The following is a 141,516-nucleotide window of genomic DNA, read 5'->3' on the forward strand; positions in this document are numbered from 1 at the left end:
AGCATTTGCTAGTAGGTGCTACAGCCTAGCTTAGCCCAGGCTACCCCCAATCCCAGCTCTCACCAGCGGGTGTAGCAGCCTAGCCCAGATTGGCCTATACTCAGCCATCATGTGAACTGGCAGGTGTTGCAGTCCAATCTGGTCTATCCTGCACCTTGTCCTGGCTCTCATGCCAGTATGTGCTATGGACTGTTCCTGACCAGCTTGCTCCCAGACCTGGCTCCCACTTAGGCCAACAGGTACTGCAGCCCAGCTTGGTCTAGCCCGCTCCCAGCCCTGGCTTTCATGTCACCAGAGGGAGCTGGGGCTAGCAGGAGAGCTCCCCAAGTTCCCCTACCAAGCCCATCCCAGCAATGTATTTCACATGCACTGGTTGGTGCTGCTATCCAGACTGATATGGCCAGGCCCCAGTCCTGCCACTCACCAGGGGATACTATGGCCTAACTCAACTGACCAGCACCTGGACCCAGCTCTCATGTGACCCAGCAGGTGCCGTGGCCTACCTTGGCCTGTTCCACACCCATTCTGGCTCTCATGAGCACCAGGAGGTACTGGAGTCTAGACCAGTCTGACCAGCCCCCAGACCCAGCCCACATACTGTCCCAACCCTTGCATGTACCAATGGGTGCTGCAGCCTGGTCCACCTGGCCTCCCTCCAAGCCCCAGCTCCTGTGAGAGTCAGGTGAGTTCCTGACAGGTGAGTTCAGTGGTCCATTCTGGCCTTGGCCCATCACCACTTCCAGCTCTCCATGCAAATGGGTGGGTGCTACAGTCCCACAAAGGTGATCTCACAAGTCTCCTGCAGAATCTGCCCCAGATTCAGTTCTTGCAATCTGGTGGATCTTGTTGCCCAATCTGAAATGGCCCACCCCCTACTGTGGCCTAGCCCAGCCAGGCATGCCTCCAGACCCAGGTTTTGCAAGCACCAGCAAAAGGCAGGAGATGCCACTTAACCTACATGAGTCTCCCAATGTGGATGGGTCTCTTGAGTGGGCAGGTACCTTGGCCCGACCAAGACATGCCTTTGGTTTCCCCCTCCCCTGCCAAACCACTTCATTTCAGCTCCCTCATCTACCTGGGAGTGCAGTGGCCCAATCTGTGGAAGAGCCTAGAAGTTGTTCCTTCCCTGTCTAACATGTCCTTGGCTGCTCCCACTCTAGTATGTCTCCAGATACCCTTACCAAGCAATCTGCCTGGGAAAAAGTGGGGTTGTGTGTCCTGGCCCAGCATAACCTGCCTTCCCCATTTAAAAAAGATAAATGAATGAATGAATGAATGAATAAGCAACTATGCTGACATACTGCTATAGTTAACACAAATTTGGCATTATCAGTTCCAGAGTGCCTGCCAGCTACTAGCTGCATTCTCCCAGCAGTGCAACACTTGCCTAGGTACAAGGCAACCTAGGCAGCTGCCTACAGCTGAGGAAAAATAAATACTTTTAAAATGTTATTTCAATCTTAAGGGGAAGAATGGCATTGATCAGGCTGCCTGGAAATGGCAGATGGTGGTTCCCAGGCATTGTTGCAAATGAGACTTTCCTGGTTCCTGCCACAGGAGTCTGGAGAGCCAAGAGGCCCTCCTGGAAGACTTTGTTATTTTTTTCCCCTTACATATTGTTTTAAGTCTGAAAATATCTTCTGTCCATGCAGTCCTCTATCTCAATTCCTAAAGTGTTTGCACATACAGTTAAATCCTCACTAATATAAAGAATTCTTGAATGATTTTATTTTAAAAAATAGTCATTTATTTTTGAAAGACAGTTATATAAAGGGAGAGGCAGGAGAGTAAGAATGAGAGAGATGGAGAGAGAGACAGAGGGAATGAATCTTCCATCTGCTGGCTCACTTCCCAAATGACTACAACCTCCAGGGTTGGGCCATGCCAAAGCCAGGTTCAGGAGCTTCTTCCAGGTCTCTTACATGGCTGCAGGGGATTAAAGATGTGAACCATCTTCTGTGGCTTTTCTAGGCACATTAACAGGGAGCTGGACCGGAAGTGGAGCAGCCAGGACACCCAGATGGGAGGCAGGTTCTAGGCATCAGTTTCTCCATGCTATACCTCATTGTGGCCCCAGCTAAATGTCACATTATATGCATCCTTGACTAGTTTTTGTTGAATTTGGGAAGTTAACATCATGGTTTAGGAAGTGCTTTTAGGATTTGGAGAGGGATTATTGTTAAACTGAATATTACATCTATAGGTAAGGATTTCTCTTCCCTGTGCTGTGGTCATTTGATGAACTCTGAGTTGGTACATCTTTCTCCTCTCATCTCATTTTTGGTAAAGTTTATTGAGAAGATGAAGGAAATCACATACAAGAGTGTGTAATATTCAGGGTTAGTTAGCAGGGAGGAGAAAGGTAGAATAAATATGGTCCAACTTTCATCTTGTATGAGTCTGGAGAGAGAAATGATTACATGATACAACTCCCCAAGTCCCACGTAAAGAGGAGGACATCCTGGGGAAGGGGGGTCATTTGATTGACAAAGAGTATTACATAGAGTGGGGGAAGTACGGTTTCCAATTCATGCCTTTAAGCTAGCACCTGCCTGTCTCATTTCATTACCCATATTACCTATTATTTTACCCATAATGCAAGAACTTTACCTATGCCGGAAGAGGCCTTAGTGGTCAAGTTCACAAGTAGAGTTCTGTGAAGAACCTGGAAAGGGAGAGAAGTTTTGTAGTTAAGTACGGTTTCTAGGGGATCAAATCTAGGTTGTGTCACTTTCTGTGTGACTTGGGATGCAGACTTAACCTGCAGAATGGGAATAATGCCTGTTCTGATGGGACTGTGTCTAGATTTAAGGGGCCCATGTGTTTGATACAGTCTGCCGTGCCTTAGGCAATTGGGTGTGTGAGGAGGCGGGAGTGAACTTCTTCCTGTCTCGTTGGTCATGGGTCTTCTCACCTTGCCAGGGACACTGTCCAGCAGGTAGAACTGGGGGAAAGCTGTTGTCTGTGGCCCATATTCTTTAGAGCCCTGTGTTCCAGCTGCCAACGCAGAACAGAGCTGGAGGTATTACTGAGTGGCGAGTGAAGCTTACAGAGCCTAAGGAGCCAGGAGTGAGGAGCTGGAATAGAGCGGGTCGTTCTTTTTAATCCCTGCGTAAACACACACCTGCCACACCAGCAGGAAGGACACACACGGTCTGGCTACCCAGAACAGGAAGCTGTTCTTTAGCCATCCCACACAGAGGAGCTTGTGCTGCACTCATATGGGTCAGGGCATAACTGGAGTGTCAAGTTCGGTTCTAGGCAGCTTATTTACAATCTGGAGCATGGCCAGAGGTGGTTGATGGGGTGGCATGCAGCCCAGTGACCCCATGGTGTGCATTCTCCCAGATGGCTGCTGAGTCCCCAGGGCAGAAACCAGCATTACATGCCTCGGGGGTGGGGGGAGGTTGTGTGCAACGTGATGCAAATATGCTTGGGAAAAAGCTTCTTCCCACTAGGCCCTAGAAAAGAAGACACATGAGTTTATGCAGTTCAGAAACTTGCATATTCAGGACTACTTAATTTATGTGACCTGTGTGGCCCAATAGGAAGAGACTTGTGCTGAGCATTGAGAAGGAGCTAGATTGTAGCCTTGCTTACACTGGGCCTCAGCTTTCCCACCTAGGAATGGTTGCTATAGGTATTGCAGCCATGGCATAGCACACTAAGCTTTTGTCTGTGGCACTGGCATCCCTTCTGGGCACCAACTTGAATCCGGCCACTCCACTTCTGATCCAGCACCCTGGAAAAGCAGCAGAAGGTGGCTTAGGCCATCAGGAACCATTCCTTAGGCCCCTGAACCCCATGTGAGATACAGAAGAAGCTCCTGGCTCCTGGCTTCGGATGCTACCAGCCCAAACCATTGCAGCCATTTAGAGAATGAACCAGAATGTGGAAGTGTATCTCCGTGTGTGTGTGTGTGTGCGTGTGTGTGTGCTTCTTCCTCTCTGTAACTCTACCTTTCAAGAAAATAAATAAATATATTAAATATTTTATTTATTTTTTGAAAGTCAGAAATACAGAGAGGAGGAGAGACAGAGAGGAAGATCTTCTGTCCGATGATTCACTCCCTAAGTGACCACAACAACTAGAGCTAAGTTTATCTGAAGCCAGGAGCTTGGAGCCTCTTCCGGGTTTCCCACGTGGGTGCAGGGTCCCAAGGCTTTGAGCTGTCCTTGACTGCTTTCCCAGGCCACAATCAGGGAGCTGTATGGGAAGCAGGGCTACTGGGATTAGAACCAGTGCCCATATAGAATCCCAGCACATGTAATGTGAGGACTTTAGCTGCTAGGCTACTTAGCCGGGCCCAAATAAATATATTTTAAAAAATTTCTTGGGAGGGCCTGGTGCTGTCTGACATGCTATCACCCCATATGGGCACAAGTTCATGTTATAACTACTCTGCTTCCAATCCAGCTTCCTAATGGCCTGAAAAAGCAGTAGAGGATGTACTTAGACCCCTGCACCCATGTGGAAGACCCAGAAGAAGCTCCAAGTTCCTGGCTTCAAATCAGCTCAGCTCTGTCTTGTAGACATTTGGAGAGTGAGCGAGAAGATGGGAGCTCCCTTTTCACTCTCTCTGTCCTTTCTCTGTAACTCTGCCTTAAAAATAAAAATAAATAAATCCTAAAAAAAAGAATCTCTGAAGAACTTAGAAACAGGATTCCAAAGCCCATCCCAGATTTAATTAGAATCCTGGAGACAGAGGTCTGGGAATCGGTGTTTTAAGTGTTCCCAGGCAATTTTTATATATACATATATATACACACACATATATAATTATATATAATAATATATTAATATAATTGTAATTATTATATTGTATTATAAACAATGCGTTACATATTATGTATTATATACAATATACAATGTATATTATATATTAATATATATTATTTTTATGTTCTTTACATAGTTGAGAAGTATGTATACCATGTGGGCCACTGATTAGAGTGGGGAGGAGCAAGCAATGTAAGAAAGTATTTGAGACAATTACTTCCAGTTTTTTTTCCCTTCCTGTATCTGAGGGGAAGAGAGGAGAGAAGGGGAGAGGACTATTCCCAGAAACCCAACAACATCAGGGAGGGAGATGGCTACCTGATGTCATCCCAGAGTCCCCAGTGTGGAGCATGTTCCAAGGGTAATGCCCAAGTGGTTTTGAAAGTTCTGAAATGCTGTTGATTTTATAGATCCAAGGATGAGCAAATCCTTCCAAGGTCCATTGGCTGACATAGTCCACCTTAGAGTCTCTACTCACCCAAATACTTGCTGTCAAAGCTTGAAAAGGACAGCTGTCCAATTTATTCCATGCTCCATTGTACTAGACGTCTTCTGCAGGCCTCAATGAAACACTGCTTTCAGGCCCCCCATGTGCACCTGGGCGTATTGTACTCTGCACTGTCTTCAACAGCCAAGTAGGCTCAGTTCTGACACATGCATTCCGTGGTCAGACCACAGATCCTGTGATTTTTCCTATGGTTAGAGTTCTGAGTCTAGCAGTCCAGTTAGGGGAGAGGAATCCCCATAGAAACCTTACCAGAATTTACCCCAGACCTGACTCCTGTGTGTGCCAGCCAGTGAGAGATCCAGTTCAGTCTGTCACCCACATCAGCCTACACACAGACTGGTGGTAGTAGTCGCCTGATCAGTTCTGTCACCAGCTCCATCTCATTTGCAAACCAATGGATGCTGCAGTGTAACACATCTCTGCCTACCACACACTTGGTCCTCAGGCACACCAGTGGAAACTACAACCTAGTCTGAGTGATCCCCAATAACCCACACTAGGCCTGGCCCAGTCCTGGCTCCTGAGCATGCTGGTGTGTAGCAGACTGGTCCAATCTGTCCTGTATCCCATTTAGTGCTTTTATACGCCAATGGGTATTGCAGCCTAGCTCAGCCTGACCAACCCCATTATCTAGCCCGCATTGATGCCAACAGATGTCACTGCCTTTTGCAGTCAGGCCTGCCCCCCAGCCCTGATTCAAATGCTCACTGGTGGGAGCTGCAGCCTATCAGAGGGTTACCCACAATATCCCTACTCAGCCCACTTCCAGCTCTGGGTTCTCATGCTCACAAATGGGAGTTGGAGCCCATCAGAGAGGTGCCCACAGTTTCTCTCCTGGGTCCACTCACAGCCCTGGATCTTGCACTTTCCAGGTGGTTCTGTGGTCTAGTCTGACAGGACTTGCCCCCAGTCTCAGCACTTGTCAGCTGATGCTGTGGCAAAGCCTAACCAGCCCACACTTACTCTGTCTCATGCAAGTACCATTGGATACAGTCATTTAGCCCAGCCTAGCTCTTCTCCTCACCCAGCTCACATGCAGGCCAATGGATTTTGTAGACCTGCCCAGCCTGGTCTGCCCCCAGTGTTAGCTCTCTCACTCACCAACAGAAGCAGGGCCAATCTGGGGTGTCCTCACAGCCCCCTATCTGGCTTGCCTTTCCACTCGCTGGGTCTTATGCGTGCTGGTGGGTGATGCAGCACAGTCTGGGATGTCTTGCCTCAACTTAGCATTCACTGGTGGAAGGTGCTGTAGCCTGGCTCAGCCCAGCCTGCCCCCAGTTCCAGTTCATTTTGGTGGGTCCTACAGCCTAACTCAGCCTGGACTGCTCCCAGTGCCAGTCCTAATATGATCTGACTGGTGTAGCTGCTTAATCCAACCTACCCTGCAACCCGTCTTGTTTCTCATATCTGCCAGTGGGTGTCATGAACTGGCCTCGCCTGGCCCACCCCCAGACCTAACCCCATGTATGCTGGCAGTACTGCAACCTGGCCTGGTCTGGGCTGCTTCCAGCCTCAGTTTTTGCATTCATCTGCAGGGACTGCATCCTAACAGAGGAGTTCCCCAAGCTCCTCTATCAGGTCACCTCCCAGATCTCACACACACCAGTGGGGTCTTAGCCCAGTCTAACTTGCCCCACCTCTTGTCCTGGCAGGTATAGTAGTCTTGCCCCACCAGCCTACATCCACCCATTCCAGCTCTTAGTGTTGGGTGCTACAGCCAAGCCATGCTTGGCCTACCCCCAGACCCAGATCTCACATGGTTCAGTGGGTGCCAAGATCTAACCCACCCAATATGTCCTACGTCTACTCTGGCTCTTGTGAGCACCAGCAGGTGCTGGAGCCTAGCCCAGTCTGGCATATCCCAGGCCCAGTGAACTTCCATCCCGAGGGATGATCCCATTTCAGCTGTCGCACTGACTAATGGAAATTGCAGTTCAGCAAGGGCATCCCCTTAGCTCCCGACCAGGCCCACTCCCATCCTCAGATCTTGTGCATGCTGGTCCAGGAGCTCCAAGATAGTCCAGCACTACCCATCCCCCATCTTGGCATTTGCCATAGATGCTGCAGCCTGACCTGGCCTGGCCTGCCCCCAGTCCTAACTTTTGCTGGTGGTTGTTGCAGCCTAGCCCTGCCCAGTGTGCCCCCATCCCTAATTTTCATGAAAACCAGTAGGTGTGATATCCTAGCCTATCCCAGCATGGCCTGACCCCAATCCTGGCTCCCGTGCATACCAATGTGCTATGGTTTGGCCTGGCCCTGCCTGGTCCAACTCCACAGAGCCAACTCACACATTTGCCAACAAGTGAAGCAGCCTTACGGGCTTGACCAAGCCCAGCCCCGACTCATGTGCTCCCTAGTGGAAGCTACAATACACCATGGGAATTCCTCAAGTTCTCCCACCAGGCCCACTCCCAGACCCAGATCTCACATGTGCCAGCACATTCTAGGCCCTTACCCAGCAGTCTCCCCGCTTCTGCTGCCCACCAGTGTTGGCCTTTGTGTGTGCTGGTGGATGTTGCCGCCTGGTCTGCCTTACACGCAATTCTTGGGTGCACCTGCATGTGCTGCAGCTTAGATCTGGGCAGTCTGTTCCCAACCCCAGCACCCATGAGTGTTGGTGAGTTTTATGGTAATGCCTAGCTCAGCCCATCACCACTCCCAGCCCTTGAACAAACCAGCTGATATGGCAGTCCTGCAGGGGTGAGCCCACAAATCACCCCCAGAATCTACTCCCAGACCTGGCTCTCACATACTGGCTAGTGTCATGGCCCAGCCTGACATAGTTTACCTCCTTGCCCTGACATTCACTGGCAGGTACTATGGTTGAGCTTGCCAGGCAGCCCGCCCCGGCCCCATCTCTAGCTTCCATATGTACTGGTAGATGGTGGTTGACACCAACAATCCCAGCTCAGGACTGCCACGAGGGTGAGTGTATTGGTCTGGTACTGAAAGGTAGTTCCATTTCCCTCCTCCAAGCACCCAATATCAAGCCCTCATTTACCTGCAAGTGCAGTAGCCTGATTGGTGGAAGTCCCCCAAAAGTCACTCCTTACCTGTCATTCTCCCTCAGCAGTCCTCCCTCCCACACAACCCGATACCCTCTTTCCTGAGCCATCCACAACCTCCCATGCCCACTAGCACACAGATCCTCAAGCGCAGTCCTCTGACAGTATGCTGTGCTACCCTAGGGCCTTGCCCACCTGCCCAGGTCCCATGCATGCTTGGTTGTGGGTTTCTAGACCCCTTTTGCTGGCATGCTGGTTTCTGCCTCCTCCCCACATATCTTTTTTTTTTTTTAAAGAATAGGCAACTATGTTGGCACACTGGTTTAGTTAACTTGAATTTGACATTAACCAGGCCCAGAATACCTGCCAGCTATTAGCTGCTTGCCTCCCAGCATTGTAACACTTGCCTAGGTCCAGTGCAACCTAGGCAGTTGCCTATAGCCACGGCTGAAATTATGTTTTGAAATGGACAAAGAGGCTTATGTGACAAGCATTTGACCTGGCAACTAAGATGCTGTTTGTGATGCATACAGTTCATATCAGAGTGCCTAGGTTCAAGTCCCATCTCGGTTGCCAGTGTCAGCTTCCTGTTAATGCACTCCACCCCACTGTGATGCAGCCATGATGGCCCAAGTAGTTGAGCCCCTGTTACCAACATGTGAGACATAGATTGACTTGCTGGCTGTGGCTGTTGCAGGCATTTGAGGAGTGAACCAATAGGTGAGAACCATCTCCACCATAACTCGCTTTGTCCAACTGCTCTACTTCTGATCCAGTTAGTTTCCTGCTAATGTGCCTGGGAAAACAGTAGAGGATGGCCCAAGTTCTTGAACCCCTGACGCCCATATAGGTGACCTGAATGGAGTTTCAGGTTCCTGGCTTTGGTCTGGCCCAGCTTGGATGTTGAGGCCACTTGGGGAGTGAACCTGCAGATGGAAGGCCTCTTTTTATCTCTCTTTCTTTTTCTCGTTATCATTCTTTCAGATATATAAAATAAATATATGTGTTTAAGATTCATATATTTTTACTTGAAAGGCAGTGCTGCAGAGAGAAAGAGACTGCAATTTCCCATCTTCCGGATTATGCCCCAAATAGCCACAATGGCCAGAAGTGGGCTGGTCCAAAGCCAGGAACCAGGAGCTTCTTCCAAGTCTCGTACATTGGTTCAGGAGCCCAAGGACTTGGGCCATCCTCTACTGTTTTCCCAGGCCATTAGCAGGGAGCAGGACTGGAAATGGAGCAGCTCAGATTTGAACTGGCACCCATATGGGATGTCAGTGCTGTAGGTGGAGGGTATGGTACAGTAGAAGAAAAAGATTGAAGCCAATCCCAAAATAATCTACTCTCTTCTGTTTCTTCCTGCATATTTACTTCCCTTGAAGAAAGAGAGTTTGAATGAGTTTAATTGCTTACTCTGTTAGGCTGACATTTTTAAGACTTTTTACTTTTATTTTATTTTACTTGAAAGTCAGAGTTACAGAGAAGAGGGAGGGACAGAGGACAGAAAGCTTCCATCCATTGGTGCATTTCCCAAATAATCACAACAGGCTGTTCCAAAGCTGGGAGCCAGAAGCTTCTTCTGGAACTCCCATGAGGAAGCAGAAGTGCAAGAACTTGAGCCATTTTTGTTGCTTTCCTAGGTCTTAAGTAGGGAAATGAATTTGAAATGGAGCATCCAGAACACGTACCAGTGGTCATATGGGGTGTCGGCACACAGGTGGAGGATTAGCTCACTATGCCACCATGTCAGTCCCTAGGCTAACCTCTTATCAAGTCCTTCTGGTGCCCTCCTGTGAGCCCCACCCTTACATGGCTGAGTTCAGTTTATAGACCAATCCTTATCCAGTTGTCTGTTGTTAGAGTAGTAGTGTTTATTATGTTTTGCTCAAGACACATAGAACCTTATGTTTTTGCTTTCTTCAGAAAAGTAAGAAGGGAGGGGCTGGCATTGTGGTGTAGCAGGTTATGGCACCACCTGCAACATTGGCATCCTATAAGGGCACCAGCTCATGCCCCTAATGCTCCATTTCCTATCCAACTCCATGTTGATGGCCTGGGAAAAGCAGCAGTAGATGGCCCGGGTGTTTGCATCCCTGAAACCATGTGGGTGAGCTGCATGAGGCTCCTGATTCCTGGCTTCAGCCTGCCTTAGCCCTGGCTGTTGTAAGCCTTTTAGGGAGTAAACCTGCACATGGAAGATTCTCTCTCTCTCTAGCTTTTTCAAGTGGATAAATAGACCTGAAAGAAAAAGAAAAATCTGAACTTCAGAGGAAAAAGGATACAACATGAAAGAAGGAAAAATCTAAAGCAAGCATTTTGAGATTTCTAGGTTTGTCTAGCATAAGTTTCTGTGAGAAACAATGAGTAAATGAGTGAAGTGTGGCCTGGAATATGTTGATGTAAACAGAGCCCTTTGGGGACCCAGCAGCTGCTTCTCCTAAGGATATGGGTAGACACACAGACATACACACACACACACACACACACACACACATGAATACACACATACACACACGAATACACACACACACACACACACACAGTTTAATGTGTATTTCTTAGGCACCTGCATGTCTAGGTCGAGAATCTCCATTCTTCTGGTTATCTACAGAGCAGAACTGTATCCTTGGGTACAAGTGTCAGAGATGCACATCTCCTTTCCATGTTCAGAAATATCCTCTAATATTGCAATGGAACTCATCTGCATCTGGAGATAGTGAAAACCCTGCCACAGGAAGCATTCAAGCGGGAGCTGGATGATCATTCTACACAGATGTCCATTCATGTAGCTGTTTATTCATTCCATCACACACACACACACACACACACACACTCACATATAGCAAGAACTCTTGTAAGTATGTAGGAGTAGAAGAATGAATAGTAAGACAGGTGCCTAAGAAACTGCCTCTGTTCTCAAGTGACATGGTTTGGGGAAGGAAACAGACACAGATGCTCTTAAGGTATAGTGACAGGTGAGAGCCTGTGTCTCTCAGGCTTAGGAGACCAGATATGTAAACAGAATACACTTGTGGAGGAGGTTAACCAGACGACCTCTAAGTCCTCTTTCTGATGCCAGCTTAGCCTTCCCATCCCAAGTGGATGTACAATATCAGTTTAAAACAAAGCCAAACACCTGCGTGCTTGCTATACAAACACACCTTCAGGAAAATCCTTCTAGCCTCTGCCTACCTTCTGCCTTCCAACCAAATAGTAGCCTCTTTGCCTGCCCTGTGTGGGAACTGTGCAACCACAGCTGACCCCAAGGCTTGGTATTTCGCAAAGTTATAAAGGCGCAGGCCTGAGCTCTTTCTGGAGATGATTATTTGAAGGGAGCATCTTCAGTGTACTGTTGGGGCTGGAGAGGCAAGGATTGCCAGGGAGGATGCAAAAGGGGAAAGGAAGAGACACAAGGCAGATTGGAATGACTGCTCCCCAAACCAGAGCCACTGCCCCATAATTGTGCCAACCATGCTGATTTGAAGGCATTTCCTTCCCTGCAGGTTCCCCTTGTTTCCTTTCCCTGCTGCCACAGACAGTACAACCCGCCCTTTCTCCCTCCCACCAAGGTCATCACTCAGCAGGCTTTGATAAATGTCATCTTTTTTTTTTTTTTTTTGGAAAGTCGCCTTGGAAAAAAGGCAATTTGACTGCAGTGAGGCAAAACAGGGAGCTGAACGCCAGCCGCCCTTGATCGACCAGAGCCCAACCCTGAGACGAGAAAGAAAAAAAAAAACGGAGAGCAGCTGCCAGGGGCTCCTGATGATCCCTGGCCTCCCCTCCCCATGTGGAAAGACGCCTGCAGAAGCTGGCCCTGACATCCAGGCCTCCCCCACCCTGGGTCTTTCCCCCTAACCCTTTGTCTGTTGTCACTTGTTTCCTGGCGGGCAACTAAAGGTCCCAGAGAACCCCCCACAGCTTTGGGGGTGGGAAGCCCTCTCCACCGTGCAGGCAGCGGGCTGCTGATTAGCGCAGGGAATAAATAACAGCAAGCTAATTATCTCCCTGATTGCGGCTTGCCTTCCTAACAAGGCTGGGCTGGAGTGGGGATGCGGCAGTTGATACTATTCCAAGCATGCTTCTGGGCTCAGGGAAATTTCCATGCCTTTCCAGTCTGGAGACACCTTCCCTTCCCAGAGGCTCTGGAGTTCTAAGTGGAAATGGCCTGCTCCTGCTCCTGCCTCACCTTGGACTTGAGAGCCTCACCCCAGACAGACTGTTTGTGTTGGTCCCCCAGTGGATGCTGGGAGCCAGCTTCTCATAGAAGCAGGGAAAGGCTTTCAATGGAGGCGGAGGGATGACCAAGGGCATGGAGAGATGGGTCCTCAGGGACCACATTCACCAGCACTTAGTCTCCTAATTACATCTGTTACTCCAGCTCCTGGAGCTCAGCGGCTCCCTTCAGACCTGCTAGCAAGAGAAGAAAGGGAGCAAAGAACAGGGCCTTAAGTCCTGCCGCCGCTACACCTGCACCCCTAGAGTGCTCAAGAATCACACTGTACCTCCACTCCCTAGACACAATGAGGGAGCCTAGCCCAGATCCAGAAACAGGATCTGGCGACTTGAACTCAGAAAGGTCATGGGGCTTCTCTTGGACTCCCAGACTAGGAATGCTTCCCGTGGCTCTTGCAGCCGTGGCTCCAAACATGGAGTACATTGTGCACCACCTTCCCTCATGTCTTACCTGACATCTCTCTCCTCACTCAGGTCTGAAGAACTGGTCTAATCCATTGGAAGAAGAGTAAGAACATCCTCGTTCAGGAAGCTTACCATTGCTAGCAGCCTGAGCCTGACAGACTCCATGAAACTGGAAGTGTCCCCTGCTAGGGGACAGGATGTGGGGGTGTTTTCTCTGGAGTAGGAACGTCTGCTGGCCTACTGGGCACCGAGGAAGCAATCTACTTGCCTCCTAGGTATTATGGCCCAGCCCCACCATGGGTTGCCCCACCACATCCATACCTGTCAGAATCACCTTGGAGGACATTGGAGAACTGTCTTATTTCCCTGAGGAGACACCTTCATAAGGTGAAGAAGTGAGCCTTTCTCTGGAGCGTAGGAGGTAGGGAAGCCAATGTTTTCATCTGATGACAATGAGCTCTGAAAATAAACCTGGGTTCCTAGTTGTCTTCAGAAGTGGAAAGGAGAAGAGATGTCACTCTTTGGCTAAGGAGAAATATGTTACTACTGGAATACTGGAAGATTATGAGAAATAGTTATATCTTCCCAAGGTACAGAGCTTTGCTGTTTGGTCTGCCTTTTTCAATGTGTTTATTTTTTAATTTATTTGAAAGACAGAAAAGAATCTTTCATCTACTTGTTCACTCCCCAAATGACCACAATGGCTGGGACTGGGCCAAGCTGTAGCCAGGAGCCAGGAGCTTCATCCCGGTCTCTCACAGTGGTACAGGGGCACAAGGACTTGGGCTGTCCTCTGTTGCTTTCCCAGGCATATTAGCAGAGATCTGAATAGGAAGTGGAGCAGCCAGGATTCCAACCTGTGCTCATATAGGATTCTGGCACTACAGCTGGCAGCTTGACCCACTGCACAGCAATGCTGGCTCCTTGGTCTACTTTTACAGGACTAAGACAGGGTTCACAAGGTCATGCCCAATCATATACTCTACCACTTATAAAGGAACAATTTGGGAAACCCCTTTGCCTTCTGCATTGGTTAGAGTGAACAAGCTGAAATGATCCATCAACCCTAAATGTCAGCAGCCAATCTCAATAGAAGATGCTATTCTCACATCAAATTTTACTGCAGGCATTCAGATGATGAGCTCCCATGGGGTGATCAGGCATCCCACCCAGCCCAGCTGAAGCTCTCCCTGCTGCAGGCCTACAACCTCCTATGGGATCCTCTGCATCCAGACAGCAGACAGGGGCCATGCAGGAATTCTGGAGGGTTCCTGGCCAGGTTAGGAAGAGACATTCATGATGTCTGCCACATTGCATTGGGCAGCATGCAGCCAGACAGCTGCATTGGATGCATGGGAAACTGGGGAGTGCAGTCAAGCTATGTACCAGGAGCTAAGAGGAAATGGTTTGGTAAACATCAATCAATTAGTTTCTGGCATACCTGCTTTGAGATTTTTTTTAAGACTTACTTGTATTTGAAAGGCAAATTTTACAGAGAGAGAAGAAGAGATAAAGAAGTTCTTCCATCTGCTGGTTTACTCCCCAGTGACCACAATGGCCACTGCCAAGCCAATCCGAAGCTGGGAGCGAGGAGTTTCTTCTCAATCCCCAATGTGGGTGCAGCAGTCCAAGTACTTAGGTTATCCCTCTGCTGCTTTTCCAGTCCACAAGCAGAGAGCTGGATTGGAAGTGGAGCAGTAGGGACATGAACCTACGTCCATAATGGAATGCCAGTGCCACCAAGAAGAGGAGTAGCTTGCTGTGCCACCACACCAGTCCTCACATTTTGTTTCTAAACTTTATAAGTATAAGCATAACTAATAGGAGAACAAAGTATGAAAAGGCTTTTAAAATGAAGAATGAATATATATATATGTGTGTGTATAGATATAATGAATTTCTCCAATTAGTCTAGAACTAACTTCATAAATAATGAATATATTATTCTGTTGGAAATACGAACATGCTGTGTTGTTAGGGGAAAAAATGCATTTGGGTTGTATGACAAGTATCTGAAATGAAAACAGGGTTGATTTCCATGTGTGATGAAGAGGAAATCATCAATAAACCCAGTCCTGCACAAAGGGTTCTAGAACGTGCGTTTCCTGGAGTTATTCCCTTGGTGCTAGATGGAGGCCTCAGCCTGCCCCACTAGGGAGGTTGGCATGGCCGAGGCCAAGGTTTGGCTGGCCAGATCAGTATGTTGGGTGAGTCCGCACACAGAAGGCAGCCTGTGTGGTGAGGAGATGACTTGCAGGTGGGGAGTTGCAGCAAGCTGATATACACGCAGGGCAAGAGGAGCCGCACTCCTCACAGGTCTGTGCAAAGGGAAGACGTCCTGGGGTGGACCATCACAACTGAGCTAGTCGGCTGGCACTCAGGCATTTAATATCCGTGAGTAGGAGTGTGTGTGTGTGTGTGTGAGAGAGAGAGAGAGAATAAAAATATTTGCAGGAAGATGAAATTCGAAGATAAGTTTATCTGATATGCAAAACTTTTGAAATCCCCTTGTATAAGGATCTTCAAAAAGTTTGTGGAAAATGTGGAAAATGAAAAAGTTATGGGTGGATTTCTAAAACGTTTTACACCAAAATGAACTTAATTTTAAATTTCCCTCTTTAAAAAAAAAAACAAGTACCCTTGTATATTTTTAACCTTAAACAAATAACTGAGAGAACACATTTACGTACCATCCTGAAAAGTAGAAGCAGTGCAACGCCCCACAACAGCATAAACATCTGTATCTTGGCTTCTAAATATCATTTCCCACTTAAAAAAAAAAACATAATCCCAGCACTGGTCAGCATAGAAATGACTGTAGATGAACCTAGAAGGTTTGAAGTCTCAAGAAGGATGGAAACATACCAAAAACAGAACCCCACGTGGGCATTTGGCTTAGTGCATGGAAGACCGATTACCTGCACCCATAGCCGAGGGTGTAGATTTCACTCCAGCTCTGGATCCTGACTCCAGCATCCTGCTAACACAAGCCCAGAGCAGCCACAGGCGGTGACCATCATAGCTGGGTTCCTGCCACTCATGGGAGTGACTTAGAACAAGTTCAAGGCTCCTGGCTCTGTTCCCTGCGACAATAACCATTGGCATTTGGAGAGTGAGCTAGGTAAATGGGAGTGTTCTCCCCATCTCAGTCTATCAAGTAAATAACAAATATAAACAGAACATAGAGAATTCAGCTTGATAGGATGTCAGTAGGCTAAATCTGGGACAATTTAGGTATCAGAATCGACTCATGTTAGTATTTGGTTGCCAATTTTTGCATAAAATGGAAGGGGATGAATTAATACAAATAAAACATAAGGGGAACAAGAGAAGGCTTTCTGTTACACTGGAATGCCAATTGGTAAATATAGTAAAAAGGATGAGTTAGACAATTATCTTTTGGCAGCCACTGTAGTAATAAACAGAATTTAGGCAAGATTCGTTAGTGGAGGCAGATGAACCAGCAGATGAACATTAAAGAGACCCAAGGATATTTACACGGTCTCAAAGTATCTCCCCACGAATACTCATTGTTTGGTAAATACAGAATAATTATTCATTGAGTTTACACTGGGAAAACTTGTCTGATACAATCTTAACCAACCGGTAAAAATTAAACTTCCCGTTAACAGAACAAACCACATTGCGTACCTCTTACTGAGATGAACTGAGTGCCCAGCATGACTTTCTAATATTCCTGCCTACAATGCAGGGCCTGAGCCTACCCACTGAAAGAAAGAGAGAGAGATTGAAAGCATGATGAGGCATATGTGACAAAATTCATACAAAACCCATGATAAGGAGCTAGGTGAAAGGTATGAAACTTCTGACAACTACTGTGTAAATTTGAAATTATTTCAATATGAAATCCCCCAAACACATGTGACCTACAGAGCACCTATGCTCCTGGACTCTGGCAGGAAAGATGCTTGACAAGAGCTGGAACCTGGGGGCTGGCACAATGGCTCTACTGGCTAATCCTCCACTTCCAAGCGCTGACATCCCATATGGATACTGGTTTGAGTCCTGACAGCTCTATTTCCCATCCAGCTCCCTGCTTATGGCTAGGAAAAACAGCAGAGGATGGCCCAGAGCTTTGGGACCCTGCACCCATGTATGACACTGTAGGTAAGCTTCTGGCTCCTGGCTTCATATCAACTCAGCTCTACCTGTTGTGGCTACTTGGAAAGTGAACCAGTGGGCGGAATATCTTTCATTGTCTCTCCTTCTCTCTGTAAATTTGCCTTTCCAATAAAAATAAATTAATTTTTAAAAAGAGCTGGAAATTAACAAGAAGTGAGAAAAAATAAATCTTCAAAACAACAACAACAAAAAGAGGTGAAAAAAAAAAAGCAGGGTCAACACTGCAGTGTGACAAGAAAAGCTTCTGCCTGCAACGCCAGCATCCCATATAGACACCGGTTCAAGTCCTGGCTGCTCTACTTCTCATCCAGCTCCCTGCTAGTGGCCTTGGGAAAAGCAGAAGGAAGATGGCCTAAGTGTTTGGACACCTCCCACCACATAGGGGACCCAGATAAAGTTCCGGGTCCCTGGCTTCTGCCTATCCAGCCCCAGCCATTGCTACCATTTGGGGAGTGAACCACTAGATGGGAGATCTAGTTCTCTGTCTCATCCTCTCTCTGTAACTCTGGCTTCTGGGGCCTAGGCTCATGCCAGGGCCAGTGGAGTGAGCCTGGAGACTTGTGCATGTGCTTGAATCCCAGGTGAGCAGCAGGGAAGGGCCCCAGGCTGGCATGCTGGCATGGTGTGCTGGTGGACCAAGCATGGAGACTAGTGCAAGTGCTCTGGTCTTTGGCAGATAAGCAGGTAGTATACCAGTCTGGCATGAGGGTATGGGGCCCAGGGATCCATGCACATACTTGGGTTTCATGTGGTTGAAAGGGTAGGGTCCCAGGCCCGCATGCCGGCATGGTATGTAGGAGGACCTGATCTGGGGACCTGTGCATGTGTTTGGGTCTAGGGTTGGTGGGCAGGTTTCCAGGCCAACACCTCACACTGCTGGAAAACCAGGCTGGGGAACCAATGTAGTCACAGGTGCAGGATTGCTGTGGGTTGCTCAGGGAAGAGGGTATTGGGATGTGTTGGACGAAGAACCACTGAGGGAGAATGTTATAGGTGAGGAATGATTTCTGGGAAAATTCCACTGACAAGGCCACCTTATTGCAGTAACCAATGGGATTGACCATGCAGTTTTGAGGAGAGGAACTAGAGGACCTTTCTGGACCAGACTAATGCACCTACCCACGTGGGAGACCTGAGTTAGGCTAATTAGCATAGACCACTGTCAACTGCCACCGACTGGTGTACAGGAAAGTTAGGGCTGGGGTATCTATATGACAGGACTAGACCACATTACCCCCCCAGTGAATGTTGGAACAAGGGATGAGTCATGTTAGGCTGGGCCTTGACACTAACCAGCACATGAGAGAATCAGATCTGGGGGCAGATTCTTTCAGGGATTTGTGGGCTTACTCCGGTGGGACTGTAACATCAGCTGGTTTGTTCAAGAGCTAGAGTGGTGATAAGCCAAACTAGTCATGACTACAGAAATCACCAACACTCATGGGAACTGGGGAGAACAGGCTGGACTGGCCTGGGCTGGCTCACCCAAGAATTTGGTGTAGGGTAGGCAATACCACCAGCACACACAAAGGCTGAGACTGAGGGGGCGGGGTGGGTGAACTGTGTCAAGTAAAAGCCTACCACCCAGTGACATATGTGAGATCTGGGTCTGGGAGAGGGCCTGATGGGAGAACATGGGGAACTCTCTTGGTGGGCTGTAGCTCCCGCTGGTGAGCATGTGAGTCAGAGCTGTTTGGTCAGGCCAGGCAAGGCTGCTCCAGTTGTTGGTAGGTGTGTGGGTAGGCTTGGGTGGTGCTGGGGATAAGCAGGGCCGGGCAAAACCATAGCACACTGGCATGCGCAGGAACCAGGATGGAAAGTGGACCATGCCAGGCTAGGCTATCACATTTACCAGTTTTTATGAAAGCCAGGGAAGGGAGCACACTGGGCAGGGCTAGGCTATAGCACACACTAACAGAGTGGGAACTGAGGGTGGGCAGGGCCAGGCTGCAGCAGCTGATGGCAAAGGTCAAGATGAGTGATGGGTTATGCCAGGCTTGCATAACCAGCCTGGGTTGGAGTAGTCGGTGGGTTGGAGCAACCACTGACATGCACAAGATCTGTGGCTGGGAGCAGGCCTAGTTGGGAAATTAAAGGGACACCCTAGCTGGGCTGTGGTTCCTACAGGTGAGTATAAGAGCCAGAATGGGGGCAATGAATTGGGCTGGATAGGACTGCAGTATCCCTCAGCATGGTTGTGGACTGGGTCTGGGGTGTGCCAGACTGGGCTAGGCTCCAGTACCCACTGGCATTAATGAGAGCCAGAGTGGTTGTAGGACAGATGTAGCACCAGCTAAACAATGTAAGAGCCAGGCTGGGCTATAGTACCCAACATGAAGAGCTGGAATGGGTATAGGCTGTTTGGGCAAGGCCACTATATCTGCCAGGACAGAGGTGGACCAAGTCAGGGTGGGCCAAGAACCCACTAGTATGCATGAGATCTGTGACTGGGAGGTGACCTGATAGAGAAGCTTGGGGAACTTCTCTGTCAAGACGGAATCCCTACTGTGAGCACAAGAACTGAATCTGGAAGCAGCCCAGACCTCATAGGTTACAGTATCTGTCAACATACGTTGGGGCAGGCCAGGCTAGGTTAGGTCATAGCAACCACTAGCAGATGTGAGAACCAGTACTAGGTACAAGACAGACCAAGTAGGGCCTCAATACCGGTTCATATTAGGGCCAGACTGGCGGCTGGACAGACTTGGGTAGGCTACAGCAGCCACCATCATGAGCTAGGACTGGGGGCAGGCCAGGTTGAGCCAGGCTACAGCACCTGCTGGCAAATGCCAAGGTGAGGTGGACCATGCCAAACTTGACTGCATCATCCACCAGCATACCAGGAGGGTGTGAGCCTGGTTCAGTGTGTGTGTGTGGATTTGGAGGCTCCCCTGCTGTGCCCTGTTCCCATTGGCTTGCATGTGAGCTGGGTGAGGGGGAGAGTCAGGCTGGTCTAAGTGATTATATCCACTGGCACATGCATAAGCCAGAGTAAGTGCAAGCTGATCGGGTTTTGCTGCAGCAGGTGGCAAGTACTGGGACTAGGGCAAAGTCCCATCAGGCTAGACTGCAGAACCACCTGGAAATTGCAAGATCTGGGATTGGGAATGGGAACCCCTCTGATGGGCTGTAACTCCTGCTGGTGAACATAAGAACCAGGGCTAGCAGTGGACCTGGCTGGATAGATGGTGGCATCTGCCAACTTAAGTGTGGGCTGGATAGAGGGGTCAGTCAGGCTGAGTTAGGCTGCAACACCCATTGGTGTGTGCAAGAACCGAAAGCGATACAGGAAGGGCCAGATCAATCTGCTGCACATACTGGCTGGGGGGCAGGCCTGGTTATTGGTAATCCCTCCAACTAGGCTGGAGTGTGTCTGAGGGCCAAGTGTATGATAGGCATGGTTAGGCTGGGCCTCAGTGTCTGTTGATTTGTGCATGAGATGGGAATGGTGACAGAACTGACCCAGCACTTGCAACTACCAGTGTGTGTAGGCTAAACTGGGTGATGGACTGAGCCATACCCCGCACTAACTGGCATACATAGGAGTCAGATTTGGGGCCACCTCTGTGAGGCTTCTCTGGTAATTCTCCCTCCCTTTGACCCCTCCCTCCCTCCAACAACTCGGCCACTGGACTCAAAACTAAAAAAAAAAAAAAAAAAAAAAAAAAAAAAAAAAAAAAGCAGGGCCCATAAGCAAACTGATGGATCATGGTGTGGATGGATGAAAATCACCGTCTGCCACTTTCCAGAGCCTTCTGCCCATTTTTCCTCATGTGAGCCTGACAGCTGCTGCAACCTGTGAGACCAGTCTACTCTGTGTTTGCCATAGAACTCACCCGATCACACTGGACACTGGTCACACGGTTACGAAACAGACTCCAGGGAAACATGCAGTTGGAGTTGGAAGAACGCCCTCCAGAGGCCGGTAAGGCTACTGCCTGTGATGCTGGCATCCTAGCTCCACTTCCACTCCAGCTCCTTGTTCATGTGCCTGGGGAAAAAGCAGCAGAGGATGGCCCAAGTACTTGAGCTCCTGCTACCCTTGTGAGAGACCTGTATGGAGTTCCTGGCTCCTGACTGTGGCCTGGCCCAGCCCTGGCCATTGTGGCCATTTTGAAGAGTGATGCTTTCTCCCTGTAACTCTCACCTTCAAGTAAATCAGTATATACATTTTAAAAAATAAAGAACGCGGGCCCGGCGGTGTGGCCTAGCAGCTAAAGTCCTCGCCTTGAAAGCCCCGGGATCCCATATGGGCGCCGGTTCTAATCCCGGCAGCTCCACTTCCCATCTAGCTCCCTGCTTGTGGCCTGGGAAAGCAGTGGAGGACAGCCCAATGCATTGGGACACTGCACCCACGTGGGAGACCTGGAAGAGGTTCCAGGTTCCCGGCTTCGGATCGGCGCGCACCGGCCCGTTGCGGCTCACTTGGGGAGTGAATCATCGGACGGAAGATCTTCCTCTCTGTCTCTCCTCCTCTGTGTATATCTGGCTGTAATAAAATGAATAAATCTTTAAAAAAAAATAAAATAAAGAACGCACTCCAAACCAGACATATTTCTCGCCCTTCCCTCCCTTCCCCGGGGTCTCTTTCTGCCTACAGAATGTTTCCTGAGCCCTTGACTTCTCAGAGCTCTCCTCTCCTGCCACTGACCCCACCCTCTGAGCTCTGACCCCAGATCCTGAGTGCTAGGGGTCACTCCTTGAGCTACCCACAACTCCCTCTTCCAGTACCCCCAGGCCAGCTAGGTCACCATAGCCCCTGCCACTGAGGGCTGCTACCTCCCACTCTGGAGCAAAGAGGGGAAAAAAAAAAAAAAAGACGAGAGTGAGGCTACCCTGCTAATAGCCTCAGGAAACTGGGCCCAGAAACTAACCCACTTTGGTGCCATCCCTGATTCCCAGCTGCCCTGTTGTCTGGGACTCCATGTTGGCATCCCCTCTCCTCTCAATGGCAGTAACAACAGCAATACTTGATTTCTTTTCCTTCACTCCACAAGCCAGGCTGGAGGAAGTCGTGGTGAGGCAGAGTTGTCAGCAATCTCCTGCTCCTGGCACCCCTTGGGCCCAGACAGACAGATGGCTCCACAGCAGACACAGCCTAGCCAGGCCCAGCCCAGCAGTCTCTGCTCCAGCCTGTGGGTAGCAGCTGCTCCCGCCTTGGCAGAGGGGCTAGTTCTGGTGGCAGTGGTGTCCCCAGTGCCTATTCCCACCAGCCGCAGGTGCTTTTCCTGTCCTGAGAGCCTTGAGGAAGGGGGTGCATTGTGGGTTTGCCAGGGGCCAGTTTGTGGGGATAGGGGGTGGGATGTGGGAGAGTGCTGAGCGGGCTGAGGATCCACTAGACCTGCTTGCTGGCTTCTGGGATTTGTGGTGATGGGAAGGAATTAACGCTAAGCACCTGGGAGTGGGAAACCCCTGGGCTCCAAACTGCTTCTAACCAACTGGGTGACCTTGAGTTAATCCTGCTCCTCTCTGGCACACAGCTTCCTCGTCTGTGCCCTTGGTGTGCCTGCAGCTGCAGCCTTCTGCTGGCTCTCCTGGGGCTGGAGCTGGGCCCTGAGGGAACTTAGACCTGGAGAGGAGACTCGGATCCCTGTACTTCCACTTCTGGAGACAGAGGGCGCTGTGCACACCCTGGCCTCGGTCCAGCCCGGTGGGAAGCTGCCCAGGAACCATCAAAACCCGCCAGCAATCGTTGCTGCTTCCTGTGGTGGTGCTGAGGCTGGAGGGGTGAAGGGGAGGTGGGAGGTGGGGAAGGTAGGGTGGAGTGGAGAAAGAGGCCAGGACAGAGAGGACCTGAGTAGTTCCCACCTGCTGCAGAGGGAAGCTGGCCACTAGGCCCTGAGGAGATGTGCCCAAGAGACGCCAAGGCTAGATGAAAACTCAATATGGAAACAAAAGGGAGAAGAGCATACTGAAGAAGCATCCAGGAGCTCAAAGCTAATAGCACTTGCTTTCTCTCTCCTTAGGGACCGAGAGAATGGCTCGGCATGCTGTGTAGGTCTCTTTCGGCCTCAACACTGAATAACCCATAGGTGAAAGGGCCAGTGTACCAGATAACTCCCCTCTGCACTGGGACTCCTGGGGCCAGGCAGTGCACGGACAGCCTTGTTCCTTGCCATTACACACTGTCCAGTTGGGCTTCTGCTTGTCCAAGCCCAGGAGGAGAGGGGGAAGGAGGGGCGAGAGTGAGAACCCTGCTCTCTAACCTTCTTCCTCCTAGCACCCCTCCCCTTGACTTCCCAGGGGCCAGAGGATCCGGGGCCACCTCCCACCTCCATGGGAAACCTAACCCAGGAGAACCCAGGGACACTGAGCATGGGCACCCGGCCAAGGGAAACAGCTGCCTTGGGTGTCATTTTGCTGCACAGTGGAGAGGAGCTGGACCTTTAAGGTCCCCTCAGAGACCAGAGCAGGAAACCCAAGCCTCTTTGCCGCCCTTCTCCAGCCCCTGAGAGAGCAGCCTCCAGGGGTACCCGTATGCCAAGTCTCTGTCCATGCTGCCAGGGTCCTGGCCTACAAGAGCTGAGCTCAGCTTGCAGGGCAGCCGCAGGGTAGCTTGGCCAAGGTGGCCGGGGAGGTGACCGGCTGTGAGACTGCCTCCCCCATACACATGGGCGGGGTATTGATCCTGCTGGTGCGCACACACACACACCCTCTCCACTTCATGGCGCAGCTAATGGCCTGGAAAAAACTGGCCAGCTGTTCCCCAGCTGTGACATAATGAGCTCAGGGACAATCAATGCCGTTCCAGTCTCTAATTAGGCCAGGGAGCTGGCCAGGGTGAGAGTGTGGGTCTGTTTCCTGGCTAGGAGGTGGGGAGGGAGGGGACAAGTCCACACCAGGCCCCAGCTGTCTACCCGCAGCCACCTGGGCCTTGGGCATCTGTGCTCTGGAGGGGGCAGTCAGGGCTCAACTGACCCTGGGAGTCAGAGCTCCTTCTCCAGAGGCAGGACTCAGAGCTCAAGAACGGCGGTGGCGGGTGGACACTGAGGAGGAGAACTTGACCTTCTGGGTCAAGCCCCCTTACACAGCCTCCCGCCACACCCCTGTCTCCAGCTGGACCTGCCAATCTGCACAAGGGCCTCCAATCCTGACCTTCCTGTTCCCTGCCCCTGGGGCCCTACCCGGGGCCCCTCCCCAGTGCAGGTGCTGGATGCCCAGAGCTGCTGAGGAAGAAGCAGGGAGCATGTCTGGCTGCTAGCCCAGCCTCCCGCTGCTATTTATACCTTCTGACCAGGAGGGGTGGATCCCATTCTCACTGCAGAGGAGGAAGTGAACAGAAAGGGTGTCCCCCAGGGCCAGGAACCCGGAGGTGGGGAACACAGGACTGGAGGGTTCTGAGAAGGGGAGCCAGAAAGCGGATCAGAGACTCTGGGAGGGAAACCAAGCCAGACAAGCGGAAAAGGCAATATGGTGGGGATGTCAAGGAAAGTACATTCAAAATCAAGGAACCAGGACATAGCTGGGTGGGTCAGGCCACAGGTGCTGGGGCCCACATATGTCCATCCCTCCCATAGTCCCCCCACACCCCAAGCATGGAAGCTGAGCAATCACAGGAGTGGGAGGAAATGAATGCAGGGGTCTGGGGAGCTGGAGGCGTGGGAGTATGGGGAGTAAGTGGCCACTATGGCTCTCTGAGAGGGAGGGGTCTAGACGTCAGGGTGACCCATGGCTTGACCAGTCACAGGCTACACACCAGCCAGCCACACGGGGCTCCTTGTGGGTGGCAGATCTTGCCACTCCTGGCTCGTCTTCTGTCCCTTCTAAGGGCCAGGACTTCAGTTCTCCCACCCTGGGAAAGCTCATGCCTCAGTTGTGGGATCCCCAGAGGCCGAGCCACTTCCTGTACCCTTCCCTGCCTGGAGCCATCAGAGAAAAGTCCCTGAAAGACCCAGAATCTCAAGGAAAAGGGGCCCAGAGAGTGTCTGACCCCATGACCCAGCCCTCACTTGGAGATGGAGATATCCGCAGAGAGTGTCTGAACCCCCATGCTGGCGTGGGGTGAAGTGTGCTTGGCTTAGCAGCCAGTTCGGGGCATTTTCTGGGACCCCAGTCCTCCCTTGGCTTCCTCACAAGCTCCCAGAAGCAGAGAGCTCTCCAGCCAAGACTGCATCCGTGTGAGAACGTGAGGCCCCATGGGCCTGGCAGGTTCCCCCAGGAGGGAGAAAGCAGGTGGGGGTGGCAGGAAGAAATCTGTCACTGGAGTTTGCAGAGGCTTCTTTGCAGCTCCGCAGCCGACACTGCCCCTCTGTGGCTGCTGGTGGGCAGCACAGCCTGGGGGCCCCAGAATGGGTCATTCCCACCCAGTGTTCCCAGGCAGGGTATAGGACATGCTGGTCCTAATTGGGTCCCTAGGCGGGTAGGTGAAGGCACCATAGCCCACTTTGAGGGATAACTAGGAGCCATGAGGAGGCCCTAAGTTTTCAGGCCTAAGAGTTCAGCTCTCCCTTGGACTGCTGGACACAAAGCGCATGACAGTTGAATGACATGTAGCCCTGTCTTGCTTTAAAATGCCTTTTTTTTTTTAAGAATTTATTTTAAGGGGCCCGGCGGTGTGGTCTAGCGGCTAAAGTCCTCACCTTGAATGCCCCAAGATCCCATATGGGCGCTGGTTCTAATCCCAGCAGCTCCACTTCCCATCCAGCTCCCTGCTTGTGGCCTGGAAAAGCAGTCGAGGACGGACCAGAGCACTAGGACCCTGCACCTGCGTGGGAGACCCAGAAGAGGTTCCAGGTTCCAGGTTCCTGGCTTCGGATCAGCGCAGCACCGGTCATTGCGCTCACTTGGGGAGTGAATCATCAGACGAAAGATCTTCCTCTCAGTCTCTCCTCCTCTCTGTATATAGGACTTTGTAATAAAATAAGTGAATCTTAAAAAAAAAATTATTTTAGGACCTGGCTTGATGAGTCAATGGCTAAATCCTTGCTTTGCAAGCGCCAGGATCCCATATGGGTGCCGGTTCGTGTCCCACCTGCTCCACTTTCCACCTAGCTCCCTGTTTGTGGCCTGGGAAAGCAGTAGAGAATGGCCCAAAGCCATGGCACCCTGCACCCGTGTGGCTGACCATAAGCTCCTGACTCCTGACTTTAGATTGGCTCAGCTCTAGTAGTTGTGGCCACTTAGGCAGTGAACCAGCGGATAGACGATCTTTCTGTCTCTCCTTCTCTCTACTGGAAATAGAAGATTCTGGTACACTTCTCCGAAGCCCACAATGGCTGAAACTGGGTCCTGCAGAAGCCAGGATACATGAGGTCAGTCCAGGCTCCCATGCTGGTGACAGGGACGAGAGGTAGGGAGACTGCTACCTCACATAGAGCACAGGAGTGGAAAGCAGGAACCAAGTTGGAAGTGGAGCCGGTACTAGAAGCCAGACACTGTGATGTGACACAGGTGTACCCCAGCCATCGTCAGAGTTACAAACCAAATGTCTGCCTCACCACAGGGAACAATTTTGCAGTGAAAGAGAATAACTGGGAAAGAGGAGGCAGGGCCAACAGCGCTATGCCTGCTTTAGCCAAGGTGGACAAACTCCTGGGATGCAGAGCAAGGGCGCTCTGCCCCAGAGTGAGACCAGGCACCCTTGGGAGTGCTCTGTGGTTTTCTAATAGGAAACACAGCCCAGCATCCATGAAGCTGGACTTGAGTTGGGAGTCCCAGGTGGGGTGGGCTACCCAGTGGCCCAGAGCACCATGTTGCTGCCAAGCTCCTGGGCAGCTGTGAATGACACCCCAAATCCAGGTCCTCGGATTACCGCTCCACTTCTGATCTCAGTCTCCCTACCTCTCAGACCTGCTCCTTTCTGAGTCCACTCGGTCATGCCTTCACACACCTTAGCACTCCCACCTCTTGTAGGTTATGGGGTTTTTTTGCTCCTTCCCCTGGGTCTGAGTGACAAGGAAAATCCTAAGTCGTTAGCTTGACCTCGCCCTCTGGAACGTGGAAGGTCAGTGGATAGTTAGTGAGGAATTCAGTTCAGTCCCTCTACAGTGCATGGGCACTTCTGTGACCTCAGGCTTTGCTGTTTCAAGCATTTCTCTGTGTGAACTTTCTGGTTTGAAAACCCAGCCTGACTCCCAGGGCCCTCCACACCCTTGCAAATCTCTTTTTCTTCACACTGCTCTACATGCAGGTTATTTTCCCACCATGCTGGACAGCTCACAGTGCCCTGTGTGATGCCCACTCTCCTCCTCAACCTTTTCATTCCTCCCAATAAAAATCCTGTCCCCTCCTGTAAGAACCATGCCACTTCCTCCAGGAAGCCTTCCGGGATCTCCCGGAGACAGGAGGCTCACTTTACCCTCTGCCTCTCCACAAGCAGTTTGACTTACCACCTGCCCTGTCCTCTTCTTGGAGCACCAAGAGGGCCTGGTTTGTGTTTGTTTCATTTTGTAGCCCTCTCTCTCAAGCGTTTCACAGGTAGCAGATCCTCCATGAACGTTTTCTGAACTGAACTGAACTGATGGCGCCTACTATTTGGGCTGCTGGGAGCTGTTGGCTGGGAATAGAGTCCCTTGAGGCATCAGGAAGCTGTAGGAGTGGGACTGCGGGACCAGAGGGCAGCCGTTGGGCTCAGCGGTTAACATGCCTGCATCCCACATTGAATTGCCCGTTTGCACCCAGCTCCTGAACTGCTGCTCCTGCTGATGCTGCCTCAGAAGCTTAAGCCGCCCGGTGGAGTGAATCTCTAGCTCCTCAATGAATCTCTGAGTCTAACCCTAAGCCTTGTGTGCATTTTAGGAGTGAACCACAGAGGATAGATCTCTCTCTCACTCAAAATGTTTTTAAAAATAAGTGTTGGGGCTGGTGCAATGGGTCAACTGGCTAATCCTCCAGCTTCAAGCACCAGGATTCCGTATGGGCACCGGTAGTGTTCCAGCTGCTCCACTTCCTATCCAGCCCCTTGCTTATAGTCTGGGAAAGCAGTGGAGGATATCCCAAAACCTTGGATCCTGCACCCATGTGGGAGACCAGAAGAGGTTTCTGGCTCCTGGCTTTGGATCAACTCAGTTCCATCATTATGGTTTATTTTGGGAGTGAACCAGTGGACAGAAGATCTTTCTCTCTGTCTCTGTAAACCTGCCTTTCCAATAAAAACAAACAATTTTTTTTAAGAAAAAGTGTTTATTTTGATAGAAATAGACATAGACAGGACTGGAGGCCAGAAGCTGCTGGGAGGGGAGTGCAGGGCCCTCGATCAGGAGTGCTTTGCTGAGGAAAACAGGCAGCTGGGTGGGCCTTGGAGATAGCTGGGGTGGGTCATGGGGATGAAGGGCACCCAGCAGTGTCAGGGACCCTAGGTTGCCCCAGGCCTGATGGAACCAGCTGTGTATCCTTAGCGCACAGAAGGAGAAACCTGCACCTCCTTCGCCCTCAGGCTGAGGGGCTGGGAGCCTTGGTTGAGTGGCTCTAGGTCTGTCACACACCCACACCCCATCTCCAGCTCTGCTCTGCTTTTATCGTTTTTATTTATTTTAAAGACTGATTTATTGACTTGAAAGTCAGACTTACAGAGAGAGGAAGAAAAAGAAAATCTTCTATGTACTGGTTCTCTCTCCAAGTGGCCACAATGGCCAAAGCTGAGCCGATCCAAAGCTGGGAGCTAGAAGACCAGGAAGAGTCCTGGTCTCCCACGTGGGCCTAGGGATCCAAGCACTTTGGCCACCCTCTGTTGATTTCTCAGGCCACAGGCAGGGAGCTGGATGGGAAGTGGAGCAGCCAGGACACACCAGCGCCCATATGGGATGCCTAACCCACTGTGCCACACCCCTATCCCTGCTGTGCTCTTCTGCCTTCTTGGTGTGGAAGGAGGCCAGTGCTGAGTAACACGGATGTGTATCCACCCCCTCCCTGCTAGCCCCAGCCTCAGTGCCAGGAGTGACCCCATCTCAGGGAACGGGACGGAGACCAAAGCCACGAGAAGGAGGCAAACTGCCCAGGGAGGGGCTGTGCCATGGCTTGTAGGGTATGGCGGCGGGTGGCAGGAGGAGAAACACAGAATGAGTGCAGTGCTAAGTTGTCAGGCTCTAGGGAAAGCTTCTTAGGAACCCCCCCATCCCCATCCCCTCTTTCTTGTTGAGTCTCCTGTCTTCCTCCCTGCCCCGTCCTCACTCTGAGCAGCTGTACATCCAATGAGGTTGAATAGCAGTCATTTAGCTGTGTGACCCTAAAGAAATCACCTAACCCTTCTGAGGCTTGGTTTCCACAGCTGCACAAGAGGACTGGATCACTCTGCAACTAACTCAAAGGGCCGACCTTTAAGGCAGGGGCAGGGCCTGGCGCAACAGTGCAGTGGTTAAAGTCCTCGCCTTTAAAGCCCAGGATCCCATATGGGCGCCAGTTTTAATCCCAGCAACCCTGCTTCCCATCTAGCTTCCCATCTAGCTCCCTGCTTGTGGCCTGGGAAAGCAGTCGAGGACGGCCCAAAGCCTTGGGACTCTGTACCTGCGTGGGAGACCTGGAGGAGGCTCCTGGCTCCTGGCTTCGGATTGGCTCGGCTCTGGCCATTGTGGCCGCTTAGGGAGTGAGCCATCAGATGGAGGATCTTCCTCTCAGTCTCTCCTCCTCTCTGTATATCTGTCTTTCCAATAAAAATAAATAAATCTTTAAGTCAGGGGCAAAGATGCTGCTTGGGGCACCTGCATCCAAGGTCAAGAAGGTGTGAGTTCGAGTCCTGATTTTAGCTGTCTGCCAGTGCTCACCCTGGGAGGCAACAGGGAATGGCTCAGGTCCTGGGGCCCTGCTACCCACCCAGCAAACCTGGATTCAGTTTTGTGGGCTCCTGGCTTTGACCTGGCCCAGCTGCGCCTGTTTCTGGGCATTTGTGGAGAGATGCCCTAAAGGGAGGTCTCTGTCACTCTGTTTTTCAAATGAATAATCAATCAAAGGAAATTGTGTGAGACCACCCACATGATGATATCTAGTTTACTGTGCCTGCTGCTCCATTTCTCTTCCTGAGTCAAGAAAAGAACAGTTGGTGCAGCCTTGTCCCCAGGGCTATGCTGCCCAGTGATGGGCAGGGTGTGGGGCGGGCCCATGGAGAAAAGGAGGAAGACAACAACAGACACAGGGGTGTTGCCCCAGGAGGCCCTGGCTGCTCATGGGGAAGTGCCATCCAGCCTGCAGATCTATTTGCTGTGTTATTGAGCATGTAAGAACTCTCTGGAATTTTCTCTGGGGGTCCAGCATCATGCCCCACCTCCTGATGGACAGGAGGTGGGCAGCCTGGGGAAGGCTTCTGGTCCCTTAGCAGGTCTGGCCTGCACATGCTCTGTGGGTGTTCCTGCCACTCTTTTGAGCCTGGTTCATCCAAGGCCCCCAGTTTCTAATCTGGTTGGGAAGGATTTATTTTTGGGTCCTTGTAACCTAGCAATGGGCTCACATGACCAGTGGCAGCTGCAGGCTGAATATACCGTTGGATCTCAGCTCCTGGCAGGGGGTGTGGGCCAGACTGTTGGGGAATAAAGGGAAAGGAAAGGCTCTCACCTCGCCTTTCCTCCACTTCCCTTGGCAGGCCCTCAGCCACGGCCTGTGGATGGTGGGCAGCAGAGGGAGGGAGGTGGGTGCCTGGGCAGCAGGCATGACCAGTGCTGGCAGGGGGGAGGTGCCTCTGGACAGCTTGAACTGAGCTACAGTAGGGAGCTCCCAGGAGTTGGGGGTTGGGTGTGCCTGCAGATGGAGGTGGCTGCAGAGGACCTAACGCTGGCATCCGGAGGGCGAGGCTAAAGCCAGGCTGGGCAGGAGGTGCTGATGGCATTGGGCTAGGGGAGCCCTGGCTTATGCTGGAACTCCAACCTTACCCTTCTTCCTTTTGTTTCCTGTTCAGCTGTCAATTATCATGGCAGAGAGTACACAGGAAGCTGCCAGGGGTGTGACTGGGTTTCTCAGCCTCTTGCCTGGGAGTAGGTTTAGGTGGTAGGCAGGGGACACAGAGAAGAAGGATGGCAGGTGCCACTCAGCAGGTGAGTGGCTCTAGGGAGACTTCCAGGGTCTGTGGGGCGGGGGGCTATGGACACGGAAGCATCATCCCATGCTTAGCGAATTGGCAGAAAAATAAACTAAAGAGAACCTTTAAGGTTTCCTCTTGAGGCAGGAAAAAGCACATATTGGGGCTGCGGTGCTGCATCAACAGGTGCTGGTGGGCCAGGTGAGATAGAGTTGCCCCACTAAGCAGGCGCAGGTTGAAGCAACCAGTTCTGAACATCTAGGAGTGAGCTGTGATACTGGGGATTGGGGGCTGGGTCCCCTTCCTAGGGCGTGTGAGGAGCATGCTGTGCAATGATGGGTCACCATGGTTTGGGGACCTCTCTGTGTTGGTCTCCTCACCACTTGTACAGGGCTCAGCTCTAAGAGAAGGGATTGGCAGGAATGATGGCAGACATGAGGTTGACAGCTCTCCCCTGCCCTGCTTGAGATTATTTCATGAGCTTCAGCATGGGAAGTACCTCCCCACAGAAGGGACTAGTAGCATTTTTCTAATTTGTATGATATTGCCTCTTCTCTGTCTTTCTCTCCTGAGCTAAGATCCTCCAGGATCCAGCGCTCTTTGGGGAGGCCTTTCCTCTTTGGGAGGACCCTTGTGACTTTGTCTGCAGACCACCACAGTGGTTGTTTGGACAGCTAGTGTAACTGGGCTGGCTCTCTGAACTCAGGGAGCAGGCTACATGTGTCCTGTTTGCATTACAGGCTCCCTGTCCCTATTAGAGCAGACGGTTGAAGGTCAGCGTTGTGGCACAGTGAGTTAAGCTGCCACTTGGTGATGCCAGATTCTCTTATCAGAGCACGAGTTTGAATCCCAGCTTCCAATCCAATTCCCTGCTAAGGCACCCAGGAGAAAGCAGAAGATGGTCCAAGTCCTTGGGCCTCTGCCACCCACATGGGAGACCCAGATGGAGTTTCTGGCACCTAACTTAGGCCTGGCCTGCTGTTATGGCCATTTGGGGAATGAACCAGCAATGGGAAGATCTCCTATCTTTCTCTCTGCCTTTTAATAAATAAATGTAAAATCTTTTACAGTGCTGATTGAGATAGTTGGAATCATAGCTCTGCCCCACATTCCAGTTTCCAGCTCATGCAGAGCCTGGGAGGCAATGGGTAATAGCTCAGGTGGTTGATTGGGTCCTCAGCACTCATGTGTGAGACCTGGATTGGGCGGCCTGCTCTGGCTTAGGCTTGGCTCAGTTCTGGCTGTTGCAGACAGACAGGGGAAGTGACCCAGCAGATGGGAGCTCTCCCAATCTAACTCTTTATGCATCTGTGCTCAGGAGTGAAAGGATTTTGCATTTGGTAGAAAGAGAAACTAAAGCATAAAGGACCAACTCACAGAGTATGATCTGACCATCACTCAAGATAGCAGAACCAGTCTGGACCCAGGTTTTCCGCTCCAATCTAGCACTTTCCATTGACCTGTTCCAGTGAACCTGAGTCTGCCCTGGTTCTCTCTGACCCCTTGGGGTTCTGCAGGAGGACGTGGGTGCTGAGTAAGGTCAGGCTTTATTTAGTTCTGGAGAAGCTAACTAATGTCATGATGATTGCTGACATAATGACAGTGCAGGGTTTGGTAAGAATCACTTTGCAGGGATTGGCATGGGAGGCTAATCCTCTACCCTGTGGCACGGGCATCCCATATGGGCGCTGGTTTGTGTTCTGGCTGCTCCACTTCTGATCCAGCTCCCTGGGAAAGCAGTAGACAATCGCCCAAATGCTTGGACCCCTTGGACCTCTGCACTCACCTGGCTCCTGGCTTTTGGACCAGCTCAGCTCTGCTGGTCATGGATGGCCATTTGGAGAGTGAACCAGGAGACAGAAGAGCTCTATCTGTCTCCGTAACTCTGTGTTTCAAATAAAATTAAATCATTTAAAAGGTTTTATTTTTTAAAAAAATTATTTATTTTTATTGCAAAGTAAGATATATACAAAGAGGAGAGACAGAGAGAAATATCTTCCATCTGATGTTTCACTTCCCAAGTGACTGCAATGGCTGGAGCTGCGCCAATCCGAAGCCAGGAGCCCAGATCCTCTTCCGAGTTTCCCACGTGGATGCAGGGTCCTAAAGCCCTGGGCTGTCCTTGACTGCTTTCCCAGGCCACAAGCACGGAACTGGATGGGAAGCGGGACTGCTGGGATTAGAACCGGTGACCATATGGATCCTGGCACACTTAAGATAAGGACTTTAGCCACTAGGCCACGGCACCGGGCCCTAAAAGGTTTTACTTTTAACTTTTAATAAAAGTTTATTTACATTATTTATTTGAAAGGCAGAGTTACAGAGAGGGAGAGATAGAGACTGACAAATCTTTCCTCGACTGATTCACTCCCTCAATAGCTGTAATGGCCTGGGATGGGCCAGGCTTGGAATTCCATCTGGGTCACTCACATGTGAGTACAGAGGCCCAAATATTTGGGAGGGGTGGTCTCTGGAGAGGACGTGGGCTTCTGGGGGAAGAGTAATTGCTGTTAACTTCCAGCAGACCTAGGTTCAAATGCTGCCACAGGCACAGTCTACCTGTGTGACCCAAGACGAGTCACTCCAGCTTTGGCACCCCTTTGCCTGCCTGTAGGATAGGGTGAGTCATGGCTACCTCACACAGTGGCTGTTACCCGCAAGGGTCACTGCATTGGCTCAGTGCATGTCAGTGGCCTCTGTGTTGTTGACTCTGGGACCAGGCACCACTAACCTGCTCCTCTGGGTTCCTCGGGTAATTCATTGCTCTCATGACTCTCGAAGTTAGGTCTGGTTGATGGTTCTTTACTTGCTTTTTTGGTCCCTTTTGAAGATAGAAGGTGTCCCTAGTAGGCAAGTCTCAGAGCAGAGGTTCCGGGGTGGGTCTTCTGCCTGAATTCCCTGCCCAGGTTGCTGATTCTGAGTGATCTCTTGCCTTCTCTAGGCCTCAGAGAAATGGCTGCCTTGACATGGAGAATGACCGACAGCTCTGTTCTGTGAGGATCCTATCCTTGGACACCTGGGGAACTGATGGGTTTCTTCATAACTATGGGGAGACCACTGCCCTTCATCTCACACCATATGGAACGCTCCATAGATGCTGCTCCCCAGCTCCCTCTGGTCCCTACAAATCCAGGCCCATCTGAACCACCTGGCTGCTACAGTGCCTTGGGGGTACACAGAGTGGTTCAGGGGAATGCAAGAACCCCCATCTCCACCAGTCCTCATGGACCCACATAAACCCAAGAAGACAAAAAAAGAAAAAAAATAAACCCAAGAAGACAACAGTAATGTGCTTTTGGTGGTGCAAGGGCAAGGTTAAGACATGGTTCCAATGTGACTGCTACTCCCAAATCTGAGTGCTGTATACACAGGGCAGCCTCCTATGGAGTCACGCCTTGTGCCATGTGACCTGGAGCCTGGGCCCCGTCCTGGCCCAACCTCGACACAGCCTTGTTCCCACACCAACCTGTAGCTAGAAAAGTAGCACAGTTCTGATGTCACATGCAATGGCATGGGTTATCAGGAGCCTTGGGAAATTCTCTTTCAAGACTAATTTTTATTTGAAAGGTAGAACTACAGAGAAAGAGAGAGATCTTCCATCTGTTGGTTCACTCCCCAAGTAGCCAGAGTGGCTGGAACTGAGCCAATCTAAAGCTAAAAACCAGGAACTTCTTCTAGATCTCCCATGTGGGGCCAGGTCCCAAAGCTTTCCCAGTGTAGAGCATGGAGCTGGATGAGAAATGGAGCAGCTAGGACATGAACTAACAGCATATGAACAGCACCACACGGAGAAGCTTAGCCTACTATACCATAGCGTTGACTCCAGATCTCTCATTTTTATATCTTCACTGAGCAGATGAGAAACCTAGGCCACGAATGGGAGGTGACTTGCCCAAGGTCACACAGCCAGGATGTACCATGGTTGGGTCTTGAACCCAGTCTGTGGCCTCTGAGTGTTCTTTTGCCTTTCCCAGGCCCTCAGGAAGCTCTCCCCCACCAAGCGCCCCGTGGAGCCTTGTGCTGTGGGGGTGCAGGCCAGCAGGCAGGAGGAGATCAGAGAGGCTGGGCCCACACCCAGGCACCTTGCCTGGAGTGGGCTGGGGTGCACTGCTGGCTCCAGCACAGCTCCTCTGAGGGGCTGGGTGGGAAGCAGGAGGCCATTAGGACCCAGAAGCTCTCTGAGCAGCAGCACCCTGCTCTGCCGGCTGTCTCTCAGCCTCACTGCAGTGGTTCAGGATTCAGCAGCCTCGGAGAAGCATCAGCTGAGAGGAGCTATCACATGGGAGCCGGGCGCTGCTCAGCAAAGGGAGGAGTTGCCGACTAGGCCAGGAGCCCCTGGGGCCAAACCCTAGGGCCTGGTGGTAAGTGTCCTGCGACTGGACCAAGGGCAGCTTTCCTGGGGCCAGCCCAGCCTACCTTATGATGGGTTAGGAGATGGGTTCCCAGGTATCCCAAAGGTGGAACAGGGATGTGAGCATCTCTGATGCCTCCAGCCGGGGTTGAAAATTGGGGTGGAGGTGGATGGTCTGTTGGCTGGAGTACTGAGAGCCTTCAGGCAGCCCGTGTCCTCCGCCCGTCTTGCTCCATGGCTCAGACACTGGGGGCCCCCACATCCTAGCAGCGTGTCCTTTGGCATCCAGGCTGACAGGGAACTGTATCCTGGGTGTGGGCAACTCTGCTGGGGAGTGGTAGGGTAGCTCTCTAGCAATTTCCCCTGCATAGGAAGGCATACTCTTACCTGAATGCAAGGCAGGCTTGGGTCCTAAACATGGGTACTGGGGGCAAGGAGGGGCTGGTAAAAAACCCAGTAACAGCCCTGTGGCCTTGAGTTGGGCACTTCCAACCCCTAAACACGGCTTTGTGCAAACTGGCTTCGGCCCTCCCTGCCTAGTGGCCCAGAACTTAGTCCTGAAGATGGCCAAGCCCCCAGGTACTCTGAGGTCCTGGAGGTGCTGCGGGGAGGTTGTTGGAAGGAAGAAGTGGGAGGAGGAAAGCCTTGGGTCGTGATAGCAATCCTGAGTGGCAGGCTGCTCCCTACTCTCTCCCCCAAACCCCAGTGTTTCCAGGAGGCAATGCCAAGGTATCCAGGAGTGTGGGTCTGTGTGGAAGTCAGCTGGAATCCTGGAATTCAGGGGACATTGTGGAGATGCTGGCAGAGCAGAAGGGACCACAAGAAAGACAGACGGCCCGTTGCCTTTTTGCCTAGGGCTTTGTCAGGGCTGCATGGCACCCTTCCTTCTCCCCATGGGAACCATGCATGCTTCCCTCAGGCGGGGACGCACAGGAGCCCTGACCAGCCCAGACTCTTGCCATCCATCCGGACTTGGTGGGCTGCTCCTTCTAAAGCAGCCAGGGACTCTGAGCCACGTCTTCTGGGCATCCAGGTAGCAGGTCTCAGTCAGTCATGGCATGGAGAGCAACAGGCGAGATTACTTTCCCCTGTGCTTCCTGTTAAAAGACTGTCTTGGGAGAAACCCACAGGTCCCCTTTAAGCCCTTTTCTCATCTCCTTGGAAAGCCCCAAGTCTGTGTGGCCATATTAACTGTAGGGCCAGCTGCCTGCCATCCTGGGAGAGATTCATGTCTTTAGGCAGTTGTGCAAAGTTGGGGCTGCCTCAAATCCAGAAACCTGGGTTCCGCTTTCCAGAGAAGAGTGGCTGGCAAGCATGATGCACTGTACCAAGAGTCCATCACAGAGTTTGTACTAAGGCACAGGGATTCAACACACGAATCCGAGTTTGACTCAATTCATCAAATTGTTCTGAGCACCTAGTGCAAGCATGGCATGTTAGAGGCTGTTCTAATGCAAGGTCTGTGGCAATACCAAAACTCTGTGGCGATGGCCAGGTTATGGTGCTAGAGGAGAGTGAAGCCTCCCTGGCCACATGGTCCTCATTACCACAGTCACAGAAATGGTAGGTGTTGATGTTGACCAACAGCCAGGCAGGTCCTCCCTGGAGTCCAGGGACTCACGGAGATGTTATCATGCGTGGGATCCGTGGAAGGCATCCCACCCAACTGTACCATTTCATAGGTGAGAAAACTGGTCCACAGTCCAGGTGGCTTGTCTACGAGGCCATCGGAGTATCTAGAGTTTTCCTCCTATTTGTGTAACTCAGCACCCTCTATTGAGGGAATCTGGGCTGCAAGAACAGTGTTACACTCAAGGGGGAAAAAAGTTTAATTACATTAGGCAACCTATTACAGTTAGATGCAAATTCTACAATATTTGAATGGACACACAGAACACATTTTGTCGGGCAAATGAGACACTGAAACTGCCCCTTCCTCCTCTCCCAATTTTTTGCAGTTCTCTTCTCTGCTTCCTGCTTACCCACTTCCACCTTCCCAGAGCTCCTCTGGCTCTCGCACTGACCCACAAGCCCCACTCCTTACTCAGTGACTGTGCCTAACTGTCCAGAATCCCAAAAGTTCTGGGCCAGGACCCTTCCAAGGGGGTTAGCTCCAGGGAACCAAGGCAATGGGAGACCAGAGCGGCTCCTCTTCCACCAACAGGGGCCCATGGTCTTGAAAAGCTCACGAGCCTGGTGAAAGGTGTCTTCCAAGTGACATGTGCCTTGGGGCCCTGGGAGTAGCAGGGGGTTGGATGAGCTGATCTCCCCGTTTCCTTCCTTCCTTCTTGGGAGGGGTGATGTCAGAAGAGACTAAAGCTTAGGGCATCTTTGCTGGTGATAGTGCTAGAACAGTAAGACTTTTCTGGAGACATTTACTGGCTACTCATTGTGCCCAGCATGGCACACTAGACCAGAGAATGGCCCTGAGTGGAAATCTGGACCTGGCTACTTACTGTGTGACTTTGGATAAGCTACTTAACCCCTCTGGGCCTCCATTTTACCCCTCACAAAATGGGGAATCAGAATAATAGCTATCTTGTAGGGTGGTGCAGGGTGCTTTGAGCGGGGCTAGACACTCAGAAAGCACCACAGAAATACTACTGCTTATTATTAGTGTTGTTATGAATAAAACACACCAGGGCTTCCAAACATGGCTGTGAGATGGTTTTCATTCCCTTCCTTTTACAGATGCACTTGTGAGGAAATTGACGCTCTGAAGAGTTGCACTGATTGGAGGACAGCTCAGGTCTGGCGGGCTGCAAACTGTATCTGGTGCTCCATCTACTTCCCGCGAGCACCTACCACTCTGAGAAGAGCGATTCGGAAATTTCTGTAGGCAGCCCTCCAAACTGGGGTACATACCAGAGAGCAGCAGGACCTTGGGAGAGGGACACGGAAGACCTAGAACTGCTGGATGACGCCCTTGGAAGAAGAGAAGAGTGTGGAGAAAGGAGGTGGAGGAGGAGGAGCCCGAGGTGGCTCAGGAGGTGGCGTGTGCAGTAGAGGGGGCTCCCATCTTGCTCTGGTCCCCTGTTGGTCACCAGCTGCTCAGGTAGACCCTAGAGACAACTCCTGTTGCACAGGGGAGACCATGAGCTCCTGAACCCCCAGCTACCTGACTCGGGGCTCTGTAGCCAGAGACCTGCCTGCCTCACACAGGTCCCCAGCAGGAGCCCCCATCCTCCCCACCCCAGACACTAAAGAAAGGAAGCCTGGGCCTGGGCCGAACACCCCAGGGTTGTGGACTAGGATGGGGGATGGGCCTGTAACAGGAGGTGCCCTGGGTGTCCTCCTTCGGCCCCATGGAGTCCTCATCCATTCCCCAGTCATCAGGGAACTCTTCCGCTTTGGGGAGGGTCCCTCAGACTCCAGGTCCCTCTACTGCCAGTGGGGTCCCGGATGTGGAGCTGCAAGATGTGGCTTCGGAGTCGGTGGCCCTTTTCTTCATGCTCCTGCTGGACTTGACCGCCGTGGCCGGGAACGCTGCTGTGATGGCTGTGATTGCCAAGACACCAGCCCTCCGAAAGTTCGTCTTTGTCTTCCACCTCTGTCTGGTGGACCTGCTGGCAGCCCTGACCCTCATGCCCCTGGCCATGCTCTCCAGTTCTGCCCTCTTTGACCACGCCCTCTTTGGGGAGGTGGCCTGCCGCCTCTACCTGTTCCTGAGTGTCTGCTTTGTCAGCCTGGCCATCCTCTCGGTGTCGGCCATCAACGTGGAGCGCTACTATTACGTGGTGCACCCCATGCGCTACGAGGTGCGCATGACACTGGGGCTGGTAGCCTCTGTGTTGGTGGGCGTGTGGGTAAAGGCCTTGGTCATGGCTTTGGTGCCAGTGTTGGGAAGGGTCTCCTGGGAGGAAGGTGCTCCCAGTGTGCCCCCAGGCTGTTCACTACAATGGAGCCGCAGTGCCTACTGCCAGCTTTTCGTGGTGGTCTTCGCTGTCCTCTACTTCTTGCTGCCCTTGCTGCTCATCCTTGTGGTCTACTGCAGCATGTTCCGCGTGGCTCGTGTGGCTGCCATGCAGCACGGGCCACTGCCCACGTGGATGGAGACACCCCGGCAGCGCTCTGAGTCCCTCAGCAGCCGCTCCACCATGGTCACCAGCTCGGGCGCCCCCCAGACCACTCCGCACCGGACGTTTGGAGGAGGGAAGGCGGCAGTGGTCCTTCTGGCTGTTGGGGGTCAGTTCCTGCTCTGCTGGTTGCCCTACTTCTCCTTCCACCTCTATGTGGCCCTGAGTGCTCAGCCTATCTCCACGGGGCAGGTGGAGAATGTAGTGACGTGGATTGGCTACTTCTGCTTCACTTCCAACCCATTCTTCTATGGCTGTCTCAACCGGCAGATCAGGGGAGAGCTCAGCAAGCAGTTTGTCTGCTTCTTCAAGCCGGCTCCAGAGGAGGAGCTGCGGCTGCCCAGTCGGGAGGGTTCCATCGAGGAGAACTTCCTGCAATTCCTTCAGGGCACTGGCTGTCCCTCCGAGTCCTGGGCTACCCGACCCCTCCCCAGCCCCAAGCAGGAGCCACCTGCTGTGGACTTTCGAATCCCAGGCCAGATAGCTGAGGAGACCTCCGAGTTCCTGGAGCAGCAACTCACCAGTGACATCATCATGTCGGACAGCTACCTCCGTCCTGCACCCTCACCCCGGCCAGAGTCCTGATAGGCCCTGGACACTCGGAGGGACAGGGAGTCGGGGGCCACTCGTGAGTGCAAGGACTACCTTATGGGACCACTTTTGTTTCCTGGCAGGCTAGAACTGGAGGCTGGGGTCTCCACACACAGCTTTCTGTTTAGTGTTTCCTGGGTCAGGAACAGAGCCAAGAGGATGAATGTCTGGCAAAAGCCTTGGACTTGGCTGTGCTCTCTGACTCCTGGGGGAGGGAACCTGGGTGTGGTGAGATGGTGACAAGAGAAAGGGTTACAAAGGTGAGGGGAAGCTCTCAACTGACTATGTACTTTTCATGCCCAGCAAGCAAGGCCACCCTCTGAGGGCAGGAGGTGGAGAATATGGGACGGCAGTCAGGTCTGGAGTCATTCTGGGGGCCATTTAGGATGTTTCATTTCTCAGTGTAACTGGCCAGGGCAGTAACTGCACCCAAGCAAGGTAAGAAAACGACTCCAGTCTTCTCATTTCCTTGCAAAGTTTAAAAAGAACAAAATCAGAGCTAAGTGTTTCCATTGGGACTGACAGCTCTTTCTCCAGTTTTTTTAAAAAAATTAGTAGAATGTCTTTTATTGAGAGGCAGAAGTGGGACAGGGGGAGAGAAGAGGAGGAGAGACCAGGAGACAGATGAGCTCCCATTCGCTGATCCATTCTCCAGCCAGCAGCAAAGACGTGCTGGGGCGTGACAAGGGCCAAAGCAGGGAGCTGGAGCCAGGGACTCAATCCAGGTCTCTCTTGTGGGTGGCAGCAGCCAGATTCCTTGAGCCACCACCACGACCTCCCAGGTTTGCATGAGTAGGAAGCTGGAGGCCTGAGGGGAGCTGGGAAGTGAACCCGAGCCCGCTGACCCGGGGACGCAGGTGTCTTCAGCACCAGCCTAACTGCTGGCCCCTGTTCCAGTCTGGTACCTGAGATTCCTTTATAATGAGAGAGCCAGCAGCGTATGCTCCTTTTCTGAGTTTGGCCAGAAGCTAAGGGGAACAGAAACGAGGATACATGCAGTAGGAGACAGGAAAGATATCCCCTAGTCAGGAAAAGCCTTTGGGTTCTGTTTCCATCTCTCCCGCGTTTAGAGCTTGCTTGCAGCAGGCAAGGATTTTTATTTTCCTCCCTTTTAGGAAGAAACATGGAAGAACTGGGAGGTGGATGGCTGAGGGCTGGGTTAGTATTTGAATTGTTAAGGTAGCTGGATTGAGGCTAGGGAATCCCCCTAATCAGTAACACTGCCCATCTTTCTTTCCAGGTCTGACCTCTCTGCTCTTTCGCCTCATAGCAATGACCCACCTCCAGCGCCCGGGGACAACCGGGAACAAGAGGCTAAGGTCGGGCATGGGAAGGGTGGGCTTTCCCTGGTCTGGGAAAGGCCTCTCCACATCTACACATTGCCCTCAAGATTAGCTTCCATCTCAATGCTCTCTGTGGTCCTGGGTGGCAGAGAGGGCATGGGAGGCAGGCTCAGCTGCTCAATGGTTGAGACTGTAGGGCTGTGGTGGTTTTCACTGAATGGTTCAACACAGAGAATGATTACGCCCTCGAGGGACCAGCTGTCCATCCCTCTTCCCAAATTACATCAGGCCACACCCTGGGGTCTGCGGGGTAAGGGGCTGGGGGTGTGGTCTAGATTCAAACAAATCTTTGACTCACTGAGCATCAAAGGCAGAAAACGGGCTTGTGGGAGTGGGAGAGTTTCTCCTTTGAGCAACTAATAAATAATTTTTTATGACAAAGTTATACTGATATCAACATTGACTGCTTCAGTTCCACTCAGTGCATAATAGGTAAATGAATGCCCACAATTCTGTGGGACCCACATGGAGGGTTTAGTCTAACTTGATTGGATCCCTTGTCTTTTTGCAGAGCATTCCAACCTGAGGAGGCACTATAGGGTGTGTCTAAAAACCATCCTGTAGCATATAGCCAAGGTTCTAGCTTCTCAGAGTTCAGTCCACTGCAGTGGGAGCCCTAGGCAGAGGCGTCCTGCAGTGTGCACAGTATGGAGGCTGTAAATTTAACCCTCATGTGAAGAAAAAAGAGTCTGACATGGAGGTGCACAAACTTAGTCTTATCTTAATGATTTAGGATATTGTCAAGGTTTTTGTCTTCCTACCTTTAGACTACTGGTTGAGTCAACTGCTTATTACATTAAAGAAATCCCTTACAAAGACAGTTTCTATAGTCAGGAAAGTGATTGAAAAATGCTTTCGCTCACCACCCCCTTGCCCTCGCCACACTAAGATAAACTTATACTGATGAACCTCACTCCTAGTTGGGAGGGAAGTGGTGAGGAACCCTTCAGCAATCACTGATGTGCTAGTAGAGCTGATGCACTGCCAGCAGGTGGCAGTGTGAGTCCAGTGGACATCAGGAAGGTGTGCGGCTGTTGGGAGAGGGATCAACAGGAGGGCGGAGGGCAGTAGACATTGCCAGGCAGCCATTTTGTTAATTTATGTTGCCTTTCCCTCTAGCTTTGCCCTCCAGCCCTTCTGACACACTGCATTCAACAATTAAGTTCCCAGGGCAAGGATGCCTTGTGATTCAGATTGGAAATTCCTGGCACAGTGATCTCAATTTTTTATGACATATGTGGGTTCATTTGCCATTTATCTTTCTGTTAAGTGACTTAAATGAAGGAAATAAAAAATTATTATTTTCTTTATCCTGCTGACAACTTCCCCGACATTTTCTTGCTATGGCCATCTTCCAGTTTTCTAGATGCCAGGACAAGTTGGTGAAATTCACTGTGTAATACTAACCCTTGAAAGCTGTTCCTGAACAAAACCATGCCCTCCCAGGCCAGAGCAGAATGAACCACAAGTGGTAACAGTCCTCCTGGCAGTGATTTGTTCCTGCCGTTCTGCTGTGTTGAGCGGCTCCCAACCCCAGCCCTGGACCTTCGTTCTCTTCAGGTGTCCCGAGGGAAACGGTCCAAAGGGTTGAATCTAAAGTCAGACGGGTTTACTTTCTTCCTCACTGTGTGAATCTGGGAAAGCTGCTTCCTTTCTCTGAGCCTAGTTCCTCATCTGTAAAACATGAGGGATTCTCATTACCTACCTCACAGGGTTGTTGTGAGGGTTCCGAGATGAGATGTGGAAGCCCTTGGCCATGCCTGGCAAAGAGGTACTCAATAAATACTGGTTTTTCTTCCCTTTTTTCTTGCCCTTTTTCCCTGGACATATTGGTGATGAAAAAGCGATCGCTTTTATTAACAGTCTTTTAGAAATGAGTGGGAGAGTTTTCAAACCTTGGACACCTGGCATTGATAAGAGGCTGTTCCAAGTGACTCTAATCAAACCTTTCTGATTAATGAGTCATCCTTATACAGGCCCCCATACTGGGAAAATAACTTAAAAAAAACTTAATTAGTTTTTAACAGATTCAATATAATTCAAAAATACTTTTAATTGCAGGGAAAGGAGAAAGGGGCTGCCAAAGAGTTCCGCTTGGAGTGCACGATGCGAGTACCCATGAATGTGTAGAGGATTTAGGGCCACCTTCAAGGACTTACCCAGGGTTAGCAGTGAAAGCATTTTCGTGAGCTTTTACAGGGGAGTTTGGGGTCATAGTTCAGGCCATAGTATAATTGAGAAGCAAATTTTACTACCCTTCCTTTTTGGTGTGGAACAACAGGACATTTTAGGAGACTCCCAGAGGCACCATTGGTTTCAGGGTGTGGAGCTGAGGTCAGGGTTCAGTCCCACGCCAACGACCTGGCGTATTTCATTTTCTGGAGGAACTGCATGCTTACCTTTCAGGTGACACAGCATCTAGTCAGTGGAGTACCCAGCAGCAGGTGATTTCAACATAGAAGCCGAAATTCACAATCAATAGCACAAGGTCTGGGATACAGTGTGAGAGTCCAAGACATGGACTAGAGCGGGCAGAAAAGGGACCGCTGAAGATCCCAGGACACGGTGGGGAGTTGGCCGGGGTCTGGCTGGACAACCTCGGCAGAGATGAAAGCAATTTTCTGGCCAACGGGAGATTTCCGTTAGAAGGTAACCGCGAGGACCGTGGGGCGATTAACTCGAGTTATCCTTCCTCCCCACGTTGCCCAGCGGTCGTGACTCTCCAGGAGAGCACTGGGACTTGGAGGACTCGACGTTCCTCCCTTCATGCAAACCAGGTAGCTGTAAAAAGGGCGCTGGAAAGCGGATCTGCGCGCGCGGCGGGTGTGTCAGACCCGCACACTCCCGCAGCACCCTCCCAGCAGGTCCGCCACGCCTCCCCGGGCACTTCCGCCTTCGGGCTCCTCGCCCAGGGTAACGGCCGCGGGGCGTCACCGGAAGTGTCGCACACACCGGATATCCGGTGCTTCGGGGCTCTCGGGCGCTGACGGAGAGGGCCGCCGCCCAGCAGTAGACGCTTCCCCTGCCTGTCTTGCTGCGGTTGCTGCTGTTGCTGCGGGGTGTGTGTGTGACTGAGCCCGGGCCCAGACCCCTCCTGTCCCGCCGCCGCCATGGGCTGCACGCTGAGCGCCGAAGACAAGGCGGCGGTGGAGCGGAGCAAGATGATCGACCGCAACTTGCGGGAGGACGGAGAGAAAGCGGCCAAAGAAGTGAAGCTGCTGCTGCTGGGTGAGGGGCTGGGGGCGGGCCCGGGGTGGCGGCTGGGAGAGCCCGGGGACTGGCCAGGCCGGCCGGGAGTACCCCGGGGGACCTGAGGGGCTGGGCCGGCCCGAGGCGGGCTGCTGGGGCTCGGGCCTCCGAAGGGCGTGGCGACGGGGTGGGGTTGGGGGTCGTGGGCTTGGGAAGCCGTAACTTGGGGCTGGAATTGGGTTGGGGAGGACGGTGCAGACTCTGTGAGGAATATGGGAGACGCTCATAAAAGACGAGCTGATGTTAGCGGAGGTTTCACGTCGAGTTTGAGCGTGTTGGTGTCTGTTGGATTTGTAAAGATGGTTTGTGAGTCGGCAGCACAGTGATAACTTGGTGATGAGTTAGAGGCCTGAGCGGTGTATGGATGCATTGATGGCTGGGACGGAGTGGTCCCATGTGTACCCCAATGCCAGGGAGGAGAGAACATGCAGGGAGCGGGCTGAAGTGCATGACTGATTCTCAGGCTTACTGGAAAAGCGCTCGGATGCAGAGATTGCCTGTACTTTTTAGAACTGCTTCCCCAGGAAGAGGGAATGGAGTGTGTGAGCCAAGCACATTTGTAGAACGGGTCTTAGGTTTGTGACCCAGGATCTCATGGATGATGGTTTACACATCGGAAATTGTTTGAATAGTTGTTAGGGATGCCGTGCAGCGGGAATAGAGCTATTTTTAGCATAAATTATGGAATTGAGTGTGTTTATTGTAACGACAGATTTCTAGAGAAATTATTGGTATCCTTTTTTCTTCTCTTCTGAGCAAAAATGTTGGCTTCTGGCATTATTGTTCATATTATCTGCTAAGTGTTTTAACTCATTGAGTCCCAAGCTTTCAACTTTGTATTTCCACAACATAATCTTTACTTCAAAGTTGACTTAAGTGGTATATCAATTGCTCAATTTTAAGTTTTATAGAAGTTCTCTGTAGGATAATGGAACAGATGGGTTAAGTGGATTTTGTGTGTAGTCATTTTTGAAAGTTTTGAGACTCAGTAAATTGTAAAAATGTTCTGGTGTAAACTCACAGTACACAAAACTAGATTTTTTCATTTGTCTTTACTGCAGGTTTGTTATGGAGGAATAGGAGTGATAATTTCTGTAAATTATAAAACTTTATTTTTTTAAAGATTTATTTATTTTATTACTGTTAGTTATTTAAAAGATTGTAGAGTTCTAGTTCATAGGATATTACGATATTATTACGCGCAGCTAATTCCCGCAACCTGGTTCTTTACCATGAGCCGAAATCACCAGACTCAACGAGGTATCTTAGGAGGTTTATTCCAAGGGAGCAGGAAGAAGGTAGGGGTGGTGGAGATCAGGAAAGAAGGGCAAGAAAGAGGGGGAGAGGAGAGAGAGAGAGAGAGCCGCACCTGGGGGGGCCTCTTTGTCTGTCAGGTGTAGGGGGCGGGGATTGGGAGGGATTGAGGGCAGGCCCCCAGGGGATTGGTGCCTGCAGGTTAATGCCTAGGGATGATTGGCGAGTGGGCGGGGTTGGGAGAGGGGCTGGAATTCTCAGGTGGAATGCCAGGTTACATCTGATTGGTGGACGGCTGGACCAGTGCGAACTTCATGAGCTGTGAGGAAGAAGGAATGGCGCCGGGTCCAGGGAAGGATATTGGAATAACTCCTGACAATTACAAAGTCAGATACACAGAGAGAGGAGGAGAGACAGAGAGGAAGATCTTCCGTCCGATGATTCACTCCCCAAGTGAGCCGCAGCGGGCCGGTGTACGCCGATCCAGTGCCGGGAACCAGGAACCTCTTCTGGGTCTCCCTCGTGGGTGCAGTGTCCCAATGCATTGGGCCGTCCTCCACTGCTTTCCCAGGCCACAAGCAGGGAGCTGGATGGGAAGTGGAGCTGCTGGGATTAGAACCGGCGCCCAATGGGATCCCGGTGCGTTCAAGGCGAGGACTTTAGCCGCTAGTCCACAATGCCGGGCCCTAAAACTTCATTTTTTAAAACTTTTTTTTTGTTTTGTTTTTGGAAAAGAGAAGTGACAAATTTTGTAACGTAAAGCTCCTGAGAACACCTCTGTAATCCAAAACTTACTTCAGAATGTTCTAGTGCTCCTAACAGCCTGGTGAGGTGTTAGCATGCTGGCTTGGTTGTAGATTGGAGACACTCTTTAACAGCTTTGTTGGATATAGGGTTGAGTTATCCATTGGAATGTGAGCTTTCCAGAAGGCTCGGGAAGGTCCCTTATGTGCACACGCACACAGTAGGTATTCACTGAATGTCTGCTGTTAGCTTCCCTGAGCCAGATAATGTTGGACATGGATGCTTGGGGCTTTGCAGAAGTTAGATGGAAACCACAATGCTCAAGGTATTAGTCTTTTCTGTATTAATTGGTTATGATGTTAAGGGTGTATGCCACCCTTCTGTGAGCGATGTATTTTGGCTGTCTCGACCCCTTCAGGACATCCGCCTAGGGTCACACAGTTGGAAGCAATGAGGCTTTCTTTCAAATGGCAGGATTTGGCAGGCAGAACATGGACAAGCAGAACTTGTCCAAGTGTGCAGAAAAATCTTTATTCAGGACTTCGTAAACAATGCATTTATTTCAAAGCAAAATTAATAAGCACATAGTGACTTAGGGAAATTGAAAAGCAGTAAATGAAAATCAAAGGTGCTAACATTGTATTTATTGATTATAGATTTATTTATGTATTTGATTGGTGGAGTGTCAGGGAGAGACAGAGAATCCATTATTCTGTTGGTGTACTTCCCAGACACCTGCAGCTACTCTAGCTGTGCCAGGCTGAAGCCAGGAGCTGGGAGCTCCATCTGGATCTCTGTTGTGGGTGGTAGGAGCCTAAACTAGACCTTTGCAACCTCCCAGACATCTTACCAAGAGACTGAATCTAACTGGGAATTGCCAGTGGAACTAAACTGTAGGTACTCAAATATGAGATGCAGATGTCCCACAGGCAGCTTAACGCACTATACTGCAACACTCGCCTCCAGAAGGATTTTCTGTGCAACAAATTCAGACAGGCCAGAGAGACGCATTCTCTTGCCTGAGGCAGAGAACACTCCTGTGAAGTTGTTTTCATGTTGTTTCTCAAAGGAAAATTAAACCCAGTGCTGTATGGAGATTTTCTTTTTGCTTTAGACTATTTTATTATTTAGTCACTATAAAATTATCAAACTCATTGTAAGTTGAAATCAGTGTACTTATTGTTGTCTCTCCTGGCTCAGAGTATATTTTCTTCCTTACAGGGATATCGTATAACATAAATATTAGCAGCACAGGTCCTGAAGTTAGACTGCTTCAAATCCTGCTTTCAGTTCACTAGCGGTGGTTTTACAAAATTTATTACATTTCTTCTTCATTGGGAACCTGGGATTGGTGGGAGGCTGGGTGGGGCTGCTGTCTTTATCTCTCTCCTTACCCCAGATCTAGAAAAAAATAATAATAATAATGTGGAAACAATAGTCTTACCCACTTTTCTGTAGCCCTTGACCCTTTGTGCCCTAATTAACTATGTAAAGATTATCAAAATAAGATAATAAATAATTTTAAAAAATTTCTTCCTGCCTCAGTTTCCTTGGCTAAAGTAAAAAAAAAAAAATGACATTGATTTTGTAAACAGAGCGTTGAGTACTAACTCACTGAATATTAGTTATACTCATTAACTCAAAGGGATTGTTACAAATTATAGGTTCTATAAATAAAATTCCAGGTAAGTTAGTCATGGTGGACTGAAATACTTCCATCCACTGGTTCACTGTCCAAATGGTCACAGAGCTTATTCCAGGTCTCCCACATGGGTGCAGGGACCCAAACACACCAGCCTTTGCTGCTTTCCCAGGCCATTGCAGGGAGCTGGATCAGAAGTGAAGTAGCCAGGACTTGAACTGTTGTCTATATGAGATACCAGTGCTGTAGGCAGCTTTACCCACTACACTACAGCCCCTATAATTCTTTTGATTGTCTTTAATTTAAATTCCCTTTGGGTGATGTGTTGGCAAGATGTGTAATTGCAATTTTATTTTTTTAAAAAAAATTTTGTTTAAAAAGTCAGATAGTAGTGAGCATGTGAGAGAATTTAAAAATTTTTTATCTATTTGAAAGAGTTACAGAGAGAGAGGGAGAGGCACAGAGAAAGATCTACCATCCTAATTCACTTCCTAGATGGTCACAGTGGCCAGCCTGGGCCAGGCTGGAGTTAGGAGCTTCTTCCAAGTCTCCCACATGGGTGCAGGGGCCCAACACTTGCACCATTCTCTGCTGCCTTTTCTCAGACTGTTAGCAGGGAGCTGGATTGGAACTGGAGCAGCAGGGACTTGAACTGGTGACCACGTGGGATGCTGACATCACACACCAAAGCCTTTCCCACTATATAATACCGGTCCCTAAAGTTGGAAATTTTCTGTTAAAAGACAAAATTATTATTACTTAACTGGTATATAGTGTGTAGTACTACATGCATGTATGCTGTTTGCAAATTTTTATAATGTATAAATTTTAATTTTTTAAAATTTTTTATTTATTTTTTATTTTTTTAAAGATTTATTCATTTTATTACAGCCAGATATACACAGAGGAGGAGAGACAGAGAGGAAGATCTTCCGTCCGATGATTCACTCCCCAAGTGAGCCGCAACGGGCCGATGCGCGCCGATCCAGTGCCGGGAACCTGGAACCTCTTCCAGGTCTCCCACACGGGTGCAGGGTCCCAATGCATCGGGCTGTCCTCCACTGCTTTCCCAGGCCACAAGCAGGGAGCTGGATGGGAAGTGGAGCTGCTGGGATTAGAACCTGCGCCCAATGGGATCCCGGTGTGTTCAAGGCGAGGACTTTAGCCGCTAGGCCACGCCACCGGGCCCTAAATTTTAATTTTTAAGTTTGTATTTATTTTGTTTATTTATTTGAATGGCATAGGGATATTTAAAGAAACCTCCCATCTACCAGTTCACTTTCCCCAAATGCCAGAGCTAGACCAGCCAAGGCCAGAAGCCAGGAACTCAGTCTGGGTGGCGGGTGGCAGGGACCCAAACCAACACCTGCTGCCTTGCAGTGTGCACTTCAGTGGGAAGGTGGATCCAAGGCAAGGCTGCAACTCTGACCTGGGTACTGTGAGTTAAGATGTGGGTGTCCCCAGCAGCAGTGGGCCGTGATCCCCTCTGTCAGAGGACTGCTTCTGTTTGGAAGGTTTTTTGTTTTGTTTTTTTATTTTATTTTATTTTATTTTTTGTTTTTTTTAAATTAATTTACATTTTATTGATTACATTGCATTATGTGACACAGTTTAATAGGCACTGGGTTTCCCCCCCATCCCTCCCCATGGTGGATTCCTCCACCTTGTTGCATTATCACAGTTCAAGTTCAGTTGAGATTCTTTCATTGCAAGCATCTACCAGGCATAAAGTCCAGCATCCTATTGTCCAGGTAAGTTCAACGGTTTCTTGGGCAGACCATCTCTGGTCTGGAGGTAGATCTGGCAGAGTATTATCCCGATCAATTAAAAGCCCCCACATTACATCACTAATGATTTATAACGTTATGGAATTAGTTGACATGGTATTGAGTAACCAATATGTTAATTACTGTCCTGATTACTATTTGGTTCCCTTCCCTCCATGACAGCTTTGTGATGGTCTGATTTGGATATGATCTTTTCCTTTAAGCTTTTTAAAAAGATTTTTGCATTTTTTGTTTGAAAGGTACAGAGAGAAAGGAGAGAGAAAGAGATATCTTCCACCTGCAGGTTCACTTTCCCAATGGCTGCTATGTCTGGGACTGGGCCTGTCTGAAGCCAGGAGCTTCTGGGTCTCCCACATGAGTACATTCACCCATGCACTTGGGCCCTCCTCTGTTGCATTCCCATGTGCATTTGCAAGGAGCTGGAAAAGAAGTGAAACAGCTGGGACTAGAACCTGTACCCATATGTGAATGCCAGCATTGCAGGTGGAGGCTTAAGCTACTATGTCATGAAAACCTCGTATTACTTCTAGTATGGTTATTTATAGCTGAAGGTGCTCTTTGGAATTTGGTCCTTGAGGACAGAAGGACTAGCTTTTTCTCATCTTATATCTGTTGTGGAACCTGATATGCTAAAATGTTTTGCCTACAGAACAGGAATACCACTGTTACCAGTGAAGTAAAGGAGAGATGTGTTGAAAGAACACAGTGGGTGACTTCATAGGCATTAGACATCCAGTGACAGAAAAGAAATGACATCCAAGCAGATTGCAGGCACGTGGATTGGACTGTGATTCTCCTTCCCACTCGCTCCTCCCAGAGCAGAATGACCCATTCTGTGCTCTGTGACTGAGTCATGCCTCACAAAGCTTCCCCTGCTTGGGGGACTGCCCTGCCTCCCACCCCAGTCTTCAGCATTTTCTTGATACTTTCTGTGGCTTGCTCACCAAGATGCCCGAACAACTTCATGTCATCTGACACGGCTCCCTGGGACCCCTGGTTCCTATGAAAAAGCATCAGATTGGCCCACTGCAGACTAGGCATCCATATAGGGATATGCCAGCATTGATTTGGTAGCTTGAGTTTTTTAAGGCTTACTCTCCAAAGAAGTTGTGTGGCCAAATTCTATGTTTAAAAAGGCATGGCCCAACTCTGCCTGTGGCTATCTGGGGAGAGAACCAGCAGATGGAAGAGCTCTGTCTGTGTCTTTCTCTGTAACTCTGCCTCAAGTAAATACGTAAATCTTGAAGAAAAAAAAAATAATAATGAAAGTGACTACTACAAGGCAGTTACTGTAAGTTCAACATACTATAATGAAATGAGAATATTGAGGAACATGTCACTGCTGTGTTTTCTCATTTTATGAAAACATCTGTTTAGTATCAATAAGTTGTCATTTTGTATCATTGGAAGGCAAATTTAACTTAAGGTAGTGTGCAGGGTTTTACATTATTATCACCATTCAACTCAGGATACTCAGTCATCTGAATTAAATTATTTTGTAATTTATGAATTACTTTTTCTTTAAAATTTTTAAATTAAATGTTACTCATTTGAAAAGCAAAGGGACAGAGAGAGAGAGAGCAATCTGTCTCATCTGTTGGTTCTCTCCTCAAATGCCTGCAGCAGCTAGGGCTGAGCTAGGCTAAAACAGGAACCTAGAATGGCATCCTAGTCTCCTGTGTGACAGGCAGGGACCAAACGGCTTGAGCCATCACCTGCTGCCTGACTGGATGCCCGCTAGTAGAAGGGGAAGTGGGAGTTGGGAGTAGAGCCATGACTCCAAGTCAGGCACTCCATGGTAGGAACTACATATCCACTCCAGAATTACTTTGTAAAATACTTGATAGTCAGTTACTGGTTCAGTGTCACCTTTGGTCTGTGCTTCATTGTCACTGTGCTAACTTCCCCCCAGCTACTTCTGTGAATGCTAGAAGATTGTCCAAAACTAAGGGAAGAGGTAAAAGATTGTATTTTGCTCCTTACGTATAGCGTTTCATAGCAACAGATTGTTCTTGCTTTTTCACTATCTGTGCTGTTGTTTTCTCCTTAGGTTTACTTAGTGTAGCTTTATTGGTAAGTGTGAGTAAATGAGGAAGAAGAGATGATTTAAGTAACTCAGGGGCTAGAATGTTAACAGTAAGACCAAAACAATAAAAATAGTCTGGGTCTCATAGTAAGAAACAACTAGAGCAGTAGATACTAAAATTATCTAGATTACTGAGATTCATGTTAAAATTTGTTTTCTATTTAACATAATGTAGTGGGTGAGTGTTAGTGAAGTGTGTCTCTTTGAGCTGGTCAATCAGAAATAGGAAATACCATGTAATACAGAGAAGACAGTTAAAAGACAAAGTTGGGAGATTCATTCTGGTCTCTGAACTTCATTTTCTTTCTGTATTTGTGAGAGTTTAAATTGGATTTTAGGGTCCTTTATCTGTGAAGCAGTGTTGCTAACCAGATGAAATGTTTTAGTAGGTTATAAAAAAAACTTATTTTTAGGCATATTTTAGTTTGATTGCAAGTATTTCACATCGTGAACTGCTGACGAAGGTAGTTGTAAACTGAAGTTCAAAACCTTTTTGAAAAACATAAATCTGTTAAGTATCTTTAATGTATGTGTTCAAAAGATTATCTGAACAATAAAAAAATGTTATGGTACTTAATTTTTCCCTTTCACTTGGTGTTTATTTGGCTATAATTCTTTTCCAGTGGGTAGCAAGTTGGAGTTCTCTTTAAGCCCTTATCAGACTATCCTGTTACCTGCTGAGTATTCAGCTGTGTCTTTTCTGTAATTCAAGCTGCTCAAACTGAATAACTTTGTCAGGATCACTGTTTAATTGTTCTAGTTTTGATACAGTGATCTATTTAAATAAAGTATTCTATTTTTCCTTGACTTGCTCTCAAGTTTTAACAGAAATGAGTAAATCTAACACAAACAAAGAAAATATCCAAAAGACTAAATTTGAACTTAGACATGATTGTCCTAGTGATCTCAGAAACAAATTTTTGGGGGCTCCTGCTATGGCTAAATCCTCACCTTGCAGGCTTCGGGATCCATATGCACGCCACTTTGTATCCTTGCTGCTCAATTTCCCATCCAGCTCCCTGCTTGTGGCCTGGGAAAGCAGAAGAGAATGGCCCAAAACCTTGGGACCCTGCACCCATGTGGGAGACCCAGAAGAAGCTCCTGACTCCTGGCTTTGGATCAACTCAGTTTTGGGTGTTGCAGCCACTTGGGGAGTGGACCAGCAGATGGAAGATCTTTCTCTCTGTTCCTCCTTCTCTCTATAAATCTGCCTTTCCAATAAAAATAAATCTTTAAAACAGAAACAGATTTTAGGAGCTGAAGTTTGAGCTTCCTCTGATTTTTCTGCCTAGACCTGGAGAATACATAAACATTGTTAAAAGTCAGCTGAGACACTGGTCATATTTTCAAGTGGGTAAATGTCTTAAATATTCATACAAAACCTTCTAGTTTAAAAAAATGTTAGCTTTTTACGTCTTAATTTCTTGTTGCTTAACTTGAAACTAGATAGTACTTGAATTTTTTCTAGCAAATTGTGCGCATTGTAGCTGTTGAATCAGATATGTCTTGCCATGAAAATATACATTCTACTTGTATAGTTACATTGTGCTCGCATCTCCATCTTGTCTGCTTGTTACACTAGTCATATAGGGAGCATTTACATCAGACTTACTTAAAAATACATCAGGTCTGTGTGGAAATATCAAACCCTGTGGTTTCTTGCGCTGCTCAGTGACTCTGGGGTTGGAGTCTGTTCCCAGAGGTCACATGTAGTATTTGGGGCATAGAATCTTGACCCAAGTTACAGCATTTCTCATGATTACACTTATTTGCCTTTGCTCCCAGCTATGCTTCCAGAATGCTCTGTGTGTTTTTTGTGTTTTGTTTTTTAGGATTTATTTATTTTCTTGGAAAGGCAGCTCTACAGAGAGGAAGATCTTCACTCCCCAAGTGGCTGCAACAGCTAGAGCCAAGCCAATCTAAAGCTAGGAGCTTCCTCTTGGTCTCCCCGCAGGTGCAGGGTCCTAAGGCTTTGGACCATCCTCTATTGCTTTTCCAGTCCACAAGCAGGGAGCTGGATAGAAAGCGAAGCAGCTAGGACATGAACAGGCCCGAAGCCTGTAAGGCGATGATTTAGCCACTGGACCATCACTCCAGGCCCGCCCTGTGTGTTTTCAAGAACAATGAAGCATAAAGATCTTTACAGTTGGACTAATGTGGTAGGAATTGCTGTCACCTGCAGTGAGATGTGATCAGAACATGGCCTCCAAGTGTGGCAGATACAGTTGCCAAGACCAGCCTGTCTTGAAGTTACATTTCTCCTGAGCAACCAGCATGGTAGCTGAGAAAGCTTCTTGCCAAAGTGAACCCCTAAGAGATAGCAGGTGATGATGGCTCAGGTACTTAGGTCCTTGTCTCCCAAATGAGGGACCCAGATTGAGTCCCAACTTCAGCCTGGCCCTGGCCTGTCTTTGGCCTGGCTGTTGTGGGCATTGGGGAATTGCATTAGTGGATGGAAAATCATCTGTCTCTCTTCAGACTAAAGCAAAAATTAATTTTAAAAAATCTCACAAAATTAACAAAGTAGCTTGATTTTTTTTTTTGTTTGATTTTATTTATTAAAAGGCAAATGACAGGAAGGTGGTTGCAGCATAAGGAGCTGGGCCATGTTGAATACAGGAGCCAAGAACTCTGTATATCCGACATAGGTATCAGGGGACCAGGTATTTGGGCCACTCTCTGCTGTTCTCTTAGATACACTAGCAGGGAGCTGGATTGGGAGGCAGAGCCGCCAAAACACAAACTAGCCCTCCCGGATGTTCTGCTAACATCACACGTGGTGGTCTAACCTGTTGTGCCACCTCCTGGCCCCGGTGCTTGATTTTTGTCATCTTGTAAAGGATGAAATGTTGTAAAATCATTTGTGAAACTGCAAAATACTCATACTTGCTGCTGTCTAAGAGTTAATGTGAAGATGTGTTTTGGTTACGATCTTGGAAATTATATTTTATAAATTACGTTATGGAAGGACTGTTCTAAAATGACAGTTTTAATTCGCATTTCTTCAGCTATCTTTTTTAAACATTTTATTTTTCATTTTGTTTGAAAGGCAGAGTGAAAGATGCTGCATCTGCTGGTTCATTCCTTAAATGCCTGCCATCAGCCAGAACCCATGCAGACAAAAGCCGGATTGCAGAGCTCAGCCTTGATCTCTTATGGATAGCTCATGCACTTGAGTTATCAGCAACCTCCTTCCAGGGTGCACATTTTCATGCAGGTGTCCCAGTGGCCTAGCTGTGGTAGACAAAGTTCACTTACTCTCTGTGTAATATATATTTTTTCTATAGATAAACTGTTTTTTTTTTTTTCAAGATTTATTTTTATCTCTATTACAAAGTCAGATATACAGAGAGGAGGAGAGACAGAGAGGAAGATCTTCCATCCAATGATCCACTCTCCAAGTGACCACAATGGCCGGTGCTCTGCCGATCTGAAGCCAGGAGCCAGGAACTTCCTCCAGGGTCTCCCACATGGATGCAGGGTCCCAAGGCCTTGGGCCTTCCCCGGCCACTCTCCCAAGCCACAAGCAGGGAGCTGGGTGGGAAGCGGAGCCTCCAGGACTAGAACCAGCACCCATATGGGATCCTGGCATGTTCAAGGCGAGGACCCCAACTGCTAGGCTACTGTGCTGGGCCCTGTGTAATATATTTTTAAAGATGACTTATTTTTATTTGAAAAGCAGATTTATATAGATAGAAGGAGATACAGAGATATATTCCATCCTCTGGTTCAATCCCTAAATGGCCGCAACAGCAAAACTGGGCTAGTCTGAAGCCAGGAGCTTCATCTGGGTTTTCTAGTGGGTGCAGGGACACAATTCCTGGACCATCTTACACTGCTTTTCCAGGCCATTAACACAAAACTGAATCAGAAGTAGAGCAATTTGGGCTTGAACTTGCTTGCATATGGGATGCCAGCTTTACAGGCGGAAGTTTAACTTGCTGTGTTCCAGTGCCGGCTCCTACCTGCTCTCTATTAAAGTTGGAACTTAGGAATCATTAATTTTGAAACAGGACTCCAGTTGATGTGATGATAAAATTAATGCTGTGTTTTACATAAATAATGTGATTTTGTTATATGTAATGCTTTGTACAGTTACATTAGTATTTTTAGTTAATAAGAATTTGACGCTGGTGTGGTGGCACAGCCAGCTAATCCTGTACCTGTGGCACATGCATCCCGTGTGTGCACCAGTTTGTGTCCTGGTTACTATGCATACAATCTAGCTCTCTGCTTATGAATTAGGAAAGCAGCAAAGGACGACCCAAGGCCTTGGGCTCCTGCACTCATGTAGGAGACCTAGAAGAGACTTCAGACTCCTGGCGTCAGATCTGCTCAGCTCCGGCCATAGTGGCCATCTGGGGAGTGAACCAAGGGATGAAGACCTCTTTCTCTGTCTCTCCTCTGTTAAAATATGCCTTTTAGTCATATCACGTGTAAATACCATATACTTTAACATTCTCACCCAAAGGGCTTTTTGTTGCCCTGCTTTCAAAAAATGAGAGGAAACAAATCACCAGAGGCCAAAATTAAAATGTAATGGCGGGATGATCTCCTTCTTGCTCATGGTACTGCTTCTCTAAGCTTTCTTCTGTTCTGGAGAGGTAAGAAAGGAACCTGACTTCTCTGCCTTCATTGGCTGGTTGCCCGAAAAGAACACACGATCCCTAGCAACACTCAGGTTACCTCGTTCATATTCTCAGGTCATAATCTTGAGAGCATTTGGAGAACTCCTTAGCAGAGTGAGCTTTCATTTTAAAAATTGAACCAACATCTTTCTCAGATGATTTGTGAATGCAGATAGCTAATTGTTTTTCTGCTTTGTGGTTTTATGAGGCTTGTAAAATTACAAGATGCATGTAACTGAGGAAGATGTGAAACTGAGGAAAAAGTACATTATTGTGCAGGACAATCAAGGAGATCTCTCTCCTTGTCTTATGCTGAAGACAGGGATAGTGGGCGCAGCAGGACATGCTGGAGGTGAGACATCCTGCTGCGGCAGTCAGTTGGGAGTTGCCACAGAAGCCTCTGTGCTGGCTGCCTTATACACAACACAGCTCTCTCTGCTGTCCTTTTGAAAACTGGATTCAAATTTAACCAATCAGGGGAATAGCAGAATAACAACCAATCAGGAGACCAGAGTATCAACCAGTCAGAGAACTAAAAGTGTGTGCACTTTATAAGTATACAACATAAACCAATCAGGGAGCTGCTGTTAGAGTGGTGGTATTTGGCACAGAAATTTGCAGAGTTCTCAGTCAAGTCCATTTAGAAAACACAGCAACTGAAGATTATGTTTTATTTGCTTCTCCTGTCTTGAGTCTCCCCTTTCTTAGGGTTTCTGGAGAGTTACATCAAGTGTTCTTTCTTTACTAAGTTTTTTTTCTTGTGCAGGGCCCCTGGAATGCTATCCCTGCCATAAACATTATGGGCACATAGTATTTTTGGTTGTTATGGATTTTTTTTTCTATCTTCTCTCATTGCATACTTATTCTCCAGAAATATTTATGAAATAGGACCCAGTGCAAAGGCCTAGTGGCTAAATCCTCACCTTGCATCCCTTGCCGGGATGACATATCGGTACTGGTTTGTGTCCCTGCTGTTCCATTTCCCATCCAGCTCCCTGCTTGTGACCTGGGAAAACAGTAGAAGTTGGCCCAAAGCCTTGGGACCCTGCACCCATGTGGGAGACCCGGAGGAAGCTCCTGGCTCCCAGCTTTGGATCAACTCAGCTCTGGCCATTGCAGTCACTTGGGGAGTGGACCAGCAGATGGAAGATTTTTCTCTGTATGTCATCCTCTCTGCAAATCTACCTTTCCAATAAAAATAAATCTTTAAAAGAAATATTTATTGAATTAGTAACTGGAATTAGGAGGCACACGTAAGAAGCCTCAAGGATAAATGGTAACTTGTAATTCTTTTATGCTGGGTCATAGGTGCACAGATTGTTGTTTTGTTCCACATATATGTTAACTATTTTGATCTATTTGGTGTTAATAAAAATCAACCTAAAATATCTAAAGGGGGGAAAAAGCAATTTAATTTTGTTAAAGCCAAATTCCATTCACTTTTCTTCCCTTCTGTTTGTTGCAAGGAACAGAAATCTCATTCAGGCTAGCTCAAAAAGGTGGGTGTGGCAGGGTTGTTGGAGTGTGGAGCCTTTTTGTGGAAGTACAGGAATGGCTGGAGAGTCAGGCTCCAGGCCTGAGGCAGCTGAGACTGGCCAGACGCAGTCTGACTTTCCTCCACTTGCCTCCCTTTGCCTCTCTGCCCACTTACCTCCCTCTGTCCCTGTTCTTTGTCTCCTTGTTCACACTTTCACCTTGCTTACTTGCTTTGGGTCTCTCGTGGTATAGTTCACTGCACATCTGTCTTTGTCTCTTCAGACTTCTCTAAAGAGTAAGACCTTCTCTTACTCTTCTTAGTGACTTTGAGATGCCTGTAGCCTTTGGATGGTTGGTTGCCCATTTTTTTTTTTTTTAAGATTTATTTATCTTTATTGCAAAGGCAGATATACAGAGAAGAGGAGGAGAAACAGAGAGGAAGATCTTTTCGTCTGATAATTCACTCTCCAAGTGAGCCGCATGGCCGAAGCTGCGCTGATCCAAAGCCAGGAGCCCAGAGCCTCTTCCAGGTCTCCCACGAGGGTGTAGAGTCCCAAGGCTTTGGGCCGTCCTCCACTGCTTTCCCAGGCCACAAGCAGGGAGCTGGATGGGATGTGGGGCCGCCAGGACATGAACCGGCGCTCATATGGGATCTCAGCACATTTAAAGTGATAACTTTAGCTGCTAGGCTACTGTGCCAGGCCCTCGCCTATGTTTTCATTCATATCTTTTTCTCCACCTTCTAGTACAGAATCCTCAGGTAATCTTACTAATCTTGTCTTTCGACACTCAATTGGTGTAGGCCCTGTCAGCATGGGACTTGGTGATTCTGGTGTCAGGTATTTCCTGCTGACCAGCATGGAGAGGGATCTGGCTCAGACTGCATGAATCTTTGCCTACCAGAGAGGGAAAGTAGTCTTTTTTTAAGGGGTATGGATAGGCAGATGTTCTAAAATTCAAATATTAAATCTTTTATTTATTTATTTATTTATTTGTTTATTTTTATTACAAGGCTGATATTCAGAGAGGAGGAAAGACAAAGAGGAAGATCTTCCGTCTGTTGATTCACTCCCCAAGTGGCTGCAACAGCCAGAGCTGAGTTGATCCAAAGTCAGGAGCCAGGAGCTTCTTCCCGGTCTCCATGTGGCAAGGCCGTAAGCCGTTAGGCTACCGCACCGGGCCCCTAATATTAAATCTTTATTGGGTTCAACGCAATGAGCTTAGTGGCTAAAATCCCATCTTGCAAGCACCAGGATTCAGTGTGGATGCTGTTTCATGTCCCAGCTCTTCTACTTCCCATCTGCCTCCCTGCTTGTGGAAATCAGCAGAGGATGGCCCAAAACCTTGAGATTGGGACGCTGTACCCATGTGGGAGACCTAGAAGAAGTTCCTGGTTTTGAATGGGTTCAGTTCCAGCTGTTGTGGCCCCTCGGGGTAGGGGGTGAACCCGCAGATGGAAAATCTTTCAATGTCTGCTTTGTGAATCTTATCTATGATGCCAACAAAAATAAATGTCTTTTTTTAAAAAAGCATTGCGTGTTTTTATATGCCCTTTAAGTCTTTTTGATGCATGGTTTATGAGTGCCTCCTAGAAAAATAGTTTTGGAGATAGCACCTGTTCTCTTTCTCTTGTGTAACTCACTGCCTTCTTTTACCCTGAAGATACCTCTCACTCGTGTGATGAAGAGCTTGATGAGTGCCCGCTGTGTTTTCTGTACTGTTTTAGATGTTAAAGTTACAGAGTCAGTCGAACAGATTTAGTAGTGATTGATGTTTCTGAAGGGATGGTACGAGGGAGCTGAGACAAGGTTTCAGAGTAGTACGGGGAAGTGAGGCTTGGTGGTCCAAATATGTTGTTAGTCTAGTGGTAGGGCGAGAGTTGAAGTTCTTGCCAGGAGTGGGTGTGGGGCTCAGAATAAAGATAGCAGAGGAATGGAAATCTTGTGTTTCTATTAACTGCCCACATAAAAAATTCCATGCATTGCAACTGACATTTGCAAAATGTGATTAGGCAACAATGGAATATCATAGAGACTTAAGCCACTCATCCTACAGATAGTTAAGTGCCTACTATGTCTGGAATTGTGCTCTAGATTTCGAGAGGAGGCAGTAAGCACTCTATTCTGAGAGAAAGAAGGCACTATTTTGTGCTTTCAAGGATTGTGGTTTTAATCTTGAATCAGTAAATTCTGTGTAGGCACAACCGAAATAATTGGGGCAATTTGACCAAGTAGTAATGTGTTTGACATTAGTCACTGGGCCAAGTTGAGCCTGGTCAGGATACTCTTAAGGGAGCAGTTCACAGGCTTGGAATGTTTTTCAGGTCATGCAGAAAAGTTTCATCACTATTTTAATTAAAAGAGAAAATTGATGCAACAATTAAGACGCTGCTTGGGATGCCTCCATTTCATATTGGAGTGCTTAGGAATGAATCCTGTCTCATTTTTTTTTTGTTTTGTTTTGTTTTTTAAAGATTTATTTTATTTTTATTAGAAAGGCAGCTGTACAGAGAGGAGGAGAGACAGAGAGGAAGATCTTCCGTCTGATGATTCATTCCCCAAGTGGCCGCAACTGCCGGTGCTGCGCCAATCCGAAACCAGGAGCCAGGAACTTCTTTCCGGGTCTCCCACGCGGGTACAGGGTCCCAAGGCTTTGGTCCATCCTCGACTGCTTTTCTAGGCCACAAGCAGGGAGCTGGATGGGAAGTAGAGTTGCTGAGATTAGAACCGGCGCCCATATGGGATCCTGGCGCGTTCAAGGCAAGGACCTTAACCACTACGCTATCGCGCCAGGCCCCTGACTCCAGTTTTGAGTCCAGCTTCCTGCTAATGACTTATGTTCAGAAACAGCGTGTGATGGCTCAGGTTGTTGGTACCCTGCCTCCATGGTGAAGGCCCAGGTTGAATTCTGGGTTCCTAGCTTTGACCTGGACCAGTTCTGACTGTTGGGGATGTGTGTGTGCACGTGCTTTGACCTGGACCATTTCTGACTCTGTGTGTGTGTGTTGTGTATGTGTTTTAAGAGTAGTCAGCAATGGGGCTTGGCAGCGTGGCCTAGTGGCTAGGGTCCTCGCCTTGATCCCATGTGGCCGCTGGTTCTAGTCCCGGCAGCTCCATTTCCTCTCTGTCTCTCCTCCTCTCAGTATATTCTGACTTTGTAATAAAAATAAAATAAATCTTTAAGAAAAAAAAGAGTAGTCAGCAATAACTAGAGAATAAAATGAAGTGTGATGGTTTGAAATTACAGTTTGGAGGTTAACTGTGGAAATTAACCTCTGATGCTGAATGGGAACAATCCTTTTTTTTTTTTTCTTCAGTAAAAAGGCAGTTACAGAGAAAGGTAGAGAGACAAAGATCTTCTGTCCACTGGTTTACTTCCTAAAGGGTTGGAACAGCTGAGCTGAGTCAATCTGAAGCCAGTGCCAGGAGTTTTCTCTGGCTCTCTAACGTGGGTACAGGGTCCCAAGGCTTTGGGCTGTCCTCCACTGCTTTCTCACGCCACAAGCACGGATGGAACAGCCAGGACACGAACCAGTGCCCATATGGGATGCCAGTGCTTGAAGGTGGAAGATTAGCCAATTGAGCCAATGCCCTGATCTCAAACAAAATAAATCATTAAAATCTGCATGGTGAGATTTTTCCCTATCTGTAATTCTGCCAGCATTTTCTTTCAAAGGATTAAGAAGCAGCTGCTTGGGCCCTGTGGCGTGGCCTAGCAGCTAAAGTCCTCTCCTTGAACGCCCCGGGATCCCATATGGGCGCTGGTTCTAATCCCGGCTGCTCCACTTCCCATCCAGCTCCCTGCTTGTGGCCTGGGAAAGCAGTGGAGGACGGCCCAAAGCCTTGGGACCCTGTGCCCACATGGGAGACCCAGAAGAGGTTCCTGGCTCCTGGCTTCGGATCGGCGCAGCATCGGCCATTGCGGCTCACTTGGGGAGTGAATCATCAGACGGAAGATCTTGCTCTCTGTCTCTCCTCTCTGTATATCTGACTTTGTAATAAAAATAAATAGATCTTTAAAAAAAAAAGCAGCAGCTGCTTTTTTGTGTTAAGTATAGTACAGTAACAGCATTTTAAGTATAATATAATTTTTACTATAATCTACGTTTTTACTGATAGCTCCTTGGATTTATTATTCAAAATGAGTTAATAGGAACAGTTTTGGCAGTATCCTGGACAGTATTCTAGTGATCTTTATGGGCTTTCACAATTCTCTTTCTTTTTTTTTTTTTTTAACAAAGATTTATTTTTATTGCAAAGTCAGATATATAGAGAGAGGAGGAGAGACAGAGGAAGATCTTCCATCTGATGGTTCACTCCCCCAACTGACCGCAGCTGCTGGAGCTGCTCTGATGTGAAGCCAGGAGCCTGGAGCGTGGAGTCGGCACCCATATGGGATCACCTGTGTGTTCAAGGCGAGGACTTTAGCTGCTAGGTCACCGTGCCAGGCCCTACATTTCCCTTTCTTTTGTACAGAGTAGCAGTCTAACTTAAATGCTGTGCTAGTTTGAGGCTGTAATTACAGAATACTCTGAAGTGTGGGTTTAAGAAGTGGAATGGTCGGTTTTTATTTCCTCACCATTGAATTTTCTTTAATCCTTTCTCTGCCTTGTCCAGTGTGCTTCATTGGAGAACATGCTAATAACTGTTAGGGCAACTATTTCAGCTGTTGAGTTGATATGAAGGTGTGGATCCTGGTTTGGTTTGAGACCTTGGTGTGTCAGAGTGTGTCTGAACAATAGTTGTAGTCATAGACTAGTGGAATACAACTAGAGTTCATTTAGACCCAAAGCCCTTCACATGCTATATACAAACTGTCAGGGTTCGTGAAGTTTTGACTTGTCACACAGCTTGTCATACAGAAGTAGGATGGAGATACGCCCTTCCATTAGTATTTATTACTAATTGGTATTATTAGGTAAAGGCATATTTTTAAATGGAAGGTGGAAAGAATTTTTTAAAAATCAGTTTATTTGCTGGCCAGGCCCCAAGTTGTTGTTTAGGGAAGGTTGTCTATGCTTGTGCTTGCCATGAGTTCTGTGGATGGTAATCGCGGCCCTTAGAGAGTCTTAGTTAGCCCTGGCTAGAGGGCTGATCTAAAATAGAATCATGTGCAGACATAGCTATCCAGACCTCCAGAGGAGAGGGTGTGCTCTAGTTATAATCCTGAGTTATTACAAGCTTCAGGCTTTCTCCATAGAAACAAATGTTTAAAAGGAAAATGAGGTATTCTGGATACCCCTGGAATAACCATCGTCACAGGTGGTAAGTAGTGAGTAGCACCAAGACCTGGGAGAAAGAGGCTGCAGAGGCCTAGATGGGTGAGAGCTGTGAGGCAGAGGCAGTGAGCAGGAGTGTGTAGGCTGAGGGTCTATTTAAGGAAGAGGGTGTTTTTGTTCCTCAGGGTGGGGTGGAGAAAATGACTAATGCTTTGATGTGGTTTGCTGAAGCTTCCAGGTTATAAGTTTCTGTTGAAGTGTGTGAATCTAGAGTCCATCTAAGATTTTATGATGAAACAGCTGCTAAATAGTTAGACCATTTGGATTTTGAAACAATTCCAGTAACCAAGGAGTTCTTAATAAACTTTCTCAGGTCTTAGATCAAAGAGAAAAAAGAACGTTATCAGATGACACATATTTTTCAGTATGAGACATCTTCCAGGGTTGATTTTCTTTTCAGAGATGTACTTATTTATTTGAAAAGGTTAAAGAGAGACAGACAGGGAGATCTTCAGTCACTGGCTCACTCCCTGGATTGGCCGCCAATGGCCAGAGTTGGGCTAGTCAGAGCCAGGAGCTTCTTTCATCTCCCGTGTGATGGGTAATGTGGGCATCACAAGCTTATCCAGCTGTTCCACAACACCCGCTCAAGAAGATGATTTTTAACATTTCTTTATAGCTTTATTTTTTGAAAATTGTCTTCTCTTGCTGAGAGTGAGATGGTTAATGTACTCCTTCCTTCCTTCCCTTCCCCACTCCACCCGCTCCAAAACCTTTTACCTTTCATTCTTTCTTCCAACATAGGATAGCCTTTTGAGGATATAATGTTTCTTACTGGTCCCATTCCCTCCTGTTTCTGACACCTTTCAATTTTTTTCTCACCTGTGTAGCCTACCCCTGCCCAGATGCATCTCGTTTGCCTAGAGTCATCCTCAGTTCTCCAATAGCCTTTGTACCTGTCTCTTTCCTTTGTTCCATTACTTCTCTCATGATTGCACATGGGCAAATGAACCTTGTCTTGTGATAATTTTTTTAAGGAACATAGGTAAAAAAGATGTAGAGAAAATTGGGAAGTTACAGAAAGCAGATGTGTGGTGACGAAGGAAGGTGGGACATGGAAAGCAGCTGGGGGAAATCTAGGAGTGAGTGAGTGAGTGAGGCGCTGTCAGAGGTGGATCCCTGCAGAGCAGAGGCATAAAGGGTTGGGGGAGAATGATGAGTCCCAACCTGTCAGGAAAGAATTGTAGAGAATATCTGAAGAATTTGGAGAATTATTAGATGAACTGACATGTGTTAAGATAGTCATTTGGAAATGATGAGAAGGACAAGGGTCTTTGGGCTGAGTTGAAGATAATTACAACAGTTACATGTAATAGGCACAGTGTCAGGCCCAGTCATGTGAGGAGCAGAAAGGATTAATTTGCGGAATGGTAGAGGAAAGATTTTGTTACAGCTTGGTAAGAGAAGAGCGAGGAGGTTCCAGATGATCCTTAGATTTCGTGCCTGGAAGATGGATAAGATGCTAGCACTTTTCATGGTGATACAGGAGCTGAATGGGTCAGCCTTCTGACAAGAGGCAGTTTACTGTTTATTTGTATAAAATGCCCTAGAACACCCCCGTAGAGACAAGTCTTGTATTTAGTTCTGTGGGCAGTAAGGTCTTTCTTTTAGGAAATGGAACTGGATGACTAATAAATGCTTGGCGAACATTTATCCAGTGTATTAAAGGGGAGGACATGCAGGCGTTTTCTTAGAAAATCTAGGGAAAAGTGAGAGGTAGGATTATAGTTTTTTGCTTGCTTGCTTTTTTTTTTTCCATCTGTGCCTTCACAGGGCTGAATAGAAATTGATTTAGAGGTTAATAAACTTACGGATTATCACATTCAAAACACTACAATGTGAACGGTAGAAATGCTGATTTCAATATATAAAAACAGTAAAGTCTGGTACTTCACTAATCTCTTGTTTTCCTTAACACAGCTGTTCTTACTAATATTGGATTTTTTTCCCAAAGATTTATTGATTTTTATTGGGAAGGCAGATATACAGAGAGAAGGAAAGACAGAGAGAAAGTTCTTCCATCTGCGGTTTCATCCCCCAAGTGGCTGCAGTGGCCAGAGCTGAGCTGATCTGAAGCCAAGAGCCAGGAACTTTTGGGTCTCCCACGCAGATGCAGGGTCCCAAGGCTTTGGGCTGTCCTTGACTGCTTTCCCAGGCCACAAGCTGAGAGCTGGATGGGAAGTGGAACAGCTGGGACATGAAGTAGCACCCATGTGGGATCCCGGCACCTGCAAGGCAAGGATTTTCACTACTAGGCCATTGCATCAGACCCCTCGATGTGTGTTTTAAACAATTTGAAGCATAACTCATGTGCATTTATATTCTGTTATCCAGAATTGAATCAACAATGTTTTTTAGATTTACATGAGTTCACTTCAGTGTCATCACTGTCTGCTACTTGGATATTAATTTATTTAGTGATATTTTTGATTATTATGCCAAAAGAACAGACAAAATCATATATAAATATACTTCTTTTAAAAATCACATATTGGGCCCAGTGTGGTAGCCTAGTGGCTAATGTCCTCACCTTGCAAGCACTGGGATCCCGTATGGGAGCTGGTTCATGTCCAGGCTGCTCTACTTCCCGTTCAGCTCCATGCTGTGGCCTGGGAAAGCAGCAGAGAATGGCCCAAGTCCTTGTTACGCTGTACCGATATGGGAGACTCAGAAGAAGCTCCTGACTTTGGATCAGCTCAGCTCCAGCCATTGTGGATACTTGGGGAGTGAACCAACAGATGAAAGATCTTTCTCTCTGTATCTCCTTTACTCTGTAAACCTGTCTTTCCAATGAAAATAAACAAATCTTTCTTTTAAAAAGTCATTTATTTCATAGTCAAAGAGGGAGAGTGTATGTAAGCACCCCACCTGCTAGCTCATTACCTAAATGCCTGCTGGGGTGGGATCCAAAGCCACTAGCTGGAAATGCAAAATAGGTCTAATGACAGTGGCAGAAACTCAGTCAGTTGAGCTGTCACCTTCTGTGTCACAGTGTCTACAGTAGCAGGAAGGTGAATTTGGGAGCTGTTGAACCCAGGCACTATAATGTAGGACTTGGGCTGCTACTGCTTTTGTTTTATAAGATTATTTATTATAGGCCAGGCATAAAATCCTAGTGGTTAGAATCCTCGCTTTGCGTGCGCCGGTTTGTGTTCTGGCTGCTGCACTCACTTCCCATCTAGCTCTAGCAGTGGAAGATGGCCTTTGGACCCTACATCCTTGTGGGAGACCCCGGGGGAAGTTCCTGGCTGCTGACTTCGGATCAGCTCGCTCCAGCCATTGTGGCCATTTGTGGAATAAATCAGAGGACAGGAGATCTTTCTGTATTTCCTTCTCTCTGCATATCTGCCTTTGCAATAAAAATAATAAATAAAATTTTAAATATATATTTTGGTATACACTTATATTTTTTATACACACACAAACACATACACTTTTTATTGACTTGAAAGACAACAGAAAAAGAGAAATCTATCTACTGTGTCACTCTTCAAATAGCCACAATAACCAGGTCTTGACCAGGCCAAAGGAGGAAACAAGAATTCTGTCTTTGGTGTTTTTGTTTGGTTTGGTTTGGTTTTTAGAGTTGCAGAGCGAGGGGAAGGTAGAAATCTTCCATTCACTGGTGCACTCACTATATGGCTTCATAGCAAGGCCCCTGCATGTGCTTAGACCCTTGCCTGACTTGGTAGGCTTGGAGAAGTCTCCAGACTCCTGCCTTCGGCTTTGCTCCAGTCATTTTGACCATTTGGGGTGTGAACTAACGAGTGGAAGATTCTCTTTCTCTCTCTCTCTCTCTCTCTCTGTTCTCTTTCTCCTTCAAATATGTATGTGTGTGTGTGTGTATATATATATATATATATATATATATATATTTATATAAAAACCTTTGTGTTTTTTTTTTAAGATTTAGTTTATTTTTATTGGAAAGTCAGATATACAGAGAGGAGGAGAGACATAGAGGAAGATCTTCCGTCTGATGGTTCATTCCCCAAGTGACCACAGTGGCCGGAGCTGCGCTGATCTGAAGCCAGGAGCCTGGAGCTCTTCCGGGTCTCCCACGTGGGTTCAGGGTCCCAAATCTTTGGGCTGTCCTTGACTGCTTTCCTAGGTCACAAGCAGGGAGCTGGATGGGAAGTAGAGCTGCCGGGATTAGAACCAGCGATCATATGGGATCACCTGCGTGTTCAAGGCGAGGACTTTGGCCACTAGGCCACGGTACTGGGCCCAAAACCTTTTTTTTCAAATGTTGATTTATTTGAAAGAGAAAGACGAATCTTGTGTTCACTCCATCTGGGGTTCCTACACTAGTGGTGCTGGGACTGAGTGAAGTACTTGGGCTGCCATCTGCTTCCTCCCTGACACATTGGTGGAGTCTGGTTCAGAAGCATAGGTAGGACTTGATTCCAGACATCCCAAGGGGCAGCTTAACCTGCTGTACCACAGGGGCTCCTGGATTTTATTTTATGTAACATTTTTGGTTCAGAAAGTTGAGGAATACTAAAGGATCATGCTTATTAAATAGTAATCATTTAAGACAAGTGTCTGGCCTGGTGCTTAAGATGCCTGCATCCCATATCAGAATGCTTGGTTTCTGTCCCTGCCCTGACTTTATTCCAGCTTGCCACTGCACATCCTAGGAGGCAGGGGTGAGGGCTCCTGCTACCCGTATGGCAGACTGAGATTCAGCTGCCAGCTCCTGATTTTGATCTCTGGCTTAGGGCATTTGTGGAATAAACCAGCTTTCTTTCTGTCTCAAATAATTAAGTGCATTTTATAGAAACATAAATATATGTCATTAGTCATTCATTTTGTTCAGCAGTGTTTGGAGGAATAGCTAATTTATGTCAGGACCAGTTTGAGGTCCTGATTAGTACGGGGTGAAGAAGGATTTGTGAAACACAGAGAACAAGCTGTTGGGTGAAGAGGTGAACATGCTATGGAAAAAGTGTAGCACAGTGTAATGGGAAAGAGTGTGATAGGATGGGAGCTATTTAGGAAGACAGTTTTGAGGGAGGCAGAAATGTAAGTGAAGAAGATCTTTCAAAAAATATTTTAGGCAGTGGGAACAGTAAATGCAAAAACTGTGAGTCAGGATCCAGCTCAGTGAGAACCAGTTTGGTATGTTGGAGGAAAAGCAAGAAAGCTGGTCTAACAAGAGCAGTGAGAATAAAGTGGAGAGTATTAGGAGATGAGGGGAAGGAGGTAGGCAGCGACCAGATTTTACTGCATGTTATCACCCCTGCATTATATTTTGTGTGTAATTGGATGCCATGGGAGTGTCTCTGGGCAGAGCTGTGACATGATCTGATTTAAAAAGTTTACCACTGAGTGGACAACTTGCGCTAGGAAAGGCAAGGTCCAAAACACTGGACTGTTTAGGGCCTGACACAGTGGCGCAGTGGCTAAATCCTTCCCCCTTTAAGTGCTGGGATCCTATATGGGCACCGGTTCGTATCCTGGCTGCTCCACTTCCCACCCAGCTCCCAGTTTGTGACCCTGCACCCATGTGGGAGACCTGGGAGAAGCTCCTGTTTCTGGCTTTAGATTAGCTCACTCAGTGACGCAGCCGGGCCTGGAACCAACAGCAGTGCTCATATGGGATGCCAGAGTTGCAGTGATTTAACCCACTATTCCACATTCCCTCCCCTTGTTAATGCAAATTTTATTCCTACTGCTCACTAACTTTGTAATTTAGGTAAGATACTTGATTTCTCTCTGCTTCATTTACCTATCTGTAAATAGGGATAATAATACCTACCTCATAGGGTTATTGTGACGTTTAAACGTATTACTATAAATAAAGTACTTAAAGCAACCTAGACTTGTACACACAGAATGTTAATTATTATTCACATATCAGTGATATTTTAGATTAACTGAAATGACCTAGAGAATGAGTATAGACAAGATGAGAGTGGGAGAGAGGGATCCCTGAAGAATTCAGAAATTGGAAGGGAGCTGACAGGGGTGGGGTAGGAGTCAATCCAAGGGGGGGCGTAGTGGCTGGAACCCGACCTTGTGATGAAAATTTTTCTAGAGACAGAAGTCATCAACTTGGACAAATTTTTCCTGAGATGAGGACCAAAATTGACTTGATGGAAATTGATGGATATCTTGAAAAGTGATTTCAGAATAATGGCGGAAATCAAAACCTGTTTGGAATGGGTTAATGGAGCAAGTTACTAGTATAGAATTGGAGACATTGAATATAGATAAATCATTAGCGGATTTTGCTATAGAGTGGAACAGAGAAAATAGAGTGGTAGAGATAATTTTGTTGGGTCAGGAAAAGGTAGTACTGGATATGTGTGTTAATTTAAAGTTGGGAGATAGTATAACAAATTGTAAGCTAAATGAGAGTGATCCAGTGGGAAGAGAAAAGTTGGTAATATTTGTGTGACATGGGAAATTGCAGCAGCCATGAACTTTAACAGAAGAAATAAAGTGTCTAAATGTATGGGGCAGCAGGTATTAGTCTTAAGATATTGCAGATACATGATGATAGAGAATAATAATGGAGGTAAAGAGATTAATAGATTTGATTATGAGAAAATGAGGACTTTTTCCTAATTGCTTTGATTTTTCCAAGAAGGAAGATAATTATAATCAATTGAGAATCAGAAATAAGGAGGAGTTTGTAATGTTTATGGGAGAGGAGTTGTCTTGGAAGATAGGAGAATGAATTGACTAGGGAGATCCACTGGCTAGGATGGATTGTCATTGAGTTTAGATCTGTTTGATGTTTGTGGTCATTGAAGGGATCCTAGCTGGCTCAGAAGCCACGTACCGTGTAGAGGGAGTGCACAGTGGGAAGGCAGTAGAAACAGGTCTTCCTCCAAGAGGATTGTTCTTGGAACATTTCTCAGGTCCATATCGAGTTCCTAGAGATGGTTGTGTTGCCATCTGTCCTTGGATAGATAGTTTTTACACAGCAGACCCTGGGACACTTTCAATGAAGTATTTTTGTTTGGTTGGTTGTGTAAAAAAAAAAGTAAAATGTTCTAATTGAGAAGTGTTCTTGTTTTCCCCGATGGACATGAAAACCTTACCAAAGTTTTCCTTAGGACTTGTGGTTTCTGTTAATCTGGAGCTCTCATTCATAATTGGGTTTTTTGTGCTTCATCCAAAGTTTATTCTTTTCTTTAAGGTGCTGGAGAATCCGGTAAAAGCACCATTGTGAAGCAGATGAAGTAAGTTGAAATATGACCTTTTATAAGAGTATATTTCCTCTCAATGAGAAAAAAAATCCATAGTGTCTTTTTAAGCTCTGTGGAATATTGACTTGTGGTTTTCTTCCTTTTAAAGAATCATTCATGAAGATGGCTATTCAGAGGAAGAATGTAAACAATATAAAGTGGTTGTCTACAGCAATACTATACAGTCCATCATTGCAATCATAAGAGCCATGGGACGGCTAAAGATTGACTTTGGGGAAGCAGCTAGAGCAGTAAGTATGGCTTATTTCCTCTTTGCTTGTTCTTACTCAGTTGGTACAGTTAAACAAAATTTACATCACATTTTAGGAAAATAAATTTAAGCACCAGTGTAAGATATGGGAAAGTACTTTGTGTTCATTTGATCAACATTATCAGTCTGCTTTGGAAGATGTTAGAAACTGCTGCCTGCAGTGCCAATATCCCAAATGGGTGCAAGCTCAAGTCCTGATGCTCTGCTTCCATCTAGCTCCTGCTATGTATGTGGCTCAAATGCTTGGGTCCCTGTACCTGTGGGAGACCCAGAGAAACTCTAGGCTCCCGACGCCTGGCTTCCAACTGGTCCAGCTCAGTCATTTCGCCCTTTAAAGATTTAAACAGGAAGAAGATTCTCATTCTCTGTCTCTCTCTCGCTCGCTTCTGTGTGTGTGTGTGTGTGTGTGTGTCTCTGAAAATCTGCTTTTCAAGTAAATGAACCTTTAAAAAGAAAAAGAAATTAGATTATCGCAAGAAAAGTTTAAGAAGAGTGATTCTGTGCGTTTCTACAATAACTCTTGAACTGTTGCTTTAAAGAACTGTTAACTTTTTATACTAGTGAATGAGAATTATGGTAAATAAAATAATAAAAAAGGTTACCATGATACATAGTTCTGCTTTGTGATTATGGAAATTAAAGGCAAAAACCCATCTCTCAGAATAAACTCTGGGAGTACGAAGTCCAAATTTTAGAGGTGATTTCCAGATATTCAGGAATACTACAGGGGCCTAGCACAGTAACCTAGTGGCTAACGCCCTTGCCTTGCACACACCAGGATCCCATATGGGCACCAGTTCGTGTCCTGGTTCTGGTGGCCCTGCTTCCCATCCAGCTCCCTGTTTGCAGCCTGGGAAAGCAGTAGAGGTTGGCCCAAAGCCTTGGGGCCCTGAACCCATGTTTGAAATCCAGAAGAAGCTCCTGGCTCCTGGCTTTGTATCAACTCAGCTCTGGCTGTTGTGGCCACTTAGAGAGTGAATCATCTGATGGAAGATCTTTTGTGTCTGTCTCTCCTTCTCTCTGTATATATGGCTTTCCAAAAAAAAGAAATAAATCCTTTAAAAAAAAAAATACTACAGCCCCACTACATTGAGCCATAGGCTATAGGATTGAATTCTGCCTTATCCTGTTTCAAACCTCCAATGCCTTGCATGTGTCAAATAAAACCAATAACTTGCAGGTCTGCCTGAAAAGGCAAAAATCAAAGTGCACATATCTGAAGTGGCTTCAGAGCTCCTGCAAATACCTTCCAACTTACCAACTACAAATTAATGCCCAACGAATAAGCAGGAAACTTGAGAGTAAAAGTGTTGAATGGGTCATTGGATGATGTTACAATAGAAAGTATGTTAGAAATAGTTTAGGAGGAGAAGCAAAATTAGGTAAAGTGATGGGGGAGAAAATTAGCAAAAAAGAAAGCAGTGAATATGATGTTTATATTTTTGTAAAAAAAATGCCACATCATTAGAAGCTTGTCTTGTTTCCGAGCAGAGAAAGTTCATAGTTCAAGCAACAGTAGTCTTTTGTTGTTAGTTCTTCTTCTCCCATCCCTTTTCTTCTTTTCCTTTTTTTGAACCAGCTGTCTCCTGTGGGTTTATTTTCTCCCTCCCCCCTTTTTTTTATTCTTGCCTGTCACTTGACTGCTTCTCTCTTGTCTTCTAGCTGGTCAATAATGCAGCATTTACTTCCTTACCTCTGTTGGCTTTTCTCTGTTTTAGTTAATCTTATCCTCCACACTCTTGTAGATACACTTGAGATTATTAATCCCCTCTCAGGATCCTGAATCATCATCTAGCTTTCAAACATCTACTCATTCTAATATATAATATTATGCAATTTCTTGAATCTTCTTTCTTGGGGCCAGTGTTATGGTATAGTAGGCAAAGGCTCCACCTGTGGCACCAGCATCCCATAAGGGTGCCAGTTCAAGTCTCAGCTGCTTGACTTCTTTTTTTTTTTCTTTAAGGTTTATTTTTATTGGAAAGGCAGATATGCAGAGAGGAGGAGAGACATAGAGGAAGATCTTTCATCCGATGATTCACTCCCCAAGCAACCGCAACAGCTGGAGCTGAGCCAATCCAATGCCAGGAACCCAGAGCTTCTTCCAGGTCTCCCACATGGGTGCAGGGTCCCAAAGCTTTGGGCTGTCCTCATCTGCTTTCCCAGGCCACAGGCAGGGAGCTGGATGGGAGGCAGGGCTGCTGGTGTTAGAACCAGCGCCTACATGGGATCCTGGCACGTTCAAGGCGAGGACTTTTAACTGCTACGTTATTGCGCTGGGCCCGCTGCTTCACTTCTGATCCAGTTCCTTACTAATACACCTAGGAAAGCAGCAGAGGATGACCCAAGTGCTTGGGCTCCTGCACCCATGTGGGAAACCCTGAGGAAGCTCCTGGCTCCCTCCATTTGCGGAATGAAGCAATGGATGGAAGATTCACTCACTCCCTCTTCCTGGTTTTTTTTGGTTTTTTTTTGGCTGCTTTCCCAGGCATATCAACAGAGCTGGATCAGAAATGGGAGAAGCTGGGACTAACTGCTACACCACAGTGCTCGCCCCTAGCAAAATTATTTTGCATGTGCTGTAGTTCTGTTCTGCTTAGGTAGATGTATAGGTTCTCATAATGTACAAGTCTGACTAATTTTGGGTGGTGGTTTTACCTGTTAGTTTGAAATGCTGTTTGTTTTGTCCTAATGCCTTTAAGATGCAAGTGATTACTCCCCTTTCCTCTTTGTTTGTCCTTTATACAGTATGTGCCTTTTAAAGTATTTGCCTTTTTTAAAGTTTTTTGGATTCTCTTGAGGATGATATATTTGGAAGGCAGATTATCCTGACACCCAGGTTTATTTTTAAACTGAAAAGTAGAGATGGCGAGAGTAATAAACTAGTCCAAAGTGTCTTACAGTCATTTTTTGTCTTCCCTACTTCTCCATATATTTTAGGTTTCAAAACTAGAACCACTTGCAGATCTGTGTTATGACTCATGAAGCTGAGATCATGTCCTGTCTTGTTCTTTTCCTTCTGCTGCCTGCCTTCCCCTGTCTTACAGCATTATCATTATTCCTTTGGGGGGAATTCAGCTGCTGTTTGAATTTTCCCTGAGGGATTTACTCCCCACACTAGGCTTCCAGACTTCTTAAATGATTCAGTCTTCTCTTCCTGTTCTGTCTGGACTAAAAGGAAAGAAGAGAATGGGTTTCCTTAAACTTGATTAATATTTTACTCCCTTTGATGCGCTGATTTTCATTTCTATTTTTATTTAAGGCTTTTTTAATAGAGTTGATGGTGTTAATTACATGTACCTGTCTCACAGACCAAAAGGCATGTGTGATCAAGGTGGAGATTGGTAGATCAGAGATCTTTTCTGGTGGTAGTGGTGAGGTGTAGAGCAGCAAAGTAGAAGTACATTAGTTCAGCACTTGAACTAGAGTGGAATGAGAAGGGTAGAAGACTTAATTGTAAATTCTCTCACACCTCCCTCCCTGCCAGAAAAGGTCTCTGTGGTGCTTTTATTAATTTATTTACTATTATTTTTTTCAACGTGTATTTCTGCTTGTGTGGACATACTGGCACACACATTACAGAGGTTGTCCTCAAGTCTTGAAGGCATGGACAATGACTTCTTTAACTTCTCCCTCCAGGATGATGCCCGGCAATTGTTTGTATTAGCTGGCAGTGCTGAAGAAGGGGTGATGACCCCAGAATTGGCAGGAGTGATTAAACGGTTATGGCGAGATGGAGGCGTGCAAGCGTGCTTCAGCAGATCTAGGGAGTATCAGCTCAATGATTCTGCTTCATAGTAAGTCATTCTTCTCTGTGAAACTATGACAGAAAAAAACTTGACCCTAGAGCAAGTTCAGTGTGCATCCACAAGGAAATGTTCACCCAATATAGGCTTTTAGAAGTCTCAGGGCGCCTCAAAACAGTTTTGGAGTAACATTATAGAAAGACAGAGTTCCCTCTGGGAAAGCCGGCAGGAGAACTGGCACTACAAAATGAGCTCCATGGTCTGTGCGTAGTCCATAGTAAGCAGCTGAAGGAGGAAAGACACCTGCTGTGGCTGGGTGCATCCTGAATTTCTTCCATCTCTGTAAGTTCTCTCTGCAGCAGGGTGTGCAACTGAAAGCTGGTTAGAGAGGAGATGACAGCTGTGATACCCCTTTTTAGACAGCCAGGTATGCTGGGTTATACTGTGGATTACTGTGGTATCAGTTGCTGCTTACAGATTTTTTGCCAGTGGACAATATAGGTTTTGTATAGAAGGACAAAGTTGAGTATGGAAGGAAGTTGAAACATCTTTTTGTCAAATTCTCTGGGATGTTATAGTTTAAGGAATTTTATAATTGATGATAGTTTTTATATGTATTCCTTTATTTTGTCTCTTGTACACATATTTATTTATTTACAAGACCTGTATTCAGCTATTGCAACCATTTGGGGTGGATCCCAAGTGGAGTGTCCAGGACTTGAACTTGTGATATAGAATGTGTTCATCACTAGCAGTGGTGTAACTGGGTGCACAATGATGCCTGCCACAGGAGCTTTTCTTCAGGGAGAGTCCAGCTATCAGGTCTTTTTTTTTTTTGCTTTGACAGTTTAGTAGAATTAATACCATTTTTGTTTGTTTAGTACATACTATGATTATTTCATGTTGGATTCACATTTTTTTTCTCATCATTTCTGTGATACGAAGATCTGATTTCCTCTGTCACTTCAGTGACAAGTTCAGAATCTTTTAGCAAGGGATTAGTTAAGTCTTTTGACTTGCTGTGAGCGTGGTTGGCTTTGCCAGGTAAAAATAAGTATGTATTTTATTTAGTTACCTAAATGATTTGGATAGAATATCCCAAACCAACTACATTCCAACTCAGCAAGATGTGCTTCGAACAAGAGTCAAGACCACAGGCATTGTGGAAACGCATTTTACCTTCAAAGACCTGTACTTCAAGTAAGTCATTCGTCTTTTTGTTAAACAAAACATAATTGTCTTTCCTTAGGTTGGCATCTCTTAACCAGGATAAAATTTCTCTAGGCAGTATGCCTTAGTTAGAAACTTACCTTATTCACCATTACTTGAATGGTTTGACTGGTCCGTGACCTAGCATTTCTTCTTTAGCTAACATGTATCAAAATTTGTGATCTTGTGAATTAAAATTCAAAATTAAATTCTAACTTACCTACAAAATAAAACTAATCATGTGGTTGCCAATTTGTTTTATTTTTAATTTTTATTTTCATTTTTGTTTTGTTAGATAAACCAGAATAGATATTGAATGTCATTAAGATGACAATATTAAGCATACAGAAAACTAGTTTAGGGGTAGTTATTAACTAGCCTTGTTCTGCCCTTTTGTTGTTAAAATTGTTTTTCTCACCAGTGTTCCTCTTTCTTACTGGTTTTCATCTCGTAAGTATAATGAAATGGAGTTAATACTAGGCGGGCTCTTAGACTGATTTTTGTGTAAAGTCATGTACAGGATAATGGGATGGCAGATAGAAAGGTCTAGTATTCTGTTACAAGGAATTTTCTCATTAGTGTTTTCTGTACAGGCTCAGCTTCTCTCTGTGCTAAGTGCTCTTCTGTAAATATTAGAGCTGTCTTCTTGGTTTCTATTTTCTGCTTTTGTGACCTTTGAGATTAAGAGTGAACTTTTTCCCTTTACCATTTGATGTATTTTTTACTTACCTTATATATATATGTAGAATCTGAGAATTAGCATTATTTCAAGCAGTGCAACCTTGAATTTTCAGTTTTTTTTCTTTCTCTAAACAGTTCTCCACAGGATTTATGAAATCCACATATGGTTTATATATTACTAGATACCTTTTGCAATTTTAAAATATTAATATACCAATCCAGTTTGCAATGTGGTACAGAAAATAGTTCAGCTGAATGCTTTTTGGAATAGAGTAGCTACTTATCTTGAACTTATTTAGGAAAGCAGCAAAACAATGTGGATGATCACCTGTGAAACTGTAAGAATGAGCTTTTTTTGTGCCATATCTTATAGTGATTCACTTATAATTGTTATTACTATTATTAGTGTGAAAAAGGTTCTTATTGTCAAAGACTGAACTTTAGGTAAATCCTGTCTTTTAATGCCAGGACTAGTAGCCAGATCTAAAGTGCCACACCCACTTTATTGTTGGCATGTAGGTATCTTGTTATGAAGTACTATCACTTCTTCCTTTTCCTCTTCTCTCTAGGCAAAACCACTATCCATTTATTCAAACATTTATTGAGCATCTACCATATGCAAGGCATTGTCTAATTGCTTACTTGCCTCTCAGTTATGAGGTAATGTTTATAAAATGTTGATCTATTAGTGAATGATACTGTAAAATGTTAATATGTGCTAAAAGCCCGCTTGGAAATTCACAGTATTGGTACCAGGTTTATAGACTTTATTGAAGAAAATGGGGAAGTAAACTACAACTAGTGATGTAGTGGTATGTCCCTCCCTTGAAAGACTGTCATGATGAAATGCTCAGCATTAACCTTTCTAAAACATACACTATGACCATGTATTAATGCCACTTTTGATTGTGTTATTCCTGTGGTCATGACTAGAAGTTAAAAAGAACTGTGTAAGATCAGTTAAAGGGAAGAATTAGGTCATGACAGAGATAAGATGAATGTTCCCTTTCAAACATACATTGGGAAATTACCAGCTATGTCTTACCTGTTTCAGTATCTGGAGGTAGGAAGGGAAGTTCTCTGAAACTTTGGGCCTTTGGGTAATTCTGACATATTAAACCAATTTGGCAAAATTGAACCTTTAGAAATTTTAGGATTGTCATCAAATATGGATGTTAAAATGTGTCTGATGATTTGCGTGCAGACCCAAGCATCAACTAAAAAGACAGAGTGGCACAGGTGTCCCAATTGCTGTGGAGGTAGTTGAGGACACTGTTGACTCAGGATATCAGGTAAACTCCCAGAGAAGAGTAGTGGACTAAAACTGATGTAGAGTGGAACATGGAGGATATGAATAATTGAGCCTTTATTATTATTAATTAGGTTCAAGGAAGACTTGGAGTTGAGAAATATTAACTTAGTTCTTTTTTAGATACTGAGTTCTTGGAATTCAACTATAAAATAAGATTTTTTCACAAGTGATCTTTAAAATGTTTTCCTATAAGTGAGGAAAACCTTTGAAAGTATGGAGAAGTTATGGAAGAAGAATATAAATTAAGAACTTGGACACAAACCACTCAGAGGCTGAGTGTTGTGATGTGAGGCAGTAGAGCTGAGTGGCAGGGCTTGGATCCTCAGTCCCCATTTGTTAATGTGCTGCATGCCCGTGGGCAGTCCTCATCTGCCTTGGCTTCCTCATTTGGAAGGCAAGGATAATAATATGGGAATGTTACAAGGGTAAAAATAGTGTTCTGTAAGGTAGTTAGGGTAGTGTCTGGCACCATGGTAAACACTCAATAAATATTAGTTACTATTATTGCTATCTTATGCTGTTATTCAACTTCATTTTTCCTGTCTTTTTTCCCCCCTCATTTTTCTTTAATTCATCTCAGTGCTTATTCTGGTGACTTGTGATGCATCTGATGCAAACTTAGAGGAGGCTTGACTGTTTAAAATGAAACTTTAATTTGTTCCTAAACTTTATTTTCTCAAGTTGTTCTTTTTTGTTAGCCACAGATAAGTATTTTGAGTACATTTTATTTGCTCCTTGTTTGTTTTTTTTTTTTTTTCTATTATAAATGAATTTTTGAATATGGAAGAATGTGAAGTTTCCTAATCATGTCAGTTTAGGAAGAGGTATATGTGTGACATTGCTAATTTGTGCTGTCTTTCCCTTCACTCAGGATGTTTGATGTAGGTGGCCAAAGATCAGAACGAAAAAAATGGATTCACTGTTTCGAGGGAGTGACTGCAATCATCTTCTGTGTGGCCCTCAGTGATTATGACCTGGTTCTGGCTGAGGATGAGGAAATGGTGTGTTTGAGACTTTGGTAAAAAGTTGGTCTAATGCCTCCAGGAAGAGGAAAGTAACTAGCGATGACTGGATGCATCCATTTGCTTGTTGTAACAAAGCTTAATAGCCTTGGTATTCTGATTTATCAGGGAGGTTAGATTTTCAGAATGGACTGATACCCTATGATGAATGAGCTGATTAGATCTTTTGGTTGGAGTGGCTGGTGGTGCACTAGGTTGAGCCCTGTGACCAGCAGGCATCCCTTCTGATCCAGCTCCCTGCTTCTGTGCCCGGGAAAGCAGCAGGAGATGACCTGAGTGCTTGGCCACTATAACCCAGGCCCAGCTGTTTCAGCCATTTGAATAGTGAACCGATGGATGGACAGTTTCTCTCCAATTCTTTTAAATAAACAAACAATTTTTTTTTTTAAAGAAGCCGTTTAATTAGCTCTTCTAATCCCAAAGAATTATCAAAATGAGGACTGACTCAGCTTTCAAATGTCTATTTCCATGAATTTCATTCAGTACTTAAAGCCTGTTGATCTTTTTTTGTCATTACCATTTTTTTTAAGACTTATTTATTTTTAGTGGAAAGTCAGATATGCAGAAAGAAGGAAAGACAGAAAGATTTTCCATCCTTGGCCTGGTGCAATAGCATAATGGTTAAGGTCCTCGCCTTGAATGTGCCGGGATCCCATATGGGCGCTGGTTCTAATCCCGGCAACTCCACTTCCCATCCAGCTCCCTGCTTGTGGCCTGGGAATGCAGTCGAGGATGGCCCAAAGCTTTGGGACCCTGCACCCGTGTGGGAGGCCCGGAAGAGGTTCCTGGCTCTTGGCTTCGGATTAGTGCAGCACTGGCCGTTGTGGCTACGTGGGGAGTGAATCATCAGACGGAAGATCTTCCTCTCTGCCTCTCCTCTCTGTACATCTGCCTTTCCAATTAAACAAAAAAAGAAAAGATCTTCCATCCACTGGTTCACTCCCCCAAGTGGCCGCAGCAGCCTGAGCTGAGCCAATCAGAAGCCAGAAGCCAGGCGCTTCTTCCAGGTCTCCCACATGGGTGAAGAGTCTCAAGGCTTTGGGCCGTCCTCAACTGCTATCCCAGGCCACAAGCAGGGAACTGGAAGGGAACTAGAGCCACCGGGACACGACTGGCACTCATATGGGATCCAGACGCATGCAAGGCAAGGACTTTAGCTACTAGGCTATTGCGCTGGGCCCTGATCTATTATTTTGAAGTTACTCTACTTTTACTGTCAGTACTAATCTGTCATCCTTTGATTCTTTTTCAGAACCGAATGCATGAAAGCATGAAGCTGTTTGACAGCATTTGTAACAACAAATGGTTTACAGATACTTCAATCATTCTCTTTCTTAACAAGAAAGATCTTTTTGAAGAAAAAATTAAAAGGAGTCCGTTAACTATCTGTTACCCGGAATACACAGGTAAGGGTCAGGTGAGAGTCAGGGAAGATCTCCTTAGAGGTATACATTGCACATCAGCACTTTGATCGATCAAACAAGTTGCTTTTTGTTTTGAATGATTTTTATAATACACATCTTTGAGTATATTCGCTGGTAGCAGTGTCTGTATTAACTATATGATTCACATTTCTTTAAGTTTCAAATATCATTTCAGACATAACCAGATATTTGTGTTTTTAATTTTTGGGGAAAAAAAACGAAGGACAAAACTTATAGTTTGGTTCATGTTTAAGAAAACCTAAGTGTCACACAGAGTCTCTGTACCCAGGAAAGTAACATCTAGTTGCAGAGACATGAACACACATGAATAATTTTATAGTAGTATAAAATGTGTGTTTGTGGAAGCAGGAGAAATGTAGTTACCTCAGATGGGCTCATTGAGATCCAGTCTACAGTAAATGACACCAGAATGAGCTTTTTCTTTTTTGATTGATTGATTTATTTAAAAAACAAAAGTGAGAGGGAGAAAGACAGAGCTCTTTTTATTTACTGGTTCATTCCCCAAATACCTGCAGCAGCCAGGACTGAGCCAGGCTGAAGACGGAAACCCTGGCGTTGTAAGTGTCTCACTTGGGTGGCAGGAGCCCAGGCATCTTTTATGTGCAGGGCACTAGATCGACAGTGGGATAATGAGTACCTAAACCAGTGGCTGTATGGGATATCAGCTTTGCAAGTGGTGGCTGGGCCACACACTGGCCTCTTGAGTGAGCGCGTAAGAGGATGAATTAAAAATAATCAGGCACGTGGAAATAATTACATTTGCAAGAAATGTAATTGCCTATATGAAAATATAGTAAGAAATTATTACCTGGAGAGATGGTGGGATAAACCTATGTAGGTTCTCTTTAAACCTTTATTTACTTGAAAGTCAGAGAGCAAGCTGGTGAACAAGTAGCTCCCATCCACAGGTTTACTTCTTAAATGGCGACAGCAGCTTGGGCTGCACCAAGACGAAGTCAGGCACCAGGAATCCATCTGGATCTTCCGTGTTGCTGGCAGGGGACCAAGTACTTAAGTCATCTTCTTTCCCTTATGTATTAACCGGAGACTGGGTCAGAAGCAGAGTAGCTGGGACTGGAACCAGTGCTCTGAGATGGGATGCCAGAGTTGCAGACAGTGGTTTGATTCCCTGTGCCATGACGTGGGCTCCTCATTCTACTTCTAGGAATTGGAGGATTTTAATTAGGGTGCATAAAGTAGCAGAAGCTGTGCTCTACAAAGATTATGTGGAGACTGATAACATAGGTAGTAGGGGAATTAAATTAATAAAGAATTAGAATGTAAAAAAGCTCTGGTGATCATCAGGGGATGTTACATTGAAGCCATGGGCTAGGGTGCTGCTGGGTCTTAGGATGGAATTAGAAGAAACACTAAACTGTCAGGAACCCCGGAAGCTTGCTTCCCCACATCTCCTTTCTCTCCTTCCTCTTTCTGTACATTTTCTTTATTCTCTCCTGCCTATGTACTCAGTTAATGATATGAAAGATGACCTTACCATATTTCCTTTGAATCTCCTTTGTTAAAAAGCTCAGGTTAGACTCAGATTGCTTGAATATGAAAAGGTACATTGGTGGTTACCTTGGGACAGAAAACAGAAATGAGGAGTGATTGTTCTGGGATAGGGAACTACTAAACTGTACACCTTTAAAATGGATAGATATATGTTAACTATTGTGTTTCCTTCAGCAATCAAGAAAAAAGAGTTGAAGCTGAACAGTTACTTTTTAAGCAGGAGCTTTCTAAGCAAGGCAGTGGGCTGAGAAACTGAGATGTTATTGAATTTCCCATGGCCTCTAAATCCTCTGGGTAGTTAAGAATATAGTCATCTGTTAAAAGTGAGAAAATAAAGTGAGATTTGAGTGACTTTATAGAAAGTAGCCATGTTTTAGGATAGGGAGAAAAGGCTTACTTGTAAAGGCGAGGGAGCAACATTGAAGCACAGTGAGTTAACGCTGCTGCTTGTCCTGCCAGCAGAGTGCCAGTGGAGTCCCAGCTACTATGCTTCCTACCCAGTTCCCTGCTAATGCTCATTAGGAAAACAGTAGATGAATGACCCAACATTTTGTGCTCCTGACACACATGTAGGGGACTAAGAGGCTAAAGTGGGATTCCTGGCTGCTAGTTTCAGCTCACTTCAGACCTGCCTGCTGGCTTTGGAGGAATGAAGCACAGTGGAAGCTCTCCATTTCCTTTTCTTCCTCTCTTCCTACCTCACTTTAGATAGATAGATAGATAGATAGATAGATAATTTTTTTTTTTTTAAGATTTATATATTTTGGGCTTAGCACAATGCCTCAAATGCTATATCCTCACCTTGCTGGCACTGGGATCCTATATGGTCCCTGTTCATATCCAGGCTGCTCCACTTTCCAGCCAGTTCCCTGCTTGTGGCCTGGGAAAGCAGTGGAGGACTGCCCAAAGCCTTGGGACCCTGTACCCACCTGTGAGACCCTAAGAGGCTCCTGGCTTCAGATTGGCTCAGCTCTGGCCATTGCAGCCACTTGGGGAGTTAGCCAGTGGATGGAAGATATCTTTTCTGTCTCTCCTTATCTCTGCAAATCTATCTTTCCAATAAAAATAAATAAATCATCTGCTGCTTCCCTTGGGCTGTATTAGCAGGAAGTTAGAATCAGAAGTTACTCTGACTCAGAATGTGGGCACACCAAGTGATGTCATTTTTTTTTTTTAATTGGAAAGGTAGGTTTACAGAGAGGAACCATCCACTGGTTCACTGCCCAAATGGCTGCAACAGTTGGAGATGAGCCAATCCGAAGCCAGGAGACAGGAGCCTCCTTTGTGTCTCCCACATGGGTGCAGGGTCCCAAGGCTTTGAGCTGTCATTGACTGCTTTCCCAGGCCACAAGCAGGGAGCTGGATGGGAAGTGGAGCAGCTGGGATTAGAACCAGCATCTACATGGGATCCTAGCCACTGAGCCATCACCCTTGCTCCAGATGATTTTACAAGTACTTGAATCACATGTGGAAGACCTAGATTAAGTTCCAGGATTCTTTGTTTGGCCTAGCTCAGTCTTAGATGTAGGCATTTGGGGAGTAAACAGTCAGTGGACTATTCATTCTCATTGTCTGTTTGTCTCTCTCTCCCCTCCCAACCCCGTTCCCCAAATAAATTGTAAAATTAAGAATCCAAGTTAGAGGGTTAATATTAACATTGAAGGCTGAAGCAGGAGTCTTAACACAAAGCAGGGGTAGGGCAGGCATAGTATCTTAGACGGCTAATCCTCTGTCTGCAGTGCTGACATCCCATGTGGACACTGGTTCATATCCTGCCTGCTCCACTTCCCTTCCAGCTATCTGCTTTTTTGTGGCTTAGAAAAGCACCAAAGGATGACCCAAAACCTTGGGCCCGTGCACCCCTGTGGGAGACCTGGAAGAAGCTCCTGGTTTCTGGCTTGAAATCAGCTCAGCTCCACCATTGCAGCCACTTTGGGAGTGAACCAGTGGAGGAGGATCTTTCTGTCTCTCATCTCCATATGTCTTTCTTTCCAATAAAAATATACAAATCTTTAAATGTGTGTGTGTGTGTGTGTGTGTGTGTGTGTAAATAGTAACAGCTTGACTTAGTAGAATTCAGGCAGCTTTCTCTTTTGTTTGTTTGGTTAAGATTTATTTAAAAGGCAGTTACAGAGAGAGTTGGGGGTGAGGGGAGGGCAGAGAAGAGAAAGAAATCTTGCATGCTGTGTCCTGGCTTACTTCCTAAATGGCTACAGTGGCCATGATGGCTAGGCCAGGCTTATGCCAAGAACTTAGAACTCCATCCTTGTCTCCCACAGGTATGTTTGGGACCCCTATTCTTGGGGCCGTCTTCCCAATGCTTTCCCAAAGGTATTAGCAGGCAGGTGGGTCAGAAGTGAAGTAGCCAGTACTTGAACCGCCACACATACGTCCCAGGCAGCAGCTGAACTTGCTGCACCACAACTCCAGTCCTTCAGGCAGCTCTTATAATCTGGACTGAGCATATTGAATGTCTGTTTTAGGTTCCAATACATATGAAGAGGCAGCTGCTTACATTCAGTGTCAGTTTGAAGATCTGAACAGAAGAAAAGATACCAAGGAGATCTACACTCACTTCACCTGTGCCACAGACACCAAGAATGTGCAGTTTGTTTTTGATGCTGTTACAGATGTCATCATTAAAAACAACTTGAAGGAATGTGGACTGTATTGAAGGGTGTGAATGTTTATACAAGGTGAAATTTTGAACATTTCAGTTATAGTGCTGTAGGACTGTTTTCTTGGCTTTGTAGACTTTTTCTAATCCAGACTGTTCTTCTCTTCTAGTTTCTGTGGTGTGGAGTGTTGAGACCAGACATCTGTGGCTGTCTCGTGGGCAGTGCAAGCATGGTGGGACCAGAGACGGCGGCAGCACGTGGCATCTTGGCACTCTGCAGCACAGTCTTCTCTGTTAAGGAGCTTACGTGTGACCTGACATGCTCAAAGCAGACATTGGAATTGGGCAACTGTAGAGCATAATTTGACTATCGAGACATCATTGGGTTTTGTAATTCCGAATGTTTAGGGCAGATGTGAAGTTTGAGGTGCTGCATTCCAGAACTTCAATATGTAGCTTACTTGTGTTTCCTTCTTAACCAGCCCCTTAATGGTTCTTTTTTAAATGTTTTTGTTTCCTCAAGAGAATAGCTTCACTAAATTTTTTCTTTGTTTGCGAAAGAATATTAAAACACAAACTATGCACATGATGTGACAAAGATCATCTTGAAAATATTCCTCTTAGTAGGAACTCTTTGTTTTTAACTGTTGGTATGCTCAACATATAATATTTCTGTAATTACTTAAAATAATTCTTTCTGGTTATTGGGACTGTAAGTACAGTGTCTTGGGATGAAGCTTTTGTTACTGTCCTACTCAGAATACAGTTACCATTTCTGAATGGTATTTACCTTGGAGAGCTGTGCAGCAAGTGTCTAGCTTTTTTGTTTTGTTTTGTTTTGTTTTTTCTTTTTAAACTTATGGTTGGAGATTAACTTTGTTCATGCTGTTTACCAGATTACTAGATAAATGCTCATGTAGTATGCTAATGTCACATTCAGATACAGACATCCCAGGCTGACTGCCAATTAGGAGTGCAAATTGCTAAGTTCCAAACAAAACTGGTAGCTTTCTGCTACAAGTCTACTAAATTGACTGCTTTGATTCTTGCTTGTTTGTCTCTGTCAGGGAATTTTGTAGAGATGCCCCTCATTTTCCATCTTCATGGTCTTTTCTGTTTGGAGACATTTTAAGATTAAGAATGCATGCTTTTACTTTGTAAATGTGGTGCCAAATCCATGTTTGCCATTGTTTTTACTGTAGCAATGTTAATTGTTATAATTCTTACCTAGAATGTTCTTTTGCTGAAAAACTATTGCTTTTTGGACTTTTCCCCCACTTTGTCATGTGTACAGATTTTAATCTGTTATAGTTGGCAGCAGTATTAAAATGGTGAGTAAAGAGTCCAGGTTTGCTCCTGTTTGTAACTAGTGCTTTCCAGAAATGCTGTCTTCTGTTTCCTTTTGCCGCTGTTAAATGTGGTTTGGCCTCTGTCTGACAATGGGTGCACAGCAAAGGTTCCCTGAAGGTCTAGCTCTTTGGTGAGAGGATTGTTGCATCTTGGCCTTTGAGGGATTTATGTCGTATCTCTGGACCAGTGACATGCAGTCCTAATCCGTCTTCCAGATGTGCATTAGGCTGTGTGGGCAGCTGAACTCCCTTTAGCATGTAGGTCCTTCTCTACAGTGTACTGCAAGTGTCATTTGAATGCTCCCTTGGAAAAAGAGCATGAATTTTTAGCATTTCACATCAGTCGTTTCAACAGTGCCTTTTGGGTGCCAATCTTTTTTGGATTGGATTCTTTTTCACCTTCTGATATAACCATTTACTATTGCAGAGGGGGGGAAAGCCAGCAAAAACCTTTGGTGAGCCTTAGAGCTGCTTCAGAAAGCAAACCACAGTTCAGTGCCTTTGTGGTAGTTGATTTTTCTTTTACTTGGTTGGAGAGGGAAGGTTGGTAAGAAACACAACTATGCAGCTATAATTGTGTTATCTAGCAAAACTTTTGTTAGGGGAGATGATGTGAAAGGAAGAACATTTTCAACTTCAGTTGGGAAATTTCTTGTATGTCCATAATGTAAATAGGGTGGATAGTTCTTAGTCATTTTGAATATATGTTTTCTGTATTGTATTCTGTAATATAGAATCATATGGAAATGAGAACTGATGAAATACCATTTTCAATTGTAGTCTTTCTTTAGTCTGAGCTAACATGGTGTTGAAAATTTAAAATAACACATATCAAAAAATTAATTTGCTTTGAAATGCATTTTGTATTTTTCATTTGAATATGTCTGATGTGTCACTTTTTTAGCCCTTCTGCTAAGGAACAATAGTAATTCCCCACTTGTGTGCTTTTACACCATTTACATTTGTTCTTACCCCACCATCCAGAATAACTAAATGCACATTTTGAGGGTGAAGGAATGCAGTTTGAATCAGTGGTTTCCAAATATGACTTAAATCAAAATCATCTGGATGCATCTCAGAGCCGGACTGTTGGCTGAAGGTCTGGCAAGCCGTAACATTTAAAAGGTGATGCTGATCATCAGTCAGAGCTGCAAGACACTAATCTGTGTTTTCAATGGAAAGAATCTAGGGGCTCCAGAGTGTGGGGATAAAACATGAAACATGGAATCCACTGGCCTGAGGGAAAAGGATTGCTCTTCGCAATCAAACAAGTGTTTTGAGGGGCTTGGGGTGGATAATGCTTCAGAATTTAGATGGTGAAAACTTTGAAAGATCTCTAAGTCAGCATATCTAAAAAAGTTAAAGTTTATTGAAGGTGAACAATAAATAGGTCTAGCAAGAAGGATGGCAACAATTTTGTTGACAGGCACATCTCTTTATCTGGGTGAAGAGGCAATCTCCTTAATGGGCAGGATTCACTAAGCCTCAGCCTCACAGCAGGTCGCAGGAAAATCCCAAACACCTTTGGATCTTGGTATAATGTATTTTAATCTTAGACAATTAGAATTTTAAATCTCTAGTTCAGTTTATCACCTTAGTTTTTTTACTGCTTATTTTTCACAAGGTGTTGCAGTCAAAGAATAGATGGGCCTTTTTTAAAAAATGTATTGCCTTTTTAAAATTTTCATGTATTTGTGCTTATATATGTATATATATTAGACTATTGAAAAGTAACTGTTGATTTTTCTAATTCATTCACTCTGTAATATAACCTGACAACCTTCTCTGGCCTATAGCTGTGACTTTGGACATTGGTTAGTTAGCCTATTACTTCATATATTTATCTGTTTGTTAAGCATATGTGATGTAGTTCTGGAATTTCCTGTTGCAGAGCTTGCTGCTGTATCGTATTTATTATAAGAGATAAAATCAGTTTTTTTCTCAAGTTAAAAATTTACCTTTCCAGATGTATTTAAAAAAAGGGGGAATCAGTCACCTAAAACTGCAGTAAGTTCATTTAGTCTTATTACTTAATGGAGTCTTTCCTTTCCCCCATGTGATACTGACTTGAAGAACAAAATTAAGTCAGTTTGCCAGTACTGCTGAGTAAGGGTTATATTCTATTTCAGACTTTGTAATGCTAGTCTGAGATCTGACTCAGACAGCCACTCACTCTCCGGAAAGCTCAATTACCATCCTATTTGGTTACACCATTCTAAAAAAGCAGGCTGCCTGGAGACCTGAGATGCAAAGTTAGTTTTGGTGTTAACTATTAGGAGAGTTAAACAAAGGTTTTATGAAATATTAGGGAACTAATTTTCATGGTAGACAAAGTCTTTTTCTTCAGCTTTTAAAATTCTCTCCCTAGTTTTCTCATTAGCTTTTTTAGTTACTTGCACTGAGGACAGCTTGCTTTAGAACAAGCCAGGGCAAGACAGTTTTATGCTGACATTGTGTCAAGCCTAGGGCTGAGCTGCTTCAAGTATTTTCAAGAGTAAGAGGTCAAAAGGAATGTTACATAGCAATAGATAACTTGGAGTACACAGTTCATCTATACAGATTGGCTGCCTAAACTCCAATAAATATTTCTAAGCCAAGTACTGAGATGAAATTCCTCAAGCGATTTTGATGCAACCAACGTGTATAACAACTGAACATGATCTTTTATCAAAGATTAATACAGATACTAAAGATAAATTACATCAGAACACACAAGACCTCAAATTCACTAGTGAATGATTCTTTTTTTATTTGCCAGTAAGACAGAACCTTTTGTGAATGCATAAGTGCCTGCCATTGTATGGGGACTGTTTGGTCAACGACATTTCTGCATTTTAGAAATATACTATGTAGTTTGTACAAATTTAAGAGAAGAAATGGGGTATCTAGACATTTTTATTTCATTTGTTTTAGCACATTTATTTATACAGTGAACATAGAACACATCAAAGAAAATGCTGTGGTAGAGGTGACTGTATATACAATAACAGGAATATTCACTGTAGAGTTGGTGGATAAAGCAGAGCAGCTAGCTCTAAACTGTAGAAAGAAAATCTTTGCAAATAGCTTGGTAAGGGGAATGAATGGGGAATCAAATCTGATCGTTTTAGTGTACCCAGTGTTAGTACTTTCTCTTCGTAAAATATAGCCGGCGGCATGGCCTAGCGGCTAAAGTCCTCGCCTTGAAAGCCCCGGGATCCCATATGGGCGCTGGTTCTAATCCCGGCAGCTCCACTTCCCATCCAGCTCCCTGCTTGTGGCCTGGGAAAGCAGTTGAGGACGGCCCAATGCATTGGGACACTGCACCCACGTGGGAGACCCGGAAGAGGTTCCTGGTTCCCGGCATCGATTCGGCGTACCGGCCCGTTGAGGCTCACTTGGGGAGTGAAAAACATCGGATGGAAGATCTTCCTCTCTGTCTCTCTTCCTCTCTGTATATCCGGCTTTCCAATAACAATAATAATAATAATAATAAAAAGAATTTAAAAGAATAATTAAATACTAATACACTGTGGGCATATTCCTTCAGCGTGTTAACATTTATTATGCTGGAAGATCTTTGACAGCTGGAACACAATTGATCTGTCTTGCTGTCCTCTACAACCCTCCCTCTACAGATATTCTCCAGACAGACGTTTTACTAAGAGGTTTAAATATACATACATGTAAGACAGTTTCCCAGTCAGTGGAACAAACTACAAGAAACTACCTGTTCTTCGAGTTTGTTGTTGGTCATGTAGGATAAATGTCCTGACACTTCACTTCGCAGCGCTGAGCGCCCATATTCCTTGCTTCCAGCCAGCCACCAGATCTTGTGGGAGCCAGGCTCTGTTTTCACATCCCTCATTGGTTAACCAGAGATGGACTAAAGTATTCCAGCTGTGATGCCCTATGGTTCTCATCAGACACAGTACTGTATTTGGAGATGCTTTGTGGATGTTCTTTGGGATACTGAGGATTATACTACTGCCAAAAAGAAGTATCCTGACATAGCACCAACAAGTGTATTCATTTTTCACTGGTGATCTTTGATCTTCAGGTTCTCCATCTTCATTCTGAGGACCTAAAATGAAGTGTAAAGCTATAAACCCTTCTAAAAATTTCAAAACAGCATGAAAAAGGTTTCTGGCGTATGTTTTGGTTCAGTTCTTTTTCTTCTTTTCATACTAGAGCTTGCTTTTTCAGAGCCAGAAGGTAGATAAGTTCCATTTTCCAGTCTCCTATCTGACCTCATAGAAACATCTTCACGCATTTTCCAAGCAGGACTGTGGGAGGCTAAGGTACCCTTGCTGTCTCTGGTCCAACACTAAGGTCCTGCTGGCAGTCAGCTCTGGGGCTGTGCTGGGAGGAGAGGGCAGCGGCCGGTCAGAGCTCTTCACCCAGCATGGGCGACACACTTTGGTCTATGGCTTATCTCCTGTTATATAGAGTGGACATTAAATGCTGCTGTGTCTCATCTTGGTGATGGGGGGGCATGTAAGTGAATTTTATTATCACAATAGGATCCATTGCAAGTAAATGTTTCTTTTTATATTGCTCTCATGACTGAATTATCATGCTGCTCTTATCCATCCACAGAAAACAAAGCACATTTGCCATTACAGTCGTATTTTCTTTGACATTTGCCATTTTAATCATTTTTTAAGAGTATAGTTCAGTAGCATTCATTGCAATCACACCATTGCTCAGCCATCCGCATCACTCTTCAAAATTTTTATCTGCCTGAACTACAGCTCTGTCGTACTTCAAAAAAAATCACCCAGGGCCCATTGCAATAGCGTAGCAGGTAAAGTCCTTGCCCTAAATGCGCCGGGATCCCATATGTGCGCCGGTTCTAATCCTGGCCGAACTGCTTCCCATCCAGCTCCCTGCTTGTGGCCTGGGAAAGCAGTCGAGGACAGCCCAATGCATTGGGACCCTGCACCCGTGTGGGAGACCTGGAAGAGGCTCCTGGTTCCCAGCTTCAGATTGGCTCAGCTCCAGCTGTTGTTGTTACTTGGGGAGTGAACCATTGGATGGAAGATCTTTGTCTCTCTTCCTCTCTGTATATCTGACTTTCCAATAAAAATAGTTTTAAAAAAAGATACTGGGCATCAACACCAATATTCATCTCCAGTGCAATTACACCAACAACCCTGATCAATATGTACAAACTTTTGAACGACTTCAGCCGGTATATGATCTAGCTTGGAAGGATGTAATGTTACTGTTAGACAACACTCTGTGTAGGCCAGTCTCCCAAGGGTTAACTCCACAGCTTAGCATGTTTCTAAGGGGTAAGAGAATGGGCAGTCTTGGCCTGATACATTTAGCCCCTGGCTTGAATGCAAGTTCCTCTTCCTTACTTCCCCTTTGTTAAGATGCCCCCAGGGGAGCTTAGGAGTTGCTTGAACATTGAGATAATACTGGGAGGGACTAGGCAGACTATAAAAGATGCAGGCTGACCCCAAATAAATGGCATTCTGTTTACAAGAGTGACCCACTGCATGTTGTCTTGTGTGTTGTCTTTTTGTAACCCTAGTGCCTCCGCTCTGCTCGGGGTACACGGCGAAGCGGGCGTTGCCCACAAATGGAGGTTCCAACGAAACCGAGAAAGAGAGGATATGACGAAGGGTCGTCCCGGGAGGCTGGCCAGCGGATTAAGGTAAATGAGACGTAAGTCTCTCCTAAACTGGTAGGAGAGGGAGTTTTATTTCGAAATAAAGTCAGGTTTTAGTTTTATTTTGAAATATAGTTAGGGTTTAGATTTATTTTGAAGTATAGTCAGGTTTTAGATTTATTTTGAAGTATAGTTAGGTCTTGGTGTTTAATTTATCCTGCGAAAAGGACGATAAAATGAGTTCTGCCTTCTCCCAGGATAAACTGGTCACCTTCTTGAAGAACTTTTACATCATATGGGGAATGCTGTTGGTCAGAATAGGATGACCGGAAAATTAAGCAATTCAAGCAAGGTTGATTAAAAAAAAAAAGAAGAAGAAAGGAGAAAAAAAAGAGAAAGAAAGAAACGTGTTCTGTAACTTAATTTAAACCTAAAGCATGAAGTGAACCTATATACTTGTTTTACAAAATATCTCCAGGTTAAAGTATGTCGAAGAAGAGGTTAGAAGTAGCAAAAATTTAAGAGTTATATGTCTCTGTTCTGATGTGTTTGGTGTTTATGCATATGTTTATTTAGTCGTATTGTTGCTGCTCTACTATTTTTGTCCGGACAAAAACTAGATTTTGTTTTAATATTCTTTCTCCAGTTCTATCTTTGTCTTGAATTGTTAAGTTGTTGTTCTTGTTCTGAATTGGGTGTGTGTGTGACTGACTGACGAGATGGGACGGGCCATGACTGACCCCCTTTCTCTCTCCTGGTAAATAATTTTAGAGAGGTCTAACAAATTTAAAGGTTCATATGACGTTTTCTTGCTTTTTGATCTTCAACTTACAGTGTTGTCTTGCCATTGATTAGGTCTAGCATACAGTATTTGTTAACATGTTCAGTTAAATGCTAAAGGTACTTTTTGTTTAACTCATTTAGACCTCTAAATTCTTCAGAGTTCTGAACCAAGTCTCATGACTTTGAGGTTTCTAGTAGGATCCCTGGAACTCTCAAAGATTGAGACAAAAATTTAAATAGTGTAATTGTCATTTAAAATAATTTGGATTCAATATTATAAAATTATGCTAAATTTGTTGCATCATATATGCTATTGAATAGATGAGTACTTATGCTCAATGGTCAAAATGTTGCCTAATAATGAAATTAATCCAGATTGTTAATTACTTGTGTTCTTACTTACAAGGAAGTATGTGAACTTTTGCCTTACAGGAAATCAACATTCTTTTAAATTGTATAGTGAAATTGATTATGATGTGTATAATTTCTGAATTTTGCTTTTAAGACAATGGAGTTGGAGTCTGATTCCTTGTGAGAAACAACAGTGTTGTAACATCTCTTTTTAATTGTTAACTAACTTTGGTAAATTCCTAGGTAATCTCCCAAGACAACAGCCAAATTTTTTCAGCTCTCTTGACTTCAACAAAACAAAAGCTAAGGAGAAGCTCCAGGCCCTCAAGCCATACATAAAACAAGGGAGGGGCATGCATGGAGTCTGCCCTTTGAAGAATTTGGGGCTTTGACCTTGTCCCAGTTGTAGTGATTCTTATCTGAAAAAACTTCTCTTTCCTGGTTTTGAGGTGGGTTCATGTTAAAATGTGTTTCCATGAATTGGGAGAAATGGTTGAAATTTGCTTAAAGCCATTGTTTTTGAAGTTTTTGAAGTATGCATATGAAGAACCTGGAAGTTTTCTGCCTTTTGTGATTCCGCCTTAATGGCTGGGCTGGGGGAGGTGGCTGGGAGACCTAGGTTAGTTTGAATAAACCACCTTTTTGCCTTAGCACAGACTTCAGGCTTGATGATTATCTGGGGATTTCAGAAACCGGCACAACACATACATAAAAATGCTAGTAAATATCTAAAATAGAAATATCTCTAATTTTGAAAGCTGCTAAAAAATTGAAGCATTGAACTTTAGATAGTCTCTGTTTAATTGGTGACTTTATCAAATGTCTATCCAGCTTCAGTATGCTCTATTCTTCTTCCAATATTTGAATTTGTTAAAATTCTCAAAAAGTTACGAGATTATTTTATGCATTAATTCCTGTGTTTAATTCTCATGATCTAAAAGAGCTGTGTTTTCAAGGGTATTTTCTGTTATGTATTTACTTTCAAATGTTTGGGTAATCATTTACATGTGATAAAACACTGCGTGTTGTCTTGTGTTGTCTTGTGTGTTGTCTTTTTGTAACCCTAGTCCCTCCGCTCGGATGGGGGTACGCGGCAATGCGGGCTTTGCCAACAACTCTGACTTCCTTAGAAAGAGAGAGGGTGCTGGAAAAGGCTCGCAAGGCTGGAAACAGTCATTATGCAGCTCAGGGGAAAAGCATCAGAGACAAGGCAAACATCCCCATTGGAGCAGAGGCAATCCCTACAAAGAATTCCAACTGGGACCCACAGGACTATAGATGAGTGGGAATGAAATCACTTCATTTATTGTGTATTGGAAGGATTAAGAAGGGCAAAAGTTAAGCCTTTGAACTATAGCCAGCTCACCACTGTTTATCAGGGGGAGAATGAGGCACCAATGACCTTTCTAGAACGCCTCAAGGTGAAGTTCACCAATTTAGACCCAGATACAGTGGAGAGTGGAGCAATCCTCAAGGACAAGTTCCTTGTGCAGTCTGCCCCAGATATCAGGAGAAAGCTCCAAAAGCTTATGGCAGACTTTCATAAGTCCTCCTTGGACCAGTTGATCCAGGCAGCCAATGCTGTTTACTATAATCAAGACTTGGAAAAGGAAAGGCAGAAAGACAGACGCCACAGTGAAATGCTTTCCGCTACGAGTGCATCCATCTCAGGACAAAGGACTCCACAGTGCTGCTACAACTGGGAAACCAGGCCGTTTTTGGAGGGAATGCCCTCGAACCACAGGCCAGGAGTTTTCTCCGGGACCATGTCCCATCTGCAAGGGGAATCATTGGAAAATGGGCTGCCCCCAAATCTGGAGGGAGCAGGGGTCTGCTGACCAGGACCCCCAGTGACGGGTCCCAGGGACTCCTATGCAGGCTCCCACCACCTGGGTTCGTACTGAGGAGCCATGGGTCTCCCTGATGGTGAGCTCTGAAAAGGCCAATTTCTTGCTGGATACAGGTGCTCAATTTTCTGCCTTGCCTTTCTCTCCTGGGCCGAGATCCGTTCAAAGTAACAGTATGAGACACCTCTGGCCGTGGGCTTGTACTTGGGGATATCTCCACTTCTACCACTCTGTCCTTGTTATTCCAGAGACACCGGCCCCTCTATTGGGGATGAGATATATTGGTGAAGGTTCTTGTAGGCTTAGTCTTAGACCCTGATTTACCTCCTGGGGTAAATGTTGACTCTATGGTCTAAGGTCAGTACCCCCTGTCAACCAGATTCTGCAGAACCAACCTGGAACCACTGGAGGATTTAAAACTGCTTTTTAAAAAGGCACCTAACAGATAAGTGCTTTCTATGTCACCCCCACATCTTGTCACTCGATACCATCATTGCAGCTAGCAGGATGGGGCCCTAACTAAGAACATTATCTTGCTGGCTTATAGAATCAGGGCCATTGATGAGCAGGCTTGTCAACATGAGGTTGTCAGACAGAGGCCTAGGTCTAGCACAGTGCAAGGAACAGGAGCGAATTTTTCACTCCTGGGCATAAGCTTTTCTAATGGAGACATCCCAGAGGCGTGGAAAGTCTCAAGTGTTAGCCAAGTGTGCTGATCTCACCCTCATCTCCTTCGTCTGTGGTCTTCAGTGCACACCTGAATGCCACAGGCTAGCCATAGATATCATTTCAGTGCTCCCAGCACATGCTATTCTGACAAATGTGTCCAAATGCAAAACCAGGATATACTTGAACTGGCAGGAGTCCCAGAACTAGCATGGTGCAGGAAATGGGAGGCTGAACAAAGATATTTCAGTCTCTGCCACCTTAAATACTGGGATTCCATTGAGCATCAGAACTTGCTACATCACAGCCTACCTGCCTGCTTTGAGCTTTTGAATGGCGAGAATTAGCCTTTGGGCCCTCTTTGGATCTGTGCTGACTCCTGCTCCACATAGAGCACGCAACTGGCTTCTCAATTTTCTTATATTTGTTTCCTGATTAGGGGTCTTCAGACTCCAGGTGGCCTTGAACATGCAAACTTGTATGACAACCAGACCAACTTCTGCCATGGCAACTTGGATGTCCCGGACCATCTCTCTGGATCCCACACCTCTAGGGGTCCCTTACCCAAAGGACACCCAATTTCAGCAGGAAGCAGCCAGAAGACATTGTCGCTCTGTACCCCTACAGAAGTAGGGCATGGGATTTCAAGAGGGGGTCTGAGACCATCCAGGCCTGCTAAGGTCTTGGCCACACCTTCAGGTGGGCGGCACCAGCATTGCCCACCCATTTTCTAACTAATTAAGAGACCACCAATGGGGAACATCTTGTAGGTTCCCCGCCCAACAAGGAGGGATCAGGGAATGCTTAAAATCCTAAGATCTTTCCTCAGACCTTTGGTGTCTCTCTCTCCCTCCTCTTTCGAGAGGCACCCCACCTCCCGGCTTCCTCTCCGGGAGTGCTTTTCTCTTACCTCTCCCTTCCCTGCTCACCTGGTCCCTTCGCAAATAAACTTTTCTGTCTGCAATAAATAAATAAATAAATAAATAAATAAATAAATAAATAAATAAAATAACCATCCAGAACCTGGTAACCATCATTCTACTTTATGTCACTAGGAATTTGACTGTTCTGGGAACATCATTTAGGTGGAATCATACAGTATTTTTGTGTCAATCATGCTGTATTTTGTTTAATGAGTAAACTGCAATGATTGACATTTGGTTCATTGTCATTAGTTTCTTCATTCACACTCTGCTAGTGGGGAGTACATTGCAATTTCTGTGCTCTGAGGGTATGAAAAGTAATGATAGCTTCAACAAAGAAGCAAACTTATAGCTGTTTTTATATTTTGTCAATTTCTATGCTACTTTCACATTCAGTTTTGAGAACTTTTTATTTAGCTTGCAGATAATTTAGCTAAATAGCGCAAGTTGCAGGTGGCGTAACTAAAAAATGACTAAGAATTTGGTTGGGAATGGGAGGAGTTTAGAATGAGAAAAGGACTATCATACATGGTGGGCTGTTGATAGCATGCTGTCTGTACCACAGAAAGACTGCTAATTCTGAATTTGTAAGGCTTTTTAAAATATATGTATATAAGATTTGTTTGAACATCAGTTACAGAGAGACAGATCTTCCACCTTGCAGGTTCACCTCCTGAAATGGCCTTAAGGGCTGGAGTGGGCTGGTCTAAGGCTAGAATCTTCTGCTGGATCTTCCACATGGTACAGGGCCCAGGGATTTAAACTGTCTTCCACTACTTGCTAGGCACTTCATCATGAAGCTGGGTCAGAAGTAGAGCAGCTGAGACAAACTGGTGTCTACATGTAGCACTTGCTTTACCTGCTATCCCACAACGCCAACCCAGAAAGGCCTGTTTTAAAGATGTAGTAGTTCTTTCTTCTAGCAGTATGATCTTGATGGAAACACTCTACTTCTCTGGGTCTCTGTTTTCCATGTAGAAATTGCTGATGATGCACCTGGAATAATTCTAGGTTCCTTCTGACTTGAATATTCCAAGAACTATGGTTGCAGTGCAAGAAAATGGGATTGAATATGTGTTTCCAGAATCGGCACCATGACTCAACACAGGTCAATCCTCCACTTTCAAGCACTGGAATCCTGTATGAGTGCCAGTTTGTGTCCCACCTGTCCCACTTCCTATACAGCTCCTTACTTGTGGCTGGGAAAGCAGTAGAGGATGGCCCAAAGCTTTGGGACCCTTCTGCCACATGGGAGGCCTGGAAGAGCCTCCTGGCTCCTGACTTCAGATCACTTCAGCTCAGCTCAGCTCTGGCCTTTGTAGCCACTTGGGGAGTGAACCAGTGGATGGAAAATCTTTCTGTCTCTTCTTCTCTGTATATCTTTCTTTCCAATAAAAGTGAATCTTTAAAACAAAAGAAAAAAGTCCCTGGCTCCTGGCTTTGGATTGGCCCAGCTCTGGCCATTGTGGCCATTTGGGGAGTGAACTAATGGATAGATGTGCACCCTTGCTCTCTAAGTCTCCTTCTCTGTAAATCTGCCTTTGTAATAAATAGGTCTTTTTAAAAATGTGTTTCTGACCTTGCTAACAAAATAGCAATTTTGATGGCTTGTAAAGTGTGACAATGCATGAAACCCAGCAGTACCATGTAGTACATGTAAAGTGAGGCAAAAAGTGAGAGAGGAAGGCAACAGGATGTATGATTTGATTTTGCTTTAAGCTTTTTATAGCCATTTTGTACAAAGCATTTTTCATGCATATCATCAAAATGTCTACAAAATATAAACAAGTCATTGGTTCACATGCACTAGCTGTAGTAGAGTAAACTTTGGGAAGTTTTGTGAGCCTGACAAGCGGTTGAACTGGGTAAGGGTTAATGCCTCTTGGGGAAACTATCCAACACCAGGGTGAGGCACCCTGACCTTTATGCAGAGACAAGCCCAGTTGAGCACCGAATTTCAGAAAATTGCTTTAACTTTGTTCTAAATACAGGAGGAAGAACAGCTAGAGCTCAAAAGGAGTATTGCACACCAGAAGAGTTTAGCTGGAAACCCTTCTTGGTGTAAATCTGATCTCAGTGAAAAATAGCTGTGTAACATTGATGTTGCTTGAAGCGCTGTTTCCTCAAGTGTTCACACAAGGTGGCTTGTATGGGTTTGTTTATACAACAGGTAGGAATTGGGACATCTGCCAGAAAACTAAAATACAACTCTGTTTTGTTTTGCTAGGGATTTTTTAGTTGTGCTGCTGAAAGACCTGTCCCACTGGCCTCTGCCTACAGCAAAGGGCAGGCTGTCTGAACATCCCTCACCAAGGATTCTGGGTTAGACTTTCATAGTTTGGCCCCAAATCAGCTTTTGTCTGGATTCAGAGATCAAGGAAAAGTTCACAAAAGAAGCAGTCCTTCACTTTGAGGGAGCATGGGGCCATCCTGTATGGAAATGGAGTAAGTGCTGTAAGTTATGTCCGGAGCCCCAATAGTTAAGATTATGGTGGTAAGGACATACTTACCTGGACGTCAGAGCCCCAGAAAGCCAACAGATGGAGCTGTGTATAGTTTACTGGTTTTCTTTATTTCTCTGCATTTTACTGTGCATTTAAAAATACTTTTGTGAACAGTTGCAGAGTGAACCAATGTATGGAAGATATGTTGTCTCCCTCTCAGTGTGTGTTCTTTTATATTACAAATGGAAGTAAATAAACATTTAAAAACTATACTTGAAAAACAGGCCCATAGGTTTCATCATCATATTGCCAGAGACTGATGTGATCCAGAGTCAGAACTCTTTGTGTGTGGTACGTGTGATAACTTGGAACATGTAGAGGAGTGGCCAGATAACTCTTGGTTACCCAAGTTTTTTTGTTTCAGTGCTTTTTAAGGGTGGTAGTGGGGTGGGGTTAAGTTTTTAAATTGACAATAGCCAGAAGAGCATCTCTGGTCATTCTCCTCAGCTGTTTTCTTTTTAGGAAATCGGGAACAGTACTAAATAAGTCCAGCTGAACAGCTGTAAATGATCCTTGTTTGAATTCTGGACGTGTATGGTTCTTCACGATTCACATTGCTGGGTGTAGCCTGGGTGTGAATGGGTGTTCCTGGCAAGGAGCAGATTTTTGTTTTAATTGACACTGTGTATTATGTGTAGATCTTGGATGCCAAGTGCTTTCCTCACTGGTAGCTGTAAATGCCAAATCTATACTTGACTTCACTATCTCCTGTCAAGAAAAATGCATGCTCCACTTCCCCTCGGAGGATTTCAAAAAGGAATCGCTCCCCTGCTGGTCTGTTTAGGCAGATAGTGCTTTCCACCCACGTCACATGGACCAACTGCAAAGATCTTCAATGCCTAAAGGAAGCTCAGCTGCCTTTTTTCTGCGCTGATCATGCAGTAGCTGGAATGAGAATTCTAGAATTGCTCACTTACTTTCAATTCTACGAAAGTGGCAGCAATAAACCATCCATGTCTTTCAGGGGAGTATATTGACGTCCTCCAGCTTAGCTAAAAATTATCTCGGGTTGCTGAGCAATTATTTTTAGAGATAAAGGGAGCCTAGGGGCACAGAGATAATTTGTGCTTAATAAAGATGATCATTCTTGAATGGGTGCCTCAGAAACAGCAAACTCGTATTTCCTATTTAGTGATCCAGATCTCTGGACTAAGCACATAGAGGTCTGAGAGTGGAAAGGGGGTGGTAAATTCACTGAGGTTTTGTTCTAACTAGACTTTTTTTCTCTCCCTTTGGCAGACTATAAGGTTTTGCTGTTTTGCTTGAAATCATCGTAAAAACCAGATGTAAAATTTTTTTTATCAATTTCTTGTTTTTATGTGGGATTCATTTCTGTGATCCTAACCATAGCCGTTTTTATATACCTGGTCTTCAATTAGGTCAGTGTTTCTTACCCTAGCTCTGAGGTGGGTGGGGCTTCGTCCTACAGATGAGGGAGGACCCAGAGGCTCAGAGAAATGAAGCACTCACATTCTCACATTAAGCTTCAGAGCCAGCACTGAAACCTGGGTGTAAGGACCACCTGGCCTTTGTGTGCCCTCTTTAGACTGAACTAGCTAGCCCATATTGAGAAAGACCCGAGAGACACAGCTATCGTCACACAGTCGCCACTGCCAAGAGACAATGCGTTCAGCATTCTTTGTGTCAAGGTACACTGACCTACAATTTTCGGCTTGAACTGACCCACATTCCAAGCCCATTGGCAGAACTGTACCTGAGGCATGGTGTGGATTAGAAGAGGCCACAGTCCTTGAGGTTTTCTTTGATGATAATATCTGTGACTGCATCGAACACGAATTTGACATTCTGAGTATCTGTAGCACAGGTCATGTGACTGTAGATTTCTTTGACATCTTTTCTCATATTGAGGTCAAGGAACTGGCTCTTGATATAATTCCCTGCATCCTCATAGGAGTTGTTTCCTAGTTTTCCCGGAAAAAAAAAATCAGCAAAGAAGTAGGGTCAAGTAGCCCTTCTCAGGTGCTCATTTTTAGGTAACTGACCGAATCTTTCCAATGTAATGTTAGACAACTGTGGTGGGAGCCCTGTGTTTAGAGGGAAGTTTCCTCCAGCGAGGAAGTTGGGTCAAGTATGTCTGTGTCTTACTTGTGGTTTCTGGAAGGTGTCTCACATCTAATGTCTGCTCTACTCCAGAAACCTTGGAGTTGAAGTTCTGTAATCAAGTGCCCAAGTTTCTCCCCTAAGATGAATTCCTTTGTCTCCGCGGCATAGGAAAGGAGGAGATTGCCAGTCACCACCAAAGGCTAGAACGACACAAATATTACTGATATCTGTGGCCCTTGGCACTTACCATCATACTCTGGAAAACAAATACTGAGATGAACCTTCTTGATTTTTTCCTCAAACAGGTCCTTTTTGTTGAGAAAGAGGACAATGGAAGTAGCAGCAAAGAACTTGTGGTTACATATGCTGTTGAACAGGTGCAAAGACTCATGCATACGATTCTAGTGAGAAGAACATCATGGAAATATTAGAATGGATTTATGCCACATCTGTCTACTTCCTGTTTTTGTTCTCCATTGCAGAGACCAGTGGTCCACGTGGAAAAAGAAAGCTGTGTGACTTGGGGAAAACTGTTGACCTCTGATGAGTCTGTTTCCCTAATTTACAGGGCTCTTAAGAGAGTTGAGTCGGGTCATGCATGCCTAGTGTGCACGGTGGTGGTTGGTATACAGGTGCACAGTACACGTTATGCAGGTCTCTGACAGCCAGGGCTCAGCCAAGGGCTTTGCTATCACAGAACTGCTGCTGACCCAGGACTGAAACCAGAGCCGACTTGGCTTATGCCCATTTGCATCTCCAGGATGATTTTGCTAGGCTTCTGTCCTGGTATTCCAGACTCCGGCTTGGGAAGGAACCTGATGGAAATGTTGTCGGCCCTGTGCCACGTGCTGTAGGTTAGAGAATTTCCAAGTCCCCTGCCACAAACAATGTCAGTTCTGTTCTCTGACTGCTGCTTTGTGAGAAGAGGTGCTTCAAAAGTTTGTAGGAAGAGGGAATTCAAGTTTTTTTTTTAAATGTATTTGCAGTTTAAATGATACATGTTTATAGGTATTTCCATGGGCCTTTTGAAGGCCTCTCCCATATCTGCAAAGTCTAGCTGTTGCCCAGTGCTTCAGCTGGGCCTGCATTTAGCCTCTGTAGTCCTGAGCAAATGTGCTATCAGCCAACACAAGCTCAGTCTTCTCTGATAAAACAAGAACATTCTTAACTTATAGCCTCTTCTCATGCTTTTGTCAATTATGTTTATGAAAAAAAAAAAAACAACTTCGCTGTCAATATTCCTACTAGACCCTTTAAGGTCTTAGAGAATTGAGTGTTAGAGGGGAAGCGGTTTTGAAAAGCTCATAGCCCCATAAGACACTTTGGCTGTTGAGAGTGTGCCAATTTGAACTTGAAGTACTAAGGGGGAAACAAGGGAACCAAAACCAAAGCTCCCATTAGGAAGCCACGGGCCTCCATGTGGGAAGCAGACGTTTAGGGGAAACGAGTGTTTCCCATGCCTTTGGCATCCTTCATCTCTTCCTTAGAGAATTTAACTGGCTGGGCTCCTGTCTTGTCAAGCTCCTCAGATTAAAGACCTGTTCTGTCAGTCCTCCCATTGGCATGTGATAATCCCAGCCTTCCAGTTTCTCCATATGCCTGTTGATAGCACATATTTTAGGTTTCTAGCTGAGGTTAATAGCTTGACCCCCTGTGAGGTCTCATGAAGATACACCCTGTACAGACTTCCATAGGCAGCCTGAGGGAGTACCTAGAATTAACCTTGTGCCTGTTTGGGGGATACTTTACCTCTAACACTCAATTCCTCTTACAAGTTTTGTAATTAAAAAAAAAAAGTTTTGGGCCCGGCAGCGTGGCCTAGCGGCTAAAGTCCTCGCCTTGAACGCCTCGGGATCCCATATGGGCACCGGTTCTAATCCCGGCAGCTCCACTTCCCATCCAGCTCCCTGCTTGTGGCCTGGGAAAGCAGTCGAGGACGGCCCAATGCATAGGGACCCTGCACCCACGTGGGAGACCCGGAAGAGGTTCCAGGTTCCCGGCATCGGTTCGGCACACATCGGCCCGTTGCGGCTCACTTGGGGAGTGAAAAACATCGGACGGAAGATCTTCCTCTCTGTCTCTCCTCCTCTCTGTATATCTGACTGTAATAAAATGAATAAATCTTTAAAAAAAAAAAAGTTTTGTGATGTCCGAGTAGTATTTGGATGTTTAATCTGAGACCAAGCTGACTGTCATTAAGTCTGGAGCTCTTAAGGACTAACCTTAAACCAGCCAGAGAGGTTTTTCTAGGATTATCTGCATGAGACATCGATTAGTCAGCCAGAGGTCTGCTGGACCATCAGTATTCGCCAAAATCACCCATGCTGAGGACATTGGAGTGGTAGGGCTTAGAGAACGGGTCACAGGGAGAACCTGTTCTGTCACAAGCTGCTTGGTGCCAAAGCTACTCACCACTTCGTCATCTTCTACCAGCACCATATCGTAGGCACTGAGGGCTGCACAGAAAATGATGCAGGTGACACCCTCGAAGCAGTGGATCCACTTCTTCCTCTCTGATCTCTGTCCGCCCACATCAAACATCCTGAGGGAGGAAGCAGGATATTCTCATAGGTATATCCCACGTGGGACCCACCTGCCTTGGCCTTGGCCACTTTGGGGGCTTCTGAGCAGCAAATTGAGAATTAAGAAAGTGGGAGAGTCGCATGACCTCAGTTCAGGCTGGCATTCAGTACAGGCCTAGAAGCATGCCCAGGCCCTATTTAGGACAGCCCACATTTGCCATCTGAGATGCCCCCAAAGAGCTGTCTACGCACCTGAAATTCAGGTCTTTGACAGAGAACTTGGTCTCAATGATGCCTGTGGTTTTGACTCTGGAACGAAGCACATCTTGCTCATTGGGGAGATAGTCGGGGTTTGTAATCCGGTCCAGTTGGTTCAGATAGCTAGAGTGAAGGGGTCACAATCATGAGCCTACATTTTCCATAGCTAAGGCCGAGAGAGTCTTACCCACCTAAAGTCATATAGTTAATTTAGTAATCGGCACTTGCCTGGAATCCGTCTGAAGTCGAGGATTCTTTAAGTATTTATATATCTTTACTAAAGGAAGATGGGGTGGGAGATTGCTGAGAGACAAGTTCCCTCCCATTTAACTTTCTCTTGGGCTTTGCCTCACTGTATTTTCTAGACTGCAGAATGAGATTTACTGGTGGAAGCGGGAGCCAGAAGTTGCTTCAAGTGGCAGGAGACTAAAAGAGACCTTATAGAGACATCGAGGCAGGGCATGAACTTTGTTTCTGTCCTGAATCAAATTAGGTGAAAACCATTTGAGATGACTGGGAAAATGGGAACACTGAATCAGATATTTGGTAATATTCAGCAATCAATTGTAAACACTAAGATGTGAAGGTGACATTGCAGTTTTCTTTTTTAAAAAGAAGAGTCCTTGTCAAAAATAAAATTTTAAAATGAAAAAATGAAGAAGAGTCCTTTTGTTTCAGAGGTACATAATAAAATGTTTGGGATGAAATGATAACTTGAAATTCATTTTAAGATAACCCATTGGGTACAGGTAAAATGAGTGGCCATAAGTGAACTGTTGGAGCTGGGAGGTTCATGATATTATTCTCTATTTTGTTTGCTTGAAAGTTACCATAAAATAATGTTTTGTATTTAAAGTGTAATAGGAGGCCAGATGGGAAGTGGAATGATGGATACCGGGCATTTTCACATTACATTCTCATTTACTCTCACATCTCCATTTCACAATGAAGGCAACTTTGGGAAGAGTCAAGTGAGTTGCTCACAGTCCTAAGCACTCTGATGCATCGTGGGGAAAAGAAAAATCCAGCAGACTTGGACACGATGCAACCACCATGATTTATGCATATGGCCCTGAGCAGCTTAGTGAACTCCTCCCAATCTCAATTCTTCTGTGAAACAGGACCAATAAAAGTGTGCTCTGTGGGCCAGTGCAATGGCTTGACTGGCTAATCCTTCTTCAAGTGCCAGGATCTCTTATCCCACCGGCTCCATTTCCCATCCAGCTCCCTGCCTGTGGCCTGGGAAAGCAATGGAAGATGGCTCAAAGCCTTGGGACCCTGTACCCACATGGGAGACTTAGAAGACTTTCCTCACTCCTGCCTTTGGATTGGCTCAGCTCTGGCCAATGCAGCCATTTGGAGAGTTAATCATTGCACTTGATCTTAGCCAAAAGGCCAAGAAGTGATGGGGAGTTAATCATTGGATGGAGGATTTACTCTCTCTCCTTCTCTGCAGATCTACCCTTCCCATAAAAATAAATTAATCTTAAAAAAAATTGTACTCTAATCCTTGATCATTTTCCCTTGGTCTGCACTAGCATCCTATCATCACATGCTGTGAGTAAAGGAGACCCTGTTTCTGTTTAGTCACCTTAGGAGAGCCAGATTAGAGCCAGAGCTGTGTGTCCTGAAGGGGCCTTCAGGAAGCTTACCTCCCAGTGGAGTGTAAGGCCGGACTACAGGGATGCCCTGTGGCTCAGGAAAATGAACAACTTAATGGGGACAAAGGGCTGCTGGGTATGGCCTCTTGGATTTTCTGTCTTCTGGTTTGTAGACTGTCGGGAACTGTGGTAAAGATCCCTGTGGCATTAACTTCTGTAGAACACAGCGACTTAAGCCTAACAAAACAGATTGACAGTCCAACTTCAACCCATCATGCATCTCCAGCTCTCCATGCGAAAGTCCTGGGCTATGTGAGCCTTAGCAGATCGCTCAGGCTTTTTCCCACCCTCTCGCTATCTCAGAGGCTTACTAAGACGCCGAATCATTGAGCTGGTATTCTGCAGCCCTGTCAAAGCAGGCCTGCACCCCGCCATCCTTCCACAGCTTCTTGATGACCTCCACCAGCTCAGGCGGCATGGTCCCCTCCTCGATGGAGTCGGCCAGGTTGTTGAGCTGTCGCCCGTGATCCTGTAATGCAGAAACTTGGCTGAGAAGCTGTGTAGGAGAAATGGCCTTCCAGGAGACTGCTGACTGCTGACTGGGAGCATTTTGGCTTGCTGCCAAAGCCTGAGTGGTGCCCACTGCCAGTGAAGAGCCTAAGAAAATGCATGGAAGGGTTCTGTGTGTGCTCCAGCTGGAGTTGGTGGCCAGTATATCTGACTCACTATAGGAGGACTAAGAAAGCTCTCACCTTTGTTTTGTGAAGGATTCAGATGTAGGGAAAAAAGGCCAGCACTGGAACTAGGAACTTATGTAGTCTACAGAAGTTTACAGAAGTTCCATGGCTGGGGCAAGGAGCCCAGAGGAGCAATTTAAATGGTTAAAAAAAAAAAAAAAAGGAAGCTGGAAGCAAACCTTTGTTTAAAAAGTAAAGCTTGAGCTAAATCCTTGCCTTGCATGTGCTGGGATTTGATATGGTTGCCAATTCATGTCCCGCCTGTTCCACTTCCAGTTCCCTGCTTGTGGCCTGGAAAAGCAGTAGAGGACAGCCCAAAGCCTTTGGGATCTGCACCTGCGTGGAAGACCCGGAAGAAGCTCCTGACCCCTGGCTTCAAATTGGCTCAGCTCCTGACCCCTGGCTTCAAATTGACTGTCGTGGCCACTTGGGGAATGAACCAGCAGGAGGAAAATCTTTGTTTCTCCTATGTCTGTAAATCTGATTTTCCAATAAAAAATTTTAAATGGATCTTAAAAAAAAATTAAAAGGTAAATCTTGTTTTCTTCTCTAGGATTAAGTGAAAGACTCTAAAGTCACCAGATGGGATTTTAGGGACACAAAACTTTTGCTCACCCATCTTTGCTAGGAATCTCTTGGTCTCTTATCTGTTTCTCATTAGTCTTAGCTGTGTAACATGAATCACGTACCGCACAGCTCGGTTCAGCATAGTCGATGCCCAGTGTGGACATAGCCCGGATGATAGCCAGGATGGACTGCAACACATTCCCATAGATGATAGCCTTGAATTCCAGGCATTCTTCTGGTGAGTAGCCATCCTGGTGAATGATCCTGCCCGGGGGTGGGGGTGGAGGGCAGGAATCCAGCCTTCAGTTGGACCTTAAGGGGTCTGGAATCTCTGTTCCTACTGCTGTACTGCTGTTCCGGGGCGGGGGAGTGGGGCAGCTCCAGGAACTGGGTCCTGTACATCACCCTTTCCCTTTGAGGATCTCCCCAGACTTCCTCCCACTTCCCAAATCTTGTTTTTCCTACTCACTTCATCTGTTTGACGATGGTGCTCTTTCCTGACTCGCCAGCACCTGGAGGAGAAAATGCTCATGTTTGTGAAGTGTACCATTCTTCCTCCCACCATCGTGGTGGCTGGGGGGTCTGTGAGAAGTCAGAGGTCCCAAGCAAGTATGCAAGCTTGGGAATCTCATTAGAGCAGAACCCACAAGCGACTGGTGCCCTGCCATTCTGGTAGCCTTGAATTCAGGCCACCTACCTTGGACTCCCAGCAGTTTCTTAACTGAAGTACCATCTGCATTTGGGGCTGGACAATCCCATCTTGAGAGGAGCTGTCATGGACATTGTAGAATGTTTAGCAGAGCTCCTGACCTTTACCCACAAGAAAGGCCCAATTCCTTTCTTATGACAACCCAAAATGTTTCCAGATACTTCCATACTGCCCCTGGAGATCAGAAGTCTCCCAGTTGAGAAATTCTGGTAGGTTCTGGGGGATTCTGTAATGTGTTTCCCCTCTCTGCCTGCTTCTCATGGATCTAGAGAGGGCTATGCCACATGACTGAAGCACTATCTTGGTTCTCTTTCTTAAAGATGTCCTACTGGGCCCAATGTGGTGGCCTAGCAGCTAAAGTCCTCGCCTTGAATGCGCCAGATCCCATAAGGGCACCGGTTCTAATCCCAGCAGCCCTGCTTCCCATCCAGCTCCCTGCTGTGGCCTGGGAAAGCAGTCGAAGACAGCCCAGGCTTACTTATAAGTAAGCCTGCATCCATGTGGGAAACTCAGGAGAAGTTCCTGACTCCTGGCTTCAGATCAGCACAGCTTGGGCTGTTGCGGACAGAATATCTTCCTCTCTGTCTCTCCTCCTCTCTGTATACCTGACTTTCCAATAAAAATAAATAAATCTTTAATAATAATAATAATAATAAATCCTAGGAGCCTCATTCACACTCTGCTTCCTCCCATCAAAAATACACATTGTCTTCAAGCCCCTCCCTCCATCTTGTGCTACCTTGATCCCTTGGTTTCCCCCTCCTCCTTCTTAGCCTGTGCTTATTCCTCCAGCTGCTTATCCAGATCCTGGAAGAAATCAGCTTAGGCTTAAAAAATCTCTCAATAACCCTGCCAGCTCTGTTTTTCCCAGGTACCTTCAAGCTCCTTGAAGTTCAGGTCCAACTTCCAGGGATATCAATCAACCCATCAATCATCCAGTGGACACACAGGGCTGTGCCACAGAGCAGCCAGGGGAGGAGGAGGCACTTTTGCCTGCAGCTGCAGTGCCCAGGCTACTCACAGGCTTGGGAACGCGGCCCAGACCATCAGTCTTGCTGCGTAGTCCCCACCTACTCTGGCCACCTTTACTGCCTTTTTTGCTTTTGTCCTAAGCAAAGTATCCCAAACTTTGTCATCCCAATTCTCTTCACAGCTGTGATCAGTTTGCTGGACTGGCCTACTGAGGTGATTCTATTTCCTCGGTATAGAGCCGTGATCTGCTTAGGAGTTCAGCAAGCGATGCAGCTCCCATCTGCTGAGTGCTTTATGGACGCAACTATTGGTGGATAGAGTCAGGAGGGAAATGCTGTGGATAAAACCTGCCCTTCCTCTTCCCTTGGGGTTCCCTACTTCAAATTTTGTTTTTACTACTGAAAGCAAGGGAAAAGGAACCGTATACTTGACAAGAACCAGTAGGCCCATTCCTGGGAGTGTGTAGTGAGATTGCACGGTGGGACCCCTGGATCCATTGGTAAGAGATGGCCCTGCTCTCTCCTGACCCGCTTTGGGGGTGCCTTGCAGGCTCCATAGGAACTCAACCCTACAGCTCCCACTTTCTTAGCCTGAGACCTGCCCCTCCCCCTGCCTCGCCCCTTCAAGAGAGCCCAAAGGCCAGAGCCTTGTCCCATGGCAGCTCCTCTTCCCACCGTGCTCACCCAGCAATAGCAGTTTGACGGTTTTGGCCTCCTTGTCAGCATCCTCCTGTAGTTTCTTCTCCAGCTCCTTGGACCTCTTGGCCAGTTCTTTGTCCTCAGCGCTGGCTCCACTCCCCATCTCTCCTGTCCCTTCCTTGGGCTCTAAATCTTCCCCTGGAAGGCTTCCTGTAATGGAAAATGGGTGAAAATGAAGGAAATTGGAATCAAGTATTGTTCTTCAGCCCCCTAAAAAGCTGGTCCATGTGGGGCTTAGAGAGGAGCTGCTTGTGTCTGCCTTCCCTCAGTTGGAGACTTCCTACCCCAACTGGAGACCTACTTCTTAGTCCAGGGATTGTAACCTTTATAGCTAGCAGTGTGGTGGGTCAAGCCAATTAAGAGCTTTGTCAATATGACAAAGGGCAGAGACACCAGCATTTCTCTAACCAGGAAGGTGATCTGCTGGTCTGACGTGGCCGAAGAGAGAATATGCAGACCCCAGCACTTTTTGGAATAAAATCATGCCTCTCTCCATCCCTTGGAGGGGTTCTTTCCCTGAAAGTCCCTTGGTTTCTCAGGTTCACCTGCATTTTAGGACTGGAGATCATGGGCACACATGCAGAAGGGGTTCCCCTATGGAGCTTCTGCTAATGAAAAGATCTTGGTTTCTAGGGTTCTGAGATGTCAGTGCGTACTTGTTGATCATAGCAGGCCAGCTCTGACAAGCCATTTTTGTTTGTGATAATGCCCTACTCCAGGATGCTATTAGCATTGTTCTCTGTGTTGGTGCATCTGTTATTGGCGCTTAGCACTCCCTATGGTACTCTGAATGTTTGACATAGGTTTCACACTATTGGGTCCTCTTCCGGATGTCAGGGACCTAGTTGATTCATCTTGGAGATCCCTCAGAACTTGCAGTTTGTCAGTGGATTCTCAGTAAAGATTTGGGGTGGTAGGATGAATGGGAGCTGCTTCCTCTGCACCCACCAAAGCCACCTGAGGCCCAGCTCACTTGGGAAGGGAACTTGGCTGGAATTGAGTGCGGAGGCTGTGTTGTCTCGCACACTAGCCTGGCTCCTTGGGAAACTGGCCTGAGACTCCTCAACTTCTCCCCCACCTCCAGCTGCCCACTCCTGCGAGAGAGACAAGCATGTCAGCTAGCAGTTTGCCACAGACATTGGAGACACCTTTGAATGTATTTCTCTGGGTTGGTTATTTCTGTTGACTTAAATAAGCCTTGTGGCTGGACCTCCTTGGATGGAGACACTTTAGGATTTTATTATCCAAAATATGTGCCAGGATCAACAACATCAGATTATCCAGAATATCCAATTCTGAGTTTGCATTTTACTTATTATTATTATTATTATTATTGGAAAGTCAGATTTCCAGAGAAAAGGAGAGATAGAAAGATCTTTTGTCTACTGGTTTACTCCCCAGGTGGCCACAACAGCTAGAGCTGAGCCAATCAGCCAAGTCAGAAGCCAGGAACTTCTTCCAGGTCTCCCACATGGGTGCAGGGTCCTAAGGCTTTGGACCATCCTATACTGCTTTTCCAGGCCACAAGTAGGGAGCTGGATGGGAATTAGAGCAGCCGGGACATGAACTGGCACTCATATGGAATCCCAGCACATATAAGGGGAGGACTTTAGCCACTCGGCTGTTAGCTGGGCCTACCAAGTTTGTATTTTAACAAGATCTCAGACATCTCATATTGAGAAGTCCAAGGGAACTATTCCCCAATCCCAAAACTCATTGGGGATGCTTGTGGCTGTGATTTATCAAGTTTTAGATGCCACCAAATTGGAAGATCACTTGCTTTCAGAGATGTCAAAATGTCAGATGTATTTTTATATGTGTTGTGTTTTAGAATCAAATGCATTCCAGTGATGGTATTACTTTCAGATCCTGAGAAATCATTCTTTAAACTAATGGAGGTGATTGTGGTCATCTGGCAAGGCTGAAAAACCCTGGGGCAGGCCCTGTTCTCTGAACTGCTGGTGTGTGTTGTCATTCACCCTGGGAAGCTTGCAAAAAGGCTGATTTTACTGATACAGAGTGTGGTCTGGGACCTTAAGCATTCCTCCAACCTACAGCCAAACTAGGATTCCACTTGCTCTTCCCTTTGTAGCAGGGGACAGCAGGTCTCCTGTCTGCCAGCTACCCTGAGCCATCACCAACCACCTATATGTGGCTTGCCTAATCTCTCACCTTCAGCTGACAGTCTGCAAGATCAGACACTTCTCAAACATAGGCAGATGCTGTTGGTACCTTCCAAGACAGTCATGTTTTCCCAGTCAGAAACAACAAGGGCTTATTGACTTACAGGCCAACAGGAGAGTCTCTTTGAAACTATGGCTGTCTTGCTTGGAATCTTGGGCTATAAAGTTTCTGTAATTATCCCTTACCCCTGGCCCTGCCCTAGTCAACCCACAATGCTGGCAATTTATACGTGGGCCGGAGCCATGCAGAAGGCTGCACTGTTCAGAGCAAAGGACTGCTAGGATCTGAACCAGACGAGCTCCGTGCCTCATACCAGGCAGTCCTGACGGGAGTGGCAAGGGAAGTGCTACTGTCCTCAATTTACAGACCAGATAATTGAGACCTGAGTGTTAAGTAACCTATTCCAAGGTCATACAGCTTAGTCAACAGGCAACTCTCTTTCCACTCATAAGCACCCAGGGAGACCAAGAATGCTCAGGCAAGTGGGAAAGCTTAAGCAACACAACAGCAGTGGCATTGTTTAACCACTGACAAGCTGTACACATGGGGACACATTCGCACTTCTTCCCCTTTCAGAGACTACCTCCCTCCACAAGCTTCTCGGTTGCTTCTGCTTTGTTTCCAAGCTGGCTGAGTGAGGGAACCCTTGACCCCCACTCAGCAGGCATTGGAGGGCACAAAACCCCCTCATGGTGCCTGTGCACTGCTCCTGCAGGAGATGCCCCGGCCGCCCACCCGCTGCCAGCTCCTGTGACTTTGCTTAGCAACTGTTGGCTGGGAAAGTGCTATGGCACGAAGTGTCATTCTCCTTTCAGGGGTCTGCAGGATCCGAGCCAGAGTTCAGGGGTCCTGGTACACAGCCCTTCGGTACCCACAATATTGGAGCCTGTTTCTTGAGTTAAAGGCATCCTGGGAGCCATGTTTATGCCAGGGGTAAAGAGGGATTGCCCCAGAAGGTTGCGGGCAGGGCATGAAAGGTGAGGAACTGTCTTCAGGACCTTCCAGTGCAAAGGAAGAGGTGGGGGGGTTGGTAATGCAGGGGAATCGGAGCCTCCACTCCTGGCAGTCAGGAAAGGCAGTTCTGCACCAGGTCTCCCTGCAGACCAGCATGGTCACTGGAAGGAAAGAGCGAGTCTAACAGAAGCAGGGTGATAGTGTGTGTATGTGTGGGGTGGTGGCAGTGTTGCTGAGTTAGCATTCTGGGGAGAGGAAGGAGCCTGACATATGGCTGTGGGACATGGGGCAGTAAATGTGCACAGAGAAGAAGGGGACGTTTGATGTGAAAGTACACACAGAAGGGGAAGGCTGGCAGATAAGGACAGGAAGGGAAACAAGCCAGCCAGCCAAGAGCCTTGAATGGCAGGTTAAGGGGTTTGGCTAAAATCCACTTGGCAGTTGCTTAGGCACACAGATGGTCCCAGCTGCACGATGCTCTGTAAACAGTGCCGGGTGACCAAGGTGACGGAGGGAGAGCTGGTGGCTGAAGGAAGCAGGAACGCAAAAGCTAAACAGCCTTGGCTCCAGGAGGATCTAGGCACAGAGTGAGATTTGGAAAAGTGTCCTGGCCAAGGAGCTCGTTTGGTGCTGAGTTTTCCTGCTCAAGTGTGAGGAGTGGCCTGGCCTAAGAAGACTAACATCTCAAGAAAGCCCAAGGCCAGAACTGAAGTTGCTCTGGGGGAGATATGTTGCCACCGGGGTCATGGTCTGGGGGAATGGGGATAAAGAGTGGGTAGGGCGGCAGGAATCAGAGCTGGGCAAGAGCCAGAGACTGGAATGCAACGTTAAGATCTCCATGTGGAAAAAACAATATAAGTCTGAGGCCATAGTATATTGCATTCCTTTGTTGCCCCAGCGCTGGTTCATCAGGCAACTCCCACTGAGATTCTTGCTGAGCTGGAGGAGGTGAGGGGAACCAGGGCCACTTCCTACGACAATATACAGGTGGCCTGCCAACAGGGAAGGGTGCCAGATTGAAGGGTGTGTTGCAGATGGGACCAGGGAGGATCCTATAGGGACTAAGGAACTGGTTAGCTTGGGTTGGGTGGAGGGCAAGCAGTGCCACCTGTTGGCTGGGCCAGGTTGGCATGTCTGGCTTAGAGGGCTGCTGAAGAGGCCTAAAGCACGGCTGTGTCATCCGAAAGCCGAGTGTCTTCTCAACGACAAATTATATGTAGTGCTTGAGTATTGATCATTTTCCTTTTTATTCATTCTTGAGATCCCAGTCTCAAAATACCTCAAGTCCCAAGACCAACTGACAGGATCACCTTAATAATAGTTTTGGGGACAGGCACAATGGTTCAAGTAGCTAATGCTCCACTCCAAGTGCCAGCATTCCATATGGGCACTGGTTCATGTCCTGGCTGCTTCTCGCACCTGGCTTTGGATCAGCTCAGCTCCAGCCATTGCAGCTGCTTGTTGACTGAACCAGCAGATGAAAGATTGTTCTTTGTCTCTCCTTCTTTTTGTAAATATGCCATTCCAATGAAAAATAAATCAATCTTGAGCCTAGTGCGGTTGCCTAGTGGCTAAAGTCCTTGGCTTGCATACGTCAGGATCCCATATGAGCACTGGTTAATGTCCTGGTGGCCCCCCTGCCCGTCTAGCTTCCTGCTTGTGGCCTGATGCTGGGGTCCATGTGGTGGATGTGGAAGACAGGAAGGTGTGAAGAGCATTGTTCGATTGAGGCAGGGCTGCAATAAACTCCCCGCTGGGCAGGGCTCCGGTGGGATGTTGCTTTGAACACCTGAATGCAGCCTGCTTCCCATTGCTGGACACCGGACTTTCCCACTGAGTTTCCTGTAACCTGTCTAGGCATTGTCTGCCCCTGCGGGTTAACGTGTAGTATCTATGCAAGCTTGAAAGTTGATGTTGCTGATATTCGCTTTTAGCAAAAAGGTTTTTACCAATTGCTGTCACAGCTGCCTTCATTGGCAATATACTGGTCAGGAGTGTTAACTCCCCTTTTTGATCCTATGCTAATCAGAGGCATAGAGCAGTTACCTTTGCTTAGAATCCTCTTCTCCTATTGACCATGTGCTAATCAAGGGTGTTCCGTCCCCAGGTGGTGGGAACCTGTGCTCAGGGCCTTTCCTCTTCCATTGATCTTATGCTAATCAAGGGTGCTAACTCTCCAGAGGTAGAGGAAATCCATTCTTTCCCTCTTTCTTTGATCTTTGGGTCCTGCCTCCGGACACATTCCTCCCTTAGCTGATCTAAAAGGAATGTGTTACTTGATTGAACTTGCCTTAGGTGAAACATACGGCAGAATCAGCCATAGTAACACCCACTTGATCATGACGTAGAAAGTCTGAGCCAGAGTTTGACTGATTCTGTATAAATAAAGTGGACAGCTTTACTGCGTCGTCCACAATCATCATGGAATCCTAGTGGTCCGTCTCTTTCTTTATCCTCTCTTTGCGCCTCACCCACGCACCCTCCGCGAGTTCCGAACCCCGGGCCGGAGCTGGACACCGGCAGCCTAGGAAAGCAGTATAGGATGGGCCAAAGTCTTGGGACCCTGCACCCTCATGGGAGACTTGGAAGAGGCTCTTGACTCCTGGCTCTGGATCAGCTCAGCTCTGGCTCTTGCAGTCACTTGGGGAGTGAATCATCATGCAGAAGCTTTTCCTCTCTGTCTCACCTCCTTGCTGTCTCTCTTGCTCTCTGTATATGCCTTTCCAATAAAAATAAATAAATCTTTAAAAGAAAAAGAAATAAAAAAATCTTTAAAAAAATGTTTTCATGGGCTAGCACCTTGGCGTAGCAGGTGAGCCTCCACCTGCAGCCATTATGGGAGTTAGTTCGAGTCCCAGTTCCTTGACTTCTGATCCAGCTCTCTGCTAATGGCCTGGGAAAGCAGCAGAACATGGCCCAAGTGCTCAGGCCCCTGCACCTGTGTGGTAGACTGAGAAGGAGCTGCTGGTTCCTGGCTTTGGACTGGCCTAGCTCTGCCTCTTAAGGTCACTGGGAGAGTGAAGCAGCAAATGGAAGACCTCCCTGTCTCTCTTTTTCTCTCTGCAACTCTGCCTGCCAAATAAAAATAAATAAATCTTGAAAAAAAAAATACCTTTTAAGTCTAGAGTTAAGACACCAAGTGTGGCTGACATTGTGGTACAGTGGGTTAAGCCACCCTTTGCAGCACTCTGTATTGGAGTCTGTTAGCCATCTCTGACGTGAACCACTGGATGGAAGATATATTCTCTCTCATCCTTCAAATAAATCACACATTTTTTTGAAAAATTTTTTTTTATTATTGATTACATTGCATTATGTGACACAGTTTTATAGGCAATGGGATTTCCGCTCCCACCCCTCCCCTAACCCTCCCCATAGTGGATTCCTCCACCTTGTTGCATTACCACAGTTCAAATTCAGTTGAGATTCTTTCATTGCAAACATCTACCAAGCATAAAGTCCAGCATCTTATTGTCCAGATAAGTTCAGCGGTTTCTTGGGTAAACCATCTCTGGTCTGGAGGTAGATCTGGCAGAGTATAATCCCGATCAATTAAAAGCCTCGACATTACATCAGTAACAATTTATAACATTTTGGAATTATTTGACGTGGTATTGAGTAACCAATATCTTAAAGGAGGAAAAAAAAAAAAAGAATGCAAGTTCTGAACCACATCCTGTGACTTCTACATTGACATTTCAATTATTAGTTTATATACAACCGGGTTCTATACACCTTAAAATGGCTATAGATTACTATTCAGCTGTCTCATGTCTATTTCAATTTTAGTATTTAGCAGTTCATAGCACTGAAGCATGATTTTGCTGAACCTGGCTGTTTTTCGGGTAGTCTAACTCTATAATTCTAACAAGACATATGTCAACAGTTTAGATGAACAGTTTAAGAAGGGGTGTGCAGAGAAATCTTCAATACCCCAGTGAGGAGTGACTAATCTTTGTGTCCCACTCAGTGAGTTTTAAGTACATCCCCACTGACTGTTTCCTGTTTCTGAGCTTTCCTTGTTGTTCTCTATTCTAGTTTGTTTGTTTTGAGGGTTTTCTGGAGCGATCATGATGGTCATAACGAGAGAGGGTGGGGACCCAAAGTTGGAACCAGGCAAGGACCAGAGAAAGCTCCTCTCCCTAGCCCCTAAGGAAGTTTACTGTTCCTCTGTTTCTGCGGACCGCTCAGTGCTCCTGGTTGTCGTTCCGATGACCTTGGATTCTGCAAGGCAGGATTTGGGCTTCTTCCATCCCATGTGGTAGATCCAAATGGGGGTGGTTACCTCAGAGTTCTTGGCCTCCGAAGGCACTCCATTTCCCTGTGGTCTCCTTGGCAGTAGGGATGTAGTCCTTGGTGCTCGTACTGATAGTCCTTGGTGAGGAACTGGGAGTCTTCAGGGTTGGGATACAAGCCTCCTCCTGTCTGCCTGCTCCACTCTGGGGTCCACCCCTGCTCTGTGCATATGACCACCTGTTAAGAGGTTGTTAGGATTGCTCCTGTAAATCACACATTTTTTTAAAAAAATTAAAAGCTTCCACAGAGTCTGGGTGGGGAGTACATCATGAAGGCGGTTCTGGAGTTTTATAGGCTCTTGTAGATTTCCATCCCCTTGATTATAAATGTAATTGGCATGTACGGTAGGCAGTATTTAAAGTGCAGAGCAGCGTAATCCAACTTGTAATACTGTTGTAGGTGCTAGATGATGACCACCGACAGCCCGCCCACTGGTGGAATAATATCAGCAAGTTGTTCAGAGTTGTAATGGAAGCTTTACTGGAAAATCCGCTCCTGGGCCCCCTTCGCACAGAGCGGAAGGAAGAGGGAGGCAAAAAGGGCAGCTGAGATACGTGTGGAGGAGTTTTATACTCCTATAGACATGTGGGCAGGCCAAGGGGCTGTCTGTGCCCCAACTGTGTAAGGAATGTCCATTCAGGTGTGCCATTGGTCAACTGGAATCCCACCAGGTCGGTGATGTAACTGGCTCCTGTGGCCCCTCCTGTTCCAGGCTGAAGCCTGGGAGACATGTTGGGTCTGGAGCAAACCAGTCCCTCATCTCCAGTGCCCTGGGCAGTCATCAGTAGGGTCTTTGACCCTGAATACGGCAGTAACCTCAATTCTTGTCTGGCAGGAAAGAAGAATTTTCGTGCAGACACAGTTTAGTTTTAAAGCAAGATTTATTAGAAAAGTTGAGAAAAGAGGCTCCCATGCTAGTGACGGGAGGGGGCTCTGAGATAGGAAGGACCCTTACCCCCTGCCAGAGTGTCAGGAGGAAAAGTGGAAAAAGAGACCCTTATTAATGGTGGGGAAAGCACCCTTTAAAGGTTTACTTGAAAGGGGCTCTCCACGGACAAAAGGAAATTCCTGGTCCCCCGGTATCTGGCTTTGGGGCAAAAGACCAGACACATGTCAGACATTGGATATACCTGGCCTTGGGAATATGAGTACTACTTCCTACAGTGCCCTTTTCAATGATAAGGAGACCAGCCTAAGGCCCTCCCACACAATGGCCAGAGATACTGGCTGATACTTCAACTGGGGAACTGATATGCTAATGTCACCCTTGTCCCTTGGAAAAGATGTGCTCTGGTGGGGAAAATACTCCTTTATATCTGAGAAAAAAATGATGACTTGGGGACCCAGAATACCCTAACTGCCCACTACCCAGTCTAACTCCTCTCTCAATACCATCATTCAGAAATAATCATATTGTAAACTTCTTGGTGAGATTTTTCATGCACGCGTGCCACCTAATTAGACTGTGCTGTGTGAATAGTTTTCTGCATCCATTACTTTAACCTGATTTTATATCATAAACATTTCCACATCATTGAAATAGTCTCCATGAACATTTTTTAAAGCTTTATTTTTATTGGAAAGGTAGATCAGATTTACAGAGAGAAGAGAGAAAGGAAGATCTTCCATCTGCTGGTTCGCTCTCCTGACAGATGCAATGGCTGGAGCTGAGCTGATCTGAAGCCAGGAGCTTCTTTTAGATCTCCCACAGGGGTGCAGGGTCCCAAGGACTTGGACCATCCTCCGCAGCTCCCTCAGGCCACAAGCAAGGAGCTGGAAGGGTATGAAGCAGCCAGGACATGAACCCATACGGGATCCTGGCACTTTCAAGGTGAGGATTAGCCAACTGAGCCATCATGCTGGGTCCTCCATGAACAATTTTTAAAGACTGTATTTCACTATAATGCATGTCATTTAAATATTCTCCTGTGCTGGAGCCTTCTGTTTGTTGCCTTTCTATGTGAAATACTGCAACACATACATATTCTTCTAGCAGCTATTTTAAAATTTTATTTATTTTTATAGGAAAGGCAGATATAGAGACAAGGAGAGACAGAGAGGAAGATCTTCCATCCCCAAGTGGCCACAACAGCTGGAGCCTAGCTGATCCAAAGCCAGGAGCCAGGAGCTTCTCTCCAGGTCTCCCATGTAGGTGCAGGGTCCCAAAGCATTGGGCTATCCTCCACTGCTTTCCCAGGCCACAAGCAGGGAGCAGGATGAGAAGTGGGCCACCGGAATTAGAACCAATGTCCATATCGGATCCCAGCATATGCAAGGCAAGGAGTTTAGCCACTGGGCTATTGGGCTGGTCCTGGCAGCTCTTTTTGAAATAAACCATTTACCGGCTGGGTAAGCTCAGCCTACAAAACATGGTATTCCATATCCCAACAGCTGCACATTTGCTCCAGGTTCCATCTGGTGTGCTTGGGAGGCAGTGGAATTTGGTACAAATTCACCTATGTGGGAGACCAGGCCTGGCTTCAGCCTGGGCCAGCTCTGGCTATTGTGACCATCTGTGGAGTAAACCAATGGAAGATCATTCTGCCTCTTCCTTTCAAATAAATCTTAGATGAGATCAAACAGTAAGAATTTTTATGATCTTTTTGATTATCTGCTATCAAATGGCCTTCAGGTTATAGAGATGTTTATGGCCAGCAGCAGTGTGTGTGTGTGTGTGTGTGTGTGTGTGTGTGTGTGTGTGTGTATGTGAGTGAGTGTCCCATCTCACTCTGTCCGGGCCTGCATTGAGTTTTTCTTTTTCTTTTTTTTAAAGATTTATTTATTTTATGTACAGAGATGAGGAAAGACAGAGAGGAAGATCTTCCATCTGATGATTCACTCCCCAAGTGGCCACAACGGCTGGTATTGCACCGATCTCAAGCCAGGAGCCAGGAACTTCTTTCTGAGGCTCCCACATGGTTACAGGGTCCCAAGGCTTTGGGCCATCCTCGACTGCTTTCCCAGGCCACAAGCAGGGAGCTGGATGGGAAGTGGAGTTGCCGGGATTAGAACCCGTGCCCATATGGGATCCTGGCACATTCAAGGCAAGGACCTTAACCATTACACTATTGCGCTGGGCATTGAGTTTTTCATAGTCTGCCATCTTCATAGGTAAACACGGTATCTCTTCTTCTCTTTTTAGCTCTCTCATCCTTGGTAAAGTAAACATATGTTCTTCCTGTGTTTATGAATGTGTGTATTTTAAGTCTGTTCCCATCACAAAGCAGCACACAAGGAACCAATGGAGGCAACACGAGATACAAACCTGGGTTCAGGGAACAGAATCCCCCTGTGTACGGAGGGCAGAGAGAGGCCAACTCTGAAAGGAACTTGGCTGTGTGGGAAGTGAGGACTGGGAGGGGCAGGACAAACAGCATTTGAACAACTGGGTGTGGGGAGCAAAGGGCTCCCATGAGGGGCAGGAGGATGACTTTGAGTGATGGCCTGAGGACTTCCCTGCACAGTTCCCCTTGGGTCGGCTTTTCATCCCCTCCCAGGTCAAGACACTGGTAGGACAGGGTCCACTAACGTATGGGCGGCAAGGGTCAATCAACCTGCTCAGAATGTCAATAAGAAAGCAAGGCCAACAGCATACACTGGGAGCGTGGGAACAAGGAGGGCTCAACTCCAGATCAGCTCAGTTCTAAGTGTTAGATGATGACCACCACCTGCCCACCAGCTGGGACCCTCTGTGCAGCATGGATCCACAGTGGGAAAAAGGAGGAACAAAGAGAAGGATGGGATTAGGTGGAATAAGGTGGGATTGGGAGTAGATAGACAGAAGTGCAGGTAGGGAGGCTGGCAGAGAAGGAGGTGGGGAAGAAGATGGAGCTGGGTTGAATCCTAAAAGTTCTGGCAGCTCAGAAAAGGTATGGTTAGATAAAAAGTCCAAGAGATCCTTAGGAGACTGGGAGGGCTTAGCCTGAGCCAGGAGAACCTGAGTCGTGGAACAGGAGGAACATAGGGAAGGGCAGGAATGGAGATTCCAAAAAACCTCCACATAAGGAACTTCAGACCATTTACCCTCACAACGACAGAAATTACCCAATTCCGTGAGGATCTGAAAGTCAAATGTGCCTTCTGTTGGCCATTTGGAGCCATTGTCCAAAACGTACTGTGTCCAGGCCATGGTTGAAAAATGGACAAGGCGTTTTCTGCACAAGTCTTGTCCCAAACCCAGAGTTTTAAAATTGGCCAAATATTTAAGTTTTTTTTAAGATTTATTTATTTTTATTACAAAGTCAGATATACAGAGAGAGGAGAGACAGGGAGGAAGATTTTCCATCTGATTCACTCCCCAAGTGAGCCGCAGCGGGCCAGTGTGCGCCGATCCGAAGCCGGGAACCAGGAACCTCTTCCGGGTCTCCCACGTGGGTGCAGGGTCCCAAGGCATTGGGCCATCCTCCACTGCTTTCCCAGGCCACAAGCAGGGAGCTGGATGGGAAGTGGAGCTGCCGGGATTAGAACCGGCGACCATATGGGATCCCGGGGCACGTTCAAGGTGAGGACTTCAGCCACTAGGCCATGCTGCTGGGCCCTAAAATTGGCCAAATAAACACCCTAAGGGGGCTTGGGGGCCATGGGCTTGGGGCATTTGTTACCCATCCTGTCCCAATAAAGTATCTTGCTGCTAATCTAAACACAAAGAAGGTGTCCCCACTTTGAAATTCAGACTAGAGGGGAACCTGGTTCCCCATTAAGTAGGACCAGTCAGTAGGGGGGACTTCTCATGCCCCACTGAGGGCCCTGGTGGGAGCCGGTTAATGACCAGGGCATCCCCCCTCTCGCTGAGGGCTCAGGACAGGCAAACCACGTGTACATGGTTTGGGGGGTCTGTAGGAGTTTGGGGAGTATTTTTTGGGTAGGAGGAGCAGGGCAGAAGGGCTTACCTCACATCTGTTGCTTCGCAGCCAGCAAAGGCCTTGGGGCTGGTAGCTTGGAGGTGGGAAGAGGAAGGGGAGGCTCAAAGAGTTCAGGGAGCCCTAGCACCTCTTCCCAGGATTCGGCACCAAATGTTAGATGATGACCACCGCCCACTGGTGGAATAATATCAGCAAGTTGTTCAGAGTTGTAATGGAAGCTTTACTGGAAAATCCGCTCCTGGGCCCCCTTCGCACAGAGCGGAAGGAAGAGGGAGGCAAAAAGGGCAGCTGAGATACGTGTGGAAGAGTTTTATACTCCTATAGACATGTGGGCAGGCCAAGGGGCTGTCTGTGCCCCAACTGTGTAAGGAATGTCCATTCAGGTGTGCCATTGGTCAACTGGAATCCCACCAGGTCGGTGATGTAACTGGCTCCTGTGGCCCCTCCTGTTCCAGGCTGAAGCCTGGGAGACATGTTGGGTCCGGAGCAGACCAGTCCCTTGTCTCAGATGCCCTGGGCAGCCATCATTCCAGACTCTTGGTAATAGGAAAAGGGGCGATGAAGTCGTTTTGGCTACTTCATGCTGGAGAGGGTCGTAGTCCTTGATTGTGGTCTGGAGAGGGCTTGGTGGGCACTGGAACATAGGGGTGGAGTAACAGTTGGTTGAGAGTGACCCGTGAGGCTTTGTGGATTTTTTCTTTGTCAAACCTTAGAAACCAAGGAGCGATTGTTAATAAAAGGCCTATAACTATTGATGGGGTTAGTATAGGCATGAGCCAGGTTACTAAGGGGGATTCCCAGATGTAAAAACCTGAGTTCTTGGCCATATTTTGCCAGTTATTGAGTCGATCCCTTATTGACTGGAGATTTTTTTATCCTGGTTTCTACTATGCCAGATTCATTAATATAATAGCAACACTGTTGCTGTAGGAAGACACAAGTTCCCCCTTCGCTTGCAGTCAGGAGATCCAGGGCTCGAGGATTCTGGAGTGCCACTTCAGCAGCGAGGTGATTAGTTGCTGTAGGGATTCCAGGGACTGGGCTGAGTCTTCCATAGCCTGATTGAGGCCCACTTGGAGCTTGTTGACCTCGATGATGGTGGGACCCAGAGCTCCTGCACTGAGGCCTACCGCCAGCAGGGAGGTCGCAACTGACATGCCTTCCAAAATTGGAATGAAGACTGCCCATTTGTTTCTGTCAAAATTCTGGGAGTTTGAAATTTCCCATTTAGCTTCTGGCCAAGAAAGCAGTGTTAGTTGGGGCACCTGCTAGAAAATTCATACCAGCTGACTGAAATCAAAGAAAATCACATGAAACCAGAATTGGTGCTGGAGGCAGGACAATTACATTGAGCCATGTTGAGAGATGGGGCAGAGGCTGGCCAACAGAGAATTGGAGATCCTGGACACCTTGTGATACATCTCTGCATAGGACTGTGATATGATACTGGAGTTCCCAGTGCCACACAGCTGTTTGGAATAATAACATTTGTCAAGAGGTGTGTTAGACACATGCCCTTGACATTGGCATGGGTTCCAATAACCTAATGGGGGCAAATCCAGCTGAAATGAGGAAGGGGTTACCTGTTGTTCAGAAGAGGAATAAGAGAGGAGTGAGGTAGTCAGGGGAGTTGGTGAGTCAAGGAAGTGGCAGACAATTCATCCTTGGCACAAGGACTAAAACGTTTGAGGTGAGAAATATGATACCAGGAAGTATGACCAAGGAGTTTGACAGTCACAGGCATGGTCAGGGTCACCAAGTGAGGTCTGGTCCACTGAGGTCGGAGTGGGCATGGGTGGGGGGTCTTAAGGAGGACCAGGTCACCAGGCTAAAGAAGAGAGGCATTGGGGTCTGATAGTGTGGTAGCAGCCAGGTCTGGAAGAGAGCAGTCCAAGTGTTCTTGCAGAAGCTTTTGTGGGTGAGCACATGGGTGAAATCGATCTGCCAGTTCTCATCTGGTTGATGTCCCTGCAGCTGGTGAGTAGGCAGCCTAAGCTTAAGAGCTCCTTGAGGAGAAACAGTGGAAAATGTTGGGCAGGAGGAGTTAGTGAGTGAGGCACTGGTGATGGGCATTCCTTTGGTGGTAAGGAATTCCCTCTCCTGCAAGATGGCAGAATGGGGAGGCAATTGGCTTCCAGGATGGACTCAGGATTGATTACCACAAAAGCTGTATGGTGCAACCATGCAGGTCGGATGCCGAGCTACCATCTACTAAAAAGAGTGAGGTCAGTCGACTGTAGAGGCTGGTGCAGTAAGCCTTCCCTAGGTAGGAGATGAGAATCGAGGACCTGCTGGCAAGAGTGAGAGATCAGGAGCTGAGGAAAGTGTTACGGGGAGAGGAACTGGGAGAGGATGGTGGGTGAAGTTCTCAGGTAAGACATGAAGTTACATTTCATTGGTGCACAACCAGAACAGCACAAATTTCACAAGCTGTGGGAAAGGGGAAGCAGGAAGTGGTGCCAGGGTCCAGAATGGGATGATGGAATCACTCTCACATTCCTCCCTTTTGTTATATATTGGGGAGGAGTGGCAGGCTCCTAGCCCTGTAAAAGAAACTGGTTAATGGTTTGGTTAGAAAAATTGTGTACATTTGAGTGGATCACACAGGAATGGAGGGAGGGGTTACTTATCAAAAATGCTGGCTTGAGTTCCTCCTGAAGCTCATTGGAATATGTAGTCTCTGAAAGTTGGTCCTGAGGAACTTCTTTGGGATGCGTCTGTGGTGACAAATGGATCATCATGGCAGGTGTTGACCTTCTGTGCAGACTCCGCATTCTGGCCATTCTTGGATGGAGTGTCCTTTTGACTTTGGCAGAGAACTGGAACACTTCTACTAGCCCCGATATCCCGGCCTTTTGTTGTATGGAATTATTGGGGAGGCTTAGGCAGGAACATGCATGAAAACTGGTTAAGAATTATCTAGCGAGGCCTTGCCTGCTTCTAGTCCTGTACTCTTTCCCTCCCTCTGTTCACGGGGACTCTGGCTGCTAGCAGGAGTTAAGTAAGGGCCTATGGTAAGGCCCGGGCTCCAGTAGACAGTGGCCTTCAAGGTTACAGTGCCAGCTAGTAAAAACTCTTTCTAAGGTCTTACACACACGGACACTGGAGTTTCAAGTCTAGATGCACCCAGGAAAGTTCTGCTGTTGCCCAAATCCAAAAGTTGGCCAGGTGCATGTAAGGTCCAGGACCATCTGTCTCTTCATGTGGGGTACTGACTCTCCCACAATCAGCCAGAGAGGAGGGTGGAAACCTCAAATTTGACACTCAGACAACCCTGCTACTGAAGAACTTAGATGTTTTCTGCTTTCGTGATTCTGCCTTAAAGGCTTGGCTGGGCGCTGTGTGAACTCCAGCCTGATAGTCTACGGGACACCCAGCTGGACACCTGGCAGGTCAGGTAGGCAGACCACTCCTCAGGAACAAAGTCCCTGGTGTTTGATAAGATTCACCGCTCTATAGCCCATCAATTTGTATTTCTTGAAAGTTGCTTGCTTCAAACCCACCAACAGAAGCTAAACCACGACTGTGTAATTAATAGCCTGAAATGTATAAGAATCCTGGGCTGTTCAACCTGGGGGCTCTCTCTCCTCTTTCCGCCTCCCTGCTGATCCTGCAGGGGCTGTGGCTGCCCCTCCCCCTCCAGCCCTGCTGGGCTGGGAGGTGGCTAGGAGACCCAGGCTAACCTGAATAGACTTCACCTTTATGCCTTAGCACTGACTTCAGACTTGATGATTTTCTGGGGATTTCAAAATCCGGCACAACACTACTAGCAAAGACAAGTTAATATGCATGTGGGAGGGGAAGACAGACCGCGGGGCACATCCCCGCTGGAGGGAAACGGACGACTGGAGTGGGCAAGCCTACGCTGGAGAGGCCGGACTGCAGCGACCATTCACCAGGGCCCTGGCTATGCCCGCACTGTGCCAGCTGAGGCGGGCCCCTGCACCCCTCACTAGAACTCCGGGGACTCCGTGCCACCTCACAGACGAGGAAGCAGGAGCGCGCTCACTCCCCGCCCCGGGGTTCGAGGCCAGGCCAGACCCGCCGGTGTGAGCCGCCCACGTGGTGCCCGCGGAGAGCGGGAAATGGTGGGGGCGGGGCTCGCTGGGGTGAGCCCGGTGGGGGCGGGGCTCGCTGGGGTGAGCCCGATGGGGCGGGGCTTGCTGGGGGCGGGACTCTCCGAGGCTGGCGCGGCGCCGGCGCGGTTCAGGTGGGGTCGCACCTGTTGCGTGGTTCCCGCCGCCCGGGGCCAGCCAGGGGAGTCCGGCCCTTACCAAGCCAAGGCGTGTGGGGAGAAAGCTAGCCGAGTTCCGGGTCCTGCTGGCTGCCGGAGCACGTAGCCTGCCCGCCTCTCCAGTACGCGGTTGGCTGGGGAGGGAGGGTCGGGACGCCGGGGTCGCCCGAGGCCAGCTGGTCCGCTGAGGTCGGTTGGGGTTCGCCTGCAGCCGGGTGGAGAGTTTTGAAAAAGAAACAGCAAACCTGTCTTCTTTTCGCCATCTCAGTGCCAGGGCACGGTCCTCTGGAGCGACTTGGCCGGGGTGTGGGCCCCAGCCCGTCTCCCCTGCCTCACGACCCCGGCTTCCCCGCCGTGCAGCCGCGCGCGGGCGGCTCCCCCAGTGCGCCTCGGGATTCGGGCAGCATGGCTTCGGGTAAGTGTGTTGCACACGTGTTGAGGGTGGAGGGGTGAGGGTCTCTGGGCAAAGGGGTGCTGTGGCAAGGGTGACAAGCGGGTGGGGGTCTGGGACCAGCCGGCAGGATCTGGAGAAGGGGGCAGCTGCTTCTGGAGGGGCCCGGGGAAACAGCCTGAGGGCGGGAGCGCCCTGCCTCCCCACGCCCCTGGCTTCCTGGGAGGGAGCTTCTGCCGGACCGTGGAATTTTCCCAAGACAAGGCCCCTCCCTCCCGGGCTGGGATTCTCCGTTCCATTCCCTCCTCCCGGAGCTGGGCGGCCCCTGGAGCAAGGGGATCAAGTGGAGAAGCGCCGGAGGACGGCCTCGCCTCGGGGCGCGCTATATACATATATGTGTGTGTGTGTGTGTGTGTGTGTGTGTGTATGTAATATATATTTACGGAGAGTTGAGGGAGGCCGTGTTTGTCCCAGGCTGGCTGGCTGGACCGCTAACCTGGACTTTGGTTTCTTTGCTTTGGCGCCCTGGCAAGAAAAAAGAAAAAAAGAGGGGGGGTGGTGAGTGTGTTCGTGTGTGGGGCGGTTAGTGGAGAGCTGTAGGCTGGCCCTCCCCCATCTGGTTCTCCACACCCGGTCCCCTTCTCCCCAGCCGCCGTCAGTCACTCGTCACCGCGGAGGGAAGGGGAGGGCTAAGGGGCAGGGATGGAAGCCCCCCTCGCCGAGGTTGCCTAGACAACATCAGGAATCGTGGCCAGGGCCTCTTCCGCCTGCGGGGCGCTGCTTCCTGCATCAGTCACTCCCGCTGGGGGCGGGGCGGAGGAAGGGGTTGGATGTGGCAGAGCCAGGCCCCAGCCGGTGCTCCGACTCCCCCGCCACTGCTGCGGTCGCCTCCGTGGCTCCAGCCATGGCATCGTACCCATCTGGCCCAGGCAAGCCCAAGGCCAAATGTCCCTTTAAGAAGCGGGGCAGCCTGCAGGTCTCTGCGCCAGTGCCAGGTGAGTGTGGGCTTGCTGTCCTCAGGCACCGGCTCAGCCCCTTCACCCACCGTCCCGGCCCCAGCCCCTCGGAGAAGGGCTTGTCTCATCCCCCTCTCCCCACCACTGGTGTTGGTGCCTGGGCCCGCCCCTTCCCGGGGCTGACTGACTTGGAAGTGGAGTGGGGAGGGAGGGAGGCGAAGTATTGGGGGAGGGTGACGGGTTTCCATGTCAGGGATGGTCGGTGATGTTGTTCGTAACAAGGAGTGGATGTGGGTGTGTGTGCACACGTGTTGGCTTGTACATGTGCAAAGACTGCGTGTGAGGCGTGTACGTGAATGGAGTTGAGGGGTGGAGGGGCAGCCTGGTTGACGGATGGGTCACCCTGTGGGGATCTGAGTCTCTATCCTGCTTCCTCTCATGGCTGCTTCAGTTCCTCTTTCTATGGGCTCCCCAACATTTAGGATGACCTTCTAGGGGAAGGGGTTCTGACACGGGCATCTCAGATGGGGTCTCTGGCCTCTGCTGCTTCTTCAATGCTATCATGGGGTTGTGAGCCTCCTTGGGGGCATGGGGCATCTTTGGGGGTGCTGTATGTGGCCCCTGCATCTTCTGATTGCACTCCCCAGCTGTAGGCATCTGCAGTGCTTGGAGCAGGTGGTGTGGTGCGCAGTGTCCATCTGTGGGAGGTGCAGCTGCCTGGGTCTATGGTTGCCGAGCCTGTGCCTGCCTGCCGTCTGCTGCCCCCGACCCCCGGCCCTGCCTGGGTCACTGGGTCACGCTCCCCCTACCCCAGCTGTTGCTATGTCTAGCTCCAACATCCTGTGGTGTTTTCTTGTGCTTTATCTGAGGTCTCTGCTATCCCAGGGGGTTGTCTGCCCAGGCCTGGGCATCCTGGGAGTTGTGTGTTTCCGGGGCTGGGCGCCTTATTGCTGAGCAGGAGCTCCTTGGGTAGTCAAATGGGGTCTGTGAGGGAGGTGGGATATCTGGCTTCTTGGGTCATAGCCTTGGGCACATCTCTGTCCCTTGAGGCAGTCCTGCTGATGGTAGACAGGGTACCTTGGACTCCCCTGGGTGAGTGGGGGGTGTGCATTTGCGCATTGCCATGGGCAGAAGCCCCTACCCCAGGCCCCCACAAGAAGGGGCCTGCAGGCAGCTGTGCCTCCTAGGCTTGGCCAGAGGTTACTGCCAGGTCACCTGCAGTGACCTCTGCACAGCTGTTTTTAGCAGCTGGTGGGCTAGCAGGATACGTGAGACCATTCCCTGGGGTCCCCTTAATCCACCTTCCCCTTGCTCCTCCCTCCCCTCTGCGTTGATATGGAGGCCCAGGCCACCTGCTGGGGAGCCCAGGGTGAGATTAGGACTGTGGGTTGCTGCAGTCCCCAAGGAGCGCCCAGTGACCTGCTCTGGGAGGTGGTTTGGAGTCGCTGGGGCCCTGTGTGGGGAGAAGTTGCTGGTGGGGAGGGCAGTGGAGGGGTCAGAATTCTTGCCCCTTGGGTGGGGGCTGATTCTCAGGTTCCCCTCCAGTACTCTTCCAAGTAGGGAGAGAATCACCTATCTGCCCCCCCTGCCTGTGGAGTTCTGACCCCCTGCTGCCCTTCCCTGCTCTCTGCCCAGTGGAGAGTGAGTGGAGCCTGGTGTTCAGGCCCAGGTTGGGTTCACTGAGTCTCACCAGGCTGGACAGGGACTGACCACTTCCCACCCAGCTCAGAGATAAGACTTGAAACCTACGTCCGAGAGCTAGAGCTTGGTAGAGAGTGGGAGCAGGATGATGGGAGTCTTCTGGAGTTCAGTCTCCATGCTCCTGAACCACTCTTCCAGTAGGCTGGAGGCCCCCGGGGCAGGGGCAGGTTGGGGGTTGGGTTTGGGTGGGGTGACAGCATCTGCCCTTGAGGCATGCAGCAATGGGGAACCTCAGGAACTCGGACTGGGCCACATGTCCAGCCGCCAGCTGGTTTCTCTTTCCAGCTAAGGCCACATCTGGGAGACCCTGTGGTCAGGATCCAGAGCACAGTGGAGCCCAGCAAGGCCAGCAGGCAGAGGAAACTGATACAGAGTGGAGCAGGGCTGTTTCCCTTCCTTTTCTCCCTTCCTGCCCTTTGGCCAGCTAGGTCATGCCCACGCTCTGTCCCCTAGGGCAGTGGATTTTAAGGAGGCCTGGCCCCTCCCTGCCAGCCTGCCTGTCTCCATCAGCCCGCCCCGCATCTCCCCTGGGGGGCCCTGTGTTCCGCTGGACTCTGGCTGGCCCTGCAGAGGTTAAGGCCCCGTTTGGTCCAGGAGTTCCTCTTGCCTCCCATTTCGGATGCTCCTTCTCTCCATTTCTAGGCTACCCTGAATCCCCCCTCCTCAGCCGCCTGTTCCTGGCTGTCCCGGGGTTGGTCTCCCCTGCCTGCAGCTGCACTTGGTACAGCCCATGCCGGCCCCTCGGCCTCCTGGGGGACTGGTTGAAGCTTCAGTGTACCAGCAGGCAGGCCAGGGGCACGGGGCTGCTGGCCAGACTGCCTGGACTCCGCAGGTAGGGTCAGGCAGGGAGCAGAGCGAGTAGGGGGCTGGATTCTGAATCTGGGACAAGGCATTTCCCTCTTCCCTTTGTCCAGTCTGAGGACCAGACCTGGAGGACTGGGAAATGGGCCCAGGAGACTTTAATGCAAGTTACCTGGGCAGAGCCTCCAGTTTGTTCTTAAGCCAACTGATGGGAAAGGAAGGTGCTGGAAGGAGAACTGGGGATGGGGTGGGGGTGGGGGTTAAGGTGGGGTGTACAGAACTTCTTCCTAGGGACCTGGGGCTGCTGAGCCCAGGGAAGGGGGTCACTTGGGATGAACAGGGAGCTTGAGCAGCCCCTTAAGGCAGGCGGGTTCAAGGCCCCTAGTGTGATGAGCCTGCTGGTGGCGCAGATGATGGGTTCTGGCCTTGATGGAGAAGGGCTGTGGCTTGAGTTCCTCCCTTCCCCAGGGACCCTCCTGGGGCCTCTGACCCAGATCCTGGGTCTTCTGAGTGGCACTCACTTGTTTGTGGCAGCTCCCTTTGGAGGAGCAGCAGCAGTGGGAGGTACAGGCTGGGCTGACTGCATCTTGGCAGCCCCGTGGGGTGCTAGGGAGGAGGCAGGGCTCCTCCACCAACCAAGTCATCTGTTGCCTGTCCCTTGAGGGCTGCTCCCCAGGTTGGCATGGCTGTGTTCTGTCCCCCTGGGGGGAGGCACTGCTAATCCAGAGCAGCTGTGAGCTGGGTCATCGAGGGCCCTCTGGTGTAAAGCCCTGGCTCTTAGGGAGTGCTGCTGTGTGTCCCTGTGTGTGTGGGTCTGGGTGTTTTTGCACGTGTGTTGGCCTGTGTGTGCATCTGTGCCTAAATTCTCAGGTCTGTCCTTTGGTAGTTAATGAATCTGCTTGTTGTGTGTATAGGCTCAGGCGCTGCCCCTCACTGAGTGGGGGCTTAGGGAGCCACAGGGACTGGTTCCTTGGCCTCCCTCAGCCTCTGTGGAGGGATGGCCCACTTCTGGCACTGGCCTGGGATGGGCAGGAGCTGGGGGTCTCTGGGGGCCACTCAGGCCCTGCCCCTGTACCCTATGAACCCTTGGCATCCCTGTCTCTACAGAGGCTCGGGGTAGTCTGGGGGCTCCTCCGCTGCAGTCAGCCCGCTCCCTGCCGGGCCCTGCCCCCTGCCTTAAGCACTTCCCGCTGGACCTGCGCACATCCATGGATGGCAAATGCAAGGAGATCGCCGAGGTATCACACCCGCTGCTCCTGTGTCCCACACTCCCCCGCCCCCGTGCCTCAGCCCGTGCCTGCTCTGCCTCCTTCCCTCCCTGGTCCTTGGCCTCTCCCAGGTGCCCTGTGCCCCTGCAGGACTGAGGGGTGCTGACCAGGTCTGCTCTCCCAGGAACTGTTCACCCGCTCGCTGGCTGAGAGCGAGCTCCGCAGCGCCCCCTACGAGTTCCCGGAGGAGAGCCCCATTGAGCAGCTGGAGGAGCGGCGGCAGAGGCTGGAGCGCCAGATCAGCCAGGATGTCAAGTGAGCCTCCTCCCTTCCCCCCACCTTCCCCATGCCCTGGCTGTCTCTGAGGTGCTCGGGAAGCCCTGCTGGGATCAGTTCTGTTTTCCTGTACTCTTGGGACTCAGGCTGCCAGACCTCCAGGTCAGGTTTGAGCCTGGATGACATGGCGGGGGTTAGCATAGGTCCCTGCAATTCTGCCTGCAGAATGTGCTGGGACAACAGGTTTGCAGCACCATGTGGGCCCCTCCCTGGCCATCTCTGATCTCTTCTCTCCAATCTCTTCTCTCCTTGTCCCCAAGGCTGGAGCCAGACATCCTGCTTCGAGCCAAGCAAGATTTCCTGAAAACGGACAGTGACTCAGACCTGCAGTGAGGAGGGCTAAGGGGCATGGGAGGGGGCGGCTCCTCAGCTGACACTCGCTGTGGTGGTGGCCTCTGGCTCCCTCCCTGACACCACTGCCCGCCCTTCCCTCTAGGCTCTACAAGGAGCAGAGTGAGGGGCAGGGCGACCGGGGCCTGCGGGAGCGTGATGTGATGCTGGAGCGGGAATTTCAACGGGTCACCATTTCTGGGGAGGAAAAGTGTGGGGTAAGTAACAGGCCAAGGTACCTGGGAGGCTGAGGGTGGGGGTAGTGTAGAGGCTGACCAGGAGCCACTGGGTATTCTCTGGAGTGATGGAGGTATTCACCCTGTGGTGGGAAGGGTCAGGCCCTGCGGGGAGGTGGGAGGAGCATGAGGTCTGGTGTAAGGCTTGGGGAGAAGTGGGGGAGCTGCGAGTGAGCTGGTGTGGTGGGCTCCAGGTGCCATTCACAGACCTGCTGGATGCAGCCAAGAGTGTGGTGCGGGCGCTGTTCATCAGGGAGAAGTACATGGCGCTGTCACTGCAGAGCTTCTGCCCCACCACCCGCCGCTACTTGCAGCAGCTCGCCGAGAAGCCCCTGGAGACGCGCACCTACGAGCAGGGCCCTGACACCCCCGTTTCTGCTGGTGGGACCCCTGTCCTTGCCTCCCATCACCCCACGTGCCCTGCTCTTCTGGGCTTCCCTGAGCTAAGAGTCCCGTGCAGCTGGCTCAGCCCTGCCTGCTTCTGACACCCAGGCCAGGCTCCCGTAGTCATCCTGAGGGGCTGCTCTGCTGTGGCCTTCGCTCTCCTGCACCCTTGACAGGGCCCTCTGGGCTGGGCAGCTGGTGACCTGAGGGATCCTGGCCCTGATGCTGCCCTTTTCCCACCTGCAGATGCCCCCGTGCACCCCCCTGCTCTGGAGCAGCACCCCTACGAGCGCTGTGAGCCCAGCACCATGCCTGGCGACCTGGGCTTAGGCCTGCGCATGGTGCGCGGCGTGGTTCATGTCTATACCCGCAAGGATCCAGATGAGCAGTAAGAAGGGCATGCAGGATGCTGTGGTGGGGAAATTGTGCTGGTTGTGGGGCTGTACAGATTTGGGAGGGATCCCGGGGCCTGACTGGCTTCTCTTAACCCAAGTTACCCCTGTATGCTAGTTGCCCAGAGGTGGAGCTGCCCTACCCTGACCTGCAGGAGTTTGTTGCTGATGTCAACGTGTTAATGGCCCTAATCATCAATGGCCCCATGTGAGTCCCTGCCCCTTAACAGACTCTTGGCCTGCCCCCAGCCCCGGTCCTCAAGGCCCTGGTTCTGCCTACCCCTGAGCCCCACACGTGCACCTCTGTCTGCAGCCCTCTTGGCAGCCCCTCCCCTGGGCTCTGCTGCCTGGGGATTTGTTCAGTTCTTGCCTTGTTCTCTGGTCCAGTAAGTCGTTCTGCTACCGCCGGCTGCAGTACCTGAGCTCCAAGTTCCAGATGCATGTGCTACTCAACGAGATGAAGGAGCTGGCCGCCCAGAAGAAAGTGCCACACCGCGATTTCTACAACATTCGCAAGGTGGGCCCCCTCCCTGCCGCCTGCCCCTCCGCGCAGCCTCCCTGTCCAGGGTTGAGGACCCCTCATGCAGCATCTCATGGGGACAGTCCTCCTCCATCCTCTTGCTGTGCTCCATGCCTTCCTGGCCTTTGGTGGACCCAGCGGTTCCTCTTCCCTCCTTCCCCAGGTGGACACACACATCCACGCCTCGTCCTGCATGAACCAGAAGCACCTGCTACGTTTCATCAAGCGGGCGATGAAGCGGCACCTGGAGGAGATTGTGCACGTGGAGCAGGGCCGCGAGCAGACGCTGCGGGAGGTCTTCGAGAGCATGAACCTCACGGCCTACGACCTGAGCGTGGACACGCTCGATGTGCACGCGGTGGGACCCGGGGGAGGCTGACCTGAGGGGCTGGGTTGGTGTGTTGGGGGTCGGCTGGGGGCAGAGAGATGTGAGTGTCAGAGCCTGCCCCCTCTCTCCTTTAGGACCGGAACACGTTCCATCGCTTCGACAAGTTCAATGCGAAGTACAACCCCATCGGGGAGTCTGTCCTCCGAGAGATCTTTATCAAGACTGACAACAGGGTATCTGGGAAGTATTTTGCTCATATCATCAAGGTAAGGAGAAGACAGGCCCCGGTGCTGAGCTGGGAGCCTGGTGGGTACATCGGGTGCTCAGACCGGGGAGCTGGAGGTGACCTGCCACTCCACACGTGTTTAGGAGGTGATGTCAGACCTGGAGGAGAGCAAATACCAGAACGCAGAGCTGCGGCTCTCCATCTATGGGCGCTCACGGGACGAGTGGGACAAGCTGGCACGGTGGGCTGTGATGCACCGCGTGCACTCCCCCAATGTGCGCTGGCTCGTGCAGGTGCCCCGCCTCTTGTGAGTGTCCCTGACTGTGGGAGGGCTCGTGGGGACCACCTGATCCAGGCCCAGGAGCTGCCTCCTGCCCTGCAGGTCTGGCTGAGCCTCCCCGTCCTAGCCTTGATTGTTTGAGCTTAAGGGAAGGGGCCTCGGAGCAGCTTATCCCCAACCCCAAGCTGTCCCCAAGTGGGGACATCACTCCTTGTGTGATGCGAATGGGCTTCTGTGCCCTCTGATGGGGCTCTGACTCTCACTGGCACTGGCTCACACACACTTGTGCGCCACATCTTGCTGCAGTGATGTCTACCGGACCAAGGGCCAGCTGGCCAACTTCCAGGAGATGCTGGAAAACATCTTCCTGCCGTTGTTTGAGGCCACAGTGCACCCGGCAAGCCACCCAGAGCTGCACCTCTTCTTGGAGCACGTGAGTGGCTGGCACCGGGAGTGGTGGCTATGTGTGGGGTGGACAGCCAGCCTTGGGCCCTGGCATGGAGCTGGACCTGACCATGGGATCCTGTGCCAGGTGGATGGTTTTGACAGCGTGGATGATGAGTCCAAGCCTGAGAACCACGTCTTTAACATGGAAAGCCCCCTCCCCGAGGCCTGGATGGAGGAGGACAACCCGCCGTACGCCTACTACCTGTACTATACCTTCGCCAACATGGCCACCTTGAACCACCTGCGCAGGTGCTTGCACTATCTGGTGCTGAGCCTCAGCTTGCCATGCACGCATGCTCACTCATTCCTGATAGATCTTGACGCCAGAGTCCTGACCCGCATGTGATCCCCTGTGCCCATCCTAGATGGGCTTTTTCTCTGTCCTTGGGGCTCCGCCCCTCACCCCTTACCCCTCATCTCAGGTCCCCAATCACTGGTGGGAGAGCATGCATGTGCTGGGGCAGAGGCGGCAGCAAGGTTGTGGGGGGCTTAGGGGCTCAGGGGAGCCCGGAGCTGACCCTGTGCTTCATGCTCCCCAGGCAGCGGGGCTTCCACACGTTTGTGCTGAGGCCGCACTGCGGGGAGGCCGGGCCCATCCACCACCTGGTGTCAGCCTTCATGCTGGCCGAGAACATCTCCCACGGGCTGCTTCTGCGCAAGGTCAGGGCCCGCACCTCCCATCCCCGTGCAGCTGCTCACCTTCCAGCCCAGAGCTGGGGCGCCTTCTCCCCAGGACCATGAGTGTGCTCCCTACCCACCACCCCAGCTCCTCGGCTCCTGGCAGTCACTCGCCCTTTGCACACTGGACTCAGCCTGGACTCCCTCCCTTCCCTGCCTTCATCCTGGCTCCCAGCATCACCTACGGGCTGCCTGACAGGGGTTCCTCCTTCCCGCGTGCCCAGGCCCCTGTCCTGCAGTACCTGTACTACTTGGCGCAGATTGGCATCGCCATGTCTCCACTCAGCAACAACAGCCTCTTCCTCAGCTACCATCGGAACCCGCTGCCCGAGTACCTGTCCCGTGGCCTCATGGTCTCGCTGTCCACAGATGACCCACTGCAGTTCCACTTTACTAAGGTCAGGGCCAGCAGGCAGCCTCCTGGGACTCTGTGGGTTGCTGCCATCCCACCCTGTAGGTGGAACGTGGCTGGTCACAAAGCAAGCCCCCAGGGAGGGAGAGAAGTTGGGGTGGCAGGGCCAGGGCCTGCCCCTGTTCTGGTCTCAGGAACCCTGGCCTCTGCAGGAGCCGCTGATGGAGGAATACAGCATTGCCACACAGGTGTGGAAGCTAAGCTCCTGCGACATGTGTGAGCTGGCCCGCAACAGCGTGCTCATGAGTGGCTTCTCCCACAAGGTAGGCACCCTCCCGCATGCACCTCCACGTGGCCTCTACATTGTAGGGGCGGGGGGTCGGGTACCCAGGGATTGGTTTGGTGGGCTGCATGGTCCTGTGACCACCCCCTTCCCTCCCCCAACACCTCCTGCAGGTAAAGAGCCACTGGCTGGGCCCCAACTACACCAAGGAGGGTCCTGAGGGCAATGACATCCGGCGCACCAATGTGCCAGACATCCGTGTGGGCTACCGCTACGAGACACTGTGCCAGGAGCTGGCGCTCATCACGCAGGCCGTCCAGAGTGAGATGCTGGAGACCATCCCGGAGGAGACGGGTGTCGCCATGAGCCCAGGGCCTCAGTGAGCTGACCCTGAGTGGAACCTGATCCATCCCAGCCCTATGGCTGCCTGCCGTTCTCAGACCCTCCAGTTCTGCCACAGTTGCTGCATGTCTCCATTGTTTCGTTTCTGTCTCGCATGTCTCTGACCATGTTCTGTCCCTGGGCCACCCCACCGAGAGCTGTGCCTGGGAGCCTGCTGTGCCATCATTGTGGTTCCAGGTGGCTTTGCTGGTGGCCTTGACCTGTGGGGGTCTACAGTATCCACAGGGACTTGTGAACGTTGTGGGGGCGGGGTTGCTCCCTTTAGCCTTTGGGGTCCAGCTTGGACAAATCTGAAGCTCGGGCCCCTGTCCTGTGTGTATGGCAGAAGGGCAGTCGAGCCTGTGCCCCATGCCAGGCTCAAGGCTCGGTGCCAGTCCTGGACCTCCTGGCCTGTGAGGATGCATTGGCCTGGAAGTGCAGGACCACACTGCTGCAGAACCACTGTCTTTTCCGTCCACTCCCTGCCTGCTCCACTTGTGGTGTCATCTCCTTGTTTCTCTGTGAGGGGGGTGGCTGCTCCTGGCTGTGCCGGGGGCTCCTGCAGCTGGAAGGGGGCTGAACCTGCCATCAGCCATGGGAGGTAGGGAGCCCCAGGGTGACCCCCAGAGCTCTGCCCACACCTGGATTCCAGCCAGCCCCCTTGTGCAGGGTCTGGCCTGAAGTGTTCGCTGTGAGATACAGTGTTTTGTACGAGCCATCTTTCCTAGTGCATGAGAAATAAAAATTATTTAAGTATTGGGAAGGTGAAGTCTGTTGGGATAGAAGGTGGCCTAAGGTTGGGGCTCTGGGGTGCAGCACAGTCAGTGGGAAGTGGGGAGGAGGGGTCAGGGTGGTGTTTGTTCTGCATGTGCTGCCTAATAAAGGAAAGCCTCTAGGCCCTCACTACGGCTGTCCTGCTGGGGGAGCCCCTGGGGCCAGGGGTGTGGTATTTAGTGCCGTGCCAGCTAGGGGAATGGGCACATTTCAGCCTGTCTCCTGGGACGGCTGGGTGGATGTGAGGGCACACACCTGGAGCTGAGTCATGGGGAGCTGGTTTGGAATGCCTTCTCCAGGCTTGTGCCCTAGTTGGGCAGACCGTGTGGCACATCCTGTTGCAAGAGTCTGGAGTGGGCCTGCCTGTTCTGAGTCCAGCCTGAACCTGCCTAGCTTCTGACTTGGCATTAACTGCACCATGTCCTCTGCGCCTGCTGGCACTGAGGCATCTGGAGACTGCTGTCTATAGCGAGGTAGGCTGGGCCCAGGCCCTGTCTCGCTGACAAGGAGCTTGCCATCGCTATTCCTGCTGATGCCAGGGAGGAGGCAGCTGCTTCCATAGCAGCCTGAGAATGTTCTGGGCTGGCTCTGGGCTGCCTCAGCAGGTGCCCTAGGTGCGCTGGGCAGAGCTCTCAGTCCCCTGCCTAGGGGCCATGCAATCTGGCTTCAACTCTGGGCCCTTCCATTTCCAGATCTCCCTTGCCAGCAAGTCTAGCCATTTGCTTATCAGGACTGGTGTCTGGGGCTGCCCCCAACACATGCTGATCCCCGTTTGCCCAAGGAATGATGACTTTGTGGTGATGAGAGTTGAATTCAGGGAGGCCAGTTTCCTAATGCTTATGAGCCATATGTTTGCTTTAGCTGAAACAAGCAGGTGGAATTGGGGCCCGGCGGCGTGACCTAGTGGCTAAAGTCCTTGCCTTGAATGTGCCGGGATCCCATATGGGTGCCAGTTCTAATCCCGGCAGCTCCACTTTCCATCCAGCTCTCTGCTTGTGGCCTGGGAAAGGAGTCGAGGACGGCCCAATGCTTTGGGACCCTGCACCCGCATGGGAGACCCGGAAGATCTTCCTGGTTCCTGGCTTCGGATTGGCGCAGCACTGGCTGTTGTGCTCACTTGGGGAGTGAATCATCAGATGGAAGATCTTCCTCTCTGTCTCTCCTCCTCTGTATATCTGATTTTGTAATAAAAAAAAAAAGAAGGTGGAATTAGAAAGTTGTCCAGGACTGGCACTGTGGTATAGTGGGTTAAGCCAATATCATCTCATACGGGTACAAGTCCCAGCAGCTCCAGTTTCAATCCAACTCCAGGTTTTTGTGCCCCTGCACTCATGTGGGAGACCTAGAAGCAGCTCTGGGCTCCAGGTTTCAGCCTGGCATAGCCTCAACTTTATTTCAACCATTCGGTGAGTGAACCAGCAGGTGGAAGACCACTCTGTGTCCCTCTTTGTAATTCTGCCTTTCAAATAAGTAGTTTTTTCTCGATTTATTTTTGCTTATTTATATTGTTGCAAAGGCAGATACACAGATGAGAGAAAGATCTTCTGTCTGCTAATTCATTCCCAAGTGGACACAACAGTGGAGCAGAGCTGATCGAAGCCAGGAGCTTCTTCTGGGTCTCCCACACAGGTGCAGGGTCCCATGGCCTTGGGCCGTCCTCCACTGCTTTCCCAGGCCACAAGCAGGGAGCTGGATGGGAAGCGGAGCAGCCAGGACACCAACCCATGCTCATATGGGATCCTGGTAGACACAGGGCAAAGATTTAGCTACTAGCCTATTGTGCTAGGCCCTCAAATAAATCTTAAAAGCTCTTTGTTTTAGAGGTTTGCTTGAAGGTATGACCTGCCTTGCGGGCCCTCAGGATTGCTTGTTTGCTTATTGAATGTGTTGTGTAACATCTTTCATTCCGCTTTCATGTCCTCTGTTTTTCCCAGTGCGGAGGCCCAGGACCCATTAGGAGGTGCTCAGCCTTCTCACAATTTGTTTCTCAGAAACTTTTGGAAACATACGTACATACATTTACTTATTAAAGATTTATTTTTACTGGAAAGTCAGATATACAGAGAGAAGGAGAAACAGAACTATATGAACTGTATGTGGGTATGGACGAGCCGTGGCTGGGCTGAAACATCTAGCAGCAAGAACCAGATTGGGCTGAAGGCCAGATTGGTTGAAGGACAGGAGGTGAGCTGAGTAGGGCTGGCTCATGGACCCGCTGGTATGCACGAAATCTGGCATTGGGAGAGGTTCTGATGGAGGAGCCTGGGCAACTCCTCTGGCAGGACACAGACCTAGCAGGTAAAGACAAGAAGCATAATAGGAAACAGCCCAGAACAGGCTATGGAAAGTTTCCCACTGGCACACATTTGGCATGGGTCGGGGGCAGACCAGGCTGAATCAGTTCACGTCATTCACTGGCGAATCCGAGCACCAGAACAGAGTGTGGGTCGAGCCAGGTCCCGGTCGCGACAAAAACCAGTGCACAATACGGAATGCCAGGGTGAGGTTACCTGTACCGGATGTGACCGCAGCGCCCAATAGCACATGTGAGAACCAGGAAGGGAGAGGGTGGAGCCGGCAGGGGGAATATGCGGGGGTGGGAGGGTGGGGGTTCCCTTGCTGGACAGCTACTCCCATGGAGAGCATTAGCTGGGATGGGGACAGAGCAGGCTAGGCAGGGCTATAACACCTGCGGGCCTCATGTGGACTAAATCAGGGGAAAGCCAGGCTGGGCTGATGGTTCCTCCTGGTGCGAACTACAATTAGAGTGGGTGAGGGTTGTTTGGGCTTAGCTGCAGCATCAGCTGGCAGAAGCTGGCACTGGGGGCTAATTCTGTCAAGTTAAACTCCAGAACCACCTGGAAAGCGCATAACCCGGAGTGGGAGTGGTCTGGGAGGGAAATAGTGGGCACCTCCCTCTTGGTTTGCCACTCCCACTGGAAGGTACAAAAACTAGGACAGGGGCTGGGGTGGCTAGACAGAGAGACACCCAACAACATCTGTGAGGGCTGGATAGTTAAGCTGGCTAGATGGAACTAGGCTTTAATACCCATCAACATGTATGAGAGCAGAAGGGGATGTGGGACAGACTGGACTAGTCTGTTACACATACTGGCAAACCAGGATAGAGGGCAGGCCTGGTGGGGCTTATTGTGGGTCGTTCCGACTAGCCTGCAGCTCCCACTGGTTTATGTGAGGGCTGAATGTGTGCTGGGCAGAACCAGGCTGGACTGCAACACACATTGGTTCCAGTGGAAGTCGGGATTGGAAACAGAACCAACCCAGCAATTGCAACCACCAGCTGATCCGGGCGATGGACTGTGCCGGGCCCTGTGGTTGCTAGTACATACAAGAATCTGGTCTGGGAACACCTCAGACAAACCCCAATCGAAATGCCAGACTCAGAACCCTAACCATGAAAAGACAGAAGACAGAACAAGTCAATCAACCACCTCAGCTATATGTTGGCAGTGAAAAACTGGGCAAACGGAGACTCTATGATGGACTATGTCAATCAGTGGATTCTTCAACGACCCCACCGTGCTTGGAGTGGCGAGATTGGCAACAATTCATAATTGTTGAACTATCAAAACCACTTGAGCAAGACCCTCAGAGGAAGCCCCACATCAGGGACCTGGGGTGGGTGGGAGACTGGGTGGGGTTTCTCCCTTAAAATCCCCCTTTACCTCAGATATATGAAGGAAACAATGTGGAAATAATAGTCTTACCTATTTTCCTGTAGCCCTTGAACCTTTTTACCCTAATTAACTATGTAAAGATTGTCAAAAATATAATTTAAAAAAATGGAAAAAAAAAGATTTACAGAGAGGAGAGACAGAAAGATCTTTCATCCACTGGATCTCTCCTCAAGTGGCCACAACAGCCAGAGCTGAGCTGATCTGAAGCCAGGAGCTTCTGCGTCTCCCACACAGGTCAGGGTCTCAAGGCTTTGGGCCATCCTCCACTGCTTTCTCAGGGCACCAACAGGGAGCTGGATGGGAAGTGGAGCAGCCTGGATGCAAACCGGTGCCCATATGGGATCCCGGCATGTGCAAGGTGAGGATTTAGCCACGGGGGCATTGTGCCAAGCCTGGCAGCTACCCAGTTTCTACTTGTTTTTTACTATTTTGAAAGAAATAGGGAAACATCTGTCTGCGGTGTCCCTGGGGCTGGGGGAGATGCGCGAGGAGCCTGGAACTCAGTTGGGGTCTCCCACGTGGCTGGCAGTAATGAAGTGCTTCAGCTTCTGCTGACTTCCGGGTGCGCATCGATAGGAGGCTGGCGTCAGAAGTGACACACAGGCACCCGAGAGGGCTGGGGCTGTTGCCTTCTGTTATCTTTGAGGCTTTGGAGATTCATCCCTTAGGTGCCAGCGAGTAAGACATGGCGATCAGGTCAAAATTCTCTGACTGTACTTGACAGCCGTGAACCCAAGGCTTCCCTCGTCCTCTACCCTGTCCCACCTCCCTGTGAACCCCGTCCCCTTCCCACTTCCAGGACCCCATCATGGTCTCCCAGGTACCAGCCCAGGAGGCGTGTGCATGTAGATGCATCTGAAGCAGGTGCCACCTTGCCTTAGCTCTGGAGCCAGGACACAGGGCCTTTGTCTCCTACATGAAGGAGGCAGGGAACTGGGGTGATGGCAAAGAGAACTTACAAATTAATTTTACCTTAAAAGCACTCAAACAGTGACCCAACATTGTGGTACATCAGACTAAGCCACTGCCTGCAGATGCCAGCATCCTATATGGTGCACTAATTGGAGTCCTGTCTGTTCCGCTTCCAATCCTCTCCCTGCTAAAGCATCTGGAATAATCAGTGGAGGACGGTCCATGTGCCTAGGCTCCTGTGCCCACGAAGGTGACCAGGATGAGGCTCTTGGCTTCAGCCTAGCCTGGTCCGAGCCAGTGTCGCCATCTGAGGCATGAACCAGCAGATGGAAGATTTTCTCTCTCAAAAACAGAAAAGCAGGTTTATAGAGAGGAGACACGAAAAGAAAGATTTTTCATCCACTGGTTCACTCCCCAAGTGGCCACAACAGCCGGAGCTAAGCTGATCCTAAGCCAGGAGCCTGGAACTTTTTCTGGGTCTTCCACGTGGGTGCAGGGTCCCAAGGTTTTGGGCCATCCTCCATTGCTTTCCCAGGCCACAAGCAGGGAGCTGGATGGAAAGTAGAGCAGCCAGGACACGAACCCGCTGCCCATATGGGATCCCAGCGGATACCAAGGCAAGGACTTAGCCACTTGGCTATCACACCAGGCCCTCAAAAACAATCTTTGAAAGATCTCAAACTGGTGC

General features: G+C 48.0%; 4 protein-coding genes across 7 annotated transcripts; 3 read left to right on the forward strand and 1 right to left on the reverse strand.

Annotated features, from left to right (window-relative positions):
* Window positions 1–37,183: 37,183 nt before the first annotated feature.
* Window positions 37,184–40,614, forward strand: GPR61 (G protein-coupled receptor 61). The gene has a single exon (XM_004581967.2). The coding sequence runs from the start codon at window positions 38,672–38,674 to the stop codon at window positions 40,025–40,027; it is 1,356 nt and encodes a 451-aa protein (XP_004582024.1). The 5' UTR covers window positions 37,184–38,671; the 3' UTR covers window positions 40,028–40,614.
* Window positions 40,615–44,319: 3,705 nt separating this feature from the next.
* On the forward strand, window positions 44,320–86,650 carry GNAI3 (G protein subunit alpha i3). The gene is made up of 9 exons (XM_004581966.3): window positions 44,320–44,604; window positions 70,671–70,713; window positions 70,829–70,970; window positions 74,630–74,787; window positions 75,808–75,936; window positions 78,810–78,939; window positions 80,213–80,366; window positions 84,401–84,613; window positions 84,705–86,650. Exons 1-8 carry the CDS (start codon window positions 44,487–44,489, stop codon window positions 84,589–84,591), a joined length of 1,065 nt encoding a protein of 354 aa, XP_004582023.1. The 5' UTR covers window positions 44,320–44,486; the 3' UTR covers window positions 84,592–84,613; window positions 84,705–86,650.
* Window positions 86,651–100,287: 13,637 nt separating this feature from the next.
* On the reverse strand, window positions 100,288–108,802 carry GNAT2 (G protein subunit alpha transducin 2). The gene is made up of 8 exons (XM_004581964.2): window positions 108,670–108,802; window positions 106,775–106,817; window positions 106,428–106,569; window positions 105,373–105,530; window positions 103,395–103,523; window positions 103,033–103,162; window positions 100,868–101,021; window positions 100,288–100,478 (listed from the first exon to the last, which is right to left on the reverse strand). The coding sequence occupies exons 1-8, from the start codon at window positions 108,785–108,787 to the stop codon at window positions 100,288–100,290; spliced, it is 1,065 nt and encodes a 354-aa protein (XP_004582021.1). The 5' UTR covers window positions 108,788–108,802.
* A 16,592-nt stretch (window positions 108,803–125,394) lies between these two features.
* AMPD2 (adenosine monophosphate deaminase 2) lies at window positions 125,395–136,202 on the forward strand. Of its 4 annotated transcripts, none has more exons than XM_058659995.1 (18): window positions 125,395–125,629; window positions 130,171–130,301; window positions 130,456–130,586; window positions 130,868–130,936; window positions 131,044–131,155; window positions 131,368–131,554; window positions 131,804–131,945; window positions 132,068–132,157; window positions 132,337–132,466; window positions 132,633–132,827; window positions 132,932–133,063; window positions 133,167–133,330; window positions 133,610–133,736; window positions 133,836–133,999; window positions 134,290–134,410; window positions 134,653–134,826; window positions 134,993–135,103; window positions 135,237–136,202. In XM_058659995.1, exons 1-18 carry the CDS (start codon window positions 125,620–125,622, stop codon window positions 135,444–135,446), a joined length of 2,400 nt encoding a protein of 799 aa, XP_058515978.1. In that variant the 5' UTR covers window positions 125,395–125,619; the 3' UTR covers window positions 135,447–136,202. The 4 variants fall into 4 exon arrangements, 3 of the variants coding, with proteins under 3 accessions (XP_058515978.1, XP_004582020.2, XP_012781445.2); XM_004581963.3 differs by lacking the exon at window positions 125,395–125,629 and adding an exon at window positions 126,249–126,600; XR_009244886.1 differs by lacking the exons at window positions 125,395–125,629; window positions 134,290–134,410 and adding an exon at window positions 126,304–126,600 and having other exon boundaries at window positions 135,237–135,273.
* Window positions 136,203–141,516: the final 5,314 nt, after the last annotated feature.

This window comes from Ochotona princeps, chromosome 2, assembly GCF_030435755.1.
Source record: "Ochotona princeps isolate mOchPri1 chromosome 2, mOchPri1.hap1, whole genome shotgun sequence".
Lineage (NCBI taxonomy): Eukaryota > Metazoa > Chordata > Mammalia > Lagomorpha > Ochotonidae > Ochotona > Ochotona princeps.

Excerpts from the sequence above, each read along its gene's own strand:
- AMPD2 (XM_004581963.3), top strand. The coding sequence starts at position 126,510 with ATGGCATCGTACCCATCTGGCCCAGGCAAGCCCAAGGCCAAATGTCCC. Across the intron at positions 130,937-131,043 it reads GACAGTGACTCAGACCTGCA|GCTCTACAAGGAGCAGAGTG; the intron begins GTGAGGAGGGCT and ends CCTTCCCTCTAG. Across the intron at positions 134,000-134,289 it reads ACCTTGAACCACCTGCGCAG|GCAGCGGGGCTTCCACACGT; the intron begins GTGCTTGCACTA and ends CATGCTCCCCAG.
- GNAI3 (XM_004581966.3), top strand. The coding sequence starts at position 44,487 with ATGGGCTGCACGCTGAGCGCCGAAGACAAGGCGGCGGTGGAGCGGAGC. Across the intron at positions 70,714-70,828 it reads ACCATTGTGAAGCAGATGAA|AATCATTCATGAAGATGGCT; the intron begins GTAAGTTGAAAT and ends TTCCTTTTAAAG. Across the intron at positions 70,971-74,629 it reads TTGGGGAAGCAGCTAGAGCA|GATGATGCCCGGCAATTGTT; the intron begins GTAAGTATGGCT and ends TTCTCCCTCCAG.
- GPR61 (XM_004581967.2), top strand. The coding sequence starts at position 38,672 with ATGGAGTCCTCATCCATTCCCCAGTCATCAGGGAACTCTTCCGCTTTG.
- GNAT2 (XM_004581964.2), bottom strand. The coding sequence starts at position 108,787 with ATGGGGAGTGGAGCCAGCGCTGAGGACAAAGAACTGGCCAAGAGGTCC. Across the intron at positions 106,818-108,669 it reads CGTCAAACTGCTATTGCTGG|GTGCTGGCGAGTCAGGAAAG; the intron begins GTGAGCACGGTG and ends TTTCTCCTCCAG. Across the intron at positions 101,022-103,032 it reads TGGTAGAAGATGACGAAGTG|AATCGTATGCATGAGTCTTT; the intron begins GTGAGTAGCTTT and ends TCTTCTCACTAG.